Source organism: Ovis aries, chromosome 7 (assembly GCF_016772045.2).
Source record: "Ovis aries strain OAR_USU_Benz2616 breed Rambouillet chromosome 7, ARS-UI_Ramb_v3.0, whole genome shotgun sequence".
Taxonomy (NCBI): domain Eukaryota; kingdom Metazoa; phylum Chordata; class Mammalia; order Artiodactyla; family Bovidae; genus Ovis; species Ovis aries.
In genome coordinates this window covers 57,536,674-57,680,852 of record NC_056060.1, presented here as the reverse complement: position 1 = coordinate 57,680,852, position 144,179 = coordinate 57,536,674, and the positions used below count along the sequence as shown (strand labels likewise).

The window sequence follows — 144,179 nt, the reverse complement described above, 5'->3', positions numbered from 1 at the left end:
ATCCAAACATTATCTTAGGATCTTCGCAGTTACTGCCAGATTTTTTTTTTTTATGATCTATATCAAAGTTATCTACCTATCGTGAGAATTAACTTCAGTAGATATTTAGACTAAAAACTGGAATCAGCCTGTCATTCAGCATGCTTGTGGCCTTCCTTCCTCATCATCTGTTAACATGCTCTTTGAAATTCAAATTTTAACATTTGCCTATCCAAAACAGAGCTAGAAAGATAACATTGCTGTCAAATTATAAAATCTAATATAAATGATTTCTGCTATAGTCATCTTCATGATGCCAAAAAATCCACTCTCTCGATGGTTTCTTTATGGTACAACGTCATCCTGTTTTTCTTTTTTAACTGTAAAAATAATACCAGGAAAATATCATTGTGGTCTGGTTGTGGGGAAGGACTTTTTAAACAAGGTACACAAAGTGCAATCCACAAGCAAAAAAAAAAAAAAAAAAATCAGGGCTATGTATGGCTGTATATGTTATTTACTGCACAACTCCAGGGGGACCATTTACCTAGATCTTGATGTGAATGCTTCTCCCAGAGTTGTACAGTGTGGTAGTCTGGTGGGAAACGGATGGATTTCTTAAAAGACACTATAAACGAAATGGAGCACAGAGTGAAAGACAATATTTCCAATGTTTGAAACCAACTAAGAATTTATCTTTATGGCAAAACCAATACAGTATTGTAAAGTAAAATAGAGTAAAAATAAAAATTAAAAAAAAAGAACTTATCTTTATAACAGTATGCCCAGTAGTAATATGAGCCATAAATGTGAGCCACTTATGAAATTTTAATTTTTCTAATAGCCATATTATGAAAAGTAAAAATGAACAGGTAAAATTAATTTTGACAATATATTTTGTTTAAAGCAGTTTATCTAAAATACTTTCACATTTCAACATATAACCAAGGAGATATTTTACATTGCTTTTGCATGAGTTTTTAATATTCGGTGCATATTTTACACTTCATTGCATGTCAATTTTTGTGCTTACAGCAACATGATGCGGTGAGAGAAAAAATAACATGAGTTCTACAGCACAATACCGTTTATTTACATTCAGACACACAATTCTACAAACCCCCACACATTTTACAGGAATATATACATAAGGACATATGATGAGAGTGGATGTCTGAGGTAGAGGGGAGAAAAGAGATCAGGAATAAAAATGGAAAAACATAATACTGCCTATGGTAAAAAACAAAAGTTCACAATATAGAAGTCCTCATTCTAAATTCCCCAAACCTCTTCTACTGATTCCTTTTGGGAAGTTCTCTTTTTTTTCTTGTAATTTGGACGGGAGTTTTCACCATTCCTGCTCACCACTTTATTCTCTATCTACTTCAATAGTCTTCTCTATGCCAAATCTCCCTACATCTATATCTCCAACAAGATTCTCTTGTACTACTTAATCTTCTCACCTCCCACTGCACGTTTTTACTATTAGCTAAACTTAACACCATGAGTACTATCTTCACCTTCAACCTAGATACTGATCTTTCTAAGATTTCTTGCTTCTATCACCATCATTCCTTCAGTCTCTGAGAGGAACACTTATAGTCATCTTTGATTCTCTCCTCTCCTTTCCTTAATATGTCAGCAGTTATCAAGACTTGCTGCTTTTACCTTGATTATCAGTGCTATCTTTTTCTCGTTGCAACACTCTATACCCAGAGAACTCACCATCTGTCATTAGGTTGTTTTAAGACAATTTTTATTTTTTTTAAAGAGTAGTTTTAGGTTTAAAGCAAAGTTGAGAGGAAGGTAAGAGATTTCGCATATAACCCTCTGCCCAACATATGAGTAGCCTCCCTTATTATCAGCATCTCCTACTAGAGTGGTATGTTTTTTACAATTAATGAACCTACACTGACACATCATAATCACTGAAAGTCCATAGTTTACATTAGGGTTCACTCTTGTTGGTGTACATTTTATAGGTTTGGATGAGTACGTAATAACATGTATTCATTATTATGGTATCATGCAAGAGTATTTCACTACCTTAAAAATTCTCAGTGCTTCACCTATTCACCCTCCACCCACACCTTTAGGTTTTCATCCTTCCGGCCCATTTGCAAACTGCCAAATCTCTCTTTAGCACTGTTTTCATCACATTGCTACCTTGCTTAAAACCCCCAGTGGTGCCAATATGTTGTCTTTTGGCTGCTCAGCATTTATTTCTCTTTCACACCTCAACTCCCTTTGAGGAATTATCTCTTCTCATTGGCTATAGTTTGGAAAAACTGTTAATCTAGTACTCACCTTCTTCAGCTATGAGAAGGGTATGTGACCCAGGTTACATACTGGGGCTTCAGACCAGTCTATCCCTCTGTTTAAATTGTTAGCAATGTGACAAAGAGATCAAACAAGGCTATGTATTCATTCACACTAGCAAGTATCTCTGGCTTACTTTAAGAAAGTGAAAGTTGCTCAGTTGTATTTGACTCTTTGTGAACCCATGAACTTTAGTCCATGGAATTCTCCAGGCCAGAATAGTGGAGCGGGTAGCCTTTCCCTTCTCCAGGGGATCTTCCCAACCCAGGATTGAACCCAGGTCTACCACATTGCAGACAGATTCTTTACCAACTGAGCCACAAGGGAAGCCTACTTTTAGTCTGCTTTAAGACCACTCTTCTATTTACTGCTTTTTAGCCCTTGGAGGCCACACTGCTTTCTAATTTTCCAAACTCTGTTTTCTAGCCATCGCATTGATTCTAGGCACTCCTGGTATCTTTCCAATGAACCACTCTCTTGAAGTTTGCAAGAGTTGGTTTCTGATGCTTGCAGGCAGAACCTGACTGATTCCTTCTCTATCATACAAAGCATATAATCTTCTTTCCTGGTTTTGTATCCTCTGTGATCCCACCTCCACCTATTTTTTCTTACTCACCAAAGCTTTAGCCAGGTCAGTCAGTTTCTGACTCTGAAATTGCCGTGTTAGTCCTGCTTCCATGCTTTATGACATCCTGAAATGACCTATTCTCTTTCATGCATCTGGCTCTCTGTTGGATACAATGTCCAAATATATGTGAAAAGCTTTGCTGAAATCTGTGATATTCCCCTGAGCTACTAACCTAGTTACTCTACCAAAAAGAAAATGTCATGGTTTGTTCTTAGTGAATCCACATAGGCTGCTGATAATCACCACGTGCCTTTTTTAAATGTTCACAAACCAACTGCTTAATAACCCATTCTAGACTTTTACCGATCAGTCTGAAGCTTTGTGGTTTGTAATTTCCAGAAGCTATTCTTTCCTTCTTTCTGGAAACCAGAGCCCTTGACTATTTTCAGCTCTGCCAACTCTTATTTTTGTGAATTCTTAAGGTTGTTGACAATAGACGGTGAAAACTAAACATACTTGGACTGTTCCTCACTTTGATGCTTGCTTTGTCTGGGTGCAGGCATCAGAATGGCCTTAAGGCAATTACATTTTCTCTGACTCTTTACTAACTTTAGGATGTAATACCCTGACCACCTCTTTTTTCCCCTTGATTGGTACTTTAGTATGTATTTTAAAATTATGGAAATGATATATGCTTATCATTAAACTACTCCAATATTACCAAAATGTACAAATGAAAAATGAAAGTCTCCCCAGTCAATCCTGCTGTTAACAAATTGGAGTGTATCCTTCTAGACAGTATTTATGCACTAACAAACATCTTATATATTTTTTAGATAGATCATACCCTGCACACTGTGCTGAAACTTAGTTTATTCACCTAACAATATACCATTAGCATCATCCCATGTTTATTGTATAGAGTTATCTCATTTTTGCAGTGAGTACATGGTATTCCTTTGTAAACACTGCAAAAAGGCATCGAAGTAGATAGGCCAGATAGTTAAATGATGCCATTTAATACAGTCTCAGAAATATTAAATGCCCTGCCTCAGGTGTCACAACTAGTTAGGGGCAGAGTGAGGTTAGAATCCACACCTTTTGTTTCCTAAATCCACTGTTTATTACAACGTAGATAGCTTCTCCTATGCCCGCTTGTGAAGAAAATAGGACTGATGAAAAAAACCTGTGCATGACTCACAGGGACCTCAGCATATGGTTGTCAGGAATGTGCTGTGTCAGTTCCCTGGTGCCGTGCTGAGCAGTGTTGGTTTTTTTTAATATGGTGAGAAACAAAGAGAATTAAAGTCTTTCCGTGTGTTTCTTAGGTTGAACAATGACGTCTGCTTACGCATAGAGACAGTCATAGTATGCATATGAACTTATATTCTTACATGTAAGGCTGGGATTATTAACCTTGTCTGCGCACTGGAATCACTTGGAGAGTGATTATAAAATAACCACGCTGGGTTTACCAATACCAGGTAGTCTGACTCACTTGTCTAGAAGTGGAAATCTTTTCAGGTGATTCTAAATATGCAATCAAGAACCATGGGAGTGGGAGGGCAGCCTGAATTGTGAGTTAAGCCTTACTAAGCTTCTGGGAAGAAACTTTTTCTTCCTTCCCTGCAAGTGTGCCCCAAAAGGGTTTCCAACTCCTTGAATTTTTACATTCTTCCAGCAGAGGAGCATATATTTGGATTTTGGTTGATCAACTGATCTGATAGGTAGAAATTCTAGCTCTCAGCAAAGAGAAAGGACAGGAAACAAAGCCTCTATCTGGGGAAAGGGAAAACATAAAATAAAATGAAAAGGAAGTATCATAGAGTGGAAAATCAAGATTTTCTTCCTAAGGGAAATTTCATAAAGTAGTGTGACTTGATCTTTTGAGTAGACAATACCCAGGAGTGTCAGGAAGAGTCAGAAGGTTGTTGTGCAACTTTCCAGGAAAGGGGGAACTTGTCATTCCCAGGGCCTCCCTAAGTCCTGTTTAACCCCATGTTCACCTTCAGGGCTAAAGCAGTAATGCATCCCATTTCAGTTCCTGTTTATAGTTCTGGGGTCTTGGAACCTAGGGTCAAATATAGAATGATTAAAAATGAGAATAGTCCCTAGAAAACATGGTGCCCATTTAGGGGGCTATTTATCTTCTAACTAGGAACCAATCTAGACAGCATATTAAAAAGCAGAGACATCACTTTGCTGACAAAGGCCTGTATGGTCAAAGCTATGGTTTTTCTAGTAGACATGTACAGATATGAGAGTTGGACCATAAGGAAGGTTGAGCACCAAAGAATTGATGCTTTCAAACTGTGGTATTAGAGAAGACCCTTGAGAGTCCGTTGGAGAGCAAGGAGATCAAACCAGTCAATCCTAAAGGAAGTCAACCCTGAATATTCATTGGAAGAACTTATGCTGAAGCTGAAACTCCAATACTTTGGCCACCTGATCCAAAGAGTCTGTTCACTGGAAAAGATCCTGATGTTGGGAAAGATTGAGGGCAGGAGAAGAGGGAGACAGGATGACATGGTTGGATGGCATCACCAACTCATTTGACATAAGTTTGAGCAAACTCAGGGAGATAGTGTAGGACAGAGAAGCCTGGTGTACTGCAGTCCATAGGGTTGCAAAGAGTCGGATATGACTTAGTGACTGAACAACAGCAGGAGCCAGCACCCTGGAGGATAAAAGTTGAGTGGGCTGAAGTCACTTTATACTTACAGTGACCCTTAGAGCAAGTTTGGTATTCTCTTTATCTATACCAGAAGTAATCAAGCAACTTTTAGACACTGATCATCCTGGATTAATGGTCACTCACTGATCCTAAGAAGGAGGTTAGCAAGAAAGTAATCTAAATTTTACTTCCATTAACATTATAGAATTAAGAAAACATCTTAAAATGTTACATGGTTTGTATCTCCAAATAGTTACCGTGTATGACTTCTACTCACATTGGAAAGACGATACCGCTGGGGAATCAAAGCACAAAACAGTAAGAAACAAAGACACTGAATATAAGCAGATGGAAAAAAATCTGAGAGTAACCAATAGCTCTCAATTTAAAATCAAGATAGAAAGGAGCAAAAATTAAACAGGTAGTTCTATAAAGGAGTGATAATTATTTGTAGCCAGGAATTTAAAAATACTAGTATGTGGATAAATATCATATTAAAAGATATTTGCAGGTAGAATAATTGGCCATCTCTGTTAACTGTCCTGATTTTAACACTGAACATCTCTTGTATTGAGAAAGTACTTAATCCTGAGCAAAAATGAGATAGTAGGTCACCTTACCTATAGGTCCATCTTCTTGGAGAATTAATGAATATAAGAAAGTCTGTGAGCCAAGGTCCCACTGTACACTCAAATTATAATAATGTTGAAATGTGAAAATGACAGTTGCTCAGTTGTGTCCGACTCTTTGTGATCCCATGGACTATACAGTCCATGGAATTCTCTAGGCCAGAATACTGGAGTGGATAGCCTTTCCCTTCTCCAGGGGATCTTCCCAAGCCAGGGATCAAATTCAAGTCTCCCACATTGCAGGTGGATTCTTTACCAGCTGAGCCACAAGGGAAGCCCATAATAATGATAGGAGAGTATTTTAAAAGGCGTGGGCATGTTGCAGGAAAATCACATGGGAGAATGTAGTACCTTAGGACTGATAACAGCAGTACTACTTGTTCAGTAGTACTTGAAGGCTTCAAGTAGAGAGTGAGAGTATCTGGAGCTAGATCGATGCTAGAGATAGGGGGATAAATGAAGAGAGCCACTTGACTGAGGCTGAGACCTTAAATGGAGGGACATATCTAATGCATAACAGTCCTTCAGGGAGTGGGCCAGGGCATAAATATCCTGATGTCATTCTCTCTCCTCCCCCTGATCTTCTGTGGGTGCTTCCCATTTGGCCAAAACCTACCAGAAATTGAAAGGAAGGAAGCTGTTGATCTGCCTCCCGGGGTACAGAGCAGGGTGAAAAAGAGTGGAGGGTACATCTGAAGGAAAAGTAAAAACTATCTGGCACAGAAAGAAAGAATGAATAATTATGTTTATCTCTGAAAATTAAGGTGGGTAGTATAGTGGTTGCTCTCCAAGATTAGGCTTAAGAGAGAGAAATGTGAATGGAAGGAATAACAAGCTTGACCTTGGGATTCAAAATGGCTAGAAGTCAAAAGCTCCAAACTGTTTAGCTCAGGGCCATCCAAGAAAGTTTTCTGTGATGATAGAAATGTTCTGTATTTGCTCACTACTATGACTGTTGCTTCTCTGGTGGCTTAGATGATAAAGGATCTGCTTGCAATGCAGGAGACCTGGATTCAATATCTGGGTCGGGAAGATCCCCTGGAGAAGGCAATGGCACCTCACTCCAGTGCTCTTGCCTGGAAAATCCCATAGACGGAGGAGCCTGGTAGGCTGCAGTCCATCGGGTCCCTACAAGTAGGACATGACTGAGCGACTTCACTTTCACTTTTCACTTTCATGCACTGGAGAAGGAAATGGCAACCCAGTCTAGTGTTCTTGCCTGGAGAATCCCAGGGACAGGGGAGCCTGGTGGGCTGTCATCTATGGGGTCAGACAGAGTTGGACACGACTGAAGTGACAGCAGCAGCAGCAGCAGCATGACTGTTGCTTCTCTGGTGGCTTAGATGATAAAGGATCTGCTTGCCATGCAGGAGACTTGGATTCAATACCTGGGTCGGGAAGATCCCCTGGAGAAGGAAATGGTAACCCACTCCAGCATGCTTGCCTGGGAAATCCTGTGGACAGAGGAACCTGGCAGGCTACAGTCCATGGGGTCACAAAAGAGTTAAACACAACTAAGTGATTAACACATGATTGTTGCCCAAATGGAAATCCTAGCTAATGTTACTGAGTATGTTAATTTTACATTTTATTTAATTCTAATTAATTTAAACTTAAAGAGATATTTGTGGCTTCTAGAGACTGTATTGGATGGTGCAGGTCTATATGTGGAGGCCAACTATGCCAATGTACTGTTGCAGCTAGATAAAAGCCAAAATGAATTAGATTTCACAGTACTCTCAACCTCATCTTAACTACTTTGAAACATTTTACACTGTTGACTATTCCTTCTTTCTTAAACTGTCCTTTGTATTTGGCTCTCATGATACTACACTCTTCTGGTTTTCTCTCTGCTTCTTTGTCCATTCCTTCTCATTCTCTTTCATAGGCTGGTCTTCTTCAATTTCCACTTAAATGTGCCTCAGTGTGTGAGGATACTTTGGACTACAAGCAACAGAAAACCCATGAAAAAATTTAAAAAATAAGGAGTTTCAGAATTCAGGTGATTTAAGGGTTGCTTAATTTAGTGGCTCAATTAAGTAGCTGAAGTCCCAGATTCTTTTATATATTTCTTCTTCTCTGCCATCCTTAGTTTGTTAACTTTGTCCTTGGACTAACTCCTTTCATGATTGCAAGGCAGCTGCTGCAATTCCAGATATAATGATCAAAGGAAGAGGAGGTTTCTTTTCCTGTAACTCATAGAAAGCTGTCCCAGAAATCCCAGGCAAATTTCTTATATCTTATTGGCCAGAGTTGCCCATGCCTAAACCACTCCCTGGAAAACTAACTATGATTAGCTCAGCTCAATGGTTATAAAGCTTCACTGCACATTTGGATCACCTAACAAGTTTTTAAAAATTCTAATATGCCCCAATCCAATTAAATTCCAGTCTCTGGGGATGGATCCAATAACTTATACACACACATAGATATATTCATAGTAGCTTTATGGAGATATAAAATTTAAAGTGAACAATTGAGTGATTCCTAGTAGAATATTTACAGAGTTCTGCAACCATCACCATGGTCAATTTTACAACATTTTCATCACCTCCAAAAGCTCTCATTAATAGTCATTCCCCATTTCCCCTAAGCTGTCAGTCCTAGGCAATCACTAATCTTTCTTTCTATGTAGATTTGTCTATTCTGGACATTTCATAAAAATGAAGTTATTCAACATGTGGGCTTTTGTAATTGGCTTCTTCACATAGCATAACATTTTCAAGATTCATCCATGTTGTAGCATATATCAATACTTCATTCCTTTCTACGATTGAATAATATTAACATTGTATGGAATGCTACATTTTATTTATTCATCAGTTAATGGACAGTTGGGTTGTTTCTGCTTTTTGGTTATTATGTATGATTCTATGAACATTTGTGTATGAGCTTTCATGTGGACATATTTTTCCTTTCTCTTGGGTGTATACCCAGGAGTAGAATTGGTGGGTCATGTGATATCTCTAGTCCTAACCTTTTGAGGAACTTTCAGACTGTTTTCCAAAGTGCCTGAACCAGTTAGTATTTCCTCCAGCAATATACGAGTGCTCTGAATTTCTCTACCTCCTTGTCAATAATTATGTCTTTTTTATTGTAGTCATCCTGCTGCTGCTGCTAAGTCGCTTCAGTCGTGTCCGACTCTGTGAGACCCCAGAGACGGCAGCCCACCAGGCTCCCCTGTCCCTCGGATTCGCCAGACAAGAACACTGGAGTGGGTTGCCATTTCCTTCTCCAATGCGCGAAAGTGAAAGTGAAGTTGCTCAGTCGTGTCCGATTCCTAGCGGCTGTAAAGTGATATTTCTTTGTGGTTTTGATTTGCATTTCCCCGGTGGCTAATGATATTGAGCAGCTTTTCATGTATTTATAGACCATTTTTATGTCTTCTTTGGAGAAATGTCTGTTTACATCAGATTTTTCTCATTTTAAGATTGGGTGGTTTTCTTTTCATTGAGTTGTAAAGGTTCTTTATATATTTTAGATACAAGTCTCTTATCATATATATGACTTGCAAATATTTTCTCCTATATTGTCAGTTGTCTCTTCACTTTCTTGTTGATATCCTTTGAAACATAAAGATTTTTAATCTTGATGAAGTCCAATTTGATCCATTTCTTCTGCCGCATGTGCTTTGGTGTCATATCAAAGAAAGCTTTGTAAAATCTGAGGTCATAAAGATTTATTCTTTTATTTTCTTCTAATAGTTTTTATCATTTTGGCTCTTATAATTATGTCTATGGTTCATCTTCAGTTATTTTTTACATATGGTATAAGGAAGAGGTCCAATTTAACTCTTGGCATGTGGGTATCCAGTTGTCCTGGGCCCGTTTGTTGAAGAGACTATCTTTTCCTCATTGAATTGTTTTGTCATCCTATACCAAATCAATTGACTGTAAACGAGATGATTTATTTCTGGGCTTTCAAGTCTATCCTTTTCATCTTTATGTCTGTCCTTTTACAAGTACCATACTGTCTGATTACTATAACTTTGTAGTAAGTTTTGAAATCAGGGATGTGAGTCCTCCAACTTCTTCTTTTTTTTTTTTTTTTACATTTTGACCACACCTGGCAGCATGTGGGAATCTTAGTTCCAGACCAGGGATCAAACCCACACCTACCCTGTGGTGGAAGTGACAAGTCTTAACTACTGGGCTACCAGTGAAGTCCCCCAAGTTTTTTTTTTTTAAACAAAGATTAGTGACTTCAGGTCATTATATTTCTATATGAAAATTAGGATCAACTTGTCAATTTCTGCAAAAAAAACAACTTTGATTTGACAGGGATTGTGTTGCATCTGTAGATCAGTATGAGAATAGCTTACTCTTTAAAAAAAATTGTTTTAAAAAAAATTTATTTATTTGGCTGCACTGGGTCTTTTAGTTGTGGCATGTGGAATCTTTAGTGTGGCATGGGGGATGAGCTCTTAGTTGCAGCAGGTAGGATCTGGTTCCCTGACCAGAGATCGAACCCAGGCCCCTTGCACTGGGAGACCCTGGACCACCAGGGAAGTCCTGAGGGTTGCTTACTGATAACAATATTAAGCCCTCTATCCATGAACATAAGATGTTTTTCCATTTAGTCGGACCTTTAAAAAAATCTATTTTAACAGTGTTTTGTAGTTTTCAGAGTATGAGAACTAGTGCTAGGATGGTGGAGCGTAGGTTGTTGCTAGTAGTAAGATCTTTAGCTTCCCCTCATCCACATGAGTTGCATGGGGGAAAGGAGACTAACAAATAAAAATCTAGATTCTCTTCAGACAGAACAAAAGGTTATACAGTGAGGAGTAGTTCCTTAGGCTTTGATTGGTGCCGTGGGAACCCACACTGAGGAAGGGGAGGTGGGACGTGGTTTATTTTTCACTTTTTTTGCTCCTACTCTTTTGCAGTTTCTGACTTCTCCAGAACAGGGAGGGATGAATGGATGACAGGTCAGTGAGCAAAGGCTGGTGCTGTTTATAGATTTCTCTCGGCTGTGGAATGCCTTCTATAACAGCAGGTGACCAAATATTTTCTGGCACTTTTATGGGTTCTTTGGTACACCTGCGGTGGACCTCCTCACACTTTTCTGTGCCAGAGGTGATCTCTGGGTGACCTTTGGTGATCTCCCCTCACCTTTTCTGTTTTCTTGTTGTGCATCCCCTCTTTTTGGTGAGGTGGGGACTGTCACTCAGAGATCTGTCACTTCTCTCAGACAAGGTTCTTTCAGATAGCTCACACCTGGCTACCTGTACCCAGGTGTCTGTTTGGCCTGGTGAATTCCTGTATTCTTGCCATGCCACGTGGCAGAAGAGCAGTTTTTGAACAAGTTCTGACTCCCCTCCCCTTGACTTTCTATCATGGTAGCTCTAGCCAGTCTCCTGCCTTCAGACCTCTCCAGACAGAGAGCAGGCATTAAGCCTAAGACTCCTGGGACACTTATCAGACTCTCCCAGGACTCCCAGGCTCTGCTCTGATAGTAAACAGCTTGGTGCAGGCCTGAGCGTTTCTGTAACTTAGCCAGTATTCATTCAGGGACTGATATGTTAGTCTCTCCTGTTGCAGGCTATCCTGACTTCTGTGAAATTCTCTTTGAACAGGCTTAGGGGAGGGTATAGAGAAGAAGGAAAAGAAATAGCACCTTTGCTAGCGCGTACGCCCTTGTGAGAATTAGGAAAAATATCTTACTCCTCAAGATACTTTACTGCCATCTGCTGGTAAACTGGTGTAGTACTACACAAATCTCCGTTGACTGTGAGGTTAACGGTGCCCCCTGTGGTTGTGCAATACACACTTAGCACAGCTGTAGGGAGTGTTCCCAAGAATAGAAACCTTTGATTCTATGAATTCCTTTCAATGACTTTTTTCTAACGAACATTTTCCCCCTCATATTTACAGTATGAGTGGATAAGGGTTTTATCTTTTCATAATCCTTCAGAGATGTATCTAGCACCTTTCCTCTCAGTGTGGGAGTATTTATTACCCCTTGTTTTCAACTTTATGCCCTTAAAGGAAATTCTGAGAAAACAGAAAAATCTCATTTTGTTTCTTGTTATTGTCATTTGTTAGCCAAATGTTAGGCAGGATATGAAGGTAACTTACAAAGAATTCGGAAGATGACCGCTCTTTTGAAGTACAAATATCTATAGTAAGCTCTCTCCCACCTACAGAGTTAGTAGTAACCAGATTTATCCTGGATAATAAAGTGTCAAAGAATCTAGAAAATCTCAGTCATATTTTACAGCCAAGTATATGATAGATATTTGATGAATGAATGAATGAGAAAATGAGTGAATACAGGACCAAATGGAGGCCATCTAAGAATCTAAGAGTTATTTGTTTTCATTCATCAGGGTATTTCTGTGAGAATCTGCCTGTAATTACCTACCACAAACTGGTTTGCTTAAAACAACAGCAATTTAGCTGTCATAGTTCTTTGGCCCAAAGTCCAAAATCAAGGTATTTGCAGGGTTGGTTTCCCCTGGAACCTCTGAGGGAGAGTCTGTTCTGTGCCCCATTCCTATCTTTTATTAGCAATTCTTTATGGTGGCTGGAAATTTTGGAATTCCTTCGCCTGAGGTGTATAACTCCAATCTCTGCTTGCATCTTCACATGGCTTTTCCCCTGTGTCTCTCTTGTGTCTCAAATCTCCTTCTCTTTTTTCTTGTAAGGACTCAGTGCTTGTATTTAGAGCTTACCCTCAATCTAGGATGATCTTACCCCAAGATTCTTAACTTAATTACATCTGCAAAGACCATATTTCCAGATAAGGTTGCTATATGGGTGTGAGCATAACTGATGGCATCTTGAGGCCCATGCAGTTTCTCCTGTTCCTCTGCTGACTCTACTCAGGACTGTACTGTGTGGTAAATCACTTCCCTGTTGTCAAGACCTTTGTAGTTAATAGATACTGTTTAATAATCATCAGGAGTAGGTGGCTTCTATGCTTCATTAGTTCCCAAACAATGATGAAAACTTGTTGACATGTTCCTGGTACGCCTAAGACTAGTTACTCATTCAGTCATCTTGACCCTGGAATGCATTTCCTGTTTCCAAGCAGGCATCCCCATTCCCTAGGTTAACTATAAAATTGTCCCAGTGCCCTCTCCACAGTGCAGAGTGCAGCTGCCAATGTTTCAAATAGTTGTCTGGCCAGTCCCATCTTATAAGTTTGTTACTGTTGTTGTTTAGTTGACGTGTCATCTCTGACTCTTTTGCAACCCCATGGACTGTAGCCCAGCCAGGTTTCTCTGACCATGGAATTTCCCAGGCAAGAATGCTGGAGTGGGTTGCCATTTCCTACTCCTGGAGGTCTTCCCAACCCAGGACTTGGGATCGAACCCAAGACTCTTGCATCTCCTGCATTGGCAGGCGGATTCTTAACCGTGGTGTCACCTGGGAAGTCACCCTATCAATTACCCAGTGGTATATTGATCCATTCACTATATGGAGCTGTCTGCCTCCTTTTCTGTTCTCAAGACATCCTCTCAGTTTGGTGGGTACTTTTCATTCCCTCCGTCCTCCAATAATTGTATTCACAGGTACTGGGATTAGAACTTGGAAAGCTCATTTTGCAGGCTATTATCCAACACATTGCACCAGTGAAAATCACTCATACAGTGGTCCAGACTTGAGTTATGCAATGCCAGTGAATGAGCTTTTCCACACTTTACAGCAGACAGTAAGATTCTATTTGGCCAGTGCAAGTGTGTCTTTGACTTGATACCCATGTTACCATCAATCATGAGGAACACCACACCCACACTATTGAAGTCATATTAAGTGTCTGGACCTTGCATGGTAACAAGCTAAGGGAAATCACAAATAGAAAATCATCTGTCCTTAATATTCTGAGAAGTACAGTCATCAAATAAATTAAGATGTAAAAAATGACAGTTTCTTTGAGAATAGAGAGAAACAAGAAGCATACTAGAAGATTCCTTCCTTGCTGGCTCAATGGTTTTTCCTAATATTGAAAATTTTTAAGAGTATTCAAATTTCTCAAAAGCCTCTACTACAGAAGTGAAGTGAGAAAAATTCTTCAGCAGATATGTATAACCATTGCCTCTGAATTAGAATGAACCCATCATAATCCATTTTTTTCAGATATAATGCTTTTGGTGAGCATGGAGGCCTTGTTTCTTCTCACTGAATTGCGATTCTAAGCACCTGGCCACTGTTATGCCAAATGAGGATCTGCAAGGGCACCAACTGCTTACTCTACTCATTCAGGTTTGAACCGGAATCCTATTAATCCTTACACTCCAGTAGGATTCCTCCATGAATAACAACCATTGTTCCTTACTAAATTCCTTCTTTCTGATGAATATCCTTTGTGTTTATGTGAAAATTTTGTCAAATATACACAAAGATACAGGGAACTTTCACAAAACCATCACCAAGATTCTAGAATTATCAATATTTTATTATACATAGATAACCTATCTATTCTCTATTTGCTGAGATATTTTAAAGAAAATACCCGATATCATGCCATTTTATCCCTACATACTTTGGTATGGATATCTAAACATTAGACACAGTTTCTTATATACAACAGACAATATCAGTATCATAACCAAAGTAATTCTGCAGTATCATTTAATACCCAGTCTATATTCAAATTTCCCTGAGTATTTAAAAAATGTCTCTTTGTGGTTTTGGTTTATTTAAACCAGAATTCAAAAAAGACCCAGACACTAAATTAGATTGTTGTCTCTTTAATCTCTTTAGAGACCTTCTTAGTGGTCCAGTGATTGGGAATCCACTTGCCAATGCAGGGGACACGAGATGGATCCCTCCTCTGGGAGAATCCCACGTGCCGCAGAGCAACTAAGCCTGTAGGCCTCAAATACTGAAGCCACTGCAAGGAGAAGCACATACCACAACTAGAGAGTTGCCCCCTGCTCTCTGCAACTAGAGAAATCTCTTGAGCAGCAATGCAGACCCAACACAGCCAAAATAAAATAATTAATTAATTTAAAACATCTCCTTTAGTTCAGGGTTTCTCGACAATGGCATTATTGATATTTCAGACCAGATAATTCTTATAGGGATGGGAGTGGAGGATGTGTTGTGCATTGTAAGATGTACAACAGCATACTTGATCTCTGCTTCCTAGATTCCAGTAGCACCCCTCACACTGTGACAGTCAGTAATTTCTCCAGACATTGTTTACCCACACTGAGGACAAAATCATCTTTGGTTGAGAAAACTGATTTAATAAGTCATCTCCTCCTTCTTCTTCTTTTCAATATGACATTAATTTACAGAATAAATTAGATGAGTTGTTTTGTACACTGTCCCACATTCTGAGTTTGTCTGCTGGCACCTGGGATCATCTACCTTATTACTCTGTCACTTATTCCCGTCTCTGGAAACTAGGGAGGCAAAAAAAAAGTGAAAGTGTGAGTCTCTCAGTTGTGTCCAACTCATTGCAACTGAATGGCCTATAGCCTGCCAGGCTCTTCCATCCATGAAATTCTCCACGTAAGACTCTAAGAGTGGGTAGCCATTTCCTTCTCCAGGGAATCTTCCTGACCCAAGGATGGAATCCAAGTCTCCTGCATTGAAGGCAGGTTCTTTACTGTCTGAGCCATCAGGGAAGCCCAAGGGAGGCAAAGTTAGACTCAATATTTCTGGCAGAAATACTTCAGAATTGGTGCCATATACTGGGCTTCATATTGTATCAAATCAGGAGGCCTAACATATCTGATAACTTCCAGATGTTCAAGCTGGTTTTAGAAAAGGCAGAGGAACCAGAAATCAAATTGCCAACATTTGCTGGATCATTGAAAATGCAAGAGAGTTCCAGAAAAACATCTATTTCTGCTTTATTGACTATGCCAAAGCCTTTGACTGTGTGGATCACAATAAACTGTGGAAAATTCTGAAAGAGATGGGAATACCAGACCACCTGACCTACCTCTTGAGAAACCTGTGTGCAGGTCAGGAAGCAACAGTTAGAACTGGACATGGAACAACAGACTGGTTCCAAATAGGAAAAGGAATATGTCAAGGCTGTATATTGTCACCCTGTTTATTTAACTTATATGCAGAGTACATCATGAGAAACGCTGGGCTGGAAGAAGCACAAGCTGGAATCAAGATTGCCAGGAGAAATATCAATAACCTCAGATATGCAGATGACACCACCCTTATGGCAGAAAGTGAAGAGGAGCTAAAAAGCCTCTTGATGAAAGTGAAAGTGGAGAGTGAAAAAGTTGGCTTAAAGCTCAACATTCAGAAAACGAAGATCATGGCATCTGGTCCCATCACTTCATGGGAAATAGATGGGGAAACAGTGGAAACAGTGTCAGACTTTATTTTTGGGGGCTCCAAAATCACTGCAGATCATGACTGCAGCCATGAAATTAAAAGAACTTCTTACTTTCCTTCCTTACTCCTTGGAAGGAAAGTTATGACCAACCTAGATAGCATATTGAAAAGCAGAGACATTACTTTGCCAACAAAGGTCCATCTAGTCAAGGCTATGGTTTTTCCAGTGGTCATGTATGGATGTCAGAGTTGGACTGTGAAGAAAGCTGAGCGCTGAAGAATTGATGCTTTTGAACTGTGGTGTTGGAGAAGACTCTTGAGAGTCCCTTGGACTGCAAGGAGATCCAACCAGTCCATTCTAAAGGAGATTAGTCCTGGGTGTTCATTGGAAGGATTGATGCTGAAGCTGAAACTCCAATACTTTGGCCACCTCATGCGAACAGTTGGCTCATTGGAAAAGACCCTGATGCTGGGAGGGATTGGGGGCAGGAGGAGAAGGGGATGACAGAGGATGAGATGGCTGGATGGCATCACTGACTCAATGGACATGAGTGAGTGAACTCTGGGAGTTGATGATGGACAGGGAGGCCTGGTGTGCTGTGATTCATGGGGTTGCAGAGTCGGACACGACTGAGCAACTGAACTGAACTGAACTGAACATGTCTGATTGTATTAGTGGTGCTAAGATTGATCAGTCCTGGAGAAGGAAATGGCAACCCATTCTGGTATCCTTGTCTGGAAAATCACATGGACAGTGGAGCCTGGTGGGCTGCAGTCCATGGGGTCGCAAAGAGTCGGCCATGACTGAGCAACTAACACTAACACACTAAGACTGATCAGTAGGTTCAGAACGTGACAGTCTGATCCCTTCATTGTAAAGTTCTCCATCAACCTTCTATTTAGGGTTTCGACCATTGAGTAGCTTTGCTTGTATCAACTATTTGATTAGGTTGAAAATTGGAGAATTTTTAATTGTATTTTTGCTTTATATTTATTTTATTTATTAATTAAGTTTTTTTGTGAAGAAATTTCTCTAATCCACTATTTGGTTATCGTGAGGCATAGCTCCTTCAGGAATGGCAGGATAAATCTTATTATTTTTAATTGCCAATTTTCAAAATAAGCATTTGTACCCTAGGTTTCTATAATGACCAATGCATGAAAATTGTGTGTGATTGCATCTCTTATTTGATTTTGATTCTGAAAAATTATGAACTTGGGTATTTTTATACATTTAGTATGTTTTAATCTAATGCAGTCAGTATTTTATTTGATGCCCATTTTTTCTCCTATCGGAGAAGGCAATGGCTCCCCACTCCAGTGGCCAAGTTTCCAAGACTTTGCCTGGAAAATCCCATGGATGGAGGAGCCTGGTAGGCTGCAGTCCATGGGGTTGCTAAGAGTTGGACACGACTGAGTGACTTCACTTTCACTTTTCACTTTCATGCATTGGAGAAGGAAATGGCAACCCACTCCAGTGTTCTTGCCTGGAGAATCCCAGGGACGGGGGAGCCTGGTGAGCTGCCATCTATGGGGTAGCACAGAGTTGGACACGACTGAAGCGACTTAGCAACAATAGTTTTCTCCTATATTTGGCCAATGTATTACATTACTATTATTTTTCCTCAGTAGTTTGAAGATATTAATCCACTGTTTTCTAAATTCTACTGTTTTGATGAAGGGTCTATTATCTCTCAGATGACATTCTCTTATAAGTATTTTCTTTTTTCTCTCTGGTAGTTTTTTTATTTTAATAAAATACATTTTATTTTTTCAACTATTTTATATTTATAGTGGAAAGCCCAGAGTTCCCATATACCCTCTGTCCCCACACACCTATAACTTCTCCTATTGTTTACATCCTACACCATGTGGTATGTTTGTTACAATCGATGAACGACAATATTATCACCCAAAGATCAGAGTTTACATTCGGGTTCATTCTCAGTGTTGAACACTCTATTGGTTTTGGCAACTGTACCCACCATTGTAGTATCATACAGAATAGTTTCACTGTCCTAAAATCCTCTGTGCTTTATCCCTCCTTCCTGACAGGCTACAGTCCATGGGGTCACAAAGAGCTGGACACAACTGAGTGACAGCATGCACACACAGGCTCACAGCAGGATTCCTTGTTACTTCTGCTAAAGTCCATAGTACTTTAGATTTACTTCAGGGGCAGCCTCTTTTTTGCTCCTGGCATTATGTGGGGACTTAGGTTTCGGCTCCTTTTCTTTTATTAATATTATGATCTTATTTTTAAGGTTTGTATTTGTTTATTAAAATAATTTTTATTAAAACTTGTGGCAAAAATACACAAAATTTTACTATCTTGACTGTTGTGTACAGTTCTAAAGTTGGGTACAGTACTTAAGTGTACAGTTCAATGTCATTATGTTCACATTGGTATGCTAACATCGCCACCTCCATCTCTAAAACTTACCTTCCCAAAGTGAAATTCCATCCCGTTAACAATAACTCCCCATTTTTCCTCCCTGTAAGCCCTTGGAAGTGATACTTTTTGTCTTCATGAGCTTGACTATTCTAAGGGATCATACAGTATTGTGTTTTGGTGATTGGTTTATTTCACTTATCATAATGTCCTCAAGGTTCGTCCATGTGGCAGCATTTCCTTCAGGAATTTCCTTATTTTCAAGGCTGAATAACATTCTGTGTATGTATATATCATTGTGTTTTTCCAGTCTTCCCTCAATGGACACTTGGGTTGCTTCCACTTTTGGCTATTGTGAATAACGCTGCTATGAGCACTGATTTACAATCAGCTTCCTGATCTCTATGACTTAAGATTTAGGGCCCTTTCTTCAAAGATGAACTTACTCTACCCCTTTATCCCCCCTTTGAAATTTCCAGTTTCAAAACCCCTCTAAGTGATTTAGCTTCGGCTTCCACTCATCAGGGCCACTAAGTAAAACTGTACAGATTATGTCCTATACAAGGGCACCTGGGCAAAGTGGTGTACTAGGGGAAAATCAGGCTTGAGCTCCATTCATCGAGACCTACCGCCATGTGGGTGAATCTACTCAGAGGGTGGTCCATTTTCTCATTTATGCAAAGACACCTAAACAGTTAACTGCCTTGGCTCTCACTTCTCTCTTGTCGTGGCTTTTAGTTTCTGCTTCAGTTTTAGCATCCAGAGACTTCCCTCTCTTACTTTTGAACTTATCTATGTATGATATAGAAGGCAATGGCAGCCCACTCAAGTACTCTTACCTGGAAAATCCCGAGGGCAGAGGAACCTGGTAGGCTGCAGTCCATGGGGTCGCTAAGAGTTGGACATGACTGAGCTACTTCACTTTCACTTTTCACTTTCATGCATTGGAGGAGGAAATGGCAACCCACTCCAGTGTTCTTGCCTGGAGAGTCCAAGGGACGGGGGAGCCTGGTGGGCTGCCGTCTATGGGGTCACACAGAGTTGGACATGACTGAAGTGACTTAGCAGCAGCAGTAGCAGCATGTATGATATTTTATAAGCCTCTTATCCCTATCCATCAGAGGGCAGACAGAATGAAAACCACAATCACTGAAAACTACCAAACTGATCATATGGACACAGCCTTGTCTAACTCAATGAAAATATGAGCCATGCCATGTAGGGCCACCTAAGATGGCCATCCAAGATGGATGGGTCACAGAGGAGAGTTCTGACAAAATATGGTCCTCCAGAGAAGGGAATGACAAACCACTTTGGTTTGCTTGCCTTGAGAACCCCATGAACAGTATGAAAAGGCAAAAAGTTATGACATTGGAAGATGAACTCCCCAGGTCGGTAGGTGCCCAATATGCTACTGGAGAAGAGACAGAGGCAAAGCAAAAACAACACCCAGTTGTGGATGTGACAGGTAATGGAAGTAAAGTCTGATGCTGTAAAGAGCAATACTGCACAGGAATCTGGAATGTTAGGCCCATGAATCAGGGCAAATTGGAAGTGGTCAAACAGGAGATGGCAAGAGTGAACATCAACATTTTAGGAATTCAGTGAACTAAAATGGACTGGAATGGGTGAATTTAACTCAGATGACCATTATATCTACTACTGTGAGCAAGAATCCCTTTGAAGAAAGGGAGTAGCCATTATAGTCAAGGAAAGAGTCCAAAATGCAGTACTTGGATGAAATCTCAAAAATGACAGAATGCTCTCTGTTTATTTCCAATGCAAACCATTCAATATTACAGTAATCCAAGTCTATGCCCTGGCCAGTAATGTTGAAGAAGCTGAAGTTGAATGGTACTATGAAGACCTACAAGACCTTCTAGAACTAATACCCCCAAAAGATGTCCTTTTCATTATAGGGGACTGGAATGCAAAAGTAGGACGTCAAGAAATATCTGGAGTAACAGGCAAATTTGGCCTTGGAGTACAGAATGAAGCAAGTCAAAGGCTAACAGAGCTTTGCAAAGAGAATGCACTGGTCAAAGCAAACACCCTCTTCCAAAAACACAAGAGAAGACTCTACAAATGGAAATCACCAGATGGTCAATACTGAAATCAGATTGATTATATTCTTTGCAGCCAAAGATGGAGAAGCTCTATACAGTCAGCAAAAACAAGACCTGGAGCTGACTGAACTCCTTACTGCCAAATTCAGACTTAAATTGAAGAAAGTAGAGAAAACCACTATACCATTCAGGTATGACCTAAATCAAATGCCATACAATTATACAGTGAAAGTGACAGAGATTCAAGGGATTAGACCTGAAGAACTATGGACGGAGGTTCATGACATTGTATAGGAGGTAGTGATTAAGACCATCCTCAAGAAATAGAAATGCAAAATGCCAAAATGGTTGTCTGAGGAGGCCTTACAAATAGCTGAGAAAAGAAAAGAAACTAAAGACAAAGGAGAAAAGGAAAGATATACCCACTTGAATGCAGAGTTCCAAAGAGTAGCAAGGAGAGATAAGAAAGCCTTCCTCAATGATCAGTGAAAAGAAACAGAGGAAAACAACAGAATGGGAAGGACTAGAGATCTCTTCAAGAAAATTAGAGATACCAAGGGAACATTTCATGCAAAGATGAGCACAATAAAGGACAGAAATGGTGTGGACCTAACAGAAGCAGAAGATATTAGGAAGAGGTGCAATAATACGCAGAAGAATTGTACAAAAAAGATCTTCCTGACCCAGATAACCACTATAGTGTGATCACTCACCTAGAGCCAGACATCCTGGAATGCAAAGACAAATGATATTTAGAAAGCATCGCTGTGAACAAAGCTAGTAGAAGTGATGAAATTCCAGTTGAGCTATTTCAAATCCTAAAAGATGATGCTGTGAAAGTGCTGCACTCAATATGCCAGAAAATTTGGAAAATTCAGCAGTGGCAACAGGACTGGAAAAGGTCAGTTTTCATTCCTATCCCAAAGAAGGGCAATGCCAAAGAGTGCTCAAACTACCACACAACTAAACTCATCTCACATGCTAGCAAAGTAATGTTCAAAATTCTCCAAGCCAGGCTTCCATAGTATGTGAACTATGAACTTTCAGATATTCAAGCTGGATTTAGAAAAGGCAGAGGAACCAGCGATCAAATTGCCAACATCCATTGGATCATTGAAAAAGCAAGACAGTTCCAGAAAAACATCTACTTTTGTTTGATTGACTATGTCAAAGCCTTTGACTGTGTGGATTACCAAAAGCTGTGGAAAATTCTGAAAGAGATGGGAATACCAGACCACCTGACCTGCCTCCTGAGAAACCTGTATGCAGGTCAAGAACCAACAGATAGAACTTGTACATGAAACAACAGACTGGTTCCAAATCAGGAAAGGAGGAAGTCAAGGCTGTATATTGTCACCCTGCTTATTTAACTTATATGCAGAGTATATCATGAGAAATGCCGGGCTGGATGAAGCACAAGCTGGAATCAAGATTGCTGGGAGAAATGTCAATAATTTCAGATATGCAGATGACACCACCCTTATGGCAGAAAGCAGAGAAAAACTAAAGAGCCTCTTAATGAAAGTGAAAAAGGAGAGTGAAAAAGTTGGCTTAAAGCTCAACATTTAGAAAACTAAGATCATGGCATCCAATCCCATCACTTCATGGCAAATAGATGGGGAAACAATGGAAACAGTGAGAGACTTTACTTTTGGGGGGCTCCAAAATCACTACAGATGGTGACTGCAGCCATGAAATTAAAAGACGCTTACTCCTTGGAAAAAAAGCTATGAGCAACCTTGACAGCATATTTAAAAAAAGGCAGAGACCTTACTTTACCAACAAAGGGCCGTCTAGTCAAACCTATGGTTTTTCCAGTAGTCATGTATGGATGTGAGAGTTGGACTATAAAGAAAGCTGAGTGCTGAAGAATTTATGCTTTTGAACTGTGGTATTGGAGAAGACTCTTGAGAGTCCCTTAGACTGCAAGGAGATCAGCCAGTCCATCCCAAGGGAAATCAGTCCTGAATATTCATTGGAAGGACTGATGCTGAAGTTGAAACTCCAAGACTTTGGCCACCTGATACAAAGAACAGACTCATTGGAAAAGACCCTGATGCTCAGAAAGATTGAAGGTGGGTTGAGAAGGGGATGACAGAGGATGAGATGGTGGATGGCATCACCAAAGTGATGGACATCAGTTTGAGTAGTTTCCGGGAGTTGGTGATGGACAGGGAAGCCTGGTGTGCTGCAGTCCATGGGGTCGCAAAGAATCAGACACTATTGAGTGACTGAACTGAACTGAACTGATGTATTATACTTAATTTTTTTGTATTGCTATGCATGTTTTATTCCTATATGTTTGGGATAGGAGGAAAGGTGTTTTCATTGGCTGGAAGTTACAATCTTTGTTGTTATTTTAAAATAATGCATTTCTCTGTATACTCTTTATTCTTCCAAATTTAGAGGGGAAGAGGATTATAATAAAGAAACAGGAACAGTTAAATTCTAATCTATTAAATCAAGAGCAAAATGATAAAGTGTCCAGTAATGAAGTGTGGATGTAACGCTGTGAACATATTTATACTAAGGGAACCTAATGAAATGAAACCTTGCTGCCTATTTAAAAATTCAAGGGAAATATAGTGGGCTGTATTTAGGACATGTTATTTTTTAACTGATATATACACAAAGGGTTTCCCTGGTGGCTCAGAGGTAAAGAATCCACCTGCAATACAGGAGCCACAGGAGATGCGGGTTCTATCCCTGGGTGGGACAGATCCCCTAGAGTAGGGCATGGCAACCTACTCTAGAATTCCTGTTAGGAGAATCCGAAGGACAGAGGAGCCTGGCAGGCTACAGTCCACAGGGTTGCAAAGAGTAGGACACGACTGAAAAAACTTAGCATGCACTCACACGTGTGCACAAAATAGAATTTGTTAATATTTAATTTTCACATACAAACAAAAGGATAAATCCCTCTTAACCCCATAACATAGAGGTTCACTGTGTACTGCTAAGTCACTTCAGTCGTGTCTGACTCTGTGTGACTCCATAGATGGCAGCCCACCAGTCTCCCCCATCCCTGGGATTCTCCAGGCAAGAACACTGGAGTGGGTTGCCATTTCCTTCTCCGATGCATGAACGTGAAAGTGAAAGTGAAGTCGCTCAGCCGTGTCCGACTCTTAGCGACCCCATGGACTGCAGCCTACCAGGCTCCTCCGTCCATGGGATTTTCCAGGCAAGAGTACTGGAGTGGGCTGCCATTGCCTTCTCTGTCACTGTGTACTAGTTATTCTGAATTTGAGTATTTGTAAGTGTAATATTGGCTCTCCCAAGTTTGCTTTCCAATCTCAAGAAACCAGACACTCCTGATTTATACAAAGTTACCGTCCCTGTGGCTCTCCTTGTTCGCCCTCTTGTTATAAAATCTAGCAAGTAGCAGAGGAAGATGTTCTCTGCTGTCTCACTGGCTCTATTCACAGCAAAAGTTGAAGGGTTTTGCCCTCTAGGCAAAAATTCTCTCTCTGTACTTGCTTTACACAATAATCTAGAAAAATGGAGACTTGAATGTTGCTTAACTGTTTGAATGGGATGTGAAGGTACAATCTACAGTTTTAGGATTTTGAACCTGCAAGTGAGGTCAGAAACCAGAAGTCATCAAGTGCCAGTTTTGAGGTCAATGGAGGAGCCTAGAATTTTTTTTTTTTTTGGTGCATGTTTTCTCTTTTTGTTGGTAGCCACCCACTCCAGTATTCCTGCCTGGAGAATTCCATGAACAGAGGAGTCTTTCAGGCTATAGTCCATGGGGTCACAAAGATTTGGACCCAACTGAACAAATAACATATTTGCACAGGGTATAAGCAGATAACCTATGGCCATAAAAGCTGTCTAGAAGCCTGGTGGTAGAGGTATTTACCTGAATCATATGAGAAAAAAGCCCAGTCTCCCCAGCCAACAAAAGATGGCCTCACTTTTCACCGGCACCTTATTCAACCTTAAGATAATGCTGCTGCTGCTGCTGCTAAGTCGCTTCAGTCATGTCTGACTCTGTGCAACCCCACAGACAGCAGCCCACCAGGCTCCTCCGTCCGTGGGATTTTCCAGGCAAGAACATTGGAGTGGGTTGCCATTTCCTTCTCCAATGCATGAAAGTGAAAAGTGAAAGTGAAGTCGCTCAGTAAGTGTCCAACTCTTCGTGACGCCATGGACTACAGCCTACCAGGCTCCTCCGTCCGTGGGATTTTCCAGGCAAGAGTACTCGAGTGGGTTGCCATTGCCTTCTCTATTAGATAATGCAACTACATTCAATTTTCCATAAGATGGATAATTTCAGAGCAGCAAGGCAGGAGTGAAATTATCTTGATGAATCTCAAAACAGTACTATATGAGAAACCTATATTCATGCTCACAGTGGGGTAACAAAGGTTCAGTTTGCCTGAGATGGATGTAAGCAGAAAGAGGACCAATCAAGAAAGAAGAATGGAATGAGTCATAGGGTACTTTTGGAATATGAAACAGAAATAGTGTACCTCTGTGGTTTTCTGGGGAGTTTGAAGATGCAGAATAGAATTCTCTTAAACTTAGCTCACTATCCTGGTTGCTACCCCTTGTGTTAGTTTCTGAAATAGTCTTGGTGGGGTTGGGAGATCAAGACATAAGGTAGCCTGCTACTATTGTTAGCCAGGTTCATAGAAGGACATCTTACATATGTGTCAGAAAGACTGAGGATTTGGGTGGTGATATTTCCATAGGAATTTAGGTCAGCAAATAGGCTTGTGTAGATTACAAGTTAGACTAGGTATTAGCAGTTTTATTGCTAAAGAAATTCCACTAGAAAGAGTCTAGTCCCTTATAGGATTGCTGCTCCATCTAGGCTACTCTTCTCCCTCTGTGAATCCCAGCCCATACCTTTTAGTTGTGAGTCCTCCTCCAATTCCTTCATTTTTCCAGCTCCCACACCTGGTGTCCATCAAAAGCCTGTCTTCTTACTTAGAAGTGATTGCAGAGTGCTGTTTGATTCATTAGAGGTGGGAACAGGAAGATTGTAATGTGTGTTTCTTCATCTCCTACATTCATTCTCCCTACAACATGGATAGAGTGTAAAAGCATGAGACCCAACCACGTTAAAATTTTTTTATGGAAGTATAGTTGATTTAACAATGTTGTGTTAGTTTCAGGTATACATCAAAATGATTCAATTATATATACATATATGTATATGCACACACATACATATATTCATTCTTTTTTAAGATTCTTTTCTTATATAGGTTATCACAGAATAATGAGTAGAGTTCCCTGTGCTATACAGTAGGTCCTTGTTGGTTATATATTGTAGTATATGTTCATCTCAAGCTCTTGATTTATCCCACCCCCCAATGTTTCCCCTTTGGTAACCATAAGTTTGTTCTCAGTATCAGTAAGTATGTTTCACTTTTGTGAATAAGTTCGTTTGTATTGTATCATTTTTAAAAATCAGATTCCACATATGAGTGGTATTTTATGATATTTGTCTAACTTACTTCACTTAGTATGATAATCTCTAGGTTCATCCAGTTGGTGCAAATGGCATCATTTCATTCTTTTTATGCCTAAGTAATATTCCATTATGTTTATGTCCCACACCATCTTTATCCATTCTTCTGTTAATGGACATTTAGATTGCTTCCATGTCTTGGCTATTGTAAACAGTGCTGCAATGAATATTGGGGTGCATATATCCAAAATCATTGCAGATGGTGACTGCAGCCATGAAATTAAAAGACACTTACTCCTTGGAAGGAAAGTTATGACCAACCTAGACTGCATATTAAAAAGCAGAGACATTACTTTATCAACAAAGGTCCATCTACTCAAGGCTATGGTTTTTCCAGTGGTCATGTATGGATGTGAGAGTTGGACTATAAAGAAAGCTGAGCACCGAAAAATTGATGCTTTTGAACTGTGGTGTTGGAGAAGACTCTTAAGAGTCCCTTGGACTGCGAGGAGATCCAACCAGTCTATTCTAAAGGAGATCAGTCCTGAGTGTTCATTGGAGGGACGGATGCTGAAGCTGAAACTCCAATACTTTGGCCACCTGATGCAAAGAACTAAATCGTTTGAAAAGACCCTGATTCTGGGAAAGATTGAGAGCAGGAGGAGAAGGTGATGACAGAGGATGAGATGGTTGGATGGCATCACCAACTCAATGGACATGAGTTTGGGTAAATTCTGGGAATTGATGATGGACAGGGAGGCCTGGCATGCTGAAGTCCATGGGGTCACAAGGAGCTGGACACGACTGAGTGACTGAACTGAACTGATATTCTTTTGAACCATGTTTTTCTCTGGATATAAGCCCAGGAGTGGGAATTTCTGGACCATATGGAAGCTCTATTTTTGGTTTTTAAAGGAACCTCCATACTATTCTCCGTAGTGGCTATACCAGTTTACATTCCCACCGACAGTGTAGTAGGGTGTCCGTCTTCACACCCTCTCCAGCATTTGTATTTTTACCTGTTTTTTGATGATGGCCATCTTGACTGGCATGAAGTGATATCTCTGTAATTTTGATATGTTTTTTTGGCCATTTGTATGTCTTCTTCAGAGAAATGTCTATTTAGAGCTTCTGCCTTTTTTTTTGTTTTTTTTGGATTGGGTTGTTATTTTTATTTCTTTGACATAGAGCTGCATGAACTCTTTGTATATTTTGGAGATCAATCTCTTGTTGGTTGCTTCATTTGGAAATATGTTCTCCCATCCTGTGGGTTGTCTTTTCATTTAGTTTGTTGTTTCCTTTGCTGTACAGAAGTCAACTACATTTTAAACAAATATCTTTTCTATATTTTATTGGCCATAGATTATTTACTGGCAATACAATCTATAACAGTGATTTATATTACTTTCCAGTAATTGGTATGAATCATATACTCTTATTAATCTATTCTCAGCAGTTTATCCTGTATCATAACTTCAGTTTATCACAGTGCCTACTGCAATGCTACCTGATACTCTTCTCCATGAGAATAATTTTCTTCTTTTGGGCTTGCTTTTCTCTTTTCTGTTCAAATTCCCTTGTTATAGTTTCATGGTTTGTTGGAATAATTCTGTCCTTCTACCTTCTTTTCCCAGCTGGGTTCAGAGGGTTGGGGGGCTGTTGAGTTCTATGCTTCCCCAATTCTGGTGGATTTTTTTCTGCTTCTTCTATTCTTCACTCCTTTCCTGCTCTTGTTATCAGTCTGTTTTTTCCTTTCTCTTTCCTCCTCTGCCCAGTCTTACAGTGCCCTCTAAGAAATATGAATAACGGGAAAGTTTCTGTTCTCTGGTATCGATTTCTTCTTTGACTGGATTTTTAGCTTTTGTGTAGTCTCTGAGATTTCTGCTACAGCAACATTCATGGAGGACAGCTGGACATTAGGGAAAGGAGAGGGGAAGGGGTGGGCAAAGAGAGGAGGGAAGGAGAGGGGTCCTGGGAGGAACCCAAACAAGCTAACATGGAGCACTTGGGAGTATATCATAAAAATAGATGGACTTGTACAATATTTTACCAATTACAAATTGCTTTTTACATTTGTTACCTGATTTATCTGGAGTATAGGTATGCTTCATATTTTGAAGAGAACCAAACTGGGGCTATAAATTAAGAATAATATAAACTGTGATGATGCAGCTTGTAATAGCAGAGTTGGAGTTAGAGGCTTCTGACTTCAGCTGTATTTCTCTGTCTATCATTCCATGATGCTAGGAAAGGTGAGTGGGGGTGTACTGACGGAGAATCCCAGTCACTTTACAAAAGGGCATGCTCTTCACCGATTAAAAAACACAGAAACTCGAGACTTAAACCTTAGATTTCCATGATTTGTTTTTCTTGGGGTAATAAGGTAAATTAAAGATTAGGGTGTGTCTGTTACAGGAAGAAGGAGCGAATTATCTTCTGAATTAGAAATAGCTTTTAATAGTCAATAGAAGAATGAGTAAAAGTAAAGAAGAGTAACTGTGCTTAAAGATAAATATAAGATCAACCTTAAAAAATTACTGAGGTATTGACAGAACGTGAGACCTAATTTCTAAGCGGGCGGAAAGCTGTCTTTCTAAAAGCTTTATTGCGGTCCCATGTAGATGCAGAGGAAGAAGGAAATGGCAGCTCACTCCAGTATTCTTGCCTGGAGAATCCCGTGGACAGAGGAGCCTGGTGGGCTGCTGTCCATGGGGTTGCACAGAATTGGACACAACTGAAGTGACTTAGCATGCATGCATGCATTGGAGAAGAAAATGCAACCCACTCTGGTATTCTTGCCTGGAGAATCCCAGGGACAAGGGAGCCTGGTGGGCTGCCATCTATGGGGTCGCACAGACTCAGACACGACTGAAATGACTTAGCTGTAGCAGAAGCAGTGGATGCAGAAAGATGGACATGGAGACCATTCAGGGTCCCTTCCAGCAAAGCAGGGATGATAGACATTAGGGAGACTTTTACCTTTTGTGATTTCGGAATCTTGCAGTCTATTATTCTCTGTCCTTGCTGTGCCTTTGTGAACCGCTTGTTCTACCTGAAAGCTCTGGAATATTCAGGGCAAACATTCTGAGCAAGGACCTCGCTGAGTGTAAGGTCTCTAGAAAACAGACTGCTGTATCATTGCCTTTGGAAAACAATCATTTTAAGATAGTTTTCAGGTAGGTGAAAGACCAGTGCAACAAACCAATAAAAGGCCTCTGTCATCTGATCTTCTGCAGTCGTTCCTGATGAGAACTGTGTTCCTGCTAGGAGTCCGAGCAGATGCTCTGGCCAGGAGGCCTCTATTTTGCTAGAATCTTGCCCCAATTTAAGGATCAGACTGCAGCTCTCCCAAAAAATTTGCTCTGTGATAGGCTGCATTACTTAGAAAATTCCAATAAAGCACCAGAACGTCTGAGACAAAAGAGCTCTTTGTAAATTAAAGAGAAAAATAAAGGACATCAGTATAATCCTATCTTTAAGCCAAATCTGGATAATGTTAAAGTACTTCCAAACATAATAACACCATTTAACTCCTTCTTTGCCGGAAATGCAACAATCTGCACTCTCTCTCTCTCAGTAAAGCAACATCTCTTGAACTTACTATTTAAACTGTGGAAAGGGGAAGAAACAAGTGAGAATAAAAAAGGTAAAGTGGAAACTTGTTCTGATCCTGGTAAAGTCTGACATCTCTGGCCTCACCAGCTCACTTTGTGTGGTGGTTTTAAGTATCAAAATGAGAATATGTATGCAGAGATACATTATCTACTTAATAATTTTGTGTGTGTGTGTGTGTGTGTCTGTGTGTGTGTGTATCCTTAGTGCCTAGAACTGCAGTGGCACATAGTAGGTGTTCAATAAATACTTGAGCAAAAAGAAAAAGGTAAATTGGGAAGATGGCAAGGAAGTGTCCCACTCTCAAAACACCTAAAAAATGGATAAAAATTTTAATGCCAAGATTTGCCTAAAGAATTTCCTCAAGCCCACTAGGGACCTAGAATGCATTGACCCTGACACCTCTTTCATCCCCCACTCTTCTCCTTGTGTCCTTACTTTCCTCCCTACCCAACTTCCATTTATAGCCCTTGCATAAACCCCCAATTTCTTTGCCTTTTCTCTTTTCTTCCTCCTTTCTCCTTGCCTGGCAAATTCTCAACTCTAATAAAACCAGCTCAGGCTTCCCTGGTGGCTCAGATGGTAAAGAATCTGCCTGGAATGTGGGAAACTTGGGTTTGATCCCTGGGTTGGGAAGATCTCCTGGAGAAGGGAATGGTTACCCACTCCAATATTCTTGCCTGGAGAATCCCATGGACAGAGGAGCCTGGCGGGCTACAGTCCATGGGGTTGCAAAGAGTTGGACATGACTGAGTGACTAACACACACACATTGGCTGCTTCACACTTAAAAGTGTTGGGGAGAAACATCAACCATGCCAACTGGACTCAATTTAAATTTGTGGTCATAGACATCCCATGGCCCTCCCTCCATGCTGCCTGCCTATTGTGTTGCATCTTCCTAGATAACTAATTCATGCTTGCTCCTTTTTACTCTGTGGGTCACTTTGCTTACTATTTCCTTATATGCAAAATTAGAGAAAAATTCCATGTGCTCCCATTACCCTAATCCCTCCACAGCTTGTATCTGTTAAACTCTTGGAAGATGATGCTCAGCATTGAATTCATGCTCTAATTGTCGTTTACTTAAAAGCAGTTACTGGAGGTTAAAATAATCAGAGAGCATCAACATAGCACTGTTCTGGGCACATTCCCTGACAGTAGTGTCCCTTTGCCTTGTATTTCTGTGTCTCTTCTGTCTGAAGTTTCAGTAAGTGAATGCAAGCCCATGTAAACTAGGGACTGAGCATATGATCCTTGCCTGTGCGTGCTAAGTCATGTCTGACTTTTTGCGATCCTATGGACTGTAGCCCGCCAGGCTCCTCTGTCCATGGGATTCTCCAGTCAAGAATACTGACATAGGTTGCCATGCCCTCATCTAAGGGATCTTCCTGACCCAGGGATCGAAGCCGTGTCTCTTATGTCTCCTGTATTGGCAGGCAGGTTCTGTACCACTACCACCACCTGGGAAGCCCGGGGCCTTCATTTCTGTTGAACTGCAGGTAGCCTGTCTTTCTGGTCCAGCACTGGGGGGATGCTAGGGGTACAGGCTGCTTTCAATTCTCACTGGTATGAACCCTGTCCAGTTGCCACACAGAGACCTGCCTCAGGTTTGTGGGTTCATTTCCCAGGGGTGGGGTGCACACCATACAGGCCAGCCCCTGTGTAGTACTGCCCTCCTTTCTGCCACATCTGCCATGTATCCCAGATGAAGAGACAGTGGTAGGACTTAGAAACCAATCTTGGGCATTTTCAAACTAGCTCCTACTGGTTGAGTATCTGTTATGTGCCAGAAGCCTTATGCATAGTAGCTCACTTAATTTGCACAACCATACTCCAAGGTAAGTTTCATTGCCTTCACTTTCTAGATATAAACACCCTGCCCTCTCCAAGGCCCCAGTTTCAGATTTCTGGATAGTACCTTCTCCCTCAAGAATATATTTTTCCCCAGAGACAAGCAACAGGGCTGCCCTGATCCATTTAGATTCATACGAAAAGAAAAGAAGCATTGTCTCCACCTCAAAAGTGACAAAGCAGGCAGACAGAAAGCACAGGCTTGGAAGCTAACAACAATTGTGTTACCAATGAGAACACTTAGCTAGGTCCTCCACTGCGAACATCTGTGCTTAGGTTTACTCAAAGTGCTTTCCACTACCCAGGGAGCTATGAGTTTTACATTTTGTAAAGGGGTTAGTTGGGTCATTTCACCAGGTCAAAAGGTGTCAACAATGAATAGTCAAGTTTTAACCTCTTTCCAAACTCAAAAATTCTCTAGCTTTGAAGCAATAGCTCTTCTAGTTTTTTCCAGTCACCTCCCACCCTTCCCAACTTATAAGTTCTAGGCATCCTACCAAAACAAGCCCATTTAAAAGATTAGAAAACTGAGATTTATATAGACTTGATATCCTCAAGATCAGGTAAGATATATGCTCAAATTTTAGATACAAATTCATATGTTTTCCATCATAGAACACTATAAAATTAAACTGCTATAAACTCACAAAGAATTTGAGAGATATTTCTTAATAAGGTCCCAGGGTTGAACATTCCCCTATGTATTGTGTGTATGTGTGGAAAAGAAACTAGCCTCAAATTTCCATGTGACTATAGCTGGAAGAATAAATATTGATCTCATTTTTTCCTATAATTCTAAATTCTAGATCTTAGGAGTTTAAAGTTGTAAGCAAATTTTAGACATTATTTAGTCCAATCTATCATACATTTTAAGTATAAAGGAAAATCCAGAATTGTCTTATTTAGAACAAAAAAAAAGCACCTTTAGAAAAAAATGTTTTCACATAACACATTATCACCAAATGAATCTATTGAGACAAAAATAATACTAGAATAGGCTGTCTCTGAGGCCACAATATGACTTCCCCTTTTGTGTTAATGGTAAAATTACAGGTTTAAAATATATATGTTAGGATGAAGGTGAAGAAATTTATGTTACAAAGACCATCAAAGTACAATGAAAGTTTTGGCTTTCATACAAGATTTTAATTTGTTTTGTAGATTCTTCTTTGTAATTAGATTGAAGGTTTAGATTATCTCATGCGACTCTTTCATAAAAACAGAGGTTTTAGCCAAGCACTGACATGCAAAACAAAAACAAAAAGTATTTCCCTTCAGGGACTAGCCTGGCTATAGTTTTAGTCGGAAGCTCAGTAATGCATCTATACGTCCATGGTAATTAAATCTAACTAGTAACAAACTTAAAGTTAAATTTTAATGATCTTTTGTAGCTGGGCAGTAAATGATATGTAAATGAGTCATGGATACAGACCTTAGTCTGTAGAAAATGTCAAAAACCCCAGTACTGATTGATATATTGTAAAAAGAAATAGGCTGTGGAGATCTGTCTTCTAAATTTACCTCTGCCACCATAAGTAAAGCTCTTTTCTGTGCCTGGTTTAACTTAATTCTTTTAACTCTACAAAGTAAGAAAGACAGATACTACTATCCTCACTATACAGATGTAGAAACTGAGGCTCATAAATGCTAAAATATATGACTGAAATCACGCAGTTTGTAAACAATAGAGCTAGGGTACAGATGTAGCCCTTCAGACACAATTCTGTATAGGCAGACATCATGTCTACCACCTCTAAATGTCCGATATAATAAAGTTGTGTTTAGTCATCACTCAATTACAACCAGACTTTTAAAGCACTTTAAACACCATTCAGCAAGCACAACATGTTCTCTAGCCTGCAGGACTAAATGCTTTTATGATTCCACTGTAGGAGGATCCAATTAAGTGCTAAGTTAATAGCCAACTTTATAGCCAAGCTAATAGAAAAGCCACATTACACTGGCTCCTTCTTGTCAGACCAGCCACTTTTAAGACTTTCTGCTGATTTATATCCCCTGATATTTATTGGAATGTCTAGGTTACTGTTAAAAAAACAAACAAACAAAAACAAACAAACAAAAAAATGCTCCCCATTGCTCTGTTACATGTTAAGTCACAATTGTAGGCAGAACATTTGTAAGTAAACAATGCAGAGTATTCAGCCAATTCAAGAAATAATGCTAGCTATGTGTCACCAAACTCTTTCCCCAGATACGTGATGCCAGGCATTTGGTAAATCCTAATAAGCCATTTCAGTTTGGTTTCTTCTTGAAGTCAAGCCAAATATTACATGTACATAGCATGTTTTCATATTTTTCAAAGGGCTTTCATGTTCATTATTTTATTTTATCCCAATATGACAGTAATGTGTAGGTTGAAGTTATTCTCTGTGGTCTCCCAAAAGAGCTATTTATTTAGTCTCGGATTTTCTGTCTGTTCTTAACCCACCATAACACTACAAGTGTTAAAGAATGAATAGAGCATGAGGGTCACAAAACTTTTTTGAAGATAATAGAATGAAGAATAGGAGTGTTCCGTAAGCCCACCTTAAGTTGGCAGTGGTTGAAACTAAGGAAGTAACAATAACAAAATAGAGCAACAAATGTTTCAAAAGTTATGAATTAATCTAAAAAAATGTAACCTAGGTTCAGTCATTAAATTTGTAAATTGAAAGGATAAAGTTGGTAGGAACTGGCAAAAACACTTTCGTATCAGAAATGCCAATAGCACCTAAGAATTCAGAAGAAGCCCCAAATATAACTTTTTTAAAGATTAAATAAGAAATAATTGAACACAGCTTTACCAAAATCTATGAGTATTCAAAATAAGAGAAGAGAATGGGGAGTGAGGTTAACAGATGTCATGATTTAATCAACGGTCCTTTTTATAATAAAGATCATTTGAAAGTGCTATATTTTCTTTTTACAAAGAAACATATGCTTATATGTACTTAGGAAAAAGCATTTGGAGTGTCAAACACTTTATTAGCAGCAAGTGTCAAGAAGAGAATATTTATATGGATCTTGATCTGATCTCACACAGAGAGTTCCACATGTTCTTGAAATATGTGAAGGGTGTTCTCTTTCATAAGATAGCAAGCTCAGTCTGCTTTAAAAATTCCAGCTGGAGAGCTACTGATCTGCCTGTAAACTGTCCCTTGAGACATTTTAAGTCAGTGTGTTTCAGTCATGGGTCCATCAAAATTTGGCCTCATGCCTCTCTCATAAACTGGATGAGGGAGAAGGAAGAGAGGAGAGAAGTCACAAGATGGAGGATAAAATATTGTTGTATTTCAACTTATCCAGGAGCAGAGTGGGCAGCATTCTAAGTCTAATGTCAGTGATAGCATATTTCAGAATATCTGGGGACTCCTAACCATTTTAAACATGCAAAGTCTCCCAGAAAAAGCCTGATATTTGGTTTCCTGCCACTTTGGGACCATCCTGGCTCTGGGGCTGGAGTTGTTTTCCTCACCTCTTCCCTCTGGGTGCAGTTAAATGGTTGCCTAGTGATTGAGTTGGGAACTGCAGCTTCCCTACAGCACCCCCTCTACCTCCGACCGCAGCCCTGGGAAGTTTTTCAACTGAAACATAGAATAAGAGAAATTTGTCCATAAATCTTTCTCACAGAACCTTAAAGTGTCATATTACCTAACACTGTTACCAAGGGGATAACTGAAACTATATAAACTGAAACATATAAATATAGTTTAAAAAATTATTGTTGTTGTGTTTGTCAAACCCTTGGAATAGGTCACCAACGCAAGTCTGTCATAAAATCAGGAGTGTCAAGCTAGGCAAGACTTAAGTCAGAACCCTTCATTTCAAGAATGAGGAAACTGAGGCTCAGAGAGGTAAACAACAGGAACTTCATGGGGCTACGTTCATTCACATATTAGCAGATATTGTTCACTGAATTTCCACTTGGACCTAGGTGCTGGGGAAGCAAAGAAGTGTAAAGTCCAAAGAGCACACTGTCTAGAGGGGAGCCAGACCTGAAAGCAAGAAAAAAGTGTGGGAGTGCCATAAGGTACAAAGGACCTTCTCATGTCAAATCCACTGGGGGACACTGGTCCCATATAAGGCTTCACACTTTAAAAAGGATAAAAAGAAAAAAAATCTTTTTATCACACAGGATAAAAAGAAAAAAAAACAAATATATCTGTACAGTGGAATGTTATTTCGCTTTAAAAAGGAAGGAAGTTCTGACACATGCTACAATATAGATGAATCTTGAAGACATTACGCTAAGTGAAGCAAGCCAGTCACAAAAAGACAATTACTGTATGATTCCACTTATATGAAGTACCTAGAGCAGTCATATTCAAAGAGACAAAAAGCAGAATGGTAGCAAGCTGGATTTAGAAAAGGCAGAGGTACCAAAGATCAAATTGCTAACATCCGCTGGATCATAGAAAAAGCTAGAGAGTTCCAGAAAAACATCTACTTCTGCTTTATTGATTATGTCAAAGCCTTTGACTGTGTAGATCACAACAAACTGTGGAAAATTCTTCAAGAGATGGGAATACCAGACCACCTGAACTGCTTGCTGAGAAATCTGTATGCAGGTCAAGAAGCAACAGTTAGAACCGGACATGGAACAGACTGGTTCCAAATTGGGAAAAGAGGACATCAAGGCTGCATATTGTCACCCTGCTTATTTAACTTCTAAGCAGCGTACATCATGTGAAATGCCAGGCTGGATGAAGCACAAGCTGAAATCAGGATTGCTGGGAGAAATATCAACAACCACAGATATGCAGATGATACCATTCTTATGGCAGAAAGCAAGGAAAAACTAAAGAGCCTCTTGACGAAAGTGAAAGAGGAGAGTGAAAAAGTTGGCTTAAAACTCAACATTCAGAAAAAGAAGGTCATGGCATCCAGTCCCATCACTTCATGACAAATAGATGGGGAAACAATGGAAACAGTGATAGACTTTATTTTCTTGGGCCCCCAAATCACTGCAGATGGTGACTGCAGCCATGAAATTAAAAGACGCTTGCTCCCTGGAAGAAAAGTTATGACCAAACTTGACAGCACATTAAAAAAAGTGGCAGAGACATTACCAACAAAGGTCCATCTAGTCAAAGCTATGGTTTTTCCAATAGCCGTGTATGGATGTGAGAGTTGGACTATAAAGAAAGCTGAGCACCAAAAAATTGATGCTTTTGAACTGTGGTGTTAGAGAAGACTCTTGGACTGCAAGGAGATCTTAAAGGAAACCAGTCAATCTTAAAGGAAATCAGTCCCGAATATTCATTGGAAGGACTGAGGCTGAAGCTGAAACTTCAATACTTCGGCCACCTGATGTGAAGAACTGACTCACTGGAAAAGACCCTGATGCTGGGAAAGACTGAAGGCAGGAGGAGAAGGGGACGACAGAGGATGAGATGGTTGGATGGCATCACTGACTCGATGGACTTGAGTTTGAGCAAGCTCCAGGAGTTGGTGATGGACAGGGAAGCCTGGCTGGTGCAGTCCATGGGGTTGCAAACAGTCGGACACAACTGAGCAACTGAACTGAACTGAAGTGAGAGGAGGGGCAGATAGGGAGTTACTGTTTAATAAACACAGAGTTACAGTTCTGGGAGATGAAAAAGTTCTAGAGATGGATGGTGGTGACAGTTGCACAGTATTGTGAATATAATTAACACTGCTGAACTGTAACACTTAAAAATGGTTATCACTGTAAATTTTGTGTTATATATATTTTTTAACACATTAAAAAAATAGTACACAGAAAGGAATGAGAGTAAATCAATGATAGATCCACACAATATGACATGAAGCTCTCAAAATGTTGAGCAAAGGAAGGCAGACACAAAAGGAAGCAGAGTTTTGTGCTTCCCTCTATACAATCCATGTGTTAAAAGTCACCTCTATGGGATGAAGAGACAGGACAGCATGGGCTTCTAGGGTTCTGGTAATGCTTCTGTTTCCTCACCAAGGAGAGACTTTGCAAAAATTAACTGCACTATATACATATGTAATCTGTGCACTTTTCTGTACATATATTAAACTTCACGTTTTTGTTGCTGATTTATGGGATATAGATGAACTGGAGAGGAATCAGTAGGAGAGTGAAGGGATTTAAAACTCTCATAAGAGGAAAGGGTGAATATTTTCAGGATGGTCAAAGGAGCTTGCAGTCTTTAAATGCCTGAAAGAGTGGTTGCTCTACCCACATGGGTAGAACTTGGAGGTGGTGGTGGGTGGGAGGTGAAAGTGAAAGTGAAGTCGCTCAGTTGTGCCCGACTCTCTGCAACCCCATGGACTGTAGCCTACCAGGCTCTTCCATCCATGGAATTTTCCAAGCAAGTGTACTGGAGTAGGTTGCCATTTCCTTCTCCAGGGGATCTTCCTGACCCAGGGATAGAACCCAGGTCTCCCACATCGCAGGCAGATGCTTTACCATTGGAGTCTCCAGGGAGGTAGAGGAAGACAAATTCAGCTCATTGTAAAGGATGCTTCAGTGGTTAGAATGGGATCTCTCAGAAGATCACACAGTCAAGTGGAATGAACATTGACTTCCAGGCTAACTGCAATGGGTATGAACCCCGGCCTTGCATTTACCTGGACTAACTATGTCATTCTGAGTCTCAGTTTCATATTTGTAAAATGGGTCTAGTACTGACTGCCTTGGAGTAGGAAATGTCAACCCACTCGAATATTCTTGCCTGGGAACACCCACAGACCGAGGAGCCTGGTGAGCTACAGTCCGACACGACTGAGTGACTGAGCATGCACACATGCTGACTTATTTGCTGGGATATTTTCAGGATTAGTGACAATGTATACAAGCACCTAGCTCAGGGCTTGGTCCATAGGAGGTGCTCAATAACTAATACAAGTTTTTTTTTTTTTTTCAGTAAAACATTGAATAGAACATGGATAACACCTCTGTAAGGTGGTGGATTCTGTTCAGGCATTGATCCTTTTCAGCCCCAAGAATCTATGATTCTTTGCATCTTTCTTTGTAACTTCTCCGAGATCTCACAGCTACTAATTGGCAAGGCTTTCTGTCTCTGAGATCTGTTCACTCCAGTAGCTCCCCCAGGGAAGAGGGTTACTAGGCAATTAGATAACCACTGTCTGCATTAGGTCCTGAGGGATAGGGCCCAGTTCCTTTAAATTCTGAGTGTGCGCTGGAAAAGTTCAAAGGAGAGGAAATCTGGGAAGGTTGTTCACGTGGTGGGTTGTGAACAGACAGGTTGCAGCCTGAAGATATCAAGGGTCTCTGGGGCAGAGATTTTGGGAAAGAGAGAAGGGAAGGAGCAGATGTAGGGGAATTGTTTTTAAAAAGTGAATTAAAGATAAACTCTTCAAACAAGCTTAGCATGCCTAACCATTTTTCATGGTCCAGTTATTACTTGCAAAATTTATAAAGCAAAAAGCACAAATAAGAAATGCTACTTTGAAAACCAGTTTCTTCATTTGTAGGAGAAGCAATATATTCAATCCACAAAGATAAGAAAAACCTGGGTTAGTTTAGCGGTTTAAGCTAAGTTTTCCCAAAGCCTCTTTCTTATTCTGACTCCAGGCTTACTAACCTGTTACATTTCCAAAGGAAATGGCTTGCTGGAGTGGGACTTCTCAGTTTTACTCATGGCTGCCTTCCTGAGCTCTGTTGAGTATTTCTCCCTTGGATTTATGCCCTGGAAACAAGCCGAGTTTTTGTGACAAGAGACCTGAGGAAACAAACACCTAGAAACAGTCTCTCTTTGTCTTAGGTATTACACATTCTAGTCAAACTGACCCTTTGAACTTGTTTATTCTCTGTTGGTGCTCAAATGTTACATCTTGGCCCATATGACTTTCATAGTGAATGATAGATGGTATGAATTTACCTTGCTTAAGTTTTGGCCTTAGCCAAAGGAAAGAAATTCCAGCAGCTTCCTTTTGCAAGTAGCAACTTATTTTAGCGTTTTCCCTCTTCAGACTAAAGCTCTCAGCAGAAACCAGCATTACAGCCCCAGCCTACACGAAAACCTCAGATTTTAGTCATATGTCTCAAAAGGATATTACATCATTTCTTAGTTTACCCGTCAAGAGACATTTCCTGAAACACAGACGCCCGCTGCAAGATTTTGCCCACAGGATTTTGGGGGTGACCTGTAACGAGATCTCACTACTTGGCTATCCCATTGCAGGCTTTCCTCTTTCACCTTGATCAGCAGGCCTGTGCTTTTCACAGGCAGAGGACAAAAAATCAGTTGTCTCTTTTGGATCCCGAGAAGCTCCTGTAGACAGTGTTAGGGTCCTGTAGGAAACCATGGCATACCCAAAACGAGTAATTTGAGGAGAGTATGATAAAAGGACTATTTTCAAAAGTACAGAGAGTTCGAGGGGAAACAACAAAGGACTGGACAGTATCGGTGTTAGTAGCTGTGAGCAGATAAAAAAGAGTAGTTAGTTACAGCAGTGGTTCTCAAACTGTGTATGAATTAATTACCTGGAGGGCTGTACAACGGATTGCTGGGCCTCACCCTGAATTTTCCGCTGCAGTAGGTTTGGGGTAGGACTGGAGTATTTTTATTTTTCACAGATTCCTGGGTGATGGCAATGCTGCTGCTCTGGGGAGAAAACTCTGTGGAGAAGGCAGCTGGACTCCAGCTGTGCCCTCCATAGAGAGATGCAGCGGACCTGAGGAGACCCAGCAGGGAGGAGACCAGTGGACTCTGTGACCAAACTCAACCAGTAGCCAAAAGGCAAAGGGGCCTATTTATTGATGCAGTTCAGAAAGTTCAGCCTCTAGGACACAGATTAGAGCGGAGAGTGGATCTGGAAAAGTAAGTGGAAAATACCAGCACTTCCACTCGATAGTATCTTCAAGTAACTGGTCCTCACTATGTATTTTCATATTACCTTATATTTTTATCATGCTTTCCAGTGTACATGAACATTCACATACCTGATATAAGGTGTTTCACACAGTAACTCTACAGGGTAGGTAGGAATGATATTTATGCTCATTACAAATGTGAAAACTGAGGCTCAAAATAGTAAAGGCTGCACATCTGATAAGAGCTGGGACTTCAGTACAGGTTTTCTGGATCCCAGTTCATGGCTCTTGCCACCACTTCACACCTCAGACACAAGAGGATCACAGTGATGTCATTCTCCCCCCTGGTAAGTGTCTCTGTGTCCTTGCTGTCCCATGCGCAGGTCCCTCATGCTGCATTCTCTTTTGGGAAAGGTGGCTCCCTTCCTGACTGCCGAGCCCAGCTCTTGCTCAAGGGCACGTGGTGAATTTAGTCTCCTGCTAAAGTCATTTCTTTGCGTTATTCACTGGTTTTTGAACTCTTCAATGGCAGAGTTACTTGAAGTCTTAATTTGGGGGCTTTGAATATGCCAACAAACGGCATCTCTTAGCCCCTCAGTGTTCAGAACCTTATGAGAAACAGACATGTAAGTCAGACACATAGAGATAAAAATGTCAACTTTAATAGGGGTAAGGCACAGAGGAAAAGCCCCACAGGTCAGGGCTTACAACCGGACTTCCCAACACTTGCCCCCTAGACCTTCTGAGGAGGCAGGGGTGGGTGCATGTGTGTGCAGGCTCAGGGTTGAAGACATCTGTCTGATGGACAGGCTAGTCTTAGGAGAAGACACAGAAGTGTGCTCATTCCTTCTACGCTGGCCCAGTCAGCTGAGTCCCTCTTGCCTTGGGGAGAACGGAAAGGAACTATCAGGAAGGTTAATGCTCTTCAGAATTTTGAAGAAGTGAAGTTTTTATTTTGTGGAGCTGGGAGAGGGAGAAAATGACCTCCCTTTGCAATAATGCCCTTTGAGGAATATCTTGCTTTTAGCAGTAGGAAGGAGAAGGCAATGGCAACCCACTCCAGTACTCTTGCCTGGCAAATCCCAGGGACGGAGGAGCCTGGTAGGCTGCAGCCCATGGGGTCGCTAGGAGTCGGACACGACTTCACTTTCACTTTCACTTTTCACTTTCATGCATTGGAGAAGGAAATGGAAACCCACTCCAGTGTTCTTGCCTGGAGAATCCCAGGGACGGGGAGCCTGGTGGGCTGCCATCTCTGGGGTCACACAGAGCTGGACACGACTGAAGCGACTTAGCAGCAGCAGCAGCAGTAGGATAAAGTGATGTAATTGATTCTTCCATATGACCTAGGTACTGTATTTTTAAAGATTCTACTCTCATTAGTATATTAGTATAGCCTCAGGTCTCAACAGTACTATCATCTCTTCAGAATGCTACTTTTCTTTCCTTGATTCATTTCTGATCTCCTGATTATTTTTTACAATGCTCTGGATCAGAGACTGCTTGAAGATTGAGAAAGTTCCCATGGTTTCCTTCTGAGAAGATCCTGCTTATCGAATCTAGAGTTTATCTCTTTTTCTTGTCCAGGATCTGGTAGACTATTGGGAAAAGATTTCCTGGGAACTGGATTTTTAAAACAAGTATCTGTGGGAAAATATTCTCCAAGTACGAAGGGGCTCTGTTTTTGCCTCTACTTATTTCTCAAGCTCCTCAGGGAAAACAAAGTATTACAGGTCAAATCTTTTTACAAGTAAGCTCCACTGGATTGTCCAAATACATGGTATGGATTAGAATTTTGCTTCATTGACTATGACTTAAATTAGGTTAGACATAAACTGTGCTGTGGAGGATTCTTGGTTGAATAAAGATTTTCACTGCAAATGTATTTGTTGTAGAGGAATTTACCTGGTAAACACAGATCTCTCCAGCTAATGTTTTCACCAGGCTGTTTCAGATTGGGGAAGAGGAGTGGGAAAACACTGCGGACACAGTCTGCTGGCTAGCAGTCAAGGCAGAGGAAAGAAAACACAGGCAGAGGTCTGTGTGAAATGCGAATCTGAGTCACAGAGGGAGAGGAAGAAAATAGTATGTGTCATTCTGAAAAAGTTCCTCTTAGAGCAGTTTCTTTTGGCTGTAACAGTTGCCTCTCCCCCGGAGAGAGTCACAGGGCCTCATCTGGCTCTTCCTGCCCCATTTTCAGACTTAGAAGGAAGCCATCTTCAGGCAAATCCTCCCTTCCTCCCAAGAAAGAAAATAAAAAGAAATTGAGAGTCCTGGTCTCTGAAGAACCTGGGTGGGGTTTTGAATGAAACCAGGAGAGTGCCTTCCCTTAGCTGGGAATGTCCGCAGTCAGGACTGGGACGTGCTCCTCTGGTGCCCCCCTTGGGCATGAGAGTGAACTGTGTACTTCAAGTTTCCCAAATCCCCACTATTGAACCAGTACTCTACCCAGAATGTTCAAGACCTTGCCTCTCAGTGTGGAGCATTTCCTGACCAATATTTGGCCATTTCCAAGGCTTCTCTTTTGAAGTTTTTCTCTGGCCATTCCCTATATGCCCTCCTCAATTATTTGTTTTTCTAACAAATTCTTTCTTTCCATTTGGCATGCATCGCTGGTAACATGCATCTCTGGTAACATGCATCGCTGGGATTCCCTGGTGGCTCAGATGGTAAAGCATCTGGCCGCAATGCGGGAGACCCGGGTTCGATCCCCGGGTCGGGAAGGTCCCCTGGACAAGGAAATGGCAACCCACTCCAGTACTCTTGCCTAGAAAATTCCTTGGATGGAGGAGTCTGGTGGGCCACAGTCCATGGGGTCGCAAAGAGTCGGACACGACTGAGCGACTTCACCTCACTTCACCTCTTCTGGTAACTAAGTCCAAAAAAGATCCTGTCAGTTCAGTTCAGTTGCTCAGTCGTGTCCGACTCTGCGACCCCATAGACTGCACCACGCCAGGCTTCCCTGTCCATCACCAACTCCTGGAGCTTGCTCAAACTCAAGTCCATTGAGTCGGTGATGGCATCCAACCATCTCATCCTCTGTCATCCCCTTCTCCTCTTGCCTTCAGTCCTTCCCAGCATCAGGGTCTTTTCCAGTGAGTCAGTTCTTCACATCAGGTGGCCGAAGTATTGAAGTTTCAGCTTCAGCCTCAGTCCTTCCAATGAATATTCGGGACTGATTTCCTTTAAGATTGACTGGTTTCCTTTAAGATCTCCTTGCAGTCCAAGAGTCTTCTCTAACACCACAGTTCAAAAGCATCAATTTTTTGGTGCTCAGCTTTCTTTATAGTCCAACTCTCACATCCATACACGGCTATTGGAAAAACCATAGCTTTGACTAGATGGACCTTTGTTGGTAATGTCTCTGCCACTTTTTTTAATGTGCTGTCAAGTTTGGTCATAACTTTTCTTCCAGGGAGCAAGCGTCTTTTAATTTCATGGCTGCAGTCACCATCTGCAGTGATTTGGGGGCCCAAGAAAATAAAGTCTGTCACTGTTTCCATTGTTTCCCTGTCTATTTGCCATGAAGTGATGGGACTGGATGCCATGACCTTAGTTTTCTGAATGTTGAGTTTTAAGCCAACTTTTTCACTCTCCTCTTTCACTTTTGTCAAGAGGCTCTTTAGTTTTTCTTTGCTTTCTGCCATAAGGGTGGTGTTATCTGCATATATGAGGTTATTGATATTTCTCCCGGCAATCTTGATTTCAGCTTGTGCTTCATCCAGCCTGGTATTTCGCATGATGTACTCTGCATATAAGTTAGATAAGCAGGGTGACAATATACAGCCTTGATGTCCTCCTTTCCCGACTTGGAACCAGTCTGTTCTATGTCCGGTTCTAACTGTTGCTTCTTGACCTACATACAGATTTCTCAGGAGGCAGTTCAGGTGGTCTGGTATTCCCATCTCTTGAAGAATTTTCCACAGTTTGTTGTGATCCACATAGTTAAAGGCTTTGGCGTAATCAATAAAGCAGAAGTAGATGTTTTTTTGGAACTCTTTAGCTTTTCCTATGATCCAACAGATGTTGGCAATTTGATCTCTGGCTCCTCTGCCTTTTCTAAATCCAGTTTGAACATCTGGAAATTCACGGTTCAGGTACTTAATGAAACTGTGCACCATGTTGTGTAGGGCCACCCAAGATGGATGGGTCATGGTGGAGAGTTCTGACAGGTGGAGAGTTCTGACAAAATGTGGTCCAGTGGAGAAGGGCATGGCAAACCACTTCAGTATTTTAGCCTTGAGAACCCCATGAATAGTATGAAAAGGCAAAAAAGATCCTGTAGCAAACTGTAAATCAATAAATAAATGAGCATTTCTAAAATCCATTTAAATATTTTATAGTTTTTCGTGATGTAATTTACATACTATAAAATTCACCCATTATAAGTGTACAGTCAATGATTTTTAGTAAATCTATAATGCTGTGCAACCACTGTTACAACCTAGATTTAGAACATTTCCAAAACCCTATAAAGTTCCCTCATGAGTATTTGCAGTCAATTTCATCTCCAGTTTCAGGCAACTACTAACCTGATTTTTGTTGCTGCAGATTTGCATTTTCTGATCATACATAAATGGAATCATACAATATATAGTGTTTTGTAACTGACTTCTTTTATGAGCATGTTTTTGAGGTTCATCCATGCAGTATGGGCTTCATTTCTTTTTGTATATGAAAAGTAGTCCATTGTATGGATTCGCTTTATTTATCTATCATCAATTTATGGACATTTGGGTTGTTTCCAGCTTTGGGCTGTTATGAATAATTTATTCATAACAGCAATTTATCTACCAGACTATTTTGAACTGAGAATAGTACGATTCTGAATAGATTATGAAATAGAAAGCTCTTTTTAAAGGTTTAGCTGAAAAGAGAATTGGTGGTGGTTAAGCGACTAATTAGAAGTTGTTTTTTTTTAATAATCCAGGACAGAGATGAGATACTAAAACAAGATGGCAGGGGAAATGGAGCAAGAGGATGTTTTAAGCATGTTATCAGGGGTAAGTGGAGGCAATTTAGCTTGAGTGGGAAAGCAGAATTATTGGTGGGAGCTGACAAGGTCTTTTCAGGGAAAATACTGCCAAATGTGAAATACAGAGAACAAGGTGAGAAGAAAACTAAATGGAGTTTAGAAGTTGACAGGGTTGGGGACTGGATGGATGACTAAGAGTCTAGACAGGAGTCTAGCCAAGGATAGAGAGTGAGAAGTGGGCAGTGGGGGTGTGGGGTGTGTGTCCTGGAGTTCTTCTTTCAGGTATTTCCCATGCACATTCCCAGGACAGCATGGAAACCTTGGAACGGGAGATCGTGAACAACTCTTGTCTGTCTTCAACAGTCCCATTGACTGAGGGCAGAAATTTTTGGAAAAATGTTAGATGAAGGAATGATTTTCTGGAGACAAATCCTGAAAAGAAGGGGGCTGAATTCTCTGTGGGCGTGGGGGTGGAATCCAGGGCTTTCAAAGCAAAAGCTAATGTTCATGTACAAAATGTTTCTGAAGAAATAGATCATAACAGTTGCTTCTATGGAGGGGAAGTCAGTGGCTGGGAATGGGAAGTGAACAAGTCTTGTCTTAGAATAACTTTTTGTACATTATGAATTTTGAATAAAGTGAGCTTAGCATCTATTCAAAATAAAAGTTTTAAAAAAAGAAGCTGAGGAAATATACTGGAGAAAAATATTTTATCACCACCTCACACATTTGTATATATTTTCAGGTGAGACAGCCCTGCTTAGAAAGTTTGTGGTGGGGCTGCTCATATTCTTATGGAGAATAAACTAGTTTGCCCTCTACTGTCCTAGGACCACCTTATTAAAATGTACTGAGTCACTTCTCTGCCCTATTTTCAGCTCAATGAGAGCCACCTTCCTCCCTGACTGGAAGAAGAGACAGAGGAAATCCAGTTGTTGAGGGTTTAATTGAATAGGTTCAATCCTGTTGATGGTATGTCATTCTGAGTGAAATTACCTGGGACAGAGGTAGAGATGGGAAAAAGAGAAAGAACAACCCATATTTACAGAAAAAAAAATGTATAGTCTTAAATTACAAGCTAAAAAAGAACATCCACATCCCCTTCATTTCAGGGCAGAACTTGGAGCCAGAGCCTCGGAACAGGAAGCCATGGACAACCTCTTCACCATCAATACCAAGAGAGTACAGGAGAAATGTTCCAGGCTGAGTCTAGATTTAGGGCTGTGATTTCAGTTCTAGCTCTAAGTTTGTATGATCTTAGACAAGCGGCTTCCACAATCTAAGTATCAGTATCCTTTTCTACAAAATTAGTAATTGGATGTGCAGGTGAACTCCAAATATTCTACAGTTCCCACATCTTATAATTTTAAATCTTACAGAGCCTGCCGTATAGTTCTGCAGCTTTTCCTAACAGGCATTTCACTTGTGGGCTTGTGACGTTTGTTTCTTAGCTCTACTTTCAATTTTTAGCTTTGGGAGGTGGAAGCTAGCGGGAGCATAGCAGGAATTGGTGGATATTCAATGATCTTTATGTTTCAGCAACTACTGTTCATAACCTAGTCAACTGGAGATAATTTTGTATTTTTTTCCAAGTTTTTCTCTCTTCTGAGACCTTTTTTGTCTTTTTCCTTTGTAACCATTCACCTTACCTCTAAATTCTTTTGCTCTTCACTAGCCTATACTCATCTATTGACTGAATTATGATTGAATTATAAATATAATGATTACTTCAACAAAATGAGGACCTACTAAGTGTTACATAAGAAGTTTTCAAACATTTTGGTTTCAGGACTCCTCCACATGCTTAGTAATTATGGAGGACCCCCAAAGCTTTTGCTAATATGGGTTACATATATAGTCTTTTACTGAATTAGCAAAGCAAACAGAAAAATTCAAGCTAATAGCTGGCTTTAAAATAGAAACAATAAGGACTTCCCTGGTTATCCAGTGGTTAAGAATCCACCTTGCAATGCAGGGTTTGATACTTTGGATCCCTGGTTGGGGAACTAAGATCCCAATGCCACGGACCAAGCTAAGCCCTTAGGCCACAACCAGAGAGTCCAGGGTCTGCTATGAAAGATCTTGAGTGACACAAGAAGATTCCCCCATGCCACAAGTAAGATCTGAACAGCCAAATAAAAAAATTAAAAAATGAAAAAATAGCAACAATAAATATATTACATGTTAGCAACATCTAAAAAAGCTATATATTCAAAATGAAAAAAGTGAGAGGAGTGGCTCTGTTTTACAAATTTGCATATCTGTTTATGTCAGGCTGAATATAAGATAGCTGGATAGTCTTATGCCTGGTACTGCATTAAATCCATCACTTTGGGGTTTGTAGTAGTTTCCTAGGGCTGCTGTAACAAATTACCTGTGGCTCAAAACAACAGAAATGCAATCCCATTTGGTTTTAGCAGAAACATTGGAAAAATGCCCTGATGCTGGGAAAGACTGAAGGCAAGAGGAGAAGGGGGTGACAGAGGATGAGATGGTTGATGGCATCACTGACTCAATGGACATGAGTCTGCACAAACTCTGGGAGATAGTGAAGGACAGGGAAGGCTGGTATGCTGAAGTTCATGGGGTAGCAGAATCGGACACGACTGAGCGACTGAACAACCACAATGGTTTTGGAGGCCAGAAGTTCAACATCAGTCTCACTGGACAGAAATCAAGGTGTGTGCCAGGAAGTACTCCCTCTGGAAGCTCTGGAGGAAAAGTCATTTCTTGCCTCTACCAGCTTCTTGTGGCTGCTGGTGCTCCTTAACTCATGATGATTTGTTCCAATCTCTGCTTCTATCTTTACATCAAATTTTCCTCTTTCCTGTGTAGTGGCTAATCTCTCTCTGCCTCTCTCTTATAACATTTATGATGGCACTTAGGGCCTCCTGAGATAAACCAGGATGGTTTCTTTCTTGCAAGACCCTTAATCACATCTGTGCAAGTTTTACTCTATAAGGTAGCATTCAGAAAGTCCAAAGATTAGGATATGACCATACCCTTGGCAGACAGTATCAGCCTACCACGGGTTGGTATGTTTGAAGTTTATGAAGAAATCCTAGTCTCACATAGATTATGTAGTTCAGGAAAAAAGAAAGTATTGTAATAGCCTTTTCAAATAACTGAGGATATTCTTCTTTGACACCATACCCAAACTCAACAAGCAGTAGTTTCTTAAAGGTCTGTTGCAATATGGAATTTGAAAATATGTCAGTGAACTTTTCATATAGGGTTACATTAAAATCATTGGTCTATATGCATTTTAGGTAAAATGCACTTAAATTGAATGAGACTTAAATAAAATAAAAATTCTTACTGCTTCATTAAAGATATGCTTCTACTGATGGCTGATTCATGTTGAGGTTTGACAGAAAACAGCAAAATTCTGTAAAGCCATTATCCCTCAATTAAAAAATAAATAAATTAAAAAAAAGATATTCTTTGGTGTAACTGGCTTTTTAAAAAAATGTGAGTATTTAGTGGTTAAGAGTACAGTTGGGAGCCTCTGCCTTGATTTGTGCCAAAGTGCCAGCAGTTTTACCTGGTACTAATTTTACACAATTAGTGCAAATATCAGCACAATTGTTCCAGCATAAACTAGGAGATAAAAAAAATTGTATAATGCTTTATTTCAGCATCCCTTTAGTTTAATGCCAGGCATTTATATAAAAGATCTTCAAGGATTAGCTTGTGCTGACACTTGATAGGTACAAGCAAAGCAACGAGTCTAGCTACATCTATAATTACATAATTTTTATCTATCTTGACAGTATAATTCTGCAGATAGGGTATTAAATTAAAAATCTTTATGTCTGCAACTAAATTTATAAACTGCATCTTTGGAAAACATGATTTCTTTGACAGATTTTTCACCTAGCAAGCATTCATTCAGTAATGTGCAGGCTTTATTAGTCTCTCAGCTATTATATGCCCTTCTCCAGCCAGGCCAATACAATAATTTAACCTGTAAAATGCTTCAGCTGGCTATTCATTTCTGGTTTGAAAAGTGGTAACAAAAAAGCTTTGGCTTTTAAAGAGGTTGTCATTTTGATTTTACCTTTTTATTTATTATTCTTTAAAAATTTTCTCACCTTTCTCAGAAGGCTTTTTTTCTACATTAAAAAAATTATTTTTAACTGGAGGATAATTGCTCCAGAATGCTGTGTTAGTTTCCATTGTACAACAACGTGAATCAGCCATAAGTATATACATATCCCCTGCCTCTTGAGCCTCCCTCCCACCACACCGCCCATCTTACCCTAGGCTGTCATAGAGCACAGAACTGAGGCCTTGCTACACAGCAGCTTCCTACTAGCTATCCACTTTACACATGGTAGCTTATATACATCAATGCCACTCTCCCAGCTTGTCCCGCCCTCTCCATCCTCCACTGTGTCCACAGGTCCATTCTTCATGAATGAGTCTCCATTCCTGCCCTGCAAATAGGTTCATTAGTATCATTTTTCTAGATTCCACATATATGTGTTAATATGTGATATTTGTTTTTCTAGAGAGGTTATCATTTTTAAAATATTCAATTTCCTTTTCTTTAAACTGAGAATGGCTGGTCTCAAAATGATGCCTCAACCTACCTGGTACCATAATAGTGTTTGTAAATATTCTGTTGACTGAGGTAAACCATTAATATCTCTAAAGTCAAGGAAAAGAAATAAGCTTTGGTCACACTTTCCTTTCTTATTTAGAAAGGAAACTAACTAAACTAACTAACACTTAGATTTTTCTCTTTACCTGAGTCGGAATCCTCTGATACTGATGTATCATCTTTTTTAGCATCTCTACATGTGGGAGATTGAGAAAGCAGATCTTTTAATTTCTCTCATGTGTCAATGAAAGAACCTAAAATTTAAAAAATTACAAATAAAATTTTGTTTTAGAATAAAATATTAAATTCTAAAAAATTAGCTTTAGATAAAATTTAAATATTCAGAAAAGTTTTCAATAAATTAAAAATACTCTTGCAAAACAAAATGTTTTTCCTTGCGTTTTTGCATAAGCACAGTCACAATTTAGGGATTTCAAAATATCATTTATTGGATGATTAATAAGATATAAATAAATGTTGACAAAATTCTTAGAGGAAACGGAAAATGTTATTTGAGCCAACTGAGGATTAAAACCTGGAAGACAGTCTCTCAGAGATCTCTGAGAACAGTTCTGAAGAGGTACGGGGGAGGCCGGTAGCATATGTGAGTTTGATGAAGGGGTCTGTGCAGTCAAGCACTCATCTTGGTAGAAGGTTACCACTGTTTGTGAGGAACAAATATATTAGTTAATGGTTTTAGTGCTTTTCTAAGTATTGTTGTTGTTGTTGTTCAGTCGCTCAGTTGTGTCCGACTCTTTGCCACCCCAGGGACTGCAGCATGCCAGGCTTCCCTGTCCTTCACACATCTTCTGGAGCTTGCTCAAACTCATATCTGTTGAGTTTGTGATGTCATTCAACCATCTCATCCTCTGATGTCCCCTTCTCCTCCTGCCTTCAATCTTTCCCAGCATCAGGGTCTTTCCCAATGACTTGTCTCTTCGCATGAGGAGGTCAAAGTATTGGAGTTTCAGCTTCAGTATCAGTCTTTCCAATGAATATTCAGGATTCATTTTCTTTAGGATTGACTGGTTTGATCTTCTTGCTGTCCAAGGGACTCTATCAAGAGTATTCTCCAGCACCACAGTTTGAAGGCATCGATTGTTCAGTGCTCAGCATTTTTCATTGTTCAGCTCTCACATCCATACATGACTACTGGAAAAACCATAGCTTCAATTATAGGGACCATTGTACGCAAAGTAATGTCTTTGAGTCGTAATATGCTGTCTAGGTTTGTCATAGCTTTTCTTCCAAGGAGCAAGTGTCTTTTAATTTCATGGCTGCCGTCACCATCTGCAGTGATTTTGGAGCCCAAGAAAATAAAGTCTGTCATTGTTTCCATTGTTTACCCATCTATTTGCCATGAAGTGATGGGTCTGGATGCCATGATCTTATTTTTTGAATGTTTTAAGCCAGCTTTCTCACTCTCCTCTTGCACCTTCATCAAGAGGCTCTTTAGTTCCTCTTCACTTGCTGCCATAAGGGTGGTGTCATTTGCATATCTGAGGTTATTGATATTTCTCCCTGCAATCTTGATTCTAGCTTGTGCTTCATTCAGCCCAGCAGCTCGCATGATGTACTCTGCATAGAAGTTAAATAAGCAGGGTGACAATATATAGTCTTGACATACCCCTTTCCCAATTTTCTTACTTTTAAGTATAAGAAGATGTAAGAAACCAGGTTCATAAACTTTTTTCCTACAAATATTTATCTGAGAGCTGGTTCTGTCATGTTTCCAGAGCACAGAGCGCCTCATCCTGATCTTTGCCTTGAATTCCTTTCAGGGTATATTTTAGGTCAGAATCTGCCATGGCTAATGAACCTGCTTTTTGAAGAACTGGATGGTGAGCAACATTTTTTATTTTACAATATCTTCCTTTTGTCTTAATTTTGACTAAGGTTTGGGAGTAATTTTGCGATCAATTTTTTCCATGGTGCTAGGAATGCTCATTCCCAGGTCAGGCACAGATTCCATTGATAGCCTCTCACTGTGTGCTATTGTTGGACTAGGCATTGTTCAGTTCAGTTCAGTTCAGTTGCTCAGTCATGTCCGACTCTTTGTGACCCCATGAATCGCAGCACACCAGGCCTCCCTGTCCATCACCAACTCCCGGAGTTCACTTAGACTCACGTCCATTGAGTCGGTGATGCCATCCAGCCATCTCATCCTCTGTCGTCCCCTTCTCCTCCTGCCCCCAGTCCCTCCCAGCATCAGGGTCTTTTCCAGTGAGTCAACTCTTCACATGAGGTGGCCAAAGTACTGGAGTTTCAGCTTTAGCATCATTCCTTCCAAAGAACATCCAGGGGTGATCTCCTTTAGAATGGACTGGTTGGATCTCCTTACAGTCCAAGGGACTCTCAAGAGTCTTCCCCAACACCACAGTTCAAAAGCATCAATTCTTCGGCACTCAGCCTTCTTCACAGTCCAACTCTCACATCCATACATGACCAATGGAAAAACCATATCCTTGACTAGACGGACCTTTGTTGGCAAAGTAATGTCTCTGCTTTTCAATATGCTATCTAGTTAACAGTAATCAAAAGCCTCTGGACTGCCTGTCTTACTAGTTTGTTGTGGTTCAGGAAATGGTTCCCTCTTGTTATTTCTTCCCATATCTAGAATTACACTACTAAGATGATTGATCTTATAGGACTACATATTTGACCAGTTGTTTTAAATAATGTAATCATCATTCAAAAGACAAAGATCATGTCATCCGGTCCCATCACTTCATGGCAAATAGACGGTGAAAAAAATGGAAACAGTGACAGGTTTTATTTTCTTGGGCTCCAAAATCACTGCAGATGGTGACTGCAGTCATGAAATTAAATGATGCTCGCTTCCTGGAAGAAAAACTATGGCCAACCTAGATAGCATATTAAAAAGCAGAGACATTACTTTGCCTACAAAGGTCCATATAGTCAAAGCTATGGTTTTTCCAGTATTCATGCATGGATGTAAGAGTTGGACCATAAAGAAAGCTTAGGGCTGAAGAATTGATGCTTTTGACTGTGGTGTTGAAGAAGACTCTTGAGAGTCCTTTGGACAGCAAGGAGGTCAAACCAGTCAATCCTAAAGGAAATCAGTCCTGAATATTCATTGGAGGGACTGATGCTGAGGCTGAAGCTCCAATACTTTGGCCACCGGATGCAAAGAGTCAACTCACTGGAAAAGATCCTGATGCTGGGAAAGACTGTGGGCAAGAGAAGGGTATAACAGAGGACAAGATGGTTGGATGCCATCACCGACTCAATGGACATGAGTTTGAGCAAGCTCTGGGAGATGGTGAGGGACAGGGAAGCCTGGCATGCTGCAGTCTATGGGGTCGCAAAGAGTTGGACCTGACTGAGCGAGTGAACAATAATGGTTATCATGAATTTTTTCTGAGGCTTGGCCACACAGTTGATAATGCAAAAAAAGTCAATGAGAATACAATTAATATAGTTAGTAACATTCTGAATAAATATTTAAGCTAAGAAATTCTACTAGGTGTGACCCAGAATCTCCCCTAGTCATCTCACCAGTCTGTTTTACACCATCGGCTATTTGTAAGGGAAATGATACACTGGCATTGTACATAAAGTTCACTAAAGTTGTCTACTGGTACAAGGTGAATGGTGGAGCATTGTGACCCCTTACAAGATTGAGAAAGCAAGCTTATCTTCTAAGAGTTACATAACTAGCGCCCCCCCAAAAAAAGAAAAGAAAAGTTGATGTTTATGGTGGAGTAGGTATTTCTGCCATTGGGGAAGTCTGGTTAAGGCACAACACAATTGCACAATGCACACTAGAGGGGAGGGACCGACCCAAATAGGCACAGAAAAATGTTATGTCTAAATTTCTCTTGTCTTGCCTTAAAATATGGATTTTTATTGCATCACGAAGATAGCTTATAAGAACCCACTAGAAGTACTGAGGATAAAACGAGCTAATCTCTGAAAACACACTGATCTACCAACATATCCTAAACCATAGCTGAATCTGTAAAATACAAGAGGAGTATTCAAACAAGCATTTCACCAGCCAGTAGAGGCTGTAAATCATCTACCCTCTGGAAAAAGTCTCTATACACTCTGGAGAGGATAAGCATGAAAACAGCAAATAACATTAAAGTAATGTTGTGGCTATAGTTTTGACTTCCTGGATCCTCTCTTAGGATCCTCAGAAGTCATCAAACCACATTCTCAAAACCACTGTACTGGATTCTGTTCCAAACCGAAGTTGGGATAACAGCAATGAATAAGACATCCTCAGTACAGGGAGATAAATATTGATGTAGTGGCAGCTGTCATCCGTTTTAAAACAGAAAATAACAGAACATTGCGAGACGACAGGTCGGGGGCGGTGGTGGCGGTGGCCACCTGACCACTTCCCCTTGCTGGCTGCCTCCCCAGATCCTAGAAGAGGGGCGGAAGGATAGGGACACTGGCCAAGAGTCCCTGTACGCGGCGTGGGCTGAACCCGGCAGGATGAATCCATAGGACAGCCGCGCTGTCATTCAACTCCACCAGGGTCCCTGGCACCGGCAGGACCGGGGCGGCGCGTGATGCCACGGTCCCTCGTCGCCCCTCAGCGTGCGGCGGCGGGAGGTGTAGGGATTGCCGGTGGTCCCCAGGCAGTGAGCGGTGGCCAAGAGAGGGCCAGGAATGTCCACCTCCCTGTGGTGTCCCAAGCAGCGCGGAGGTGCCTAAAGGGAAAGCGAGACTTTGGCGGACGAAGTATGAAGGAAGGACGGCGGCAGCGGTTACCTTAGGAGGAGCCAGAGATGCGCGAGACTCTGGCGTTGCCATCGAAACCGGGAGAGTCCGGCCCTTCTCAGTTCAGCTCAGTTGCTCAGTCGTGTCCGGCTGTTTGCAACCCCATGAACTGCAGCACACCAGGCTTTCCTGTCCATCACCAACTCCCGGAGTTTACTCAAATTCATGTCCATCGAGTCGGTGATGCCATCCAGCCATCTCATCCTCTGTCATCCCCTTCTCCTCCTGCCTTCAACCTTTCCCAGAATTAGGGTCTTTTCCAATTAGCCATTTCTCTGCATCAGATGGCCAAAGTATTGGAGTTTCAGCTTCAGCGTCAGTCCTTCCAATGAATATTCAGGACTGATTTCCTTTAGGATGGATTGGTTGGATATCCTTGTAGTCCGAGGGACTCTCAGAATCTTCTCTCAGAATCTTCTCCACCACAAGACTACAGCATCCGCGAAGGCTTGGAGCGCAGCCTTTCGCTCGCGGACTCTCGCGCCCTCTAGCGGCGACTCTCTAGAAAAACACTGTATATGTCCGCGCGGGACGCGAATAAAGATTTCTTCTTCAAACAAACAGGAAGTGCCTACGGAGGCCGGGCCGGCGGCGGGTCAGGGGACGGGCATGAGGCCGGGCGGCGACCGGATCGCGGGCGGCGGCGATGAGCGACATAGTGGAGAAAACACTGACGGCGCTGCCGGGACTCTTCCTGCAGAACCAGTCGGTTGGCGGGCCTACAGCCGCCAAAGCGTCCTTCTCCTCCCGGCTGGGCGGCCTGGTCCGCGGCATCACCGCGCTCACCTCCAAGCACGTAGGTGTCCGCCGGGCCGGGAGGTCAGGGGCGCCTGAGGGAGGCCCCCTCTCAGGGAGGCTTTGGTCCCGCGGTGGACCCCTGGAACTGGCTCTCCGGCGGATTTGTCTGTCGGTCCTGGCTTCTCTCCGGAAGCGTCACTTGGGCTGCCCGGACAGACAACTAGGAGGCCAGGTTCCACAGTTGGCCCTGACGTTGACTCATTATTATCTGGGGCGAAGTCTTTACAATTTGAGCCTCCGTGTGTTTCTCGAACGTTGAAGTGTCAAAGTACAGATACATATTTCATAGATTGTTTCGAGGGTTAGAAGAGACACCAACCAGTTGAAAATACCAGGTGCCATGGAAGTGTCAGCGTTATTCTAAAAAGTTTCTTTCTAATTCGGATTCTTGCTCTCTCCCAGTTCTTTAGTGTATGCTAGATAACATACATTAGAACAGACCCTGCCATTTGAACCTGCTGCTGAATATGTTTGGGGAGCTCGAGGTTCTTAGGTTAGACCTCTGGATTGGGGAAAGAAAAAGCGTAATTCTTCCCAATCTCAGTATTTGCTGAGTAAGTTTCTGCCTCTGATGGGCATTGAAAACGAGCATTTATAATGGAAATTTTTAAGTTCCCACAAACTTTCTGTAGTTGCATGGGTTGTGTAAGATGCTGATAAAAAGCGTCAACGATTTTGTATCTTAAAAAATCATGTGGTATAGCAAAATTTATTTGTTTAGAAAATACTTATGGAACAAGCTATGTGTTAAACCCTAAGGAAATAGTCTAAAGCACATTTCCTTTTTCCAAAGAATTGGTCCTTCATCTTGGGTTTAAGCAGTATATGGTGAAATATGTGTCAGGAGAGAAGGAAGGAGAAAGACAGGAGGTTTTTCTTCAAAGTGCTCTGAGGGTTTAAAAACTGTTTTTAAACTGTTTTAAAACTGTTTAAAAACTGTTTTTAAACTGATACAGTGGAGAGGATCTGTTTCACATTCAGAAATCACAGAAAACAATTATTTGTGGACTTAATATTGTTTAACATTTTGTCCTTTGCTAATTTTTATGAGATGGTAAATGAAATAAAATATTTTTGGTTTTAAATTGCAGTTTGAAACTGTGTATAAGGTATCTAAATGTGGCAGTACTTCACTAGTATTTTTTGGTTAGTTACTTAATGGGCATCTGCTAGTTCATTGTGTAACTTAGAGATAGCATTGTATTGGGCAAAATTTGGACCAATTTTCAAGTGCTTAAGGAGGTGAAATACAATGCAGACAAGTAGCCATATTTGTGAATTTATTCTGTGTGTGTGAGAAAGAGATGGAAGGGTAGGGAAAGGATGCAAGGAATAAAGGGGAAAAGGTAGGGAAGAAGAATATAGTTTAAGGGAAAAGTATGGGCTTTTGTTTGTCTTCTTACCCTGTTTCTCCATTCCATGAAGAAGAAGGTGTGAGAACCTTATTCTGGGCCACTACATGAAGAATTTCTTTTCTACTTATTCTCCAGTGTTAATTAAAAAAAAACAAAAAACAAAAAACCCACAACATTTTCTGCTAAACCGTCCTTAAGGGGACAGTAACTGAGTGAAGAAAAGAGGAGTGGTGAGTTAGCATGAAAATATTTATTCTTTCCAGGAATGATTCTGAGGGTTTAGGCAAATCTGAAGCACATACTTTTTATAACTCTCCTTTAAAATAATGTTTCTTTTTCATTTATAATATTGTGAGTTGTATTTTTCCCTTTTAAAAATACTGTTACAGTTTAAAAAGACAGTTATTCATGAGTCAAATATTTTCACTTTTTTAGGAAGAAGAGAAATTAATCCAGCAGGAACTGAATAATCTGAAAGCAACTGTTTCTGCTCCTACTACAACCCTAGTAAGTCTACATAGTCAATGTCAGCGTGTTTGCGATTTGAAATCTGGTCTACTATTGACTCAGTAGTGGCATTAACTGATGAGTTGCTAAAATCTAATATATCACAGTCAAAATCAGTTATGGATGATAATAAGTCAGACGTTAACTTTGGCCTTTTGTTGCTGACTGACTGCACCAGACCAAAACTTGCTTGACTGATGTCAGTTCAGTGCCAACATGATGATAGTTATGTAAATGTGGTAATACTCCTGGGACCCCATAACCCCATAAACAGTAAGATGGGACCCCATCTTACTGTTTCAATGTTGTACACTGAAAGAAGGTTGCTGCTGCTGCTGCTGCTAAGTCACTTCAGTCGTGTCTGACTCTCTGCAACCCCATAGACGGCAGCCCACCAGGCTCCCCCATCCCTGGGATTCTCCAGGCAAGAAAACTGGAGTGGGTTGCCATTTCCTTCTCCAATGCATGAAACTGAAAAGTGAAATTGAAGTCGTTCAGTTGTGTCTGACTCTTAGTGACCCCATGGACTGCAGTCTACCAGGCTCTTCCATCCATGGGATTTTCCAGGCAAGAGTACTGGAATGGGGTGCCATTGCCTTAGGACACGTAATTTAAAATAGAATTTTAATACTATTAAAATACATAATATTTAATATATATTAAATATAAGTATAGATAATATACATTATATAATAAATAATATATAAAATATAATACTATTAAAATAGTTTTTTTAAAGGCTCATTTATTATTATTTATTTATTTTTTATTTTACTTTACAATACTGTATTGATTTTGCCATACATTGACATGAATCCACCACGGGTGTACATGAGTTCCAATCCTGAACCTCTCTCCCACCTCTCTCCCCATATCATCTCCCTGGGTCATCCCAGTGTACAAGCCCCAAGCATCCTGTATCCTGTATCGAACCTAGACTGGCGATTCATTTCTTACATGATCGTATACATGTTTCAGTGCCATTCTCCCAAATCATCCCACCCTCTCCCTCTCCCACAGAGTCCAAAAGACTGTTTTGTACATCTGTGTCTCTTTTGCTGTCTCGCATAGAGGGTTACCATTACCATCTTTCTAAATTCCATATATATGTGTTAGTATACTGTATTGGTGTTTTTCTTTCTGGCTTACTTCACTCTGTATAATTGGCTCCAGTTTCATCCACCTCATTAGAACAGATTCAAATGTATTCTTTTTAATGGCTGAGTAATACTCCATTGTGTATATGTACTACAGCTTATATTTAATATATATTAAATATAAATATAGATAATATACATTATATAATATTAAAATAAATAATATATAAAATATAATACTATTAAAATAATAGTATTTTAATACAGAGCTTATAGACCTGAACTGATACATTGTAAAAATCTCTTATTTTGCATTTCTACATCTTGGAGAATAGGTTGACTGACAAAGTAGAAAAATGATTTTCTACTGTAAAACTGAGTATATTGCATAATAGCTAAATCAAGATCTAGTTTAAAAAAAATTGATTCCCTATAATTTGATTTTCAAGCAGCATTCATTCAGCAATTAAGCAGTGGCCACTGTGAGACTGTCCCTACATAGTTAGATTAAGGCCTAGGTTTTTTTTTTCTTTTAATTTTTACGTGGTTTTAGATAATGAGATTTTATAAGCAACATTTATTGAGCAAAGATTTAGTGGGTGCTTTCTTTGTGTAAGTTGCTGTGGCATACACTTCTAATAAAAATACTAGGGTGATCATTTTACGTGTACACATGATCATGTGTGTGAATAACACTTGTAAAGTCTGAGAGAATATATGTATTTCCTTTTCTGGTTATAATAATAGGACGGTGAATGCTGCTGCTGGATTCGTGGTCTCCAAAGGAGAAGATTTAACTCCAGGACCAAAGATAGTCACAGTCGCTCAGAACCTTGTATAGATTTTATTTAAAGTGAAAGTGACAGAAAAAGCTTCTGACATAGACATCAGAAGGGGGCAGGAGAGTACCTGCCTCACTAGTTTAAGCAGTACTTTATATACTTCTCAACCAGCTGCTGAGACTAGACAACAAATACCTCAAGGCTGTGAGAATTTCGCCTAGACCCTTTCCAGTAACATACATCCTGGAATGACATCAGCATGAGATTAGCCAGAAGGAATAGGTTAACTCAGAGCTCAAGGCTGTGGAAGTTTTACCAAGGCCTTCTCCCATAACATTCACCCAAAGCTCAAAAAAAAGGCATGTCCTTGAACAAGAGATGCTGCTGCTTATGAAACCTACTTGTCTAAGGCAAAAGAATGTGAGAAAGAAAGAATGTTTACTTATTCCTTAAAGGGGGCTTACTTAGGTTTGGACTCTTTGTCAACCTGCCTAAGTTACTCTTCCAGGTGGACAAATGAAACTCGAAGCATAATTAATGTGATACAGTATTCAATGTCAGTCTCTCACTCGTGTCCGACTGTTTTGTGACCTCATGGACTGTAGCCCCCAAGCTTCTCTGTCTATGGGATTTCCCAGGCAAGAATACTGGAGTGGGTAGCCATTTTCTTCTCCAGGGGATCTTGCATCCAAGGATCAAACCCAAGTCTCCTGCATTGCAGACAGATTCTTTACTGCCCAAGCTGTCAGGGAGGCCTCCAATGTGATATATATACACGTATATATATATATATGTGTGTGTGTATAGATACGTATATGTTTATATGTGTATGAATAAAATCATTGTGATACTTGAAAGATATGTTAAGCAATGACTTCTGTTTTTAAGCAGTGACCTCTTTTTACTTGATTTCCATTTTCTATAGTTGGCATTATTAAGTACAATTTTTCATCTTATTCAGTATAAGATGTTCACAGAATTTAGATAAGTAGATAGAAGTTAGGGAGCCACAGTTTGAAGGAAGATTTTATAATAATTATGGCCAGTCACTCTGAGTGTACGTTATAGAATAATCTACCCTTGAGGTGGTCATGTAGAAATTAGATTACAGTTTGTTAAAGAAATTCTGAAGTTAATTTCTACATTGGAGAATGCATTTTCTTCTCCAAAAATAAGAGAATAATAGTCTATGCAATAGAATTTTACTTAAAGTTCCTAATGACTTTTGAGAACCTATGAGATAAAATGTTACAAGATCAAGGTTGATATTTAAGGGCTTAAATGAACACTTTCACTCCTCGTTGATACAGAATTTTGCTTATATATATATATATATATATATATATATATATTTATTTTACTGTGATGGGTCTTAGTTGCAGCATGCAGAATCTTTAGTTGTGACCTGTGGGATCTAGCTCTCTGACCAGAAACTGAAGCCAGGCCGCCTGCATTGGGAATGCAGTCTTAGCTACTGGTCCGCAAGGGAGGTCCTGATACAGAAGTTTTTGAAGAAGCTTCCAGTATCTTTTACACATGTTTTCTCAGTTGTCATTGTTTAGTTGCTCAGTCATGTCCAACTCTTTGTGACCCTAGGGACTGCAGCATGCCTGGGTTCCCTGACCTTCACCATCTCTCAGAGCTTGCACAAACTCGTCCGTTGAGTTGGTGATGCCATCTAACCATGTCATCCTCTGATATCCCCTTCTTCCTGCCTTCAATCTTTCCCAGCATTTGGGTCTTTTCCAGTGAGTTGGCTCTTCGCATCAGGTGACTGAAGTGTTGGAGCTTTGGCATCAGTCCTTCTGGTGAATATTCAGGATTGATTTCCTTTAGGATTGACTGGTTTGATCTCCCTGTAGTCCAAGGTACTTTTAAGAGTCTTCTCCAATACATCAGTTCAAAAGCATCAGTTTTTTGGCACTCAGCCTTCTTTATGGTCCAACTCTCACATCCATACAGGACTACTGGAAAAACCATAGCCTTGACTAAATGGACCTTCGTCGGCCAAGTAATATCTCTGCTTTAATTTGCTGACTGGGTCTGTCATAACTTTTCTTCCAAGGAGCGAGCATCTTTTAATTCCACGAATGCAGTCACTATCCATAGGGATTTTGGAGCCCAAGAAAATAAAGTCTGTCACTTTTCATTGTTTCCCCAGCTATTTGCCATGAAGTGATGCAACTAGATGCCATGATGTTATTTTTTTTGAATGTTGAGTTTTAAGCCAGCTTTTTCACTCTCATCTTTCACCTTCATCGAGAAGCTCTTTAGTTCCTCTTCGCTTTCTGCCATAAAGGTGGTGTTAATCTGCATATCTGAGGTTGTTAATATTTCTCCTTGTAATCTTGATTTTAGCTTCTGCATCATCCAGCCTGGCATTTTGCATGATGTCCTCTGCGTATAAGTTAAATAAGCAGGGTGACAATATATAGCATTGATGTACTCCTTTCCCAATTTGGAGCCAATTTTTCTCAGTATTTAGTAGTTAATATGGTAATGAATTAACATTTATTACTTTAAACCCAAGTGACCTAAATTAAATCATTAAATATTATTCCCTTTAGATTTTCCTGTGATTTATTTTTAAACTTTGCATATTTAAATGTGTATGTGTATGTCTCTCTCTATATAATATATATGAAATATTAAATGTTGTCCTTAGTTTAAAACATTTTATTTTACTATTTCTTCTTAAGCATTTTGTGATTTAGGAATTCTATAATTCTGTTATATATTAGGATTAATTGATGAAAGTGAAAGAGGAGAGTGAAAAAGTTGGCTTAAAGCTCAACATTCAGAAAACTAAGATCATGGCATCTGGTCCCATTACTTCATGGGAAACAGATGGGCAAACAGTGTCAGACTTTATTTTTTTGGGCTCCAAAATCACTGCAGATGGTGACTGCAGCCATGAAATTAAAAGATGCTTACTCCTTGGAAGAAAAGTTACGACCAACCTAGATAGCATATTAAAAAGTAGAGACATTACTTTGCCAACAAAGGCCTGTCTAGTCAAGGCTATGATTTTTCCAGTGGTCACGTATGGATGTGAGAGTTGGACTGTGAAGAAAGCTGAGTGCCGAAGAATTGATGGTTTTGAACTGTGGTTTTGGAGAAGGCTCTTGAGAGTCCCTTGGACTGCAAGGAGATCCAACCAGTCCATTCTGAAGGAGATCAGTCCTGGGTGTTCTTTGGAAGGAATGATGCTGAAGCTGCAATTCCAATACTTTGGCCACCTGATGCTAAGAACGGACTCGCTGGAAAAGACTCTGATGCAGGGAGGGATTGGGGGCAGGAGGAAAAGGGGACGACAGAGGATGAGATGGCTGGATGGCATCACCGACTCGATGGATGTGAGTTTGAGTGAACTCCAGGAGATGGTGATGGACAGGGAGGCCTGGCGTGCTGTGATTCATGGGGTTGCAAAGAGTCGGACATGACTGAGCGACTGAACTGAACTGAACTGAACTGAATTAAGTTTTAGATACTAAAATAGTCTGAGCTTTACATATTTTAAACACATTTATTTATATTTTTAATTTTTGATTAAAATTTGCTGTCAATATTGAGAATGCAGATATTCTCATACTAATAAATTTATAGAATCTCTTAAAACAAGTTATTAGCTTATGTTGTAAATATTGAAAGACTCAGTTAAGTTTAATATTGGAATGACTCTACCATTAATAGGGCTTCCCTGGGTGGCTCCGACGGTAAAGAATCTGCCTGCAATGCAGGAGAACTGGATTTGATTGCTTGGTTGGGAAGATCCCCTGGAGAAGGGAATAGCAACCCATTCCAGTATTCTTGCCTGGAGAATTCTGTGGCCAGAGGATCCTGGTGGGCTACAGTCTGTGGGGTTGCAAAGAGTCGGACGCAACTGAGCAACTGACACATACACATGCCATTAATAAAGTCATAATAATTGTGAGAGTTGTTGAAAAAGTAATACTTACAATAAATCATTGCATATCATATACAGCATAATAATTCTGAAGATACTCCAGATGCAATTTGGTCTTTTAAGTGTGAAAAATATTTTCATTCCAGAAATTGTTACCAACTTGTGGGGGTTTCATGGATATTTTCATTTGACAAAGTATATTAAATGATGTGCTGCAGTCTAGAAGCCAAGTTAGAGTACTATGAGAGAAATTTTTTCTGAGGACCACGCGTCTCACATTATAACCAAATTTTTCAGGAGGGGGACCTAGAATTAGAAATAGCTATAGTTGATTTATTTTATATTGTTGCCTCTAACGAAATATCGAAATAATTTTACTAAAATGAGTACTGTTGATAGTTAAATTTGGGAGAAACTTGTTTACAAAGTCTGACTTTGGGTGATAATTTACATATGTTGTTTCTTCAGTGCCAGGATTAAAGAATTCTGCTGTTAAATGATTACAAACATACTAAAAGAATCAAAGCATTCGATTTATTTATATGATTACTGGATTTTTTTTTTTCAGAAAATGATGAAGGAATGTATGGTGAGACTTATATATTGTGAAATGCTTGGATATGATGCTTCCTTTGGCTATATACATGCAATCAAGTTGGCACAACAAGGAAATCTTCTAGAAAAAAGAGTAGGTATGTATGCGTTTAAGACTTTTGCACTTTATCTTAAAGTTCTGGCTAGTATATAAAATGAATGATGACTGATACATAGTATGTTTTTAGAACACTGCCTTGTGATTTCCTTACCTTTAAAAGATAATGCTTCAAAAACTTACAACCTATAAATGAAATCAGTTTTCCTGATTCATAGCATTTTTGAGTTACATAGAAGATTAAAAGTTGCCTGTTCTTATGATGGTGGTTAGATGACTTTGTTAAGACTCACTGAACTGTCCCCTTAAAAGGGTGACTTTTCTTGTATGTAAATTATACTTCAGTAAAGCTGATTTTAAAAAGTCTATTCAGTTTCAACAGTTTAATGATCAGATATGGTGTTTTATAGAATAAGACTGAAATTGCTGTGAATAATTTTAGATATCTTGCTCTTAGTTTCACAAATGTTAGCTATAAGGATTTCAGGTATCTTTTAAAAATTGTTATCTCTATAATTACCTTCAAGGCTATTAGTGAAAGCCCTTTCAAAGACTTAAATCTTGTTTTCTTATAGCTTCAGCTTCATATCAGAAACTTGAGGAAGCCCTTTAGAATAACATAGGAGCAGAACATAGTCTTTCTCACAGAAGCTGATACTGTTGCGTTGCTGGGGACCAGCACGCTTCTTGTGTTGTATGACCCGTGCTGTCTGACGGTGGGGAAGGGTGGAGATGTCTTGGTAAAGGCCCTGAGACTATCCTCACACAGTATTCTACTTGTTGAACCCCACTTCACCAAAAATACTCTTCTGTCTTTCGTTATATTCTTCCCTCCAAGTACAGTGGCCTCTGGCAGCCTCTCTCTCCCTGTCTGTATTTCAAACCAAGTTTTAACTCTTCTGTGATCACTCAGGTGGCTCCTACCATCTGTTTGTCTTTTCCAACCTAACTGTAAAATCTCTGAAAGCAGGAAATTTTGAAAACAATAGATAGTCAATGCTTTGTACATCTGTTGCTGTCTTTTTCTTTTTAGACTTTCATGTAATTTTTTCATTTTCAATTAAATCAATTTACTTATGACTGTGCTGTGCAACTTGCGGGATCTTAGTTCTTTGACCAGGGTTTGAATCCAGACCAGCAGTGAAAGTGCCAAGTCCTAACCACTGGACCACTAGGGAATTCTCTAAGTTTTATTTTTAAAATATGTAAAAATTACTTGTGTTACATGGTCCAAAGTTAAGACCTGATAAAAAGGTATAATCAGACAAATTTCTAATTTGTCAAATTTTTATTTTTATCTCTGGCTCCTGTATGAGGTTTGCCCCTTCTGATTAATCTTTTCATTGCTTCTTTTTGAAAATAAGCAAAAGAGTACACATTTACATATTCTCTCTTACACAAAAAATGGCTTGCTGTAGAGATTATTCTACACCTTGTTTTGATATCTTTGTATTTTTATACAGTTGCATAGTTTTCATTGGGTGGGTGGATATACCACAGTATTTTCAATCAGGTCTCTATTGGTAGATATATGAGTTTGTCTTTTGTTTTTTGCTCTCATAGCCAATGTTGCAGTGAATGACCTTATACATGTGTTATTTCATAGTTAAAGTGGCTAAGGAGACCCCAGACTCATTGAGATTCATGGTCTTTCTTAGGAAAGTATTTTCTTGCTACCTAGAGAGACATGTATATGGGTATCAGAAGTTCTTTATGTGTGCTAATGACTGGAAGTTTTGTTTTTTAATGTGATGTGTGCTGTGAAAGTTGCTCAGCCGTGTCTGACTCTTTGCAACCCCATGGACTATACAGTCCATGGAATTCTCCAGGCCAGAATACTAGAGTGGATAGTGTTTCCCTTCTCCAGGGGATCTTCCCAACCCAGGGATCAAACCCAGGTCTCCCGCATTGCAAGCGGATTCTTTACCAGCTGAGCCACAAGGGAAGCCCTTGTTTTGTAAGGTAGCATTTAAATCTTTTATGTCTTCATTTTAGTACTTCTGCATCATCTACTCTCCTGAGATTTCTATGGCTAACTTTGGTGCTTTGTCCGATAGATAATGCCTTATTGTTTTTCACATGAATATTGTTGAATAAATAAATCTCAGTATCCACTAAGTCAAGTATTATGTTAGGTGCTTTATCTTGTGAGATGGTATTTCACTTTACAGAGGAGAAAACTGAAGCTCAGAAAGTTCAAGTCAGTTGTCGAAGGTCATAGAGCTTATTAAATGGTGAAGCCAAAATATGAACCCAAGTTTCTATGAGTCAAAGCCTGTATTCTTATCCTATAGCTCGCTCTTAATCATAGCAAGTGTACTTTATAATCATAGTTGTTGTTATTTCTTTTCCTGAAAAAGAAAGTGAAAGTGAAGTCACTCAGTTGTGTCCGATTGTTTACGACCCCATGGAGTGTAGCCTATCAGGCTCCTCTGTCCATGGGATTTTCCAGGCAATAGTACTTGAGTGGGTTGCCATTTCCTTCTCCAAGGGATCTTTCCAACCCAGGTATCAAACCTGAGTCTCCTGAATCGTAGACAGACGCTTTACCATCTGAGTCACCAGGGAAGTCTTCTTTTCCTGAAGTCTTTTTCATTTTTTGAGTCGCAGATTATCTTTTCCCCCTGTTTCTGGATTATCAAAATAGTTTCCCTGTTTTCTCTGGTTGTCAAAATAGGACATTCTTTGACACAGATTTAAGATTTTTTGTAAGGTTTCAAGGTGGTCTTTGGATTAGTTTGTTGATCTTACATTGTGGTACTAGTGACTTAAGTGTGGATAATATCTTTGCTGAACAGATGTAGTCTGATAAGATGCAATCTCTGCTTTATTTATTTTTAAAAATTTATTTATTTTAATTGAATAATTATAGTATTGTGGTGGTTTCTGCCATACAGCAACATGAATCGGCCTCAGGAATACATGTGTTCCCCCCTCCTGTAATCACTGCTTTAAATGCTGTCTAGGGTCCTGGTTTGTTTTTTTTTTCTCCATCCTGATTATGGGAGTGATAGCTCTGCTCCTCTGACCTTCAGTGAAGATGCTTGGTTATGAGAATAGGAAATTTCTGACAGTTTTCCCACTTTCCACAACAGGCACAGACAGTATGAATGCTGGGTAGTAATAGGGATAGTTAACCTTAGAATCCCTAATAAAAGGGCTGGAAGAATTGAAAAGAATGAAAAACAACAGGGATGGGAAATAGGGAATCGGGTCTCAAGGGAGACTGAAGAAACAGAATAGCATAAGGGTTAGAAACGTGACCTAACTCCTACCGGCATGGTTGTAGTCCTGCCTCCGCCATTTAGGAGCTGCAGACTTTGGGCAGTTATCCTTCTGGGGCCTCATTTTTATACCGGGGATAAAAATAATATCTATCTCATAGAGTTATTGTAAAGATTCAATAAGCTTGTAATGCATTTGACTCATAAAAACTGTCTAACAAATGTTATCAATATGAAGGGTGACAGGAAAGTGAAATGGGGCATCTAGATTCCATACACATGGTATTTGTCACGGTATTAAAGTACTCAATTTTAAGATGTACTTTTTAATGTTTTGATATTATTAAAATGCTTAAGTCAATGAGTAATGTGGTAGTGTTTTTTTCTCAACATCTATTCACTCAATAGTTTATCTTCAAATTGAGAAAAAAAGATATTTTTTGATAGCTTAATGTATGATTTATGTCATATGGTTTGGTATTAAATAGCTCATTCAGTAATACAAATATCTGGTAACTCACTATTTATTAACTATGATAGCTGTTAGTTTTTGGATAATTGTATTTGGCTATAAGACAAAATATTTTTATTGACTGTGTAGAAATTTGCACAGAAGATAGAAGGTATGTATTCCTAATATCATTTATAGGACTTTAAGCTGGTACACATAGCCTTTTTTCCATTTTAGTTATATCCTGTGAAATACCTAATTATGAAAGACTTCAGGATGAACACCTGAAATCTTCCTTACTGAATTTTTTTGAACCTTCTTATTTTACTATTTGTTTTAATATTTACCTGTAACTGCGGTCTTTGACATTCAAACTTTGGAATATATTATTGCTTTGTTTAGCTTCTTAAGAGTTAATTTTTGACAGGTGGTAATGAGACTTTTTCTCTCAAATTTTAAGGTTATTTGGCTGTATCTTTATTTCTACATGAAAGTCATGAACTATTGCTTCTCCTTGTGAATACAGTTGTAAAGGTACTGTATTGTATGCTGGTTAATATAAAGCCTTAAGTTATTCCTTCAGACATTTGATAGTTTGTATATTTTTGACAGAATGTAGGCTTGCAGCATGAGTTTATTGGAAAGATCTTTTAGATCAGTTTCTGTGTCTGTAGAATGAGGATAATAATAGAACTTAACCAAGTTGTGAGGGTTGAGTGAAACACTCTACAGAATAACATTTGGTACTGCTGCTGTTATAGTGGTTTCATTTAAAAAAGCAGAGTTAAGGAAAATAAACTCAAAATGGTCTAAAGATCTACATGTAAGACCTGAAACTATAAAACTCCTAGAAGAGAATGTAGGTGGAATACTCTGTGACATAAATTGTAGCAACGTCTTCTTGGATCAGTCTCCTAAGGCAGAATAAATAGAAAGCAAAAAATAAACAAATGGGACCCAATTAAACTTAAAAGGTTTTGCACAGCAAAGGAAATAACTGATAAAATGAAAAGGCAGCCTACGAAATGGGAGAAAATATTTGCAAATGATGGGACTGACAGGGCTTGATATTCAAAATATACACTCATACAACTCAATATTAAAACAGTCACAAAATGAGCAGAAGACTTGAATAGACATTTTTCCAAAGAAGACATGTAAATAGCTAACAGGCAATGAAAAGATGCTCAACGTCACTAATTATTAGAGAAGTAAAATCAAAACCACAGTGAGGTATCACCTCATTGAGAATGGCTGTTGTCAAAAAGTTCGTGAAAAATAAATGTTGGCAAGGATGTGGAGAAAAGGGAACCCTTATACATGGTTGGTGGGAATGTAAATTGGTCAGCCACTATGGGAAACAGTATGGAGATTCCTTAAAAAACTAAAAAAGAACTACCATATGATCCGGCAGTTTCACTCCTGGGTTTCTATCTGGACAAAGTGAAGACACTGACTTAAAAAAGGTACATAACCTCAGTGTTCATAGGACTATTTATAGTAGCCAAGACATGGAAACAACCCAAGTGCAACCCAATCAACAGACAGTTGGATTAAAAAGACTTGGTATATATACATAATAGAATATTATTTAGGTATTAAAAACAGTGAAATACTGCCATTTGTAGCAATGTGGATGAACCTAGAGAATATTGTGCTTAGTGAAATAAGTCACACAGAGAAAGACAAATACAGTATGATATCACTTATATGTATAGTCTAAAAAATAATACAAGTGAATGCATATGCAAAATAGAAGCAGACTCACAGACAGAAAATGAACTTGGGGTTACCATAGGGAGAGAGGGGAGGAACAACTTAAGAGTATGGTACTAATAGGTAACAAATTACTGTATATAAAATAGATAAGGAAAGGGATAGCACAGGGAAATATACCCATTTATCATATAATAGCCTACAATGGAGTATAATCTGCAAAAATTTTCTAAATCACTATGCTGTACACCTGAAACTAATACTATATTGTACATCAGCTATACTTCAGTAAAAGAATAAATAAAAATAAAAAAAGCAGAGCTGGAACTATAATTCAGATCTCCAGACTCTTAGTCAGATGCATTTTCCTTGCTGTTGTCTTTTTTTCTAGGATCTATTTTAAAGGGATATGATAAAAACTGAATAATTGAAGTCTTTTAAACTCTAAAAGTCAATTTAAAGGAGAATAGAGTATAATTGGGTAATTGAAATGTATGATAATAAAAACAATTTAATTCACATGCCATATTTTTTTCTGTTAAACTTTTAGACAAAATTGGTAATGAAGTATAATTGAATTGTTGAGCTTTTTCATGTTTATCTTGTTTCTTCTGATATGTGAGAGAGTGTGTGTGTATGTAGTACTTTCTGAATTTTAAGTCATATACTCTCTGAAGGTTACTAGTGGCTTTAAACCTTTCCAAACTTTCAAAAACGTAGTTTCAGTTTCTATTAAAATAGTTTATAAACTTTGTGCTTATATAAGTATATATAAATGCATACATTTTATAGTATATATTAAAAAATTAACTTCCTTTTAAATTTCCACTCATATTGCTTTAACAATAAAAATTCATAAAATTTTTTTGTTACTGGTTTAGAAAAGTTTTAAAGGCTGTAATAAGGAACACTACTTTGATCAGTGTCAGAACAGAAATACAGTTTCCTTTAGATTGGTTACTTTTGGGCTGTCTTTATCTATTGACTCTTAAGGCAAGTGAAACACTGATATTCCTATAAAATATGAGGCATTCCTAAATGGACAAATTAGTTGAAAACTACAGTATTAAGTATATAGGACCATTGCAATGTTGAGCTCACTGTCCCTAGTTTCAGAATTTGCACTGAATGTTTTCTTTGCTTAATAATTATGTCAGGACTTGCAGAGCACTAACCTAGTAGAAGTATGTATGGCACTTACTATCGTCAGCCAGATTTTCCCTCGAGAAATGATTCCAGCTGTTCTTCCATTGATAGAAGATAAACTTCAACATTCTAAGTAAGTAAATTCTTTTTTGGATAGGTGTCTACACTGTGTATTTCAAAAGAAAAATTTATACTAAAAATTTTATTCTAACTTTGATTTAATGCTACCAGGATAAAGGATATTCTTTGACTGCCAGGTATAATACAAAAATCCCCAGTAGCACTGTCTTTATTTTTATGTGAGTTTAGAAAAATGTTAGGCAGCTTTCTAAAGTTAAACTGAGACAGTGAGGCTTACCATCAGGAATCCTTGGCTCTCTTTCCACTTCTGCTGCTAACTATCAGTGGTCCTGTTTTTCCCTTGGCTATATGGGGTTGATTGAAGCTCCTTAGTTCTCACAAAGTTGTTTTATAAAGTGAAATAATGGAAAACATTTGGAAGTGGTTCAGATGCCATGAATACATAGCTTCAATGTACTGGAGATGCTTTTATATCAAAACTGCAGCTTTCAAATTCTATTTTATAGCAGGATATGTACAAATGAACCTTAACTTGTAGTATTTTGCTAATTTTGAATGATTCCTTAACTCTCACCTTATTAACTTGATTATTAGTTTTTCCAAACTTGGAATTATTTTGTTTTTGCTCAAGCCCCTTGATTTCATAACCTTTATAGCTAGGAAAATGTTTAGTCACTAGCCATTTTTCCTTTGTGATTGCAGTGCTTTATTGTATGCATATTTTTGTTAAAGATTTTTTTTGTTACCTATATAATCTCTTTATTTCTATGCTTTTTTAAGTCAATATTTTTGGTGTTCTAAGATGATAAAATGTTGTCTTATGGTTTGTGTTCTTTAAGAAATCTTGGGCCATGAACCTTCCAGCTAAAAATGATAGCTCTTAGTGAGAATTATGGAGTAAGTTCATAGATTTTTCAGATTTGTTTTATGTTGAATCGGTGTTTAGAACAAATGATGGGCATGGACAGTCAACTACTGGAAATAAAATATTAGCCTTTCTTTATTTAGAAGTTGATCTGATCATAGCTGAGCATATTTTTATGAAATTTTCCCACTGTTTTGTGGTAGCCATACTTACCCTTTGTATGAAATCTTTCTGAGAAAGATTTGAATTTTTTGCTTGTTGCTTCCCATTTACCCTCTCAATTTTTTCCGTATTGCTTCCCATCTACTCTCATTTCAAATCCTGGCCTTTCCTGTCTTGTACTAGTTAGAATTTAGACTTTCTGAAACTCTGCTTTTGCAGTTATGGCCATACCTACTTCTTGCTGTGGAGTAAAGAGCTAAAGACAGAGTTGTGGGCCACAGCTACAGATAGGCCAGTAGAAGTCGCAACGAAGCTGTGAGACAGGGGTTGGACTTGACTTTTGAATCCTTGGTTGTATTTTCACATACCAGACCTATAGCCCAAATCCAGGTTTTTTGATACCTTGTGTTATTGCCACCATTTTGGGCCAGACCAAGGGATTCCTAAGCCTGATGAGGGTTTGTATTCTTTTTCCTCACCTCGTTTATTTACTGTGTCCTGGAACTCATATTGGTTAATACCCAATAGCAACACTTTGGGATGTAGATTCCAGTTACCATAGTAGTAATACTAGTGGCAAATCTGTTGTTATCTGCTTTCTTTTTATGTGAAAAGGATTTTCCATCATGACATAGTTTACCCAGGAAGATAGTGGGTTGCTTGTTAATGCAGAAGCTGGATGACCATTTGTTAGGAATATTATAAAAGGTATTCTTGAACACAGAGGATTGGATTGAGTTATCTCAATTTTGAGATTCTATGATTTTAGGTAACAGAAATACGTCTTAAGGAATCCTAAAAGTAAATACTTTACTACTGCTGTTGTGAGCACTACCAGCGTAATCTGCAGATATGAGCCATGTGGAAACAGGCATGAGAGAGAAAAACAAGAATATAATTCCTTGAAAATGACATTGTGTTCATAGGATAGCAACTCTTTATTTTTGCTTCTTGTGTGCTAGACATTATCTGTTACAAATGAAGTGCACGACTTGTATATACTTTCCTCCTCATTGTAATGAGGTTTTTGAAACATGAGCTGGGCAAGGAGAGGAGTAACATCTTTTAATGTAAGTCCTCCTTATACTCCCCTGCCCCACTTAAGTATTTGGAGTATGTTTACCCATGATATAGAAAAAGAAATAAAAAGCTGAAATGTTAAGGAGACTTTAATGTTAATGAAGAGACTGTTTGATATTACTAGCTGAAATTACCTCTTACTCATTTAAACTTACTATTTATTCTCTTCCCAATCTTTATAGAGATATGGCTTTCAGAAATGGAATTTGGGAATTAAGAAATTTGTTTATCTTTCTTGCTTTGTTTTGGTTTCAAAAGTAATATGTACTTGTTATCAAAAAATGTTGTAACTAAAGAAATATATAACATGGAGACTTAAAGTTTCTTGAGTTCTTACCTCCTAGAGATAGCCATATTTCATAATTTGGTAAATTAGAATAAAAATTAATAATAAATGGGTAATTCTCTCTCTTTTTTTTAGATTAAAGTAGTAGCTGGTATTTTGAATCATCTGGTCCGTAATCTTTTCACCCTAAATGTCTGGTATTTCCAGATGGTTTATTTAGATTTTATTTTTTATCTTTAGGGAGATTATACGAAGAAAAGCTGTTCTGGCATTATATAAATTTTATCTCATTGCTCCTAATCAAGTACAGCATATCCATGTTAAGTTTCGGAAAGCACTTTGTGACAGAGATGTTGGGGTCATGGCTGCTTCCTTGCACATATACCTTAGGATGATTAAGGTAAGTTGACATTTTGAGAAGTTACTGAGTAGCTATCATTAGAAAAATATAACTATGTAATTAAAAGAAAACTCATATTTTTCAGTAAACTGTGTAAGTCACATTTAAGTTTGTATTATTGACTCTTTAATAGTAATTTTTGCATGTTGTTAATAGCATGAGTTGCAGACACATTATAAATTTAGTTTTCTTTTTTAAATGCCTGAAATTTTTTCATGTTATGAAAGAAGCATGGAAAAATGGTAGCTCTGGAAGGTGGTTGAAATTTGCAGATTTGTGGATTTTCAAGAAGTGGCTGCTTTTTATACAGCTTCATGGGATACTTATAACAGCTTATAAAAGTGAGGAGAGCTGGTGGGGAATGTGTAAGGCACAATCTGCAGAAGCAGTCCCTAATTGTTTTGGCACCAGAGACCAGTTTCGTGGAGGACAATTTTTGCATGGGTTGGGGAGGGGGAGGGTGATTTTGGGGATGAGTCAAGCACATTATGTTTATTTTGCTCTTTATTCCCATTATTATTACATCAGCTCTACCTCAGATCATCAGGCATTAGATCTCAGAGTTGGAGACTCCTTGTCTATTGTGTTGATTCCATACATTGATTCTGTGTTAGAGGAGGAAAGAGGATTAAATATTATAGTAAAAATTTTTTTCTAAATGGCGATATGGGTTTATACTAACTCAGCCCCAGTGTATTGCCTGAAACCTTTTGTGTCTGAAAGTATATATTTGTGAGAGATTTCATCATACCTCATAATGCTATTGAAATAAATTTAAAATTATACAAACTGAAAGTTGTCTTTACTTTTAAGCATTGCATGTTCCAAGTAGTATGGTATAAATAGATAATTGATATTAAATCTTATTTTCCTCTAACATTTATTAAACTCTGAGAGAGCTATTATTTCCCTTCTAAAAATTTGTCCCTGATACATATAAAAATTACAGTGAAGAGTCTAACATTCATTTTGAGAATATGTATTTAATTTCCCTAATTCAGGCAGATGGTTACTAGACCATAGTTGTGATCAATTTGTAATGTATGTAATGTTGAATCACTGTTGTACACCTGAAACTAGTATAATATTGTGAGTCAACTATACTTCATTAAACAATATAAGATGAAAAAATTTCCCAAGTCCGAGAGAGTAGTCTGATAGATAATCAAGGCACGCTCATTCAGAATCACAGATATGTTTAAATAATATAGAGTTAATTAATTTTTAATAAGCAGGCTTGCTGATTTGGGGAGTTTTGAATGTTTGAGTAATGTTAGTTGTGCTCTTCCACCCAGAACATAATTTAGTTCAATTACATGGGAAGTCTTTTGCAAACAAAATTGAGAGATTGCAAATAGGCCTTGATTTTCATCTAAAGTAGAAGAGATTACTTTTTTTTTCAGTATGCCAGTTCTTTTCAATTTTTAATTGCTGATACTAGCTATTAAAAGTTCTAAGATGTAATTATCGAACTTTGGAAAGGTAATTAAACTGGTGTGTGGGACAAGTAGGGAATGGTGGAAGCTTTTAGGGGCATGATTCACTTCTGAATCTGGTCACCAGAAGAGTTTCATTGTGGAAGGAATTACACAAATCAGAGGACTGTTTCATTAAATGTGAACAGGAGACTTCTAAATGAGCATATACTAAGTTAGGTTCTGCATAGCATTTCAAGCAGATCTGTTTTATTTTTTGAGATATTGTTATTAACAGAAAGTTTTTTTGTTTTATTTTTTGAATATAGGAGAATTCATCTGCATATAAAGACTTGACTGGGAGTTTTGTAACGATTTTGAAGCAAGTGGTTGGAGGAAAGCTCCCAGTAGATTTCAATTACCACAGTGTACCAGCACCATGGTTACAAATTCAGTTGTTGAGAATACTAGGACTTCTAGGAAAAGATGATCAAAGGTAAACTCTTCTAAGTAAATTTGATATTTTTAGGCTTTAGTCATGTAGAGGTTCATGATAAACCAGATTCTCCCAAAGCTTAGTTGACTTAGTAGTGATAAGTAGGCCACTGTAAGAAGTGTATAAATTCAGCTTGTTGAGATAATTCTGGCTTTCTGCTTATCTAAGTCCACTCACAGAAAAAGTTACCTTTGGAGCTCCATATCTTCTGTGAAACTCTCTGAATCATTCTAGTTTGGAAGTTGGGAAGCTTTTTTATAAAAAGCTAGATTATAAATATTTTAGACTTTGTGGGCTATATGTTGTCTATTGCAACGTGTTAACTCTGCTGTGGTATATAGCTCAAAAGCAGCCATAGATAGTATGTAAATAAATGAGCACAGCTCAGTTCCAAAAAACTTTATGGATGTTAAAACTTGAATTTCATATAAACTTTATGTGTCATGAAATATTCTTTTGATTTTTTTTAACCATTTAAAAGTGTAAAAACTATTTTAGCCTATAGCCAATATAAAAATAGACATCTGGCCAGATTAGGCATGCAGACTGTAGTTTGCTGACACTATTACTATAGTGGAACAATTCATTTTGTCTGAATTACTTTTTTTGGCAATAATTTTATGAAACTTTTTATGCATGTCTTTCTAATTACATATATGTTTTATAACTTTTAATTTTGCTCTAGTTTTTTAAACTTACAGAAAATTTCCAAGAATAATACAGGGCGCTCTCTACCTAGATTCATCAGCTATTTATATGCTTTATCATTCTTTCTATCTCTTCCTGTATGTGCATGTGTGCACCCATTATTTTTATTTAAATTTTTTTTCTGAGCTGTTTGAAAGCAACTCGATTTATTCCCCTCAAGAGCAAGGACCATTGGCTGAAGTCCCTGATGTGTTTCTGTCTTGAGAACATATTATTAATCAGATTCTGACTGTAGAGATATGGTTTTGTTTTATACAGTAAGGTAAATGTATTTGCTAATTCTTTAGTCTTGCCATACTACCGGATTGTCCTCCAGGCTATTGCTCCTGGTAAAGCCCTCTCAGCTTCAAGTCAGAATCCATCTTTGGTGCGCTCCTAATGAACACCAGCTGGGCTGTATCACTCTTGGTATTGCTATTTTCCTTTTTTCTATATTTGTGAATCTCAACCTTGATTGAAGCCTGGGGTGAAAACCTGGAGTTGGTGAAGCAGACGCACACATTAGAAATGTTTGTCCATTGTGGAGCTCTAGTTGAAGCTCACTAGAATTGTTTTAAAACCATTAATTTCATAGTAATGCATTCAGATCTCATTGGTCCAAAAAGATTTAATGCCATCATATGTTGTCAGAAAGTTACTTTGTAGGCTTAGTGAATTTACTAAATTCGTTAACTCATTATCATCCTTTGCTTCAAGGATGAATTTGGAGAATACATACAAAAATGCATGTTTACAGACTTCAGAGAGCTCAGTTGAATAGAAATCAGGCTTAATTAAATGAGTAAAGAATATATCTCCTTTACAGTGTTATGGACATTAAAATGTTTTCTCCTTTTTTGTCCCAACTCTAACGAGGTTTTATGTTAACATGTATTTCTTAAGACATGATATGCTCAATTTGGCAAAGTAAAAATGTTATTTTATAACAGGATTCTAATATATTTAATTGTAAGTATTAATTTACTGGAAAAGTCTTACATTTATGGTCTTTTATATCTATTTGAATAGTTTTTATAGCATTCTGCTTCTTAGGTTATTAACATTCAGCTCAATCATGTCTGCAAATGTTTCCACATTTTGTGTGGTTAATAATAACTCCTACATTGGCTTTTAAAATTGGGAAATTATACTGTAATGTTAAGTGTAGAATTACCAGATTTTTGGGGGGGAATATTTGTAATGTCTACTATATGATTGTTGTCTGTGGAAGAAATGCTTACATAATAAAATGAGGGATTTAAAAATATGGTTCTGAATTCTCAGTTGATATGTATACTTCAGTTAAGGTGCAGTAAAAGTACACGCACTTCAAATTGAGTTTTATAGCTGTATATTTTTTTAAAAAAGAAGACATTTTCCCAGAAACTTGTAACATACATGATAGATACTTTGCATAGCCCAAGATTATTTTGATCTTTTTGTTTTGTAGTATAGTTTTTCTATAAGAAACTACTGTGTATTTCTTTGTTGATGGTGCTTTTTTTCTATTAGTGCTTTTTGATTTTATAAAACATACAAAAATATCAGCTGAGAAGCCATATTTTTCACCATTGGCCTTTTAGAGAGGACTTTTACGTGGAGAAAAGGCGTAGTGGCAGAGTGCTAGGGGTCTATAAGACACTGCATTTTTGTATAGTTTCTACCTCAGTTCAGTTACTCTAACTGTAATCTGACCATAAAGACATAGAATGGTATTAATTTGTTAATTTCACAAAAATATAATTTCTTTAAATGAAAGTTAAAATTTTCTCTCTGAAGAACCTACTGCTGCTCAAAGAAAGAATGATACTTGAATATTTTTTTAAAAATAAGTATTTAAAATACATATAATATACTGTCTGGAATAATCTAGATATGTGAAGTGTTACTATAGTAACTTTAAACAGGTAGAAATATTATATTACAAAGAAAATGATAAAAGATAAGAGTGTTCAATCAAATGAAAACCGTATTTAAAGTAGGTACAGATTGAGGAAAGAGTTGATTGACTTTCCTCATTGGCTAGTCAGCTTTGATAAAGCAGAAGGTTAAACTCTTAAAAAAGTGAAAGTGGAATATTTAAGAAGTGAAATTCCCATAACTTCATAAAATGAATTTCTTTCACTTCTTTTCTGTAGATCCTCAGTTTTAAAGAGAGAAAAGTTTGAAAAACTATGTTTTATTGGGTTGTAATACTATAATTCTACTGCAAATAAAATATCTTTTAAACAGGACAAGTGAATTAATGTATGATGTTCTTGATGAATCCTTACGAAGAGCTGAGTTAAATCACAATGTCACATATGGTAGGTAATATTTTTGTAAATGCTGCTCTAATAATGTTTTAAGTATTATAGCTAAATCTGTGTTAGAATACTGTGAATTCCAGTAAATTTTAAATGTTAATTTTTAACGTGGTTTGGGGTTATTATTTTTCATTGAAAGTATTGACTAATAAAAATAATTTGAAATTATGGCATTGTTTTAAATGTTGACATAAATTGACTACTATAATTGTCTCTCTTTTAAGACTTCATTTTTAAAGAGAATTGTCTCTTTACTGAAAATGTTCAATAGATGGTTCAACAATCAAACATCTGACAGTGAAGATAACCCAGTAGATCTATTCTGTACTTAAGAAAACAGTTTTCAAATAAAGCAATCTGTCATCTAGTCACCAAATATTTAAGGTTTTATTATTTATTAGTCCCTGTGCAAGATGCTTAGAATACAGTTGTGAACAAAACAGTCTTATCATTGAGCCCATAGCCTAGAGAGATGGAAAGGGACAGGTACTATGAATGTTACAGAGGCAAATTACAGGGTACTGTGGAGCATATAGCAGCTATTCTTAGTTGAGCAGAAGGATAAGGAAGGCTTTTCTAAAAAAGTGATAGTTAAGACAACTAAAGGTTGAATTTGAGATAGATAAGAGTATATAGACGTGGAATAATGAACTTTGTAATGAAGAGAGAGCATCTATTTATGTTAAACACAATTTTAAAAAGTCTTTTAGTGATAGGAAACAAGAGTAAGATGTGGGAGGAGGGAGAACTGAGAAAAGTAACTAGTCTTAATAGCCAGAAAAAGAACTCTTAGTTCTTTATTGATCAGCTTGAGAAAGCTTATTGAAGAAAGTGGGATATTTTGAGATATTTAAGAGATAGAAGTAAAACAGTTTGAATTTTGCCTACTATGGAGATGAGCAGTAGAAGAAGTATTGAGAAATAAAACTCAAATGAGAAGTCATTTCTTAATCTGGTGAAATACCCTGAAATAGGGGATAGAGAGGAGTATTTGTTCTTTCAGGCAATGATAAACTGCAAATCTTAAAGAATAATGGTTGTAGAAATGTAGAGTAGACTAGAGGGCAGAAGTTGAACTGGTTTTAACTGTAATAAAACTGAAGAAAGGATTGAAAGAAGGATTGCATCTGTAAAACTAGTATAGAAAAAGTAATGTACATGGTAGTGAATTGTGATAGTAAATTTTGAAGGATAAATTTATGTTTTGCATGTATAAATGGTAGTTAAGGTAACAAGCATGGTGTTCATTTATTCAACCAGTATTTATTGAATTCTTACAAAACAAAACCTTAATTTTTAAACTAGATACAGATTGAGGAAAGAGTTGATTTACTTACATATTCCTCCCTGCTAAATATGGGAGATTAAAGGAAAAATCAGGTAGACACAGGCCCTGCCTTTCTAAGTGTATAGTATAATGAACAGTTGATGTCATCTAGGATCTTAATGGACTTACCAGGTGGCGCTAGTGGTAAAGAACCCGCCTGTCAATGTAGGAGATGTAAGAGGCTGCAGGTTCGATCTCAGGGTTGGGAAGATCCCCTGGAGGAGGGCATAGCAACCCACTCCTGGATTCTGTAGAATCGCATGGACAGAGGAGCCTGGCGGGCTACAGCACACACACAGGATCTTATTATGTAATGAGAAGAATAAGGCATCAGAGGTAAGGATGATCCTTATTGAGGCAGGTGGTTTGGCTAGGAGCCATTGGAATAATCCAAAGTAGTGTCAGAATTTTTCCAGGCAGCTAAAGTAAATTAAAAAGTTGTTTGAGATATAATTATTTTATTGGATAGGTAATATATGCACATGGTTCAGAATCAAAAAGTACGAAAGGGTATACAGTGAACAGTAAAGTGTCCCTTCAACCCTTATCACCCGCTCCTGTAGATAACTGCTGTTACCTGTTCCTTTCGATTTAGAGAATATTGTATACCTGAGGAAATAGTTTTAATGTTCTCCATTAGGACATCCTTCTTTTATTAAGATTGACGAGACCAATGCTAAGGACGAGACCAATGCTAACAATTTGTTTCTTTGTAGTCTGCCAGTCCAGTGTTTAACCTTGCCAGAGAAACTTAGTTTCTGTTTTCTTTTTTCCTTTATTTACTTCTCTTTGTTCTGCATTTCCCCCCATATTTGTACCGATACAGGTTATAGCTTACATTTATCAGTGGTAGAGTATTCTCTGCTGCTAAGTCACTTCAATCGTGTCTGACTCTGTGCGACCCCATAGACGGCAGCCCACCAGGCTCCCCCGTCCCTGGGATTCTCCAGGCAAGAACACTGGAGTGGGTTGCCATTTCCTTCTCCAATGCATGGAAGTGAAAAGTGAAAGCGAAGTCGCTCAGTCGTGTCTGACCCTCAGCGACCCCATGGACTGCAACATACCAGGCTCCTCCGCCCATGGGATTTTCCAGGCAATGGTACTGGAGTGGGGTGCCATTGCTGTCTCTTAACATAAATATTTTATATTAATATAAACTTAATATACATATTTTATTGCTTAAACATATGAATATTAAATTATAAACTTCATAAGGTCCGGGACTATCTCTGTCTTATTGGCTAGCATATCCCAGTATCTGGCACTGGGTTAATCAGTAATACATTTTAATTGAATTAATAGAAGAGAAAGTTATTTTACTTTTGATCAATTATCTCATTGGGTTTCAGTCTTAATACTTTCCAAACCATATTTTAATTAAAGTTTCATTATTATAACTTACCTTAGTGTCAAATCAAGAAATAAGTTCTATCAGAGCCATTTAGAGTGTATCTGCTATGTGCCAGGCATTGTAAAGTGATATAGAGGATATGAAGAAGTATAAAATATAAGCTTTGCCTTCAAGGAGTTTACAGTATAATGGAGGAGATAACTTGTTTATGAAGGCATAATAGCAGTATAAGGCAGAATGTAAAGGGGGAGGTAAAGGGAATAAATATTACAGGATTCCAGAGGTGGTTAAGATCACACTGGGCTTCAGGGCACCTAATGATTTATTGATGTAATAGGACCTTGAAAGATAGGATTGAGATAGCCCGAAAGGAGGTTAAAAGCAGTTTTAGGCAAAGGGAACATGAAAGAAGGTACAGAAGTAGGGGTGTTTAAACCCCCCCCCCCCCGCCCAGTTTCAGAAAACAGTGACTTGCCAGCTTGATTGGACAGTTAATAGTGGGAGCAGTGGGGAGGGTGTATTGTGGACGTCTATGGCAGCCACAGGAGTTTGGATTTTATACTGTATAAATATGGAGATATGGAATAGTTTTGGGCAGGAAACTGATAAGATGAGAAGGACATTTTTAGTAAACTATTTAGTAAACTGAAAGATAATATAAAATGAAATATAAGGGATAGAACCATTGAAAGTAGACAGAAGTACTTTAGGTGTACTCTACCCACTAAGTACACCTAAAAACTCTGAACATTATATGTAAAATAAACACATGAGACTCTGAAACATGGATAAATGAAGGTAGACTGATGAGGGACATTGGCATGTAAGGAATGACTCCAAGGTTAGTACCCTGGGTTTTCTTTTTGCCTTGTATACCCCAGACTGGGTTCTGGAGAGCCAGCAGTCTGAAAATGCCAACAGGTGTAGACAAAAATGCCCTGAAAAAAGCCTACACTCTAGCCAGAGGACTCAGGCCAAAAGGATGGGCTGCAGTCCACGGGGTTGCTAAGAGTCGGACACGACTTCACTTTCACTTTTATGCATTGGAGAAGGAAATGGCAACCCACTCCAGTGTTCTTGCCTGGAGAATCCCAGGAACGGAGGAGCCTGGTGGGCTGCCATCTATGGGGTCGCACAGAGTCAGACACGACTGAAGCGACTTAGCAGCAGCAGCAGCAAGGTGGAAAACTTTTAGACAATAGTTTTTCTATTGCAGTCAAGCACCACATAGAAAAAACTATGGACTACCCAGAGCAGCAAAGGCTGAATGAAGAATCAAGATTTCCATCCTCATCAGGTGTAATGAGGTACCCCAACCCATGGAGCTGGTGGTGAAGACCAAGAGGGCAGCTGCAGTTTGATCCCTGCCGTATGTCAAGAGGGACCCTCCCTGGCATTGCCAGTGGAGATGATGTGGGAAGCCTGGGTTTTACATCATCAAGGAACAGAGAACAATGAGGTACCCCTCCCATCTTTCCTGGGGTGGTGGTAGAGGAAACTTGTCCTCAGTACAGGTCACATCGGGAGCAGTACCGGGTGCCCCTTCCTCTCCCAGACAGGGTACCCTCATCCCCCATCCAGAAGGATCCAGCATCCCCTGCCATTCCAAGTATTAAAGGAGGCAGAATGGAGAAACTGGACTACCACCCTCATTGGCTGGTACCCCCATCTCCTTGCCAGAGTGGTGACAGTAGATAACTATTTAAAATTAAGTAAAGTCTAGTCTGAAGGATAATCAGTAGAATTCCTCTAATTTTGTACATAATCTACCCAAAATATCTATGATAAAGTCACAGTGTGTCACAAATGTTAGAACATTATTAATTTGGTAATTTTTACTTAATGGTATATTGGTTATGACCTAGGTTGCTCTGGAGGAGTAAGCAAAACTCCACATTGCATTTTTTCCTTTAGAAGTCCTCAGAGGCACTTTTGTTTTAACCACTGCAGTGAGGAGACAGTGGAGTGACTGCTTTTTGTCTTTGGACTTAGACTTTTGTAGAGTTGGAGTATAAACAGTCTTAACCTCTAAATTATTTTAAAATAATTAAAAAACCTATATTTATTTGAGGTCATTTATGTCTAAGTTGACAAATAAGTGTATTTTTTGAACTATTAATTTTATTCTATATCTAAACTAGCAGTTCTTTTAGGTTTTGTGTAGGTTGTATAGGTTTCTGTCATATATTCTCCTTTTTTTTTAACCTTTAAAAATGTAATTGTACATTGAAAACTAAAAATTTTATATATCAGTTATATCTCAGAAAATATAAAAATCATCCTTAGTTCACAGTTTACAAAGATAGGCTGAAGGCTAGGTTTAATGGTATTTTGCCTACTCCTGCCTTAGTTGATTAATTAATTGACCAAGGCTTTCCTTGTTTACTTCATGAAGTCATAAAGTCAACTTAAAAAAAAATTTTTTCTTTGAAAACAAATCTATTAAAAAAAAAGAATTTTATTTATTATTTTGGCTATGCTGGGTCTTTATTGCTGTGAGGGCTTTTATCCAGTTGCTGGGAGTAAGGGCTGCTCTTCAGTTGCGGTCGGAAGGCTTATGATTGTGGTGGCTTCCCTTGTTGGGGAGTGCAGGCTCTAGGGTGCATGGGCTTCAGTAGTTGGGGCATGTGGGCTCAGTAGTTGCAGTTCCTGGGCTCTGGAGCACAGGCTCAATAGTTGTGGTGCAGGGGCTTAGTTGTTCTGCAGCATGTAGTCTTCCTGGGCCAGGGGTTTGGTAGGCAAATTCTTTACCACTGAGCCACTGGGGAGGTCCAAAGTCAACTGTTTTTCATAGCACAGAGTAAAGACTTTACAGCATAATATCTGTAAAGATCTTTTTAGGTTCAGTTGACTTTATAGGTTTTCCTTTAATAAAAGTTGATTCACTTCTTAAAGAGATGTTTATTTCTTAAAAATGCTTATTTCTAATCTCTCCTCTTTCCTTATTTATAAAGTATTTATTTTAGTAAAACTTTTTACCCAAAATGTTTATGTGTATCAGTTGTTAGGCAACTTAGCAGTGTAAAAACATAGCTAGTTGAATATTCAGGCTCTATTTTATATCTTGTACACGAATAAATGTTTGATTGTTGTGTTTTAAACTTTTGGAGAAAGAGCAGAAGTGATTCAAAGATATGATGTGCTTCAACCGTGTGTGTTAGTTGCTCAGTTGTATCTGACTCTTTGTGACCCAGTGGACTGTAGCCCGCCAGGCTCCTCTGTCCATGGGATGAATTCTCCAGGGCAAGAATACTGGAGTTGGTTGCCATTCCCTTCTCAAGGGGATCTTCCTGAGCCAGGGATTGAACTGGGGTCTCCTGCATTGCAGGTAGATTCTTTACCATCTAAGCAACCGGGGAAGCCCTCAACTGTGTAGTTGAACTGTTTTTTAAGTCTGCTTATTTTGTTTAATGGTGCCTAAATGATTCTTCTTTACCATGACCAAGCTCCAGCTCTTTGACTCTTGATCTGTAAGAGAGTTTGAAAAATATTTTAGTGTCCATTTTGATCATCTATTATAGTTATCAGATCTTTGATGAGACTAGAAAATCAAATTTGAGCACTATCAAGATGTTCAGTAGATTTTCTGTAACCTTAGAGGTTAATTTTTAAGTTAATTTTTAAAAAGTGACTCGCGTTTTGAGTACAAAATTTTTGAAATAAATGCTATAGGACCCTAAAACGATTATACTGAACTAAACCACATTGAAATAAACTACATACCAGCTTCTATGTAAAAGTGTTAGAAACTGCCTGAGAATAACTTATTTTGAAGCATTCAAGGGGTGTTGGAAGTATCTATTTATATAGGAATAATGAATATATTATTTATGTGCCCATTAGAATGTGAGTTCCTTGAGGGTAAGGGTTTTTGTCTCTGCTGTATCCATACTAGTAGAACAATGTCTGACTCATAGGAGGTTTCAGAAAATACTTGTTGTGTGGATGAATATATCATTCTTATCTTTTTTTTTTTAAGAAATTATGAACAATTTAAGTAACTAAAACGTTTCCCATTGAAACATAAAAACATGATTTCCAAATTGATTCAACTTGTAATATGTCTCTTAGAAGAAGCTGTTTTAGTTCTATGGACTGTTGAATTGCCCTTTTCATATAAATACTTCCTCCATCTTCAAATAACATTCTTATCTTTTAATATATATAGTTCTCTCTAAATCGTACTGTGGCAACATAATCCTAACAACTGTATAAAGCCTGAAAATAGTAAAATTCTTATCTTTGAAAAATTTCCATAAGATTTTTGACTAAAACTGACCTTCTGATTAGTTTGTTTTGTTAGGAGTTCTACACAGATATATTTTTTATTATGGCTTAATATGATCTTTGAAGTTATAATATTTTATTTTTCTAGCTATTCTGTTTGAATGTGTACATACAGTCTATTCTATTTATCCTAAATCGGAATTGCTTGAGAAGGCTGCCAAATGCATTGGAAAGTTTGTTCTGTCACCTAAAATAAATCTCAAATATTTAGGTAAGATGATTGGTTGTTTTGATCGAAATTACCAAGAGAGCTTTTTGAAATTTGCTGAATATTTGTTTTAAGTCACTTTATGTTATTTAATCTTTGTTTCTAGGACTGAAGGCTCTTACTTATGTTATCCAACAGGATCCCACTCTGGCTCTTCAACATCAGATGACAATAATTGAATGCTTAGATCATCCTGATCCCATTATTAAAAGAGAGGTAAACTGGTATTTTGAGTAGTGTAGGTGAAATGTTAAAATTTTTAAACATTTTGTAGGTCTTATGGAGAGAGATGAAAATTATGGGCATGTGCACACGTGTGTATTTTAACTTTTGAATGCATTTTATTTTTTCTACTGAAGTTTAAGGGACTTTTCTAAAAAGTACTTGTATCAATAACCACAAGAATGGTTTTAAATTGTGAGTTGGAGAAGTTAGGAAGGTGTAACTAGGTGGTGCTAATGGTAAAGAACCCCCGCTGCCAATGCAGGAGACAGAAGAGATATGAGTTTGATCCTGGGTCAGGAAGATCCCCCAGAGGAGGGCATGGCAGCCCACTCCAGTATTCTTACCTGGAGAATCCCATGGACAGAAGAGTCTGGTGGGCTACAGTCCATAGGGTTGCAAAGAGTTGGATGCAACTGAAGTGACAGCACGCATGCACGCACACACCTGTATAGGATTCCTTATTAAGGAATCTTGTTGGTCTAAGGATTATATCAATAGAAGACCAGAATTCTGTTTCCAGTTCTTCCTATTAGTATAATTTTGACATAATTTATGATAATTAATTTTTTCATTATTTTCCTTAACATCTACTCTATTCCTTATTGAATCTGTAAGAATGTTGATAGAATTAATAAAGATAGGGACTTCCCTGGTGTTTCAGTGGTTGGGACTCCATGCTTCTGCTGCAGGGGCACACGTTCAATCTCTGCTCAGGAAGTTAAGATCCTACATGCTGCATGGTGTGGCCAAAAAAATAAAAAGAATTAGTAAAGATATCCCTAAACTGTTTTGAACTTCTTGGAAGGAAAGGTGTATAAATCTACTTTTTTCAACTTTTTCCATTTATAAAATTGCTTCAGTATCTGCTTGGGTGTTCTAGATAGATCTGGTAATTCTCATGTAGAGACATGATTCTATGCCTTCATTTAAAATGGTTTATGGGACCTAATTAAGAAGAGTGATTGTTTTATTTCTGATTTTAAAAATAATGAAAATAAAAAGATAAATTCTGGTAAACATCTAAGTTACTTAAAATCAATAAATTAAAAGTTTATTGAAAGAACATTATTACATTGAATAACTGTAATTTTACAAAAATAAGATTATGAATGTTGAATTCTAAAGGTACTATTTTTGAAATACTGTTTCTGAGAAATTGCCATCTACATATATGTAATATATATGCATATATATTTTGGATTCATAGTTTTGATCTTCTAAAAAATTGTTACCTGCCTTGAATGAATCCAGAAAGTTTATGGATGATTTCTATGTGTAGACATTGTAGAAAAATGCGAAGATGCCAAGGGACAGTAAGAAATAATTATATGACTCTTCTGCTTTGAATGGATAGAGAGCATGCATTTTCTTTGTGTGGTTAAGTTGTATGTTGAACAGGGTTGACTTGGGTACAGTTTTCTTAGTTCCGTGCTTAATTATTGGGATTCAATCTAAAAATGAGAGTTAAAGAGAAACAGACAACTTCTAAAATTATCAGGTCTGGTCTGCAGTGAGAAAAGTAGTTTGAATTCTTTGGGGAGGATACTGAGCATCAGTGGTGCCCAAAGAAGGCACTGTAGTACTGCTTCCTCAATTCCACTGTCATTTCTAACCTCCATCAGTAATTATGTGGCAAGAACTTTGGTCCTAGGGTATGGAGTGACCTGTTACTTGGGTCTGGGATTCTCTTTTACCTGATTGTATTACCTTTCTTTCATAACAAGAAAAAAGAAAGCTTGAAGGAGTTAATAGAAAAGACCTTCTGCCATGCAGTTCCTAATACCATGCCCTGTTCTGTCCTGAAAATGCTAAGTTTCATGGTCTTAGAGTAGGAGTTAAATTTGGTGTAGATTATCTTAAAATACATGGCTTACAGAGCCTACAGGAAGGATGTCTGAAGCAGGTTTATAAGTGGAAAGCTAGTGATGGGGGAATCTGTGTATTTATAGATTTTAAATGGTGTTAAGGATTAACTGGAACAGTTTAAAAAATTCAAGATCTGTTATCCTTTGTACTTGAAATCCTGGGTATAAGGATTGAAAAATTAGGAAGAACCCTAAAGAAATCTGAACAGATTTAACAAGTAGGGTATATAGAAATTCTTTTACAACTAATATTGTTGATCCTGAAATGCTAGTAAAGGATGCTTTCTTATTGTTGCCCTTTGTTTCATACTGATTTCTGGGAACTATGATATTTGTGGAACCTTAATGTAGGGCCTCAAAGCCAGGTAAATGGGAGTTTACTCTGGTACTGGTTTTCCTTCATCTTAGTTGAGGCAGCAAGAGGTGTATTCCTCAGCACTGAGAAAGCCGTAAAACAGTTCTTCCTTGGTATCTGAGATACTGAAAGTAAGCCTTGCTGCACTTTGAAGTGCTTGTGCTACCTTATCCATCCATGAGAGACCATTTGCCTTTAGCTGACAGATACGCTCAAGTGCACTTTTCTGTTTGGGAAGTATGGAAAAGCACTTTGGAATACTGGATTTTTGTATATGTATGTATGTATACACAAACACACACACATGCATAGTATGCAGGCATATGTAATGTAGGCTTAGACGCTTACTCCTTGGAAGGAAAGTTATGACCAACCTAGACGGCATATTAAAAAGCAGAGACATTACTTTGCCAACAAAGGTCTGTCTAGTCAAGGCTCTGGTTTTTCCAGTAGTCATGTATGGATGTGAGAGGTGGACTATAAAGAAAGCTGAGCACCGAAGAATTGATGCTTTTGAATTGTGGTGTTGGAGAAGACTCTTGAAAGTCCCTTGGATTGCAAGGAGATCCAGCCAGTCCATCCTAAAGGAGATCAGTCCTGGGTGTTCATTGGAAGGACTGATGTTGAAGCTGAAACTCCAATGCTTTGGCCACCTCATGCGAAGAGCTGACTTATTTGAAAAGACCCTGATGCTAGGAAAGATTGAAGGCAGGAGAAGGGGATGACAGAGGATGAGATGGCTGGATGACATCACTGACTCTATGGACATGAGTTTGGGTAACCTTCAGGAGCTGGTGATGGACAGGGAGGCCTGCCTTGCTGCAGTCCATGGGGTTGCAAAGAGTTGGACATGACTGAGCGACTGAACTGAACTGAACTGAAGAAGCTGTTACATTTTTAGAAAATAGATGATAAACCTTTTAACTTTTCGGTGTTTGCATGGCCTGTCAATGTAGAGATGTCAGATCATAATTATCTATATCAGTCGAAGGGTTTTTCTCAACAATGGTTTTACCTTTCTTAAGTTCTATTCTGGTTAAAATGTTTATTTCTTGAGTGCCTGTTAACTGCCCAGTAAAGCTACATAAAAGTGGAAGAATCAACTATTATAAACCTTTGAAAGTGAAAGTTGCTCAGTCGTGTCCAACTTTTTGTAACCCTATGGACTGTACTGTCAATGGATTCTCTAGGCCAGAATACTGGAGTGGGCAGCCTTTCTCTTTTTCCAGAGGATCTTTTGAACCCAGGTCTTTGGCATTGCAGATGGATTCTTTACCAGCTGAACCACCAGGGAAGCCTAAGAATACTGGAGTGGGTAGCCTATCCCTTTTCCAGGGGATCTTCCCAACCCAGGAATCAAAGCGGGGTATAAACCTTTATGTTACAGTATTTATTGGCATATTATGCATAGTTTTATAATACTGCTTTTGTTTTTCTCTCTTAAATAGACTCTGGAACTTCTTTACAGAATTACTAATGCTCAGAATATAACAGTGATTGTCCAGAAAATGCTTGAATATTTACATCAGAGCAAAGAAGAATATATTATCGTCAATTTGGTTGGAAAAATAGCTGAGCTGGCTGAGAAATATCTTTTGGGCCCTGAGTCATAAAACACTTTTTAGTTACACAATGACTTTATTTATTTTTCAAAAAGAAAATGTTTTTCCTTTTTTTTAACTGAATTTTTTTTTATCAGCGAAAGCATCTTGTATTGAGGTAGAGCCGATTAACAATGTTGTGATAGTTTCAGGTGAACAGTGAAGGGACTCAGCCATATATATACATGTATGCATTCTCCCTCAAACCCCCGTCCCATCCAGGCTGGCACATAACATTGAGCAGAGTTCCATGTGCTATAAAATAGTTTTTTGTTTGTTATCTATTTTAAATATAGCAGTGTGTTACACAGTGACTTTAAATTGATTGGTATAGACATAGTCACTTGTAGGGGTGAAGTTCAGAGGCCCAGCAATAACTTCCATTCCTGATGTTCGAGCCTTTCTTATTGTTAACAACAAAAAGTTGTGTAGACTTCCTGGGGGATGACTTTTTTCCTGGTTCTTTTTATTCTACTGGGCCGTATTATCAACAGGAGTATACAGGAATCTCTTTGATTCTTCTTTTATCCCTCCTTGTCTTCGACTTTACTTCCTACTCAGTCCCTGAGTAAAAGTTCTTGTTGTTTGGGGGAGACTGGTGAGGATATCAGTATGCTAAAATTTGCTTATTTGGGAATAAGCATAATTGCTTATACTGGGAATGGTCACAAACTCCACATGTTACTTTTCTTCACATTTGTTTTTAAAAAGTCAGATGAACTTTACAGGCCCCAAGGTTACTCAACATTCTTTTTAAGATGTTTGTTGTTTAAATCTAATATTGAATGAATGAGTGAGTAATGTCAGTCAAATTGTCTTGGAATGCTTAAATATAGTTTTGTCCTCGCCAGTGCTATAGCCCTGGCTAGCAGAATGGTAGAATTTTAGAACTGAAGAGGAACAGATTAGAAAAGAGGGCAAACAATTGTTCAGAAAGACATATCACAACACTTAACCTCTCTGAAGTGCATATCATTTTCCATTATGTGTTAGTCCACAGTCAGCTGGATTATTTCTTTCAGTTATTTCACATTTAACTGAGTGCCTATTATGTCCAAGATATGGTGCTAGATAAAGCAACATGAACTGGTTTACTAAGTTTACTGAATAAGCTTTACTGAACACCTATTTTACACAAAGCTAGAGTATAGAAAAATTTTTTGGTAGAAGTTAAAATTATAAATGCCAAACTGGGATGAATTGAGGGTTATTTTTGTAAAGATTGATTCAGAAAGGGTAATTTTAATAAGTGGCATTTGGAAGTGTACTTGTTCTTAACACTGTGGACACATATGCTCCTGATAATGCGTGGTTTATTCAGACAATGAATGCTGTATTTTCAGTGGGAGGAGATGTGATGCATCCTGATATTCCCAATAACTTTTTGAGACTGCTAGCAGAAGGTTAGTAAACTATTGCATTCTGCAAAGATTTTAAAATTAAATGTTTTTATTACAGAGTCCTTGGAGAATTTAATGGAAATTAAAATGGTATATCAATTCCTTTGTAGGTTTTGATGATGAAACAGAAAATCAACAATTAAGACTTTATGCAGTTCAGTCTTATCTTACTTTACTAGATATGGAAAATGTGTTCTATCCACAGAGATTTCTTCAAGTTATGAGTTGGGTAAGCAAAGTACATTGACTCACAAATGTTTACAATAATTTTTATAATGACAAATACTAATAATGTATTTCTTCAGAAATCATTTATTTCAGATCTGTTAACTCCTTCAGCTGCCGGTTTTCTTTCCCAGTGGCTATGTTCTATCACTTACCTATTTACTTGTGTATTCATTCTCTCTGCCATCTTACTTGAATAGTCTTTTAAATATGGGTGTTTATTTAGATGCCTGTCTGTGTACAGTGCATTTGTTGTGAATCTATATATGAATATGTGAATACTCATGAAGCTGTGGTATGCTGCCTTTCTATTGTTGCATTCCATGTTACCACAAACTTAAAACAACATACATTTTGTCGTCTCACAGTTTCTGTGGGTTAGGAGTTCAGGTATGGCTTAGCTGGGTTTTCTGCTTAAGGCTTTTTAAGGTTGCAATCTAGGTGTCCCTTGGGGCTGCTGTTTCATCTGAAACTTGATTAGTAAAGGATCTGCTTCCAGGCTCACGTGTGGTTGTTGGCAGAAATCAGTTTCTTGTAGCTCTAAGGCTGAAGGTTTGATGTTCAGACTGTTGACTGTTGGCTGCCCTTGGCTCCAAGAGTTGTCCTCAGTTTCTTGCCATGTGGGCCTCCCAACATGGTGGCTTGCTTCATCAAAGTCTGCAAGGGAGATCATCTCTTTGCAAAGTGAGGTTACAATTTTGTAAAGTATAAATTTACATAATCATATACATCCTGTCACCTTCGTATATTCTTTCCTGTGCATGTGAATGAGCATTTCTCTAGGGGGAGATTTGGAGAAGTGCATCTCTGGGTCATAGGATGTTCACACTTTAATATTTTATGGTTTTGTCAAATGTTAGTATGTTAAATTTTACCCAGACTTTTATTTAAGAATTATTTTCTCATCTATTAGAAAGGTGAAAAGTGGCATAATAAATACCCCTGTACTGTTCATCTAGATTCCCAGTGAATGTTTTTAACCACCTTGCTTTATCTACGTCTCTATATATAGCTGGATCTGTGTATATACAGTTTGTTTTGTTGAGCCAGTTTAAATTGAGTTGCAGACATCATAACGCTTCCCCTATAAAAGAATTCAATATAAATCTCCCAAGAGTCACATTCTGCTGCTGCTGCTGCTAAGTCGCTTCAGTTGTGTCTGACTCTGTGCGACCCCATAGACGGCCTCCCACCAGGCTCCCCCGTCCCTGGGATTCTTCAGGCAAGAACATTGGAGTGGGTTGCCATTTCCTTCTCCAATGCAGAAAAGTGAAAGTGGAGTTGCTCAGTCGTGTCTGACTGTTAGCAACCCCATGGACTGCAGCCTACCAGGCTCCTCTGTCCATGGGATTTTCCAGGCAAGAGTACATATTCATATTAATCCAGTTGTCCAAAATAATGTCTCCTATGACTATTTTTCTATTCCTCCTTACCCCATATCCAGTCAAGGTTCACAAATTGCATTTAGTTTTTCTTTTAGCCTCTTTATTTTACAGTGATCCTCAGTTTTTGTTTGTTTGTTTTCATGACATTGTTATTTTTTTTGGATGAATACTGTTGACTTATAGAAAGTTCAGCATTCTGAATTGGACTATATCTGGTTCAGGTAAACATTTTAGCAAAAATACAACATTGCCAATATGTACTTCCCACTACATCGTATCAGGATGTATATAATATCAGTTCCTCCAATTATTGGTGCTTGTTAATTTCTTTGGTTAAGATAGCAATCTTCGTATTCTCTCCATTGTAAAGGTGCAATTTCTTATTACTAATTTAGAACTAATCTGTGAGGTGGTTCTGTGAGACTGTGTGAACATCTGTTCTTCAGCTGTCTTTCATCAGTGGTTTTAGCATTGATAATCTTTTCCTAAATTGATTGCTGTATTTGGTAGCCATTTGTATATGTTCATATATTTAGAGTGTTTCTTTTTCTACAGGATACAAATCCTGTACGTGTTTTGTTAGATTTATACTTAGATACAGATGGTCCCTGATTTAAGATAGTTCAGGTTAGGGTTAGGGTTAGGGTTCGGGTTCTGGTGATGCGAAAGTGATACAAATTTAGGAGAAACTTCAAATTCTTTTTTTTAATTGAAGTATAGTTGATTTACAGTATTAATATTAGTTTCAAGTGTACAGCATATTGATTCTTTTTTTTGCAAATTATATTCCATTAAGGTTATTGTAAGATTATGGGTCTAATTTCCTGTACTGTTCAGTACATCCTTGTTGCTTATCTATTTTATACATAGCAGTTTGTATCTCTGAATCCCTTATGCCTAACTTGCTCCTCCCCCCTTCCCTCGTTCCACTGGTAACCACTGGTTTGTTTTTTTTTTAAATTTTTATTTATTGAATATAGTTGATTTACAGTGTGTGTTAATTTCTAGCATACAGCAAAGTGATTCAGTTATACATATACATACATATTCTTTTCCATTTTGATTTATTATAAGATTTTGAATATAGTTCCCAGTGCTATACAGTAGGACATTGTTATTTATCTATTTTATATATAGTAGTTTGTATAGGCTAATCCCAAATTCCTAATTTATATCTCCCCTATCCCCTTCCCTCTTTGATAACCATAAGTTTGTTTTCTCTGTGAGTCTGGTTCTTAGATAAATTGGTTTTTGTCACATTTTAGATTCCACATATAAGTTATATCATATGGTATTTGTCTTTTTCTTTCTCACTTGATTCACCTAGTATGATAATTTCTAGTTCCATCCATGTTGCTTCAAATAGCATTACTTTATTCTTTTTTATGGCTGAGTAGTATTCCATTGTGTGTGTGTGTGTGTGTGTGTGTGTATGTGTGTGTATACATACACATACACACACACCATATCTTCTTTATCCTTTCAGTATGTTGATGGACATTTAGGTGGCTTCCATATCTTGACTATTGTAAATAGTGCTGCACTGAACATTGGGATGCATGTATCTTTTCAAATTATGGTTTCCTCTGGATATATATGCCCAGGAGTTAAGTTGCTAGATTATATTGGCAGCTCTTTTGTATTTTTTAAAGAAACATCCATACTGTTTTCCATAGTGGCTTCACCAATTTAAATTCCCACCAATCATGTAGAAGAGTTCCCTTGTCTCCACATTCTCTCCAGCATTTGTTTTTTGTAGACTTTTTGAGAATAGTCATTCTCACAGGTGTGAGGTAATATCTCACTGAGGTTTTTGATTTGCTTTTCTCTAATAATTAGTGATGCTGAGCATCTTTTCTTGTGCCTGTTAGCCAGCTTTATGTCTTCTTTGGAAAAATGTCTATTCAGGTCTTCTGCTCATTTTTTCACTGAGTTGTCTTGTTGATACTGAGTTGTATGGATTGTTTGTATATTTTGGAAATTAAGTCCTTGTTGGTTTCATTGTTTGCAAATACTTTCTCCCATTCTGTAGGTTGTCTTTTCATTTTGTCGATGGTTTCCTTTAGTGTGCAAAAGCTTTTAAGTTTAATTAGGTCCCATTTGTTTATTTTTGCCTTAGTAGACAGATCCAAGAAAATATTGTTACAATTTATGTTAAAGAATGTTCTTTTCTAGGAGTTATATGATTCAGGTCTTACAATTAGATCATTAATCCATTTTGAGTTTATTTTTGTATGTGATGTGAGGAAATGTTATAGTCTTATTGTTTTACATGCAGCAGTCTAGTTTTCCTAGCACCACTTATTGAAGAGACTGTTCCTTTCTCTATCTTAGTCTTGCCTCCTTTTTCATAGATTAGTGGTTTATTTCTGTATTTTGATGTTATACTCTACAGTGTTGCTAAATTCACTTATTAATCTATAATTTTTTTTTTGTAGATTTCTTGAGACTATGTTAAGAATTTTTGCATTTCTGTTTATGGGGGATGTTCTCTTTTTTTTCCTTTTTTTTGTTTTGTTTTTCTTTTCCTACTCTATTTGGTTTTAGGATCAAGGTCATACTGGCTTCATAGACTGTTAGGGAGTGTTCTTTCCTCTTTTATTTAATGGAAAGATAGGGTGTTGTTTTGTCTTCAAGTGTCTTGAAAATTTCCTGTTGTCCTTCCTGTTACTGATTTTAGTTTGTTGTCAGAGAAAATACTCTTAAGATTTCAGTTCTTTTAAGTCTCTTGAGGTTTATTTTATGGCCTAAGATATAGTCTGTCTTGTTAACTGTTCTATGGGTGCTCGAAAAGTATTCTGCTTATAGTTGGGTGGTGTGTTCTATAGATGTTGATTAAATTCTTTTGGTGATGGTATTGAGACCTGAATAAGTTAGATGTAGAAAAGAGACTGTGTAACATAGATCTTTGTTCCTCAAAGTCTCTGTGTGGATCATCTGTATCAGAATCAGATAGTATTTGTTCAGAATGTGTATTGTAGATCCCCACCACAGACATACTAAATCAGATTATCTGGGAGTAGAGTCAGAAATCTGTATTTTTGTGAAACATTTCAGGTGGCTCTTACGCATGCTAGTGTGTGGTAACCACTTATTAAATGGTTATTGGAAAATAGTAACAGAATGTGAAAGTGCTTGTAAAAACCAACATCCAAACTGGAAGTTCAGAAGAAAGCTAACTTGTAAAGATATGATGCTTTATATATTGTTAATAATAAAAATGTGAAAGTCCTTTTTGTATTCACTTCCAGTTCATGTTGTTGTTGTTCAGTTGCTTAGTCATATCTGACTCTTTGTGAGCCTATGGACTGTAGCTTGCCAGGCTCCTCTGTCCATGGAATATTCCATGCAAGAATACTGGAGTGGGTTGCCATTTCCTCCTCCCCAATTCATGGTGTAATTTTGACCTAAAATATGCAATTTTATTTTTAATAATTTTTGTACTGTGAGAATATGCTTGCTGCTGCTGCTAAGTCACTTCAGTCGTGTCCGACTCTATGCGACCCCGCAGACGGCAGCCCATTAGGCTTCCCCATCCCTGGGATTCTCCAGGCAAGAATACTGGAGTGGGTTGCCACTTCCTTCTCCAGTGCATGAAAGGAAAAAGTGAAAGTGAAGTCGCTCAGTCGTGTCCGACTCTTAGCGACCTCATGGACTGCAGCCTACCAGGCTCCTTAGTCCATGGATTTTCCAGGTAAGAGTACTGGAGTGGGGTGCCATTGCCTTCTCCAGAGAATATGCTTAGTATAGATTAAATTTACTCTGCAGACACTTTGTTTAGATTTCTGAGTATAATTGCTATCTAACTTGATGTTTGCATATATTCATTACTTTGTTTTACTTACAGGTGTTAGGGGAGTATTCCTATCTCTTAAATAAGGAAACACCAGAGGAAGTTATAACCAAGCTCTACAAGTTACTTATGAATGACTCCATTTCTTCAGAAACAAAAGCCTGGATAATAGCTGCTGTGACCAAGTTGACACCCCAAGCACACTCTTCTAATATAGTTGAGAGATTAATCCAGGAATTTACCACATCTTTGGATACTTGCTTGAGACAGCATGCGTTTGAATTAAAACACTTGCATGAGAATGTAAAATTGATGAAGAGCTTACTTCCACTTGATAAGAGTTGTGAAGACATGGTGGTAAGACATCTGCATTCTGTCTTTTTAAGGGTTGCATTGTGTTTAAAAAGAATAATTCTTGCATTTGAGATATATCGATAATGTACCAAAATGTAATTTCTGTAGCACTTAAGATGAAGGTTGGCATTTTTCTTATGTTAGTGTGAGAGAGCATTTGAGAGCTTCTATTCAGTTGTTGTTGTTCAGTCGCTAAGTTGTGTCTGACTCTGCGACCCCATGAACTGCAGCACTCCAGGCTTCCTTGTCCTTCACTGTCTCCCTGAATTTGCTCAAACTCATGTCTATTGAGTGAGTGATGCCATCCAACCATCTCATCCTCTGTTGCCCCCTTCTCCTCTAGTTCAGTAGTGATCCTAAATAGTAAGGAAGACTAATCTGTTCTGGAGAACTGCCGTGGAAGGAGTTTATATTCTGTGACAATCTCTTTTAACATGTAATAATTTGAGAAATTAAAAATTTTATCTCCTTCGAACTTCTCTAATATATCATTTTATTATTACTCTCTTTGAGAATGTAAGAAAAGTTTTTCTCCATTTTATTTTATGGATCTACCATCTAAATCTTTACTACTTTGGAAACTGATCACTCACCTTTCCTTCTCCTACCTGCTTTCAGCACCTGCCCCTTTTAGGCAAAGCACTTAGTTACATTTCACCTAGAGTTCTCCTTCAGATTGGTGTGAATCTGAAAACTTCAAGGAGAAAGTCAGATTTTTCAGATTTTTATGTTAGATGTCATATTCTAGAGGAGAGGATGGGCATTCCCACTAATTACGATTCAGATGGAGATGCAGGTTTGATCTCTGGTGAGGGATATCCCCTGGAGGAGGAAATGTCATTCCCGTATTCTTACCTGAAGAATCCCATGGACAGAGAAACCTGGCTATAGTGGATAGGGTTGCAAAGAGTCGGGCATGACTGAAGTGACTAAGCACATTCATGGCTTGTATTCATTTTGAACCTTTGTTCATTAATTTTTTTCATTAGCTCCTCATGGGCAGAGGCCTTGGTTTAACATTCCTGAGACTGTATGAATACATATGCTATTAAGCTAGTCAGTAACTCTACTTCTCTTTCTATCAGTGAAAGAGAAGGATGATGACATAGCTTCATCTATTTAAGAATCTTATCAAAACAAAACTTTTCCAAATTCAGAGTGTGAATGCCAATTAAATTTTTGAGAATTACCTGCATTTCTAAATTATCTGAGCTGATTGTATATACTTAGCTAAATCAGGAGAAGCAGATTTGTGGTTTCTGAGGTGGTTATTGCTGTATCCTCTTGTGTATCTTGTTTTCCTTTCTCACTTAATTTTCTCTTTTTCTCCTTTTCTTCTTATTCTTTTTTCATCTCTTTATTTCTTTTCATTTAACCTGTCTATTCTTGTACTTTGTTGAAATTAAGTTAATTTTCCACAGATTTGTGAAGAAACATTTCTAGGTAGAAAGGAATCAGTTCAGTTCAGTTTAGTTGTTCAGTTGTGTCTGACGCTTTGTGACCCCATGAACCGCAGACGCCAGGCCTCCCTGTCCATCACCAACTCCTGGAGTCTACCCAAACCCATGTCCATTGAGTCGATGATGCCACCCAACCATCTTGGCCTCTGTTGTCCGTTTCTCCTCCTGCCCTCAATCTTTCCCAGCATTAGGGTCTTTTCCAATGAGTCAGCTCTTCACATCAGGTGGCCAGAGTATTGGAGTTTCAGCTTCAACATCAGTCCTTCCAATGAACACCCAGGACTGATCTCCTTTAGGATGGACTGGTTGGATCTCCTTGCAATCCAAGGGACTTTCAAGAGTCTTCTCCAACATCACAGTTCAAAAGCATCAATTCTTCGGCGCTAAGCTTTCTTTATAGTCCAACTCACATCTATACATGACCACTGGAAAAACCGTAGCCTCGACTAGACAGACCTTTGTTGGCGAAGTAATATCTCTGCTTTTTAATATGCTGTCTAAGTTGGTCGTAACTTTCCTTCCAAGGAGTAAGCGTCTTTTAATTTCATGGCTGCAGTCACCATCTGCAGTGATTTTTAAGCCCAGAAAAATAAAGTCAGCCATTGTTTCTACTGTTTCCCCATCTATTTGCCATAAAGTGATGAGACTGGATGCCATGATCTTAGTTTTCTAAATGTTGAGTTTTAAGCCAACTTTTTCACTCTCCTCTTTCACTTTCATGAAGAGACTCTTTAGTTCTTTTTCACTTTCTACCATAAGGGTGGTGTCATCTGCATATCTGAGGTTATTGATATTTTTCCCTTCAGTCTTGATTCCAGCTTGTGCTTCTTCCAGCCCAGCATTTCTCATGATGTACTCTGCATATAAGTTAAATAAGCAGGGTGACAATATACAGCCTTGATGTACTCCTTTTCCTATTTGGAACCAGTCTGTTGTTCCATGTCCAGTTCTGTTGCTATTGAACTGTTGCCGTTGAAAGGAATAAGATAGTGAAATCAGTGTGGGAGGCTGGATAACAGCCCTCCCCAAGATATTCACATCTCAATCCCTGGAGCCTGTACGTATGTGTGTGTGTGCTAAGTCACTTCAGTTGTGTCTGACTCTGCAACCCCATGGACTGTAGCCCACCAGGCTCCTCTGTCCATGGAATTCTCCAGGCAAGAATTCTGGAGTGGGTTGTCATGCCCTACTCCAGGGCATCTTCCTGACCCAGGGATCAAACCCGTGTCCCTTACAACTCCATTCTCAGATGGGTTCTTTACCACTAGTGCCACCTGAGAAGCCCAGAGCCTGTGCATATGTTACTTTATGTGCTAAAAGGGACTTTGTAGGTTTGATTAAGAATTTTGTAATGGGGAGATTAACGTGGATTATCTGAGTAGGCATGATACAATCATGAAGAGAGGAGAAGGCAAAGTAACAATAGAAGCAGAGATTGGAGTGATATACCCGTAAGCCGAGGAATGCCTCTATAAAGAGACAAGGAACCTGTTCTCTCCTGGAGCCTCCGGAAGGAGCTAGCCTTTTCCACCACCTTGTTTTTAGCCCCCAGCAGGAGGAAACTAATGAAGACAGTATAGTGCATAGTGTATATGTCTTCTCCTCTAGTAAGTTACAAGTCTCATGAGGGCAGGTCTTGTGTCTTCCCTTTTCTGAATAATTAGCATCCAACATGATTCTTTAATATATTGGATGCTCAAAAATGTATTCTGTAGTGCAGTGAATTAATAATAAGTACAAATGACTTATATTGTTAGATTCTTAGAGCTGAGGGATTTGATGTTTTAAAAAGCTAGAGAGTTGAGTAGCAATTTAGAATTGAAGTTCTATTTTTCACTTAAAAATTATTTTTAGGAAATGTGGGCTAAAATTACTTATATGATTGTGCAGTTTACTATGTAGGCTCGGTGTTTTAATTCCTAATTTTTGCTTTACTTAGGTAGATGCTTCCTTATCTTTTCTGGATGGTTTTGTGGCTGAAGAACTAACACAGGGGGCAGCGCCTTACAAACCTCACCACCAACGGCAGGAGGAAAAGCTTTCTCAGGAAAAAGGTAATTTTTCATGAGTTTATAATAAGTTACATTGTAGGGACATCACTTTTTCATGCAGCTGATATCATAGTCATGTAAGTATATAACTGAGAAGATTTATTATTCCGCTTTAAATCTGCTTGTGACTTGTTCACCCTGGCCTTATTTGGGGTAAACAGAAAAAAAAAAAGAGGGGTTCCAAAAGTCATAGGTTTCATGTACATAAGTGCCTCAGATCATCCTATAATTTTAAGAACTTGAAGGTAGAATTATCATTTTGGTCACTGTACTAAAGGGCTGACAGATGTTCCTGTGAGCATACCTGCAGAAAAGCTTCAGAAAAAAAATGGTTACTGGTTACTATGGACTAGTGAGTTTCATTTTCATTCTGAACAATCTTGTATATCTAATCAGTGAGTTTAGTAATAGCTAAGAAAGGAAATAATAACTTTATATTTTAAAAATGTAGGATATCAGGGAAAGACCTCTCATGATTTTAGTCAAGAGGAGATTATAGAAATATTTGATGGTAGATGGGATATGAATAAAGGGAGACCATTGACATATATATAGGAATTCAGAATGTTAATACTAAAAAGTTTAATGCTAAAAGGTCCTTTTTTGTTCTACTGCTGCTGCTGCTAAGTTACTTCAGTCGTGTCCGACTCTGTGCAACCCCATAGATGGCAGCCCACCAGCCTCCCCTGTCCCTGGGATTTTCCAGGCAAGAACGCTGGAGTGAGTTGCCCTTTCCTTCTCCAGTGCGTGAAAGTGAAAAGTGAAGGTGAAGTTGCTTAGCCGTGTCCAACTCTTAGCAACCCCATGGACTGCAGCCTACCAGGCGCCTCCATCCATGGGATTTTCCAGGCAAGAGTAGGGGTGGAGTGGGGTGTCTTTGCCTTCTATTCATTCTTTAATGATTTTTTTGAGTACTTATTAATTCAGGCTCTGTGCTAGGCATATAAGTTCAAATAAATGGATGATCCTACGATAAAACCAAAAAGTATAAACATCTATATAATCGACTTGATGGTATTTTTTTGCAGAAGTAGAAGTATTTTCTCTTTTAAGGTTTCAGTTCAGTTCAGTTGCTCAGTCGTGTCCGACTCTTTGTGACCCCATGAACCGCAGCACGCCAGGCCTCCCTGTCCATCACCAACTCCTGGAGTCTACCCAAACCCATGTCCATTGAGTTGGTGATGCCATCCAACCATCTCGTCCTCTGTCGTCCCCTTCTCTTCCTGCCCCCAATCCCTCCCAGCATCAGAGTGTTTTCCAGTGAGTCAGCTCTTCGCATCAGGTGGCCAAAGTATTGGAATTTCAGCTTCAACATCAGTCCTTCCAATGAACACCCAGGACTGATCTCCTTTAGGATGGACTGGTTGGATCTCCTTGCAGTCCAGGGGTCTCTCAAGAGTCTTCTCCAACACCACAGTTCAAAACCATCAATTCTTCAGTGCTCAGCTCTCTTTATAGTTTAATACATTATTTTGTACAGTGATACCTAATAGTGTAGAAAGTTCAATTTTCCGTCAAAGGATAATCAGTTTCCTTCTTATTTAACCCTCATATATTGATAGAATATATAGAGGGGGAAATAAAAATTTTAAATTATAATTCCCCAACCTCTGACTCTAGTGTATGTCTTATGATATCCAAGGTACAGAGTGAAAAATGCAGAGTTCCAGAGTGGGAGACATGGTCCAGTTGCCATATTTCCTTATTTTCAAATGTTTGGGGGTTATAAGTTGCTCTTTTTTTTTTTTTTTGGCTGTGCCTTATGGCATAGGGGATCATAGTTCCCCATCAGGAATTGAATTTGTGCTCCCTGCAGCAGAAGCGCACAGCCCTAGCCACTGGACCACCAGGAATTCCCCATCAGTTGCTGTTATTACTGCAATTCAAGGCTAGAATAGGGAAGGGAAGGTAGGACAAGGGGCCTAATTTCTGGCACTTCCTGACTTCTTTCTTAAAATAAGTTAAGTGGCTGAGACAAATATAATAGCCCTGAAACTCCTCAAGCTAGTATATTAATTTGCCAAGTAACATTTTAATCATAGATTCATTATTATAAATGGAGTTAAACTGTCAAATTAGGCTCTTCCTCTCTCCTTCCAAATCTATTTCTTACAAGTTCCCTAAGGTAGAATTGAAATTTCATGAGCCTAGACTGTCTGTTCCATCATGGAAAGGGAATCAGTTACAAGACAGGACATAGTAAGTGCTTTAGTAAGTACTTGAAGGTAAGTTATAAAATCATGCATCTTAATGATTTGATGGCAATGACAGGAAGTAAAAAGCTGGTGAAAAATAGGTATTTTCAGCCTAAAAAGTTGTTAATTCTGGAATCTTTCAAGTGTCAGTTGGTTCTGATACTGATCTTGTTTGAAATTTTTATAAATAATTTATAGTTAAATGTCACTTTTATGAGGGATACAGTACTTCACTCTCTGGGGTAGAAAAATGCCAAGCATGTTAACAACAAATTTCAGGAAAATATTGTAAGATACTAAGAATTGGCAAAAATAGGTGGGATAGTGAGGAACAAACTTACTACCAGTTTATACCCAAGAGAAACATTGAAGAATCAGTGTGGATTATTCTGTTAAAAAAAAAAAAGATAATGGCATCCAGTCCTATCACTTCATAGCAAATAGATGGGAAAAAAAGTGGAAGCAGTGATTTTATTTTCTTGAACTCCAAAATCACTGTGGACAGTGACTGCAGCCATGAAATTAAAAGACACTTGCTCCTTGGAAGGAAAGCTATGATAAACCTACATGACATATTAAAAAGCAGAGATATCACTTTGCCAACAAAGGTCCATGTAGTCAAAGCTATGGTTTTTCCAGTAGTCCTGTACAGATATAAGAGTTGGACCTTAAAGAAAGCTGAGCACTGAAGAATTGATGGTTTTGAATTGTGCTGGAGAAGACTCTTGAGAGTCCCCTGGACAGCAAGGAGATCAAACCAGTCAATCCTAAAAGAATTCTACCCTGAATATTCATTGGAAGGACTGATGCTGAAGCTCCAATACTTTGACCATCTGGTGTGAAAAGCTGAGTCATTGGAAAAGACTCCGATGCTGGAAAAGATTGACGATAAAAGGAGAAGGGGGCAGGAGAAGATGTGCTGGTTAGAGAGCATCGCCGACTCAAGAGTTTGAGCAAACTCCAGGAGATAGTGGAGGACAAGGAAGCCTGTGTGCTGCATGCGGTCCGTGGGGTCAGAAAGAGTTGGACACCACTTAATAACTGAACAGCAGCAGCAACAACTCCTGTCTACAAACTTAAGGATTTTTGAAAACCACATCAAGTTGAGACTGTTGGTCTCTCAAAAAATAAAATTAATAAGAGCTGGGGGTAGTCAGAGAAGTATAGCCAAATGATCAAGGTATAAAAGAACTGCAGTACAAGATTAGATAAAGAAGAAATGTGCATATAGTCAAGGCCTCTAAAGTTGTGAAGGATACAAATAAGTTAAATACTGAATTACTTATGCCCAGGATAGTTTATATTTTAATTTCTCACCTGGATTTTTCTTGGTAGCTCCCAACTCCCAAGGACTCTCTCTGCTTCTGGCTCATGCTTTGTCTTCTGTATGAATTGCCCTTCATCTGGCTAACTTCTACATATCCGTTAACTTTCAGATCAGCCATCTTCTGTCTTCTCCTGACTCTCTGTATAGCATTATTCTCTTCCTGCTCCTCAGTTTGCACATATTCATCTAGTTAACTCTCTCCAATTTTTGTCTCTCTAGTCATTTATCTCTGTAAGAATCTTGAGAAATTTCACTTCGTGAAAATAATGTGGTTTGAATGTTATTCTCAATGTTAAGCCTTTCTCAGCCTTTCTTAGATGACAGTCTTTAATTCTTCTGTATCACAATCAGAATTTTATCTCACTATTCTCCAGATATTGTCCTCTTTCATGTCTAGTCTTTTCTGCCTCTAATTTTGAATTCTTTCTGGTCTTTGCTTAAACTTCTTATCTTGATGTGCTCTTTGTCTTAAACTCTTGAAACATTTCTTGAGATCTATTACTGAAGTGTCAGTGCAGAGGCTGGATGGCTGACTGTCACAGATGCTATTTAAAAGAGGCCAATATGGGATAGAAGGTTAAACCAAATGATTTGAAAGCTTAAAATGAGAGGATATTATAGCTGAAAAGGACCTTAGAATGACTTAGACAAGTGGTTTCCAAACGTGATTAAGAATCAGAATCACAGAGTTCTGAAAAAATGATACAGATTTTTGAGTCTTACTCCTATATCTTTTGTATCTGTGTCTCTGAAAGCCTGGTTGTGGGTATAAAAAGATTTGTAAATTCTGTGAAGTCAGCTTATTCTTGGTTATCTTGGAAACTGCTGATGTTCACTTTACAGACAAAAGAAAGTTCTATTTCACAATCTATTTAACACCCAACCTACATCAAGAACTGGTTATTATTAATAAGCCCATTATTTTTTTCTACTGAGAAGTAGTTCTCTTCTATATCTTTCATTTAGCTAACAAACAGGCTGATTTATTTATTAGACTTTAGATTAGGTGGTGTTCCTTTGAAGGAGACAGTGTGTAATATGATTGAGGGTGTAGTTCTGGAACCAGAGTATCTGATGTTGTCTGCCTCTTCCATTTCTTGTCTTGGTACTCTTGGGTGTCTTCATTGTAGGCTCTTGACTACAGTTTCCTCATTTGTAAAAGAGGATAATAATTGCAGAAGTTTACATTTTATTTTCTGAGATACTTTTCATTATTTAAGAAAGTCTTTAATGGCAAACCACTCTGGTATTCTTGCCTGGAAAATCCGATGGATGGAGGAGCTTGGCAGTCTACAGACCATGGATCGCAAAGAGTCAGACACAACTGAGCAACTTCACTTTGTATTGTAAATAGTCAATCCAAAGAGATAATGTGCCATTTAGGATTAAATTTAGTTAAATAGCATATTAGAAAACGGGGCCTATGCAAGGCACAGGGTATTGCTTTTTCCCATTAAAGAAATCTGGAAGTAGGCAGCCTAGTATTGATGATGGCTTTATGAACATAAAAGAGGAAGGAAGAGAGGAAGTTTTTTTTCTTCCAGGAGGATTCCTTCCAGAAGTTGTGCACAAAATGTGCACATAATTTCATTGGTCAGAATTCAGTCACATGGTAGAAGAGTCTGGAAATGTTATCTCTTTTCTGGGTGGCTATTTACCTAGTTAAGAATGGGAGGTTCTAGAACTTACAAAGAAGAGGAGAGTGGATATCAATATGTGCTCTACCACAATCACAATATGAATTTTGTGGCTCTGGATGAATCATTTGGGTATACAGACTCAAAGAAATCTGAACCTGGGTAAACCTTGTTCTTTGTCAGTAAGGGAGATTTTACATTGAGGGTCCCATCAGATCAGTTGGTACAGGAATGTGCCTAAGAGCATTTTGTGAAACAAAAACACAGTGAGATCTTCGTTCATAGTTCATTAAACATTTTTGCATGAGAAGAGCAACTTTTCAGTAGACCTGACTTATCAGTTGTCTTTCCTGGTTGAATTGTTTTTAGCTTTGAAGGGAGGTAAAAAAATGAAAGACTGTTTGTCTTTGATAAATTAATTGTGTGAAAACTGTAGTAGAGATTCAATAAATAATAGCTGCTTTGTTATTATTACTATAAATATTTGATTAGATTATTTCCCAAGCCTTTTCCAGTTTAAAAATTGTCACTGAATCCTAGTATTGTTATTTTATTTCAGTATTAAATGGTGCCTTTGATAATTTTTGCCTTTTTTTCATAATTTTTGCTTTGTTTTAAATATGAACCTCTGTTTTTGTTTTAAAATTCTAGTTCTCAATTTTGAACCATATGGACTCTCTTTTTCTTCATCTGGCTTCACTGGACGACAGTCTCCTGCTGGCATTTCTCTTGGTTCAGATGTATCTGGGAATAGTACAGAGACTGGACTAAAAGAGTAAGTCCCTTTCTTATTAAAATTGAGAACATGGGCGTGTTTAAATGTCTTTAAATGTTGAAGGATTCCTGAAAGCTAAATTCTGCATGGGTTGTTGTTTCTATTTATTGCTTTCAAAGTACTGATAGTGTCCAGCTTGTCGTTATACTTTAAGAGAGCTTGCTTCCAAGACAGTATAGAAAGTATACATACTTTGTGTGTGTTATTACTATATATTGTGTATGCACACACACATTGTTAAATTAGTGTATCAGAACTTATATACCCAGGTGAGTATTCAACATATCATTCCACATTCCTCATAATCTACTTCTTAAAACCATCTCATTGGAAATTGACAAATACATAGATGAACGTAAAATCAGGTGACAGACTTTACTTGAGAAAGCTGTATATTTTGTTCAGAATGCTTTCAGAGCCTCTTTACAGCCACCTTGAAATTTGGTGATATATTTGTCTAAACATCTAAACATGGAACCAGATCTCCATCCTTTTAGGTAATTTTTATTTTTGAAATATGAATAAATTAGAAATTATGATCAAGTTAATAAAATGAGATAATGTATGCAAAGTGCCTTGTACAACCCAATACATAATAAGTGATTGATAAATGGTAGCTAATATAATTAATAATTGTCATTGCTGTCAGTATTGTTATTAACTAAAAGCTGAATTTACTACATAAAAGTAGTAGTCAATCTGGATAACTGATCAGTATACTAATGTGACATAAAATAATGAAAATAGCATTCTTGTTTGTGAAGGAGCTTCTTCTAAAAGAATTCAGAAATATTTTGTATAATGGCAGCATTGTTGAAATAAATGATAAAATCTCATATGAACAATGACATTTGAACTGACTCAGTGACCTTATTTTATGTTCATCTTTTTATTTGTCAGCCTTCCGTGAGATGGTTATAAGAAGGATTTATCAGAAGAATGACAGAATATGAGAAACATAGAATGATACGCTGAGTGAAATGGCATACGTTCAAAACCTCTTTCCTAGCCTTTTTTTCCCCTGCTCTGTTGACACCCTTTTCTTTCCCAGACATTTAATGTCAGCATTACAAGCATGGGGTGCAGATACGGTCCATGAACATATAATGGTGGTGGTGGTGATAGCATTTAAGTACCTTAGACAGGGAATAGAGAGGCAAGGCAAGGAGAAACAGAAAACCCAAACCCTCCCAATCCAGGGAGGAAACGTAGTCCCTTTATTGAACAACAGATGATAGCATCTGCTTTTTTAGTATTGGAACTAGGCTCTGGGGGACTTGATAGGACCTTGTGAATCCTATATGTGTACATGTACCACACTCAGAGAAAAGACATTTGGCAAAGCTGCTAAGGAGTTATACATATGCCATATTATCATGAAATGCAGTGTGAGGGATGAATTTAAAATTTCTATCTAAAAAGGACCACAGCTCACACATTATTTCAGATTAGGAACCTGTGTGGTAATTGGCAAGGTGCATCAGCTTTAGAGAGGAGATGATGGTTCTTTTTCAGTCTCTGGCAAGCTGAGAATAAAGTGAAGTGAAAGTGAAGTTGCTCAGTTGTGTCCGACTCTTTGCGACCCCATGGACTGTAACCCACCAGGTTCCACTGTCCATGGGATTTTCCAGGCAAGAATACTGGAGTGGGGTGCCATTTCCTTCTCCATGAGATCTTCCCGACCCAGGGATTGAACCCGGGTCTCCTGCATTGTAGGCAGACGCTTTACCGTCTGAACCAGAATAAAGTATAGCAAGCCAATTTAGAATTTCTTACCTTAAGTCCTATTGTAAAGCAGCACCCTAGCTCGAATGGGAATTTCTGGAGCTCAAAGTATATTCCCAGTCTTTGAATGTTGAGTGAGTGAGTGAAAGTCGCTCAGTTGTGTCCAGCTCTTTTTGACCCCATGAACTCTACAGTCCATGGAATTCTCCAGGCCAGAATACTGGAGTGGGTAGCCTTTCCCTTCTCCAGGGGATCTTCCCACACCAAGGATCGAACCCAGGTCTTCCACTTTGCAGGTGTATTCATTACCAGCTGAGCCACCAGGGAAACCCAAGAATGCTGGAGTGGGTAGCCTATTCCTTCTTCTGAGGATCTTTCTGACCCAGGAATCAAACCAGGGTCTCCTGCATTGCAGGCGGATTCTTTACCAGCTGAGGTACCAGGGAAGCCCCTTTTGAGGATTGCTTCATTGGGCTTCACTGGTGGCTCAGATTGTAAAGGATCCAGCTGCAGTGTGAGAGACCTGGATTTGATCCCTGGGTTGAGAAGATCACCTGAAGAAGGCAACAGCTACCCACTCCGGTATTCTTGCCTGGAGAATTCCATGGACAGAGGAGCCTGGCAGGCAGCAGTTTTGAAGATTGTTTGGCCATAATTTACATCTGTGTTTGCATGGCCTGATTAAAAATAGCACAAAGGTATACCATGTATTATATTAACATTATTATTGTCAAAGTCCAGGCAAAGATGACTCATGTTTAAAATTTTTTTACAATGTTTCATGTCAGAAAGAAGCATATTTTGTGTGTGAAATGGCTTTGTGCTGCTCTCATATGCTTCCTATTTAGACTTTCTATATGTAATGTGTGATAGTGAAAATTTCTGTGGCTCAGATCATGAACTCCTTATTGCCAAATTCAGACTTAAATTGAAGAAATAGGGAAAACCACTAGATCATTCAGGTATGACCTAAATCAAATCCCTTATGATTATATAGTGTAAATGAGAAATAGATTTAAGGGACTTGATCTGATCGATAGAGTGCCTGATGAACTAAGGACAGAGGTTTGTGACATTGTACAGGAGATAGGGATCAAGACCATCCCCATGGAAAAGGAATGTAAAAAAGCAAAATGGCTGTCTGGGGAGGCCTTACAAATAGCTGTGAAAAGAAGAGAGGCGAAAAGCAAAGGAGAAAAGGAAAGATATAAGCATCTGAATGCAGAGTCCCAAAGAATAACAAGGAGAGATAAGAAAGCCTTCCTCAGTGATCAGTGCAAAGAAATAGAGGAAGACAACAGAATGGGAAAGACTAGATATCTCTTCAAGAAAATTAGAGATACCAAGGGAACATTTCATGCAAAGAGGGGCTCGATAAAGGACAGAAATGGTATGGACCTAACAGAAGCAGAAGATATTAAGAAGAGGTGGCAAGAATACACAGAAGAACAGTACAAAAAAGATCTTCACGACCCAGATAATCACGATGGTGTGATCACTCACCTAGAGCCAGACATCTTGGAATGTGAAGTCAAGTGGGCCTTAGGAAGCATCACTACAAACAAAGCTAGTAGAGGTGATGGAATTCCAGTTGAGCTGTTTCAAATCCTGAAAGATGATGCTGTGAAAGTGCTGTACTCAATATATCAGCAAATTTGGAAAACTCAGCAGTGGCCACCAGACTGGAAAAGGTCAGTTTTCATTCCAATCCCAAAGAAAGGCAATACCAAAGAATGCTCAAACTACCACACAATCGCAGTTATCTCACACGCTAGTAAAGTAATGCTCAAAATTCTCCAAGCCAGGCTTCAGCAATATGTGAACCATGAACTTCCTGATGTTCAAGCTGGTTTTAGAAAACCAAAGATCAAATTGCCATCTGCTGGATCATCGAAAATGCAAGAGAGTTCTAGAAAAACATTTATTTCTGCTTTATTGATTATGCTAAAGCCTTTGACTGGGTGGATCACAATAAACTGTGGAAAATTCGGAAAGAGATGGGAATACCAGACCACCTGACCTTCCTCTTGAGAGATCTGTATCCAGGTCAGGAAGCAACAGTTAGAACTGAACATGGAACAACAGACTGGTTCCAAATAGGAAAAGGAGTACGTCAAGGCTGTATATTGTCACCCTGCTTATATAACTTATATGCAGAGTACATCATGAGAAATGCTGGGCTGGAAGAAGCACAAGCTGGAATCAAGACTGCCGGGAAAAATATCAATCATCTTAGATATGCAGATGACACCACCCTCATGGCAGAAAGTGAAGGGGAGCTAAAAAGCCTCTAAATGAAAGTGAAAGAGGAGAGTGAAAAAGTTGTCTTAAAGCTCAACATTCAGAAAATGAAGATCATGGCATCTGGTCCCATCACTTCATGGGAAATAGATGGGGAAACAGTGGGAACAGTGTCAGACTTTATCTTTTTGGGCTCCAAAATCACTGCAGATGGTGACTGCAGCCATGAAATTAAAAGACGCTTACCCCTTGGAAGGATAGTTACGACCAACCTGGATAGCATATTAAAAAGCAGAGACATTACTTTGCTAACAAAGGTCCGTCTAGTCAAGGCTATGGTTTTTCCAGTAGTCATGTATGGATGTGAGAATTGGACTGTGAAGAAAGCTGAGTGCAGAAGAATTGATGCTTTTGAACTGTGGTGTTGGAGAAGACTCTTGAGGGTCCCTTGGACTGCAAGGAGATCCAACCAGTCCATTCTAAAGGAGATCAGCCCTGAGTGTTCTTTGGAAGGAATGATGCTAAAGCTGAAACTCCAATACTTTGGCCACCTTATGTGAAGAGTTGACTCAATGGAAAAGACTCTGATGCTGGGAGGGATTGGGGGCAGTAGGAGAAGGGGACGACAGAGGATGAGATGGCTGGATGGCATCACCGACTCGATGGACATGAGTTTGAGTGAACTCTGGGAGTTGGTGATGGACAGGGAGGCCTGGCGTGCTGTGATTCATGGGGTCGTAAAGAGTCAGACACGACTGAACGACTGAACTGAACTGATAGACGTGTGTGCCTGTTACAGAGGATGAGATAGTTGGATGGCATCAGTGACTCAATGGACATGAGTTTGATCAGACTACAGAAGATAATGAAGCACAGGAAAGCCTAGCATGCTGCAGTTCATGGGGCCACAAAGAGTTGGACACAACTTAGCTACTCAACGACAACAATGCAGGCTCCATCTTCCTTCTCTTTCTCATTTTTGCTGGTTATTGTGAGTTGAATTCCCTGGGAAGTGTGTTTGGAGATGGAATTTAATGCAAAATATTAAGGAGAGTCCTTGGCATCATCAACTGTGGAAGGGAGGGAAAAGAAGAGGGTTGGGCAGAAGAAGAAGTCTGCAATCAGTGTTGTTGTTGCTAACAACAGTGTCTGCCTACTCCCTTGGAAGCTCTGGAGCTAGAATGGCCCATCAGAGCTGTCCTGAGTTGGGTGAAATGGGTGGCCAGGACTCTATATGTCTGTTCCCTAATTATTGGATGTGGGTGGCCTGGGAAAAGGGCATGTTCTGCAACTCATGTGACTCTGCAACTGAGGCAAATCCCTAAGGGTTCTACACTCCCAGCAGCTGCACCAGTGACTCCTTCATTGAAGGGGGATCTGGATGGAACATCCCAGGATCTACTACACTTACTTTTCTTTTTTTTAATTAAACTAATATTTGAATCATTTGGAGAGTTGCTCTTTTTTTTTTTTTTTAACTATCCCTTAATAATTAAAGGATATATTTTGGTAAACAAGGTTACAGAAACACTGTCATTCTCCTGGGGGATTCATGAATCCCTTGTTGTTGCTGTTGAGCATCCTAGAGATGCTAGGGTCATTTTAGTGGCTCCCGTGATGACTTTTTTATCTGCTCACACAAGATTAACCAGTTTTCTTCTGAAAGGTTTGATAGATAAATAACAGGATTTTGTTTGTCTTTTAACTTTTAAGAAAACTCTTGGATACCTGAAAGAGAAATGAAGATATTTATAAAGGAACATTTAACAATAAAATTTGTTGAATGGACTGATTTCCTGTAGGGCGTTCTTTATTACCATTAGACTTTCTTTTAGACAATTGGTACTTAATAGCATTAGTTTTCCACTCAGTATGAAGTATAATGATCTTTTTTTGTTTCTGGCGTATTACAGAAAATCAAACTGACCGTGATTCCAACAAATCATGAAGTAGAATAACAATCAGTACACATATTTCTGAAATCTTATTTTAGAGTCATTTCATGATCTGCCTATCTTGTAGCACAAATTTTAAAAATGCAGTTTTAGATCATGGCAGAGATACTTACCTGAGTCAGTGTCAAGGACACATGGTTCTTAAATGAAAACAATAGAGGCAGTCTTTGGTTGTTTGAGCCTGCACTTATGTATGATATGCAGCTGTAGCTTTTGGGACAACAGTAGATGAGTCTTAATCCTAATCACTGCTTTATTCTTCTTCACCTCAGGTATCAACTCCTAACATTCATGCTTTTTCCAAAAGTATCATTAATACTTTTTTCTTTTATAGATCAAACCTCATTCATTTTTATTAATATACATTATAGTAGTTAATGGGGCTTTTCTGGTGGTTCAGTGGTAAAGAATCTGCCTGCCAGTGCAGGAATGTGGGTTCAATCTGTGGGTCAGGAAGAACCCTGGAGAAGGAAATGGCAACCACTCCATCGTTCTTACCTGAGAAATTCCTTGGACGGAGGAGCTGGGCAGGCTACAGTCCACCGGGTCTCAAAAGAGCTGGACATGACTTAGTGACTAAACAACAGCAATAATAGGTGAAAATGTAGATTGTGTTCACATTAAGAAAACCTTTTGGATTAACGGTAAATTTACACATAGGAGTAGATTTGAATGAATTTTTTTTTCCTTTCCACAGGATTTTATGTAGTGAATTTATAGAGTGTTAATTCCTTCATTAAGTGATTATAGCTATGGAACTATGTCATTTCTGATCTCTAACCCATCAGAAATAAGGATAATTTTGAAAAGTCCATACATTGAAAGGAACTGATTTATAGTATTTCTGTTTTTGGACATCTTACTCAAGCAATTAAATGAAAATTAAATGATCTGAAATTTTAAACTAAGCCTTGAGTTCTGTTGCATTAAATATTTTGGCTGGAGGGTTGGGGAAGGTTGGCTTTAACTAAAATAAAAACTGCAGATCTCAATTTTATTTCTGGCATATAGAATATAATCTGAAAGCTATTTCTAAAAGATAACAACAAAGATGTGTTTTTTAAAAAATGCCTCGTGAAGGTAACTGTTTAGCAGCTATTTAAACTGACTTGATTTCATTATCAATCTCCTTAGGACAAATGGCTTGAAGCTGGAAGGTATAAAGAAACTGTGGGGGAAAGAGGGCTATCTTCCCAAAAAGGAAAGCAAAACTGGTGATGAAACAGAAGCTCCGCCAGTTCCTCAGGAGAGTATAATGATGGAGAATGTAGATCAAACTGTAGCAAAAAAGGATCCGTCTCAAGTCCCTATGCAATCTAAAGAGGAGAAAGAAAAGCAGCTGCTGGCATCATCATTGTTTGTTGGGCTAGGATCAGAAAGTACAATAAATTTGGTAAGTAGTCAGTTATATTCCTCTGAGAATCTTATGTCCCCTGTTTTGAACAAAAAAACTGGCTCTACAAAAGCTCATGACTGTTAATCTACACACATTGTGGGAATGCCTCCCGCAGCTCCAGAGCCACCTTTTATATTCCTGAAGGAGAAAATCTTACTGGTTCAGCTTTAGTCAGGTGTTCTCTTTAGTCAGTGAAAGGGTCAGAGTCCAGATTAAGTTGCAAATATGACCATGTGTATTATCACCCCCATTGGTGGAAAGGACAGGCCTCACTGGAAAGGGGACTTGATGGAAATTAAAAATGGTAATAGTTCAACAATATTGATGTGTCTATGGAAAAAGTACTTCTTAAAATAGTTATTTTTAATAGTGAAAAATAGGAATCAATTTAGATGTCTTAAGAGAATGGGTACATAAATTATATTAGCACTGAATATGACTTTGTCATTAAAAATGATAAATACTACATTGTAAAATTAAAAAATACATATATCAAGCAAAAAACCCTAGAATATTAATTTTTTATATTGCTTGTAACTGTTAAAAGTGTATTGAGTTTGAAAGGACTTACACAAAAGTGATAATTATATTCAGAAATTTTGATTATGATGATTTACAAAACTTCTTATGATGATATATTATTCTCTTAGTAAAAGAATAAACTGTGGAGTGAAGGACAGGTGCTATTTTTGACTGTCTGTGTATTCCATATGTAATTTTCCATCACCTAGTGAAAAATTATGATTAGAGCTATATTTTCTTCAGTTTTATATTGCAGTTTTTTCATCCTTCATCTCCCTTGGAATTTTCCCTCCATCTCTGTCAACACTAGTCAAGTCTCTAGGCTACCTTCTTTGCCTGTATCTCTTTCTTTTCCAGAGATTATTTTTGTCAGACTTGATAATCAGAAAAAGTGAATTGAATTCATCCTAAAAGTATTAATAGGTAATTAATGTACCTTAATGTTGTCTCAGCATGTATAGTTCAGCAGCAGAGTCACTGATCTTGAGTCCGTGAGCTGTTCCAGCAGGCTGTGGTGAAGTTTCCATTGAATGATCTGTCACTAATAGGGCAAGTTCTCAGTGGTCAGAGAACATCAGGGTCAGGGTGCTCCAAGGCTCATGAAGCCCTGATTGGTGAGCCTTTTTCCTGGTGTTGAAGGATTTCTACCTTCTCAACAAAGTGCATAGCTTTCAGAGTATTTCTCAGAAGAACATTCAGGGTGATAAATTAATTAGACTTTTCTTTTTTATTTGGTGGGCTCGAAATAAGAAATTTAAGTAGGGTGTTTTTCTGTTTAAGTTAGGTTAAATCCTTTCTGCATTACCCCTCACACTTTTCTTTTTTCTTCAACTGTCACTAGATTAGTTGGAAAAAAAGAGTGTAAAAAGAGTGTATTTCCTTGTTTCGGGGGGCCCTGAATTATGTGAAGAACTATGTTATAACTCAGATGGCATCATGCAGAAAGGAGGGAAGCAAATTAGCATGTATTATTTTTTAATAATACATGTAATAATGTTGTTCAGTTGCTCAGTTGTGTCTGACTCTTTGCAACCCCATGGACTCTAGCATTCTAGGCCTCTCTGTCCCTCACCATCTTGCAAAGTTTGCCCAAATTTATGTGCATTGCATTGGTGATGCCATCCAGTCATCTCTTTGTGAAGCAAGAGGGCGCTTGAGCCATCACTCTTCTTGCATGAATTCGCAGCCATTTCCTTGGGAGGCTTAGCTCAAGAATAGCAAATTTGCTGTTCCCATCCCCTGAGTCTGTAACATATTTCACTAGTTACTTGTAGAATTCTTTCCTTCTGTGAGTTCTAGTTAGCCAGTGCTAGTTGATTATTAAGGTAAAGTCAGTTTTTCTTCCCTGTTTATTGACTCACAGGTCATAAAAATAGGGCTATTATAGATTACTGAACCAAAGTTTGAGCCATCCCCATGTTTAAGGGTATTTTAGCTTCTACAGGACAACTCTGGAAACAAAAAAATTGCTAATTTTCTCACTGTTTTTAATTTGTGCAATTCTGTACTCTAGCATTCTGAAGTCTAACAAGATTTAGAATTGTTCGTTGTTGACTTTTTGACCTTATTTCTTTTTCTGATTTTATGTGTTTTTAATGAGAAGTAGATTTAGCCTAATAGTTCAGAGTTATGTAGCTGTCAGAATTTTAGGGCTTAACATTTTATCCATCTCCAGTAGGTAGAACCTTAGCTAGTTAGTACATTGTTCATTTGAAATGATTTTAAAAAAGTTTGACTCATGACGTAGTAGAATGGTTTATTTTTGTATTATTATGTTTTATCTTTGCAGCTCGGAAAAGCAGATACCATTTCTCACAAGTTTAGAAGGAAATCAAAAATCAAAGAAACCAAAAGTGAGGAAACAACCACTGATCAAAATATAATCCGTTCTTCCTTTAGTTCTTCATCAAATGTGACTTATGAAGAAGATTATTGTTTGGATAATTTGCAGGATAGAGGAGACAAAGAATTAAAGAAATTTTCTCTCAGTTCAGAACTTTTGGATTCTGAGTCGCTGACAGAACTGCCCTTGGTTGAGAAAATCTCAAATTGCAAGCTGTCTACACCCTCTTTGTTTGCTGATAACAACATGGAAGTTTTTCACCCTCCTCAAGCCACTCCAGCCTCAGTTGCCAATGAAATCTCTTTAGCTGCTTCTTTGTTGGAAGAAACTACTGAACACATACATTCAGATCTTATGGAGGTCTGTAATAATGAAGCCATATCTGTGTCTTCTTACAAAATTTGGAAAGATGATTGTTTGTTGGTCGTCTGGTCAGTTTTTAATAAGAGTGGTTTGGAACTGAAAAGTGCTAACTTAGAAATTCCTCCTGCAGAAAATTTCAAGGTAAGACAATCAATGGTTTATTATTTATGCCTTAAATGGACAGTGCTTCCTTAGTGTTTCTACTGTTGACTCTTCTGATGGCTTATAAATTTCTCCCACATCCTTTTTTCTTCTTTAGCAAAAACAGTGAAAGGTGTGACAGATTTAAGTGGGACAAATCATTCAAAAGAGACAGGGAACATAATAAAGATTGTATTGGAAAAGACTGAGAAAACTGATCCAGTTTCTTTTATGAGTTAGAATGCACTGAGTGGGATATTACCCGGGCCTGACCTGGCAGAAATTCCTAACAGTAGATGTGTGCATTGTGTTGCTGTGCTATGTTAAGACGCTTCAGTTGTGTCTGACTCTTTGCGACCCTATGGACTGTTGCCTGCCCTCCTCCCCTGTCCCTGGGATTCTCCAGGCAAGAATACTGAAGTGGGTTGCCATGCCCTTCTCCAGGGCATCTTCCTGACCTAGAGATCAAACCCACGTCTCCTGCAGCTCCCTCATTGTAGGTGGATTCTTTACTGCTGAGCCACCAGAGAAGCCCATAGGTATGCATTAGAATCACCTAATTCTAAAAACCTAAAAACACAAACCAAAACCCAATTCAGTTGTCTGAGCTTTACCACCAGAACTTGATTTGAGTAAGGGTAGAGAATGAGAGGGAAAGATAAACCTGTTTTGCTTTTTTTTTTTTCTTTAAATTCTCCTAGCTTTAAAAACCTGCTGCTAGTTAGTATTGAGAGCCACAGGACTGTTTTGTTTTGTTTTGTTTTTTTGGTTGTTAAACCACACAGACATTTTCATTGTAATGCTGTTTGTTACATAATTCTGACCTATGTGTTATTATTTCTTAATTATCTATGCTAGTGAATTTTTCTCAAGTGAAGTTGTCAGTTATCCTTGTGTTGTGGCTTGTTATTAATATCTCACTATAGTATGCTTTTGTACCACTTCAGTTAAATAGAATATTGGTATTCATTTGAAAGTCTATATTGATACCTTCTTCAGTACTTACTTTACTTTTATTTACAGATCACTGAGAAACCTGGATGCTGTTTGCCCATAATAGAAGCAGAAGGCACCAAAAATTTTCAATACAGTGTACAGATGGAAAAACCTTTTACAGAAGGAAATCTGTCTGGTTTTATAACTTATCAAGTGATGGATACTCACTCTGTTCAGCTTGAATTTTCAGTAAACTTATCACTGTTAGATTTCATTAGGTAAATTTTTTTTTGAATATTAATTCAAGTTGTTCATTCATTCAGCAAGTATTACTAGGCTCTTCTCTGGACAGAGCACTGTACTAGGTGCTAGGGAGTATAACAGCACAAAGGGAGGAGAGGGTTCATTCTAGGAAGAGATATTGAACAGTCATACAAATGCATGTATAACTGAATTGTGCTATGAACAGGAAGTAAATGGTGTGATAGATGATTATAGTGTGGGCGACCCTGTATAGGTTGGGGTTGGCCAACCTATGGAAAACTTCTGAGAGAAACTAATGTTAATGTTTCAGTTCAATTCAGTCGCTCAGTCATGTCCAACTCTTTGCGACCACATGGACTGCCGCACACCAGGCCTCCCTGTTCATCACCAGCTCCTGGAGTTTACTCAGACTCATACCCATTGAGTCAGTGATGCCATCCAACCATCTCATCCTCTGTTGTCCCTTTACTCGCCTTCAATCTTTCTCAGCATCACGGTCTTTTCAAATGAGTTAGTTTTTTGCATCAGATGGCCAAAGTATTGGAGTTTCAGCTTCATCAGTCCTTCCAGTGAACACCCAGGACTGATCTCCTTTAGGATGGACTGGTTGGATCTCCTTGCTTTCCAAGGGACTCTCAAGAGTCTTGTCCAACACCACAGTTGAAAAGCATCAATTCTTCGGCGCTCAGCTTTCTTTATAGTCCAACTCTCACATCCGTATGTGACTATTGGAAAAATCATAGCTTTGACTAGATGGACCTTTGTTGCCAAAGTAATGTCTCTGCTTTTTAATATGCTGTCTAGGTTGGTCATAACTTTCCTTCCAAGGAGTATGCGTCTTTTAATTTCATGGCTGCAGTCACCATTTGCAGTGATTTTGGAGCCCAAAAAGATAAAGTCTGACACTGTTTCCACTGTTTCCCCATCTATTTCCCATGAAGTGATGGGACTGGATGCTATGATGTTAGTTTTCTGAGTGTTGAGCTTTAACCCAACTTTTTCACTCTCCTCTTTTACTTTCATCAAGAGGCTCGTTAGTTCTTCTTCACTTTCTGCCATAAGTGTCATCTGCATATCTGCATATCTGAGGTTGTTGATATTTCTCCCGGCAATCTTCATCCAGCCCAGCATTTCTCATGATGTATTCTCCATATAAGTTAAATAAGCAGGGTGACAATTTACAGCCTTGATGTACTCCTTTCCCAATTTGGAACCAGTCTGTTGTTTCATGTTCAGTTCTAACTGTTGCTTCCTGACCTGGATACAGATCTCTCAAGAGGAAGGTCAGGTGGTCTGGTATTCCCATCTCTTTCCGAATTTTCCACAGTTTATTGTGATCCACCCAGTCAAAGGCTTTAGCATAATCAATAAAGCAGAAATAAATGTTTTTCTAGAACTCTCTTGCTTTTTCAATCATCCAGTGGATGTTGGCAATTTGATCTCTGGTTCCTCTGCCTTTTCTAAAACCAGCTTGAACATCTGGAAGTTCACGGTTCATGTATTGCTGAAGTCTGGCTTGGAGAATTTTGAGCATTACTTTACTAGCGTGTAAGATAAGTGCAATTGTGTGGTAGTTTAAGCATTCTTTGGCATTGCCTTTCTTTGGGATTGGAATGAAAACTGACCTTTTCCAGTCCTGTGGCCACTGCTGAGTTTTCCAAATTTGCTGACATATTGAGTACAGCACTTTCACAGCATCATCTTTTAGGATTTGAAATAGCTCAACTGGAATTCCATTACTCCACTAACTTTGTTCATAGTGATGCTTCCTAAGGCCCACTTGACTTCACATTCCCGGATGTCTGGCTCTAGGTGAGTGATCATACCATTGTGATTATCTGGGTCGTGAAGATCTTTTTTGTACAGTTCTTCTGTGTATTCTTGCCACCTCTTCTTAATATCTTCTGCTTCTGTTAGGTCCATACCATTTCTGTCCTTTATTGAGCCCATCTTTGCATGAAATGTTCCCTTGGTACCTCTAATCACCTTGAAGAGATCTCTAGTCTTTCCCATTCTATTATTTTCCTCTGTTTCTTTGCACTGATCTCAAAGGAAGGCTTCCTTCTCTCTCCTTGCTGTTCTTTGGAACTCTGCATTGAAATGGGTATATCTTTCCTTCTCGTCTTTGCTTTTTGCTTCTCTTCTTTTCGCAGCTATTTGTAAGGCCTCCTCAGACAGCCACTTTGCTTTTTTGCATTTCTTTTTCTTGGGAATGGTCTTGATCCCTGTCTCCTGTACAGTGTCATGAACCTCCGTCCATAGTTCATCAGGCACTCTGTCTATCAGATCTAGTCCCTTAAATCTATTTCTCACTTCCACTGTATAATGATAAGGGATTTGATTTAGATCATACCTGAATGGTCTAGTGGTTTTCCTCACTTTCTTCAATTTCAGTCTGAATTTGGCAATAAGGAGTTTATGGTCTGAGCCACAGTCAGCTCCTGGTCTTGTTTTTGTTGACTGCATAGAGCTTCTTCATCTTTGGCTGCGAAGAGTATGATCAGTCTGATTTCGGTGTTGGCCGTCTGGTGATGTCCATGTGTAGATTCTCCTCTTGTGTTGTTGGAAGAGAGTGTTTGCTATGACCAGTAAAGTTATTAAGCTTTTAGTAGACATACAGTATTTAGTTATTGCACTAGCATTGTGCAGTGCTACCCACATAGTTGATAACAATCTTTTAACCCTTCTGCTCTCATTTAGTATTATGAATATATTGTACTGTGTTCAAACAGTTTTTAAAATGAAGCCTGCCTAAAGCAAGAATGTAGAATACCAATGAATATCTGTAAAAAAATTTTTTAACCTTCCGTATCCATCTATAATTTTTGCCTATTCTTCAAAGTCTTTTAGTAAGAACATGTTTATCAGTCTGTCAAAGAGTATGTATTTATACCTGTGGTGCTGAAAAGATAAAATCCAGCCTTCAAAAAACTTTCATTCTGTGACTATCAAAGTTATGTCCCATGGTGAACATTAGTAACTTGAAGAAGCACAGCATATGTGCCAGAAACAATTCTGTTCTTATGAGTAAAATCCTATGTATCTTAAAATTTTTTTAAATTATAAAATCAGTACTTATTGTAAGAATTTAAATGTTATAGAAAAATGTAAGTAGAATATAAAAATTTCCCATTCCCCCCAGAGATATCCTAGTGTTATCTGGGATAGCTATTTGATCTTTAGCTGCTTGAACCATTTAAAAACTGGATTGATTAAAATTCTTTCTCTTGGTCCACTTTGCTTAAGGTGATGGATCTTTGTATTCATACTTTTGTACATGACTTTGATGGAGTATCTCGTCCCCAAATCTAAAGTATGTGTGCTCAGTTGCTTCATGTTTGACTCTTTGTGACCCCATGGTCTGAAGCACGCCAGACTCCTCTGTCCATGGAATTCTCCAGGCCAGAATACTGCAGTGGGTTGCCGTGCTCTTCTCTGGGGGATCTTCCCGACCCAGGAATCGAACCCATATCTCTGGCATCTCTGGCATTGCAGACAGGTTCTTTACCCACTGAGCCACCTGGGAATCCCCAATCTAAAGTATACATGAAAGAAAAGTTTTATATTTGAATGATTCATGAAATTATTTGGTGAAATTTTATTGTAATGACTAATGCGCAGAAAAAGAACTGGGTGATTTATTGAAAAGACATTTGTTCTGTAATAGCATCTGTTTTCAGCATTGTCTTCAAGTTAGAGGATGTTGGTAAGCATTCTGATCATATCTGGTTTAAAAAACATAGATTTCATAGGATTTAGATTTGTAATGATTTTTTTTTTAAATTCCCATGAATCAGTTGAAATGTATTTGTTTAGAATCATTTCATTCTTATGGACATAAATCTAATTTTCACAATTATTTTCAGGCCATTAAAAATCTCAACTGAAGACTTTGGTAAACTCTGGTTATCCTTTGCAAATGATGTGAAACAAAATGTAAAGATGTCAGAATCTCAAGCTCCTCTGCATTCTACCTTAAAGGCCCTGCAACAGGAACTAAGACTTCATGTTGTTGACATTATAGGTTTGTAGAGTTTTTGAGAATGCAGTCTTATGTTTATGGGGCCTTTCTTACAATCAGAAGGCAAACTCTTAAAAGTATCTGATTTCTTAGCGATGTATATCCTGTTATGAGCATCTTTTTGATAAGTGTGTTGTACAGACTTTATTTAAAGAAATTTTTTTCTGTGGTAAGGTATACATAGCATAATTTTACCATTTTGATCATTAAGTGTATTGGTGAGTGGCACTAAATATATTTCATTTTGTTGTACAGCTATTACCAGCTATCATTTTCAGAACCTTTTCCTCTTTCCTAACTGAAACTGTACCCACTAACTTTCCATTGCCTCTCCTCTGCAGCCCTTGGCAGCCACCATCCTATTTTCTGTCTCTATGAATTTGATTACACTAGGTACCTCATCTAAGTAGACTCATACAGTATTCGTCCTTTTGTGACTGGCTTCTTTCACTTTTAATGTCTTCAAGGTTCATCCATGTTATGTGTCAAAATTTCCTTCCTTTTTTAAGCCTAAATATAGTCACATTGTATGAATATACCATATTTTATTTGTCAGTTAATCTTTTGATGGACATTTTATTTGCTTCCACCTTTTGGCTGTTCTGAATAATGCTGCTTTGAATATGGATATATAAATAATCTGTGTTTGAGCCCCTGCTTTCAGGTCTTTTAGTTATATACCCCAAAGTAGAATTTTGATAATTGCTGTTTTAACGGGTATGAAGTAGTGTGTCATTTTAGTTTTGATTTGTATTTCCTTAATGATCAGTGATGTTGAGTATCTTTTCACATGCTTATTGGATATTTGTATATCTTCTTTGTAGAACTGTCTCTTGAAATCTTTTTGTATTAAAGAATTTCTGATTTTGTTTTGTTGTAGGTAATGAAGGGCTCTTGGCCTGTCAACTGCTCCCATCCATCCCCTGCTTGCTGCATTTCCGAGTTCATGGTGACATGTTAGCCCTGTGGTTCAGATCCTCCTGTTCTACTCTTCCTGACTATTTACTTTATCAGTGTCAAAAAGTGATGGAGGGATCCTAGCAAAAGCTCTGCTTATATTTTACTCCATCAAAATAAATGGTTTACATAGATAAACTTATCTACCAAAGTAAAAAGGATTAATGGTACTTCTAATGAAAATGGGGATTATTATAGGTTGTGGTTTTATGTGTTTTATTTATGGTTCATGATCAAGAAAGATCCCCAAGAAACTGTACCCCTAACCTTTTACTCAGGATTGTACAGTAGGTTTGGGTCCTAAAAAAGTGGCCTAAGCTAATGTTATAAACTGCTAATGATTTATATATATCACTTACTGTAGAGGGTCTGAAAATAATTTATTTTGTTATAAATAATTTTATAGCAGATTTACTCTAGTGTTAAAGCTGATTTATAGTAAAGCCAGGTCTCAGTTTTCTGCATTGATGGAGAGGAGACATGGACTTAATCCCAAATCGAATTCATACTTGGCTTTGGAATGCAGTATATGCTTTTTGGTCAGCAAGTCATTACTTTCAATAATGTTTGCTTAGATCAGTACTGAGCTAAGTTGGCACAGCACATACTAATACTTCAGGAGACCCATGAGCACGTTGGATTTTGGGGGAATCCAATCTATGGTAGATGGACTTCCCTCACAGCTCAGTCAGTAAAGAATCTACCTGCAATGCAGGAGACCTGGGTTTGATTCCTGGGTTGGGAAGATCCCCTGGAGAAGGAAATGGCAACCCACTCCAGTATTCTTGCCTGGAAAATCCCATGGACAGAGGAGCCTGGTGGGCTACAGTCCATGGGGTCGCAAAGAGTTGGACATGACTTAGCGACTAAACCACCACCAATCTATGGCAGAGTTTTTATTATAACTTGATACACATCATTGCAAACAATTTGGCTACAAAATTTGTTTTCCACTTGCATTAATTTTTAAAATTCAAAAAGTAAATCATCGTATTCTTGTTTTCAAAACTCAGAGCCATTTACATAATATTACCATTTAGAAACAAAACCTGTTAAGAGCACACAGTACTAAAGTAAACAGGTATAAAAGGACTTTTCAGTTATGGCAAATATCTTAGTTACCACTTAGATTTTTTGGCACATTAAAATATGTGAATAGAGTACAAATGGCAAAACCATCTTTCCTGGCCTTTGAATCCACTAGTACTCAATGGATGCAATGAGAAGAGTGATAGTCTTAAGTTTACCATACAGATTCTTCAGTAAAATATATGATTTTCATGTTATAGTTGTGCCTATATGACCTCTGTCAGAACTGTTATCAGTAAAAGAGGTTAAGCCTAATATGAATGATAGCCCAGAATCTTATGATTATACATTTATGTTAAAAACGGAGTATTTTATAAAACCTTATGGTGCTGTGGAAAATATTTATTATTTCACTTTTTCTGATACTTCATGGTAGAAACTATTCAGATAATATAGTTTTAAGTCATTGTAGTTAATACTCTGGTTAATTGGTACTGTTTATCATCTGGGTGTGAAATTGTGGTTTTAGGTTATCTTATTAGTCATAACTGATAGGGAATTCCCCAAAGCTGATAGACTTCACCAGTTATTTGTGTTTAGCATATCTCTCCCTAAAAACAAAAGCCACATTAAGAAATTGATTTTTAAGTTACTCATTAAAATACCTTGTTAATTTCATACTTCTAAAAAGCATGCAGTAAAATCTTGCTAAAAGAGCAATGAGAAGTGGTTAGAATTTCCTGAGTAGGTTTCTCATGTTGAATAGAATATCAGATTCATCCTCAAGCTCCCAGCAGTGTCATGATGACAGGAATATGAATGTTGGGATAGTGTGGACACTGTTGGCTTTCTCTTTATTGCTACCTCTGTCAGCAGCACCCTCCCACCCCACCTAGTTCTGCTGATATTCTGACAAAGAGATAGGAAGTGCCCTCTCACTTTGCGAAGGAATGTTGAGTATAGCAAAAGAGGTGCTTCATATTTTGGTGTCCCTGCTTCCATTTGTTTGTGTGGTCACCACTGCTGGGTGGAGTGTGGAGCAGTGGATGTAAGGTTCCCAACAAGCAGGTGGACAGCCAGCTGGGAGAGATTACAGTGAGCTGTTGTGCTGCTTTGTTACAGGGTGCTCATGGGTGGCAGCAGCAGTTGTCATGAGAGACGCTTGGCCTACAGTGCTAATGGTAAATGTGTAATGGTAGGTTAGGGCTGGGAGTATGATTTTGGGTCTGTCAGAGGGAACATGGTGTCACTTTTGTTCTTTCTGAAACCCACTGCATAAAGTAGGATACAAGGATTTCTGCTGAATGTTTAATAGAATGTTTACATTTTTGCGTTTTCATGGTTTTTAAAAACAATAATAGGAAGGAGTAGATTTTAAAGAACTTCAGAGCAGTGTATATTCTGCCTAAACTAATGAATGTTTTAAGTTCTAGATGAGGCATCGCCAGCCTTTTCTGCATTGTAGGAGATGTGACAGTGAAGTAGGAGAACAAACTTTTTGTTGGGCAAGATCGTCTCTTTATTTTACAGTTCGGTCAAGTAAAAGGGCGACATCTGGAGTGAGAGCTCTTGTGGAGGGGAGATGCAGTTGGTGAATTCTCTGCTGGGCATCTTTGCTGAGAACACAGGTGGCAGTGAGTGTGAATCTGGGGAGAAGAAAGGGAAGACAGGAGAGCCTTAAGAGACAGTGGAGGAAGAAGGAGCAGGCTTCCACCAGAGGAGTAAATTAGTCACAGGGGAGTGTGGGCCCTGAGAATGAGTCCTGAAAAAAAACTGCAAATGGAAGCTGAACAGTTACCAAGTGCTAATGTGCCAAGCATGCCAAGCACAGCATGTGCTCTGCAGAGGAGCAGTATTTTAAAAAAATATTCTATAATCTACGGAAACAATTTTGGTTAAAATGCAGTGTTTTATTTTTTCCTTTATTTTAGTTCATGTCATTTGTGTTTTAAAATATCAAGCAATTTTTTTTTAATGGATTAATGTGGTCTTTGTTTCATGTTTGTGAGCCACTGAAAGTGCACTGAACCTATTCACATGTCTTTTAAGGTGTTGTTTTCATTTGTTTTAAAATTTTAGGAGGGAAAAATGCAAGTGAATAACAGCTTACCAGGCATTAGTTGCCTTATTTTGGAGTTGAATTCTGTAATTTGAAAAAATTCAGTTAAACATGTAATAAATGCAAAGTGATCTATGTTGTTGTTCTTCAGTCTGTATATTCTTTATCATCTAAAAGTAATATTATTCAGTAATTTGATAGGCATTAGCTAAAAAGAGCAGAAGCAATTGGAATAGGATGAAAAGAGTGATTTACTTATTATAGCCCCAAAGCATGTCATATAATTGGTTAAAAGTAAAGACACTGCTCTTTCTGTATGATGTTCAGAGAAAACTTTCTGGGCTTCTGACAGGTTAGAGCATGGATTGATCCTCAGGAACTTGTCCATATCCCCTGCTTTCATCCTAGCCTGACCAGAGCATTCAAAGCAATGTTTTGTTTTTATATTGCCCCTCCTCAAGATGCAAGAAGCACGGTAAGTCAGGTGGTGACTTCTTATTTAAAAACTCTGAATCTCCTGGCCATCTCTGCATTGTGTATCCTAAGACACAAAGAAATGATATTTAAATCACACTTACAGATACCTCTTGTTGGCTATAATGCATAGCAGGAAAAATGTTCTGGGGCTTGAAACTGATATTTGGGGCACAGAAGGTAAAGGAGGTTTAAATGCCTCACACCCATTGCAATAATTAAAAAGAAGGGTGGCCTGCAGCCAAATGGGCCAGGGGTAATGATTATATGAAATTTACTTGTTATGTCTGTGCATAATAAGAGGCTGTGAGCTTTTTAGAGCTAGGAACCAGGTATATATTTTTATGTCCCTTTTGCCTGGTACCTAACAGTGTATTGAATGAATGACTAAAAAGACCTGTTCCCTAAAAATAAGTAATCTGAAGTGAAAGTTGCTCAGTGTGTCCAACTCTTTGCAACCCCATGGACTGTATAGAATTCTCCAGGCCAGAATACTGGAGTGGGTAGCCTTTCCCTTCTCTAGGGGATCTTCTGAACTCAGGGATCAAACCCAGGTCTCTTGCATTGCAGGGGAGTTCTTTACCAGCTGAGCCACAAGGGAAGCCCAAGAATACTGGAGTGGGTAGCCTATCCCTTCTCCAGGGTGTCTTCCTGACCCAGGAATTGAACTGGGGTCTCCTGCATTGCAGACAGATTCTTTACCAACTGAGATATCTGAGACCAGGTAATATCCAGGGCTTGATTATAGTAATCCTGTGGCTGTCCCAGAAATAAAGAAAAGGGAACTGATCTGGCTTATAGATAGAAGTCAGCAGAAAAGGGTTCCAATGGAAATAACTTGTGCCATTTTGTACCAGGTAGGAGAGGAGAAGTATGATCACTTGAAGAGACCCTTACCAGCCTCAGTCCCATGAGAATGTGCCATGTCATTTAAGAGATCTGTCTGCGAAGGAAATGTGATTACAGATAGAAATTATGACTTGGAGAATGGGAACTTTTCTATAATATGTTAGATGTTCATGAGTTCTTACTGGTCTAGAAGAACTTTTTCTAGGATGGAAAATGGTAGACATTTGGTCAGTGACATTAAATATAGGGAGGTAATGAATATAAGGCAGATTTACCAGCTAAATTAGTATCACCTATTTCTTTAGAAAAGTGAGAACTACGGAGAAGGCAGTGGCACCCCACTCCAGTACTCTTGCCTGGAAAATCCCATGGACGGAGGAGCCTGGTAGGCTGCAGTCCATGGAGTCGCAAAGAGTCAGACACAACTGAGCGACTTTACTTTCAGTGTTCACTTTCATGCATTGGAGAAGGAAATGACACTCTAGTGTTCTTGCCTGGAGAATCCCAGGGACGGCAGAGCCTGGTGGGCTGCCGTCTATGGAGTCCCACAGAGTCGGACACGACTGAAGCTACTTAGCAGCAGCAGCATGGTAAGGGGAGAGTTTAATATAGTTTATTAATAGGGGAGTTAATATAGTTTAATATCAACTATATTGATATTAAAAAGGTCAGTAGCATCAGGAAAGTTGGGAAAGAACAGGCCGCCTGGGATAGGGCACAAGAAAAGGAAATGTTCATTTGCATCACACAGGAAATGTTATGGTAGGTACATGGATCCAAGATAAGAGGATACCCCTGGAAATGAGTCCCAGAGAACCATGAGCACTTAAAGACTGTGGCCTGGATGCAGAGAGGATGGGCCTGTGTGTGTGGAAAGTCAAAACAAGTTTACTGGAACACCTATAACTCTGGAAAACTAGTGGGTCCTCATAACTGATTGTGGCTAGATTGTGGGCTTTTCTCCAAGAGAAGGACTCAATTTCCTTTAGTTATTTTAAACTATTTTCCTAAGTGGATGAGTACTTTTTCTTTCTTAAACTTTAAGTTGCCTTTGTGACTAAATGGCTGACCTCAGGAAGTTTTTTCCCTGATGGAGTCTGACAGGACTTAGGCCAAATGGATAGAGACTGGAGCCTAGAGATTATTCATGCTTCCATGAGAGAAAAGTAATTAGTTTAATTGCAGATCTCCACACTTTGAGTGTGTGCATACTTAGTGGCTGACTCTGCTCTTTATATTATATGACAAATAGGAACAGAGGCAAGGCGTATACATTCTTAGGGAGAGGCATTTAGTCTAATTTGCTGCCTTGTGATTTAATGAAGGTAACGGCAGTATCTGTGACTAGAACAAACTGGTCCTCATTGATCGTGGATATCAATGTGTAAGAATTTAGTTTTTTCATCTTAGTTGATGGTTAGTGGGGTTAAGTAGAAGAGTTTTGAGCCTTGAAGGGAAAGGTGAAATTATTTGAACCCAAATGTTGGACCAGTCTTCACTTCCAGAAGCGATAGGAGTGTCTTTTCTTATTTATACGAAGCCTTTTTGAACACACTTGAGTTAATGCTAATGAAAACACTGGCCTGTGGCTCACCCATATCCTCAGAAAGGAGCTGGTCACCAGAGAGACCAAGTACTTAGAGTTGGAACTTTCAACCCTACCCACTGACCTCAAGGAAGGGAAAGATTTGAGGGCTGGAGATAAAGCTCAAAAATTTTTTTACTGAACAAAGGGATTTGATGAGCTTCTGTGTTTGTGAATGCATCACATTCTGGGAGGGGACACACCCCAGTTCCAGTGAGGACAGAAATTCCTGTGCTTGGGACCCTTCTGTTGCTCACCCTCTATACCTCTTCTGTATTCTTTATAATAAACTGGTAAACATAAGTAAATGTTTCTCTGGATTCTGTGAGCCACTCTTCCAAATTAATTGAACCTGAGAAGTGGGTTGTGGGACCTTCCAGTTTACAGTCATTGGATCAGCATTGTAGTTGACAACCTGGACTTGTGGTTGGTGTCTAAAGTGGAACAGTCTTGTGGAACTGAGCCTTTAACTTACAAGATTTGATTCTGTCTCCAGGTATATAGTGACAGAATTGAGTTAATTTGTAGGACAAGCCAGTGTGCCTCCACTCAGAATTGCTTGGTGGCATGGGGGAAAAATGCATCAATTGACAAAAAAATTTAGATGGTGCAATGTGATTTTTTTTCCAAGTTGTCCAGTTTGATGAATTAATATATATTGTGAAAGGATTACCACAGTAAAATTAATTAAAATGCATCCATCACTTCACACCATCACTTTTGTGTATGTGGTGAGAACACTTAGGGTCTTAGCAGATTTCAGATATACCAGGGAAGAATATACGGTATTCTTCCCTGGTGGCTCAAATGGTAAAGAATCTGCCTGCAATGCAGGAGAGCCAGGTTTGATCCCTGGGTCCAGAAGATTCCTTGGAGAAAGGTATGGCAACCCATTCCACTATTCTTTCCTGGAGAATTCCATGGACAGAGGAGCCTGGTGGGCTATAGTCCATGGGGTCACAAAGAGTCGGACATGACTGAGAGACTAATACACAACACAACACAAATAATCACTGTGCAATCCATGAAACTGGGATCATTTTAAAATCCCACACCCTAGACCATAATCAGATTCTTTGAGGGATCAGACATAGGCTCCTGCTATTATTAAACTCCATAGATAATTACAACATGCAGTCAAGTTTGAGAACCACTGTTCTAAATGCTGTCTGTCTCACCCTACTTTTCCTCAATGGGATTATTTTTGGTGATGTTTTCCCCACAGTCCTTCCTGCAATAGAGACTAATTAAGAGTGGCTATAGAGTATTTGGAAGGTAAGTAATGGCATTATTTGGAAATCCTGGGGTAGGTACAGAGGAGGAATCTTGTGTGAATATATAAAAAGTTGTAGGTTCTATGACAGTAGCAGCTTAGTGTTTGAATTTAGCAAGCTTAGGCTTGCTCTTAAAATGGTAGCATGGTAGGATTTGAGAAATGAGGGTCCCTCACATCCAAGCAGGAAAGTACTGTAGAAATTGTTAGGTAATGTGAATTAAAGTTGGATAGTCAAATTTTAATTCTTGGCTTCACTAATTACTAACTCGTGCTTTTGGGTATAATACTTAAACACTCTGTTCCCCAGTTTCTTTTCTGTATAGGGGGATAACAATACCTACCTTATAGGATTACTGTGAGATGATGTAAGGCACATAGTGGTTCATGTTATAATCTGTCAGTGTCTTAAAGTATGAGTTTATTAACATCATTATGGAAAAAAGAGGGAGCAGTAAAGATGAAAGAGTTCAGATAAAAGTGAAGAATTTAGCAGAATCAGGAAGCATCAGAAGATGAATTGCCAAATTTTTTTAACATAATTAAACAGAAAAAGGAAAGCTTCATGAAGTTAGAAAAGCTGTTTTCAACAATGTCCTTAAATATTTAGGAAAATAATCGTATAGAAATGTAGGCAACAGAAAAATAATATGGTCAAATCCCATAAAAACTTGTTATGAGAGAGGGGGATATTAAGAGGTGGGATAATATCCCTATAGAAAATAAGAGTACACTAGTATAACACACTCACAAAATAGATCAAAACTGTTAACCTACTGTTTCAAAACAAGCTAGATGAAATTTAAAAAGATGTGAGAAAACAACATATATTAGTGCTGTAGAAATTCTGAAATGAAGTGATAAATTAGGGAAGAAATAAAATTTTTAAAAACTCAGAACTAAAAGCAACCAGAAGAATCACAAGTGTGAATAAACACAAAAATGCTTTAGGGAAATACTGTATGAAGATGATATATTTTTTAAATAAATGAAATATGGTGGGTATTCAAGAGAAAGCAACAAATATTGAAGATAGGTAAAGAAGATTATCTTCCTTGGTGGCTCAGAGGTTAAAGCACCTGCCTCCAATGCAGGAGACCCAGATTCAATCCCTGGGTCAGGAAGATCCCCTGGAGAAGGAAATGGTAACCTGCTCCAGTATTCTTGCCTGGAGAATCCCATGGACGCAGAAGCCTGGTAGGCTACAGTCCACAGGGTCACAAAGAGTCAGACACGACTGAGCAACTTCACTTACTTAAAGAAGATTCAATATGTGGATTATAGGAGCTCCTGAAGAAGAAATTCCAAAACACAAGACCAAAACAAATCCTGAACATGGTAACTCAAAGGAACATTCCTGAAAGTACAATTTAAAAAATTTGAAACGAGGGAGAGTACACTGTACCTGGGACTCTCAACTGATAAATACCAAGACAAGACGTTCTAGTAAGATTACTAAACTCATAAAAATTGGAAAAATTCCTTGACCATCTAAGAAAAAATAGCAAGTGACTTATAAAGAAAATAGATTATCATCAAACTTTGACAAATGCTATATGCCAGAAGAAAATAGGATAATATATTTTAGATACTCGAAGATGTGAACCAAGAATTTTATGCTCAGTAAACCTAATCCCCAACTTTAACAAGCACAAACTGCCGTCAACATATAAGTAGTCAAGGAATATTGTTCCTATGAACCCTATGGAATCCTATAGGAATCCTATAGGTTTCCTATGAACCCTTCCTGAGGAAGCTACTAGAAATGAGATTCATGAGGGCTGGTTGTAAGCATTACATATATGGGCTGTTTGTAGAACTAGGAATAAGTGAAAAGGAGAAGATAAGAGTATGTAAGGGCTGTGTGCACTGACAATGCAGATACAGTACAGCTGAAAGAAGCAGGGGAAATAGAAAAAGCATATGCAAAATCAAAAATATTTTTGTAATTGTATCAGTGGTGGTAGTATTATCTGATACCATGTAGAATAAAACAAAGGATTAATGATGGGATATTCCAATTTTACCATGGTCTGTATCCTTGAGACCAGGAGTCTCGGAGTGGAAGAAAGTAAGTACAGAAATAATATAGAAGATGGTGAATAACTTCTGTAGTTCTCATTTTGTGTTGAGGATACACACATACACATAGTCCCCTGCCGCCTAGAATGTGGTCCTGGAATGTTGTTATACTGTGGTGGTTTGGTGGTTTAGTTGCTCAGCTGGATTTTCCCCTAAAAGAAACCAAGGCTTCTTGGAGAAATTATTGATTCCAGGTCTGGCAAGAAATTATACAAGATGAACCTGAAATATTTTTTATACCAGATAGCAAAGAATCTATCAAAGACCACTAAAGTCACAACAAAGGACACAGTAGCTAACTTGTGTCTCCTGATGAAAGAGTACAGATCACCTACAGTCTTAACCAAAGTGATAGAATAATCTGAGTTTGTTCAAGTCTTTGGATGAAGTTGCCAGCTTGCAACTGAAAATACAAAGGAGAGAGAAATAAGCTAAACTGCATCACATGTTTGCAGTCAGCAAAATTCAGACTGGAAAACTCTAGAGACCTTCAACAAATAAGGAAAAGAAAGGGATAGGATGGAGTTTTCACATTAAAAGAAACATGTCAAGTTTCTTAAAAATGGGCTAGACTAAACTGTAGTGTCTAGAGATGCACAGTTGGGTATTTAAAAGAAAGGCAAGGAAGTGATTGTACTGAATGTAAGGTAATGTTACTCCAAGGCAGGGGGAAGATTGTGATTGGAATTGGGGCAACTGAGGGATGTTTTATGGGGGGAGGGTGTCTTCCCAGGTGGTGCTAGTGGTAAGGAGCGTGCCTCACAATGCCACTGCAGGAGACCCAAGAGATGTGGGTTCAGTCCCTGGGTTGGGAAGATCCCCTGGAGGAGGGCGTGGCAACCCACTCCAGTATTCTTGCCTGGAGAATCCTATGGACAGAGGAGCCTGGTGGGCTACAGTCCATAGGGTTGCAAAGAATCAGGAGCCTGGTGGGCTACAGTCCATAGTGTCGCAAAGAATCAGACACTACTGAAGTGAGTTAGCATGCATGCATGCAGGGGCTTTTTGGGGTGGTTGGCAAAGTATTGTTTCTTGACCTGGGTGGTATTATAACAGTTTCCCTGTTATTGTTAATCATTTTTTTTAAAGTTAAAAGCAAAAATAAATGGGACCTTATCAAACTTAAAAGCTTGTGTACTGCAAAGGAAACCATGAAAAAAAAAACAAAAAAGGAAATGACAACTTATGAACCTGGAGAAAATAGTTGCAAATGATGTGACTGACAAGGGCTTAATTTCCAAAATATGCAAACAGCTCATACCATTCAGTAACAAAGAACAAACAACCCAACTGACTAGATGATCAGAAGACCTAAATAGATATTTCTCCAAAAAAGAGATGCAAAAAAATGCCAATAGGTACGTGAAAAGACACTCATATCTCTAATTATTAGAGAAATGTTAATCAAAACTACAATCAGAATGGCCATCATTAAAAAGTCTATTAATAACTAATGCTGGAGAGGATGTGGAGAAAAGAGGAACCCTCTTAACACTGTTGGTGGGAGTATAAATTGGTGCACCTGCTATGGAAAACAGTATGGAGGTTCCTCAAAAAACTAGAAACAGAGTTGCCATATGATCCAGCAGTCCCACTCCTGGATATATACCCAGACAAAACCATAATTCGTGAACATTGAAAGCAATGGTTCTGCTGGCTCATTGCAGAGTCTGACCCCAGACTCCAAAGTCCCCTCCTGCACAAAAGTGAGTGACTTCTTTGTCTTACCAAGGCCGTGACTGAAACAGTCCTTAGCCTTTGGGAATGACTTGTTTGAGGGAGCCGTGTTCCCCATCCGGGAAGGGGAAAGAGTCTGCTTTCCCTTGTTTCAACCCAAGAGCAGGAAACTTGGCTCAGTGGTCCCTTCACTGCAGACACAGGGAGTGGCCTATAAGCCTCTGTGGACAGGATGCTCTTCCAGAGAGATCACTAGCCTGAAGATTGTTTTGAATGTGGGCCTTGTACTTGGCACTAGTGATAGTCCTTCATGGATGTTTTCTCTGAGAACAAGCAGGAGGTGTCAACCCCAGAGGAAGCTGAAGAAGGTCCAAGGCTTGGCCGACTCTGCCTGCCCATGTGAGGCTCACTGAGTGCTTTGAAGAAGTGGTATCAGTTGGTCAAGAGTCTGAGAAGACACACCACTGTGAAAGACCCTCTGGATTTTTACCCATCCCATTTCAATGCATGAGGAAGTTATGAAAATTGATCTATCTAGCAATAGAGAACAAGCAAGGAAACCTGGTATGAAAAAAAAAACACCACTATAATTCAAAAAGATACATGCACCCTAGTGTTCATAGCAGCACTGTTTACAGTAACCAAGACATGGAAGCAACCTATATGTCCATTGACAGATGAATGGATAAAGATGTGGTATATATACACATAATAGAATACTACTCAGCTATGAAAAATAACGAAACAGTGTCATTTGCAGCAACATGGATAGACATAGAAATGATCATATTACAGTAAGTCAGAGAAAGACAAATACCATATAATATCACTTATACATGGAATCCAAAATATGATACAAATGAACCTATCTGTGAAATAGACTCCTAGACACAGAAAACAGACTTGTGGCTGCCAAAGAGGAGGGGGTTGGGGAAGGGAAGGATTGGGATTGGGATTAGCAGATGCAAGCTATTTATACGTAGAATGGATAAACAAGGTCCTATTGTATAGAACAGGTAACTATATTCCATATCCTGTGATAAACCTTAATGGAAAAGAATATGAATATATATATATATGTATAACTGAATCACTTCTGCTTTATATAGCAGAAATTAACACAACATTGTAAATGAACTATACTTCAATAAAATTTGAAAAAATAATGTATGAAATTATCCATATGTATAGTATGGTTTTCTGTGTCTGTGTTTTATTTTACAGTTTAAAACGGGGTTTTCTAACAAAGGTAGATCATTAAGAGGCCCCTAGTAATGCAGTCTGAGCCATTTTCTGTAATGATCCATATTTTCACACCATATTTTTGCTTATTATTAGTGTATGCTATATCTTAGAGAATATGGGAGCAGCAAGGCTACCATTACCAGTGGGGAGGGAAACACATCAGTTGCTCAGTTTTAATTTCTCCTCTTCCAGAGGCTTTTCAAATTGAACCGTCCACATTGTGATAGATCTTTGTTCAGCCTATTTCATTCCCCTACTCTTTTCTCCTTCCATTTTTGTTGGTGTGGCCAACTGAATGTTAGCACATGTAATACAAATGGAGGTCTTAAGTGTAAATGTGTTGTATGATGGTGTATGATGGTGATTTGCTGTGGGGAGAGTTTGCACCCATAGCTGCTGCTGCTTTAGTGGGATGCCCTTACTCTTTGCTTTTTAGGTGACTGGATAAAGAGAATCCAGTGAGTCTCCAGAAAGGAAACGGTGGTGCCACTGGCTATAAGAAACTTGAGTCCCTGAATGAGGTAGAGTTCTTTTCCTTCTTAACTTCCTTGGACTGTAACCTGAATTGAAAATAAGTCTTGGATTGTGTTAAGCCATTGAGATTTTTGAGTTTGTTACTAATGCAACTGCTTAGACTTATGCAGTCCAGTATAGTAGCCACTAGCCACATGTGGTAACTGCACCCTTGAAATGTGGCTAGTCAGGACTGAGATGTATTTTAAGTATAAAATGGGCATTGGATTTTAAAGATTTAATACAAAAAATACAGTATTAAAATTGTTTATTAATAATATTGAAATAATATTTGAATATATTAGGCTAACTAAAATATATTACTAAAATTAATTTTACATGTTTCTTTTTAATGTGGCTACTAGAGAATTTAAACTTACATATGTGACTGTATTATATGTCTATAGGACAGTGTTGTCTTGGAAGTAACATTCAACCAAGATCTCAATTTATAGACCTAAAAAGGTCTAATCTAGAAAAAACAATCTGTGATAGTTCCTTCCTTGCTGCTAATCCTAACATTAAATCTGTTATTCTTAATCTTTGATGGCAATTCCGAGGGAATTATGTCTTTTTAAAAGGAAGAATTTTCCTCAACTTCTAGAAGAATTTGGTATCTATTTGTTCGTGTCTCTGTCTCCTTCCTATGTCTAGCTTACCTTTGTCTAAAATGTTACTAATGTGTTTTTAAATTCAGACATAATATTTTTCTTCTCTATAGAAGTGCCATTTGGGTCTTTTTTATATCTTCAAGTATTTTTTCATCATGCTCAGGTTTCCTTCTTCTAGAACATATGGAGTATATTTTTAATAGTGTTGTAATGTCTTTGTCAGATAATTTTGGCATCTGTCATTTCTGTGTCTGTTTCAGAGTCCAGAGTGCTAACCAATGTATATGGGGCCTGTGTCTGTTTCTATTGATTGCATTTTCTTCTGTTGTTGGTCATATTTTGTCTGCTTTTTTGCATGTCTGGTGTGTATATATATATATATATATATATATATATATATATATATATATATATGTATGTATGTATGTATGTATTTTAAACTAGATGCTAGACATTGTTAAGTGCTAGATTTTACTGTATTCTTGTACATGGTGTTGGGATGTGTTTTGTTAAGGCACTTGGAATCAGATTGATCTTTTCATGCTCTTCCTTAAAGACTTATTATGCTTGGTCCAGAACAGTTTTTAGCCTAGGGTTAAATTATCCTCCCCTAAAGTGACACCTTGCTGAGGATTGTACTTCTGTATCACGTGAGCACTTTGGCTGGTGGAAACATAAACTCTTTCCATCCCCAAATCTAGCCCTCCTGGCCTCCCTGAGCTATTAGAACTTTTCCTCCCTGTCCTGTGCCTTGAAAACTGCTTCCAGATAGTAAGGTGGAACAATTACGGGGCTTGCTTTGCTTTTCTTTCCCTTCTCTCAGGGAAATTTGCCTTGTGCTGGTTGTTTTCAATGTCTCAACAAATAACAATTTTATTTCAATTAACAATTTCTCCAGCTTCCTAGTTATTTAAGGCAAGAGGGTAAATTTAGTTCTTGTAAAAGAGGTAATGCCCTAACCAGATTTTGATTTCATGAAGGACACACTTATGCTAGGAATTCCTGAGGCATTTGATCAAATTCAGTATTAAATTTGGAGTGAAGAGGCATGTGTCACTCTTTGTAGACATGGAACCCTCCTCTGTATGTTTTAGGTCTGGCCAGGTTATTAAAGATAATGACCCTACAGTTAGGCAGTGCAATTAGCATCAAAAGGAAGAGCCCCTTATTGTGGCAGCTAAGTGTTGATTAAGAGGGGAGTAGAAGAGGACTTTTTAAATCTTCCCATCAGAATGAAGCTCTGAAGTCTTTCATCAGCAGACATTGCTCAACAGGCCAGAGGGGCACAAGCAGAGGCCTTTGCTGGAGCAGCTTCAGGCTAAAAACTCCTTGGTAGGCTGGTCTGAGCTGAACTTGCCCCAGTATTGGCAGTTATAGCTGGAAATTTTCCTTTGTTAAAAACAAAAACAAAATTATTTATATTTATTTGGCTGTGTTGGGTCTTAGCCCTGGCATGCCAGATCTTAGTTGCATTATTTGGGATCTTTCATTGCGGCATGCAAGACCAGTTGCCCACAGCATGCAGAATCCCAGTTCCCCAAACAGGGATCAAACCCAGGTCCCCTGCATTGCAAAGCAGACTCTGAACCACTGAGCCACAAGGGAAGTCCCAGGAAGAGTACTATGGACTTCGAACTACTGATTTGTCTGTAAATCGTAGGGTTTTGGTCAGAGTGAGGGAGGAGGGGAGAGGATTTTTGTTTCTTCCAAGGACAAGAAATGTATGGCTGTTTAAAGTGTGTCAGGTCCTGGGCTGTCCAACAGGACAGGAAGAAGGCTGCCCTCTTCCTCAAGTTTCAAGGGCAGAAGTCAGAAAAGTAGGATTTCCCTGAAGAGCTGTCCCTGTAATACCATAGATCTTATCAGTATTGACATTTTTGTTAGTTTCTTCTTAAGTAAATTGTTTCTCAACTAAAATATTTGTTGGTTTAAGAGGTACTATTGTATTACTCGTCCGAGTTTCTCTAGTGAAGTTGGCTGCCAGTGTCACTGCAGGTTTGTCCCTTGTGCATAGAAGATCAGGAATGGCATGTGCCGTTACTTCCTCTTCTGAGATCAGGGCAAACATCGGAAGCTATCACATCCCTTCTGCCCTTGGATTCAGGATTCACCTTCAGAATTCTTTCTGCCATAGCGCTTCGGGCGTTCACTGCTAGTTAGTCTGAGTTGCCACTCAAAATGAAATTTATATGTCCTCTCTATATTAGAGTACAAAGTTGGTTTAAAATATCAGCCTCCCAAGAATATACAATGGAGTAAAGACAATCTCTTTAACAAGTGTGCTGGGAAAACTGGTCAACCACTTGTAAAAGAATGAAACTAGATCACTTTCTAACACCATACACAAAAATAAACTCAAAATGGATTAAAGATCTAAATGTAAGACCAGAAACTATAAAACTCCTAGAGGAGAACACAGGCAAAACACTCTCTGACATAAATCACAGCAGGATCCTCTATGATCCACCTCCCAGAATACTGGAAAGCAAAAATAAACAAATGGGATCTAATTAACATTAAAAGCTTCTGCACAACAAAGGAAACTATAAGCAAGGTGAAAAGACAGCCTTCGAAATGGGAGAAAATAATAGCAAATGAAGCAACTGACAAACAACTAATCTCAAAAATATACAAGCAACTTATGTAGCTCAATTCCAGAAAAATAAACGACCCAATCAAAAAATGGGCCAAAGAACTAAATAGACATTTCTCCAAAGAAGACATACGGATGGCTAACAAACACATGAAAAGATGCTCAACATCACTCATTATCAGAGAAATGCAAATCAAGACCACAATGAGGTACCACTTCACACCAGTCAGAATGGTTGCGATCCAAAAGTCTGCAAGCAATAAATGCTGGAGAGGGTGAGGAGAAAAGGGAACCCTCCTACACTGTTGGTGGGAATGCAAACTAGTACAAACACTATGGAGAACAGTGTGGAGATTCCTTAAAAAATTGCAAATAGAACTCCCTTATGACCCAGCAATCCCACTGCTGGGCATACACACCAAGGAAACCAGAATTGAAAGAGACACATGTACCCCAATGTTCATCGCAGCACTGTTTATAATAGACAGGACATGGAAACAACCTAGATGTCCATCAGCAGATGAATGGATAAGAAAGCTGTGGTACATATACACAATGGAGTATTACTCAGACATGAAAAATCAGCCATGAAAAAGAATACATTTGAATCAGTTCTGATAAGATGGATGAAACTGGAGTCAATTATACAGAGTGAAGTAAGCCAGAAAGAAAACCACCAATACAGTATACTAACACATATATATAGAATGTAGAAAGATGGTAATGATGACCCTGTATGCGAGACAGCATGAGACACAGATGTATAGAATGGACTTTTGGACTCTGTGGGAGAGGGCGAGGGTGGGATGGTTTGGGAGAATGGCACTGAAACATGTATACTATCATGTAAGAAACAAATCGCCAGTCTATGTTCGATGCAGGATACAGGATGCTTGGGGCTGGTGCATGGGGATGATCCAGAGAGATGATACGGGGTGGGAGGTGGGAGGGGGGTTCATGTTTGGGAACTCATGTGCACTCGTGGCGGATTCATGTCAATGTATGGCAAAACCAATACAGTATTGTAAAGTAAAATAAAGTTTAAAAAAAAAAAACAGCCTCGAAGACTTCCCCAGAGGCCTAGTGGTTAAGATTCTGTGCTTCCACTGCAGGGGGCCTGAGATTGGTCCGTGTTTGGAGAACTAAGATCCTGCTTGCCACGTGGTGTGGCTAAAAAGCTAGTAATAAAATAATAAAATATCAACTTTCCTCACATTAGGGGATTCCCAACTTGTATTCTGCAAAGGCCTTTATATAATTTTTCTGCTGTCTATAATGACTTTCTATCCCTAATTAAATCAAAAAGCCCTTCAAAGAAAAGCATTTTGTCATCTTAACAACTAGGAAACATTTATTGAGTGCCTCTAGGTCAGAGGCTTATTCCAAATACTATCAGGGGCTTAATCTTCCTGAAGACAGATATTATTTTCCTATTTTATTGATGAGGAAACTGAGTCTCAGTTTAAGTGACTTGCCTAGGGTCACACACATCTCGCAGTAGAGTTAGGACCTAGATTGGGATTTTATGATCATCCTTGAATATCCTCTGCCTGTTTTCTTGTTTCCTTTTTTGTTTCTTTGACACCTTTTGGCTTTGGTGAGGAGCAGCTGGTCCTTCAGAAGTTCTGCCAATGAGAAGGTGCCATAACTTCTGTGAGCAGATTGACAAGCCTGTCACTAGGAGGGTTTTTCTTTTTCTACTGAAGAGAGACACATTTTGCTTTTTCTTTTCTTGGTTACTTTCAGATTGGAGGCCATTCTGAATGACAAAAGTCCAGCTAGGCTAAAGAAAATAGAGAAATTATAATAGTTTCTTTTTATTTTAGATTAATTTGGCAGTTGTGTCAGGAAGTTATATTATACTGTGGTTATTTTATTTAATTGAAGAAGGTATTTGTAAAGCAGAGGAAAACTATAGCAAGTTAATCATTGATAATTGATTATTCATTGTTTTTTTGTTGGGGGGGGAAGGTTGCTTTGTCTTATAAGAACAATCATCAAATAAATGAGTGATTTTTTTTTAAATGCAGCATACATCCAGAGAAAAAACACACAGAAGTACATATGGAATTATTTAATGAAATAAATAATTACTTGAGCCACAACAACTGAAACCCTGTGCCTATTAGCAGTGAGTACCAGTTTCACCTTCTCCCCAGCCTCTGGCAATCACTGTTATTTCGTCTCTGTGGATTTGCCTATCCTGGACATTTTATAGAAGTGGAATCATACCATATGTAGTCTTTTGTGTCTGGCTACTTTCACTTAGCATAAAGCTCAGCCATGTTGTAGCATTTAACAATACTTTATTATTGTTAGTATTTCTTTATGTGGAAATACCTCATCTGTTCAGTCTAGTTGATGGACATTTTAACTGTTTCCACTTTTTGGGTATTGTGAATAATGCTACTATGAACGCTTGTGTATAAATGTTTACATGAATATGTGTTTTCAGTGCTCCTAGTTACATATACCTAGGAGTATAATTGCTGCATCACATGGTACCTCTACACTGAACTTTTTGAGGAACCATCACATGGTTTCCCACAGTGCCTGCACCATTTTACATTCCCATCAGCAGTGTGTGAGGCTTCAGATTTCTCCACATCTTCATCAGCAATTGTTACCACCTGTTGTTTCTGTTATGTCTAGTGTGTGAAGATATAACAGGTACCTTTATAAACAGTGATATATCATTGTGGTTTTGATTTGAGTTTTTAATTTTGATGTATCCAGTTTATCTGTTGGCTTGTTTCCCTAATTCTAATGATGTTGAGCATCTTTTCATATGTCTTTTCTGGAGAAATGTCTTTTAAAATTTTGCCCATTTTGAAATTGGATTATTTGTTGTTTTGTTGTCTAGTTATGCATTTTTTATATATTGGGGATGCAAGATCCTTATCAGATGACTTGTAGATACTTTCCCCATTCCCTGAATTTTTCACTTTCTTAATAGTGTCTTTTGAAAGCACAAAAGTTTTAAATTTTGATGAATCCAGTTTATCTCTTATTTTGTTTGATTGCCTTGTGCATTTGGTGTCATTTCTAGGAAATCATTGCCTCATCTAAGATCATGCAGATTTTTCATCTATATCTCCTTCTAAGAGTTTAATAGTTTTACCTCTTAATAATACTTCATTAAAAGATGAAAATTCCAGGACATATGCTAAAAAGATGTGATGCCAGGACAAATGTGTGTTGAGGTTGTCCTTGGCAAACCAAGGGTATCTGGTCATCCTACCTCTGATGGACTGGGAATGAGAGCCAGCTGGTGTAGGGGAGGGTAAGGGCAAGGGTTGATCAAATTAATTTCTCTCCTGTTTATTTAAAGACCAGAGAGGACTCAACCTTTCTTTGATGCCTGAGGGTTCTAGACTGAGTTCACTGGGATACAGTGGCTTTCCTTACTCTTTTATGTAATCTATAAAATCTTCACCCCCAGGCTTGGAGTCCTGAAGAAGGGTGTTATGTGGAAATGGAAGTGGGAACATACCTAAAATCTACTTCAAATTTTTATTCAAACTGGATACCCTAGCTCCTGAGAGTTCGTGGCATTGCCTCCTTTAATGGCCCCTTCAGACTTAGAGACTGGTGGCATTTTGGGTTCATGTTATTGCTGATCTCTGGGGTGCACTAATGTACCTTGTTAGGCTTTCCAGCCTTCACCAACTTGATAATCAATTCCCTGTACCAGATTCTCTCTGTTTGAAATGTCTGGAGTGCTTTCTGTTTTTTGACTGAATCTTGGTTGATTCAGAGCTTGCCTCTATTTTCTTGTTGCCCTAATTCTTAGGTGCTTAATATTGTCCACTTCATTCCATGATGGTGATCTACTTATTGTGCTCTCCCTTTCTGAGTTTTCTGTGTTTTATATACCCCATCCTCTATCTCCTATCAAAACTTGCCACATTTGTATCTCATTACATTGTTTTCCAAGAAAATAGCTAGCTATTTGACAGACAGCTATGCCAAGGTGTTGGGGCATGATAATGGATTATTGTGTTAGCCTTCTCAGAAATGTATGGCAATATGATGCTTTACTCAAAAGAAAGAATTCCAGCGTTAGAATTTTAGACTTTTCCTTCCTAGGAACTCTTAAAATTTTACCAAGTATGTGGTGCTTTCATTAAGTTTGTCCTTTCTGCTGAGAGATTATAATTTTCTCAGATGGATCAGAGTTTGGGAAGCCAAAAATAAAACAAGATACGCTCAGAGAGACCATTAGATTGGAAACAGCTGGAAGTTTTCTGTTACTTGCTTTTCTAAAGTGGGCTTCCAAGCAAAGTCTGCTGATCAATAGAATAGCTAAGTTCAATTCTCTAGGGGTAAAATTGTAGTATGGAGGAGGAGTTTGGGTTAATGACTTGGGAGAGAGCAGGGATGGTTGGATGGAGAAATGACAGGGCAAGTCACTGTGTTTGAACACCAAGACAATCAGGTTCTGGTTCTTATAGTGAACACGGATAGAAACCGAGGAAGCATAGGGGCAGCAGAAGCAGAGGTGCAGCTTTGTGAATCCTCAGGGCAGCCCATGATAGGACTTGCTACAACCTGAGAACAACATGAACTACTCTTTCCCTGGGCAGGTGACAATGACCACACCCTTTTCTGTGCAGCCTTGGCTACCTCCCTCTAGTATCAGTCTCCCCTTAAACAGTCACCCAGAAATTCCCCAGAGAAAGGAGGAAGGTCAAACAAAGTGACCTACAGTGAGGGAGTCTTCCAAAGCTCTAAAAGAGTTTACCCAAGATAGGCGTCCAGCATAGTTATTTATGACTTGTCATAAATACCAGCACTAGCAGTATTATCTTCATATGAGGAGTTGACTTCACAGTGCTTTAGAATTGCGGCATCATAAATATCTACGAATAGTTGTTTTGTCTACTGTCATAATTTGTCTGCTCCAACAGAGTTCTGACCAATTTTAGAAGTATCCATGTGAATGAATGAATATAATGATAACAAGATAATGAAAACAGAACAAAATAAGGTCAAGTATCACATTTACTCCACAAATATTATGATAGAATGAAATTGTTTAAGAGGAGGCTAAAGTAAATTTTGTGTGTGTTTGTGTGTGTGTGTGTGTGCAGAGATGGGATGGGGCGGGGGGCGGGGGGGGGGGATGATGTGTGTTATAGCCACCAGGCTAAAAAGAGAGAAAGGATGCCTAAATAGGGAATCACTTCCCCTGCTTTTGTTAATGGTGTTCATCTTTAGAAATGATTTGGTGGTGACCTAACAGACTAGACTCAGCACATTTATGTACATATAATTTAAACTGGCACTTTAATAGCAACAAAAAATATTACTTTATAACACTCAATACTCTGTGACATGTCTGGAAGTGTGCCATTAAAGGAAGTTAATTCTGAAATGGAGTTAGTTCCCGCCTATTTTCACTAAAAGTCATTTAGATGGAAATGAATAGTTTGAGGTTGACTCTGTGAGGTGTTATTTAAGGGAGCAAATAAAGAAATGGGAAACAATTATTGCTCATCCCAGTTTTATGAAAAAAAAAAAAAAATTGCCAGGGGTCTGATCTATGATTCTCTCTTCTTTCTTTGAATTTGGAATCCTGTCTTGCTCCCAGTTACTTTTTCAGCTGTTTGACACTTTCTGGGAATGTTGATGGCTTTGGTTCCCAGGTGTGTTGAAGGCATATACAAGGGTTCAGCTGCTGTTTGAATGTCCATATTATATAGG

The 144,179-nt window shown here is 38.5% G+C and overlaps 1 protein-coding gene and 1 long non-coding RNA gene across 2 annotated transcripts; one reads left to right on the top strand and one right to left on the bottom strand.

The window, feature by feature from the left end:
- Nucleotides 1-50,553: 50,553 nt before the first annotated feature.
- On the bottom strand, nucleotides 50,554-55,322 carry LOC132660048 (uncharacterized). Its single transcript, XR_009601226.1, has 2 exons — nucleotides 54,877-55,322; nucleotides 50,554-51,708 (listed from the first exon to the last, which is right to left on the bottom strand). It is a non-coding gene; the product is annotated as an uncharacterized LOC132660048 (long non-coding RNA).
- Nucleotides 55,323-55,475: 153 nt separating this feature from the next.
- On the top strand, nucleotides 55,476-125,706 carry AP4E1 (adaptor related protein complex 4 subunit epsilon 1). The gene is made up of 21 exons (XM_004010615.6): nucleotides 55,476-55,681; nucleotides 57,474-57,545; nucleotides 63,900-64,023; nucleotides 68,119-68,192; nucleotides 70,532-70,653; nucleotides 73,235-73,394; nucleotides 75,139-75,305; nucleotides 78,225-78,298; nucleotides 85,352-85,474; nucleotides 85,578-85,687; nucleotides 89,365-89,504; nucleotides 90,808-90,920; nucleotides 91,028-91,146; nucleotides 96,375-96,677; nucleotides 100,074-100,188; nucleotides 105,996-106,119; nucleotides 113,175-113,433; nucleotides 115,748-116,305; nucleotides 117,329-117,519; nucleotides 121,372-121,529; nucleotides 122,407-125,706. Exons 1-21 carry the CDS (start codon nucleotides 55,532-55,534, stop codon nucleotides 122,565-122,567), a joined length of 3,417 nt encoding a protein of 1,138 aa, XP_004010664.2. The 5' UTR covers nucleotides 55,476-55,531; the 3' UTR covers nucleotides 122,568-125,706.
- The last annotated feature ends 18,473 nt before the right edge of the window (nucleotides 125,707-144,179 follow it).

What these genes read in the sequence shown, in the direction of transcription:
- AP4E1 (XM_004010615.6), top strand. Translation starts at nt 55,532, where the DNA reads ATGAGCGACATAGTGGAGAAAACACTGACGGCGCTGCCGGGACTCTTC. An exon ending in CCGCGCTCACCTCCAAGCAC is followed by an intron (nt 55,682 to 57,473) that starts GTAGGTGTCCGC and finishes TCACTTTTTTAG; the next exon opens with GAAGAAGAGAAATTAATCCA. An exon ending in CTCCTGCAGAAAATTTCAAG is followed by an intron (nt 116,306 to 117,328) that starts GTAAGACAATCA and finishes TTTTATTTACAG; the next exon opens with ATCACTGAGAAACCTGGATG.